Source organism: Dama dama, chromosome 32, assembly GCF_033118175.1.
Source record: "Dama dama isolate Ldn47 chromosome 32, ASM3311817v1, whole genome shotgun sequence".
Classification (NCBI taxonomy): domain Eukaryota; kingdom Metazoa; phylum Chordata; class Mammalia; order Artiodactyla; family Cervidae; genus Dama; species Dama dama.
Window position 1 is genome coordinate 21394641 of NC_083712.1, and position 123583 is coordinate 21518223.

The window sequence follows — 123583 nt, forward strand, 5'->3', positions numbered from 1 at the left end:
GCTCTGGCAGTCCTTTTCAGTGTCCTTTCCTAGGTCCCTGGATGCTGGAGTCTCTTACCTTTGCACGTGTACTCTCTCCCTAGGTGGGATCTGAGAAGTAGCATCCTCAAGGTCGTGCACTGCGCCACCTCCCCGCGCCAACCTCATCTGTTCTTCTGCTTATTCTCCGCATCCACAACAGGCTCCTCAATGCTCCTTAAACCTGCCAGGCAGAAGAGAGTCCGGGGACTTCCCTGGTGGTCCAGTGGTTAAGAATCTGCTTCCCAGTGTGGGGATTTCGATTCCTGGTCAGGGAACTAAGATCCCACTGAGGAACAAAGATTCCACATGCCACAGGGCAACTAAGACCTAACAACAGTCACATTAACTTTAAAAAAAAAATGAGTCTTTGGAAATATTTCAGTAAAATCAGTGAATCAGCTTTCAATACTTTGGCCAAACGGTCTTCCCTCTTGGGGAACTGTATATGAGGGTGTTTAGGTCCCCAAGCTGATATTTAACTCACTTAAAACCAAAACATAAGAGGTAGATCAGACACTGGACTCTTTAGCTCAAACGTGCTACTTAAAGCTTTTGTACCAACTTTAAATTTGGAAAAACATTTTCTGGGGAGGGAGGTGCTTGCTTTTTCTGAACATCTCTAAACATATCAGTTCCTCAGTTCTTTTCATTAACAATGTGGCAGATGGTAGTTGTTCTGGGCACAAAAATCCTTTGATAGATATTTGTTGGTCTGCCTCATCATGTGATAGTTTATTATAATCATATTGCAAAGGGTAAGGATGGAAGACCTAGAGAGTAAGTTAAAAAATACACAGGAATTGTCTAGATTCCTCTTGGAGCTATAAAAAACCGAGGCTGAGACTTTAGGCTCAAGTTCTAATATTGTGTTATGATTTCTCAACGCATATGTACAGACGCTGAGTCAAAGAAGAAAATAAACAAGTTGTACAAAATCCTGGAACATGGCTATTGCACAGCTATGATGCCCTCTCCGCCCCTACCCCCCGCACTGATTCACATTCTCATTCCTGAAATAGTTTTGTGCCATTCCCACCTCTTCTTGGTTTATTTCCATTTTTTGAAGCCAGGAACTATATTGACATGTTGAAAACTGTAAGAATTGATACTTTTGAACTGTGATGCTGGAGTAGACTCTTGAGAGTCCCTTGGACAGCAAGGAGATCAAGCCAGTCGATCCTAAAGGAAATCAACCTTGAATATTCATTGGCAAGATTGATGCTGAAGCTGAAAGTCCAATATTTTTGGCCACCTGATGTGAAGAGCTGATTCAATGGAAAAGGCTCTGATGCTGAGAAAGATTGAAGGCAGGAGAAGGGGGTGACAGAGGATGAGATGGTTGGATGGCATCACTGACTCAATGGACATGAGTTTGGGCAAACTCTGGGAGATAGTGAAGGAGAGGGAAGCCTGGCGTGCTGCAGTCCATGGGGTAGCAAAGAGTCAGACATGACTTAATGACTGAACAATAAAAATGTCAAAATGATATAGAAAAGGAAACACATGAGAAACCTCACTTCCGCCCCTGCCCCCATCCACCATTGTCATTTGTATTAGTTTCCTTTATCCTTCTGGTGCTACTTTATGCATAGGCTTTTTAAGAACTTTTAAAATTTTATATTGGAGTATGACCAATTAAAAACGTTGTGATAGTTTCAAGTGGACAGCAAAGGAACTCAGCCATTCATATACATGTATCCATATTCTCCTCCAAAATCCCCTTCCATCCAGGTGGCCACGTAACAGAGCGGATTCCCTGTGCTAGACAGTAGGTCCTTGTTGGCTATCCATTTTAAGAACAGCAGTGTGCACGTGTCTACCCAAAACTACCTCTCTCTTTCCCCCACCCTCCCCTTCAGGCAACTGTAAGTTGGTTCTCTAAGTCTGTTTTTATTTGTAAATATGTTCGTTTGTATCATTTCTTTTTAGATTCTGCATATTCGGGATGTCATTCACTATTTCTGTTTCCCTTACTTCGCTCAGCATGATAATCTCTAGGTCCATCCATATTGCTGCAAATGGCATTTTCACTCTTTTTAATGGCCGAGCAATATTCCACTGTGTGTGTGTGTGTGTGTGTGTGTGTGTACATACATACATCTTTATCCATTCCTCACTTTATGCATATTCTTATACCCTCCCACCCCTATTCCTTTTTTATACAAACTACATCCTACTGTCTATAGTGTTCTGTGTTTCATTCTTTCCCACCTCCTCATACATGCTGATCCTTGCCTATCCGTTTAAGCGGATTCTCCTCATTCTGTTTTACAGCAAACTGTGTTCCACTGTGTGGATATATCTTTTTTATAGTTGGGTTGCTGCCATTTCGTACCATTAAAACAATGCTGCGATGAATTGTGTATATACTTTTATACGTGGACAGGTTAGTTTGAATTTCAAGACCTGCGCTTGCTACTTCAAGAGTAAATGATTGGACAGCTATTGCTGGATTCTCCCCCACACATTTTGCACTCTTACCGGTGGGAGAATACATTTCCCCACAGCTCAGCCAACATAGTGTTATCAAACTTGAGGATTTTTGTCAGTCTCACAGGCGACAGATGATACCTTAGTTTAATTTGCATTTCTCTTATTAAGATGATTAATCTGTTCCTCTGAGGTGTAAAGGATATTTGGTCTTTTTCTGTGAACTGTCTGTTCACGGCCCTTGGTTCATTTTTCTATCTGGTTCTTGGTCTTTTTTGGTCTTTTTTATTTAGCAGAGATTAGAATGGACTCAGGGCTTCCCTGGTGGCTCAGTGGTAAAGCTTCAGCCTGCCAATTCAGCAGATGCGGGTTTGATCCCTGGATCGGTGGGGAAGATTCCCTGGAGAAGGAAATGGCAATGCACTCCAGTATTCTTGCCTAGGAAATCCCGTGGACCGAGGAGCCTGGAGGGCCACTGCCCATGGGGTTGCAAAACAGTTGGACATGACTTAGTGACTAAACAACAACAAAGAATGGGCTCGACTGTCAATGGACTACAAAACTACAGCTTTAAAAGAGTCTTTCTTAAAAAAGTAATTTATGTGTCTATGCCCAGGTCTCAGTTGTAGCACACAGGACCTAGTTCCCCAACCAGGGACTGAACCTCCGTCTTCTGCACTCCTAGCACGGTCTTAGCCACTGGATCACCAAGGAAGTTCCTGCAACAGCCTTAAAGGAGTTATTCCTGCTGCCCTCCACTCCTTGGAAACAGGAATCCTTTAATTCCCAATTAGGAGAATTTTAGTTTTCTGACTTAAAAGTAATGTACCTTTACTACAGAAATATTAGAAGAAATGCAAACCACTCATGTTTGCACTTATATTCCTTTGTTAAGGATGTAAACTAAAAAGGGAAATTCTTCCCCTCTCATAACACCTCTCCCAGAGCTGACCATCGGGGAACATCAATGGTTTATTTTATACTCTCCTCCCCTATTAGCCCTGTTAACAATTTATGGGTGGAAAATGATTCATTTCAGCGATAGCCTTTATACTCTGCTACTCCCCATTCTTCAAAGCAAGGAAACAAACAAAAACATGGTCATATTTAGGGGCTGTGGTTTGTGAGAACTTAGTATCCTTCCTGGCATCATGTAATTTTAGAAAACAGGACTTTCTGAGAGGGGCCTAGAGGGAACAGGAAGGCTCCTTACCCTATTTGGTAAGTTACCACCATCTCAAAGTATTTGATTAAACAGTCCTGTTGCATCGTCATTGGTCCTCCCAAATCAAGCTCTTGGTTAAAAATATTTTAACTTCAATTAGCAGCACATCAGAAACAATAACAGAAACTTGAACACATTGGTCATTTTAAATTAAAATTTGTATTTGGAAATAGAAATGCATAATAACACACTTTTTAAAAAATTGTCACATAGGAACATATCTTCCGATCCCACAGCATGCTTGATTTACTCAGAAAAAGTTACAGACACAATCAAAACAAAGAGCTTTCATTTATAAATGTGAGTGCCTTTGTTTAGCACAAAAAGGCTCACAGGAAACGTCAGACTGAAAACCAGTGGGTTAGTGACACAGAAGGTTCTGAGCAAGGAGGCTCAGAACCTCCCTGGTCTGTGTCCCATCTCGGGCCTTCAGTTTCCCTGGGCGCCAAAGGAGAATAGACTGGATGACTGCTAAAGTCCTGGGTGCCCTGGTCCTTTCATTTCAGAGAAAAGTATACAATCACAACTGTAGCATTCTCCCTTGATTGTAAACATCAACAGAATAAAAGTTAACATGCTCAGAAATTTTACTGCCAAGAGTGCTATGATTTTTTTTCCCATCTTCTGCAAAGGATGGATGAGGGTCCAGACCATCAGGCCACATTCACTGCTTATACTGGAAAATAAGGGAATGCTAATGAAATTGCTTTTACGGGCTGACATTCGGGGATGGCAGAAAAGGACGTTCTGGAATGAATTTAGGACTTGTTCTTCAGGAGTATTGTAGTTCCTGGACAAAGTTCGGTGGCCAGGTGCACACTTGGGCACATCCATGCCCACACACAGCAAAGGTGACTGAGACCTTGTTAACCATGAAGGGGAAAGCGAAATCTTAGAGTTTTCCCCAAACACTCAAAGCCTCTTGTAAACCATACTCAGGTACTTAAGCATTAATTTACACAATTCCTGATAAGCTGAAAACTGCAGATCTTCTCCCCGTCAGCATCAAGTAAGAAGTGGACTGATATTCAGAGGTAGTGATGTCAAGTCTATTTTATAAATGGGCTATCTGCAGAAAGGCAGATAAGAATTCGCTTTAACATCCAATTAAAAGCCATCATTTGAAATAAAAATTAGAGGGCTAGGATTTTTATGATGACTCTTACCATCTTTGGAAAATTTCCAGTTCAGAAGTTTAATCTGATTCACTTTCTTGGAGCTTCCACACACACCCGCAGCTGTGAAGAATCTAGCCCGCATTCTTTTTCCTGAAGCTGTAATCTATGGCTCTGACCCCACCACACAGAGGCTGCGCAGTGTCCCTGGTCAGGCTCAAGCCATCTTCTAATTATGGAGTGCCCAACTGACTGGCTGACTCTTTCTTCCTTACACCTCACTGTTTATTCTTTAAGTTGTGTTTTAGTATGTATGTCCCTATAGAATTTCTTCAATTCATGCTCTTACCAGTGATCGAAGTCTGAGGTTTTGACAGAAGAGACTTTAGATATTCTGCAGGTATGCGAGGCCCAGCAGCTGGTCGAAGAGTTGCATTTCAGCACCTTATAGTCCTCAATCTGTCTCCCTTTATGATTCCTGTATTTACCCTCAAGGGTCAACTTAGTTTTCTCATACTTTCCCAAGTAAAACATTTAGTTCTTTTTCAATGCTAAAACATGATTTTTTTTTTTAAACAACAAAGACATGCTCAGCATAAACATCACAAAACCATGAGCTCAAATAGGTGATGTAAAAATACCATTGTCTTAAGATCAAGGTCTTCAAGGCTTAGACGACACGTATGTACCGACACGTATGTACCACCAAGTTCTAGTATACATCGTTCCGTATCATCATTGCTGTTGTTTGACAAAAACCATCACATGTTCTCTGATACAGCGGCATACCCACATCACTGAAATACACTACTGCAGTGTTTAACTTTTTCCATCATTGCTTGAAAATGTGTAGCATAGCATCGGCGCTAAACCTTGCTAATTAAGAGAAGTGCTAATTTACAGTCATTTTCTTCTCATAATGATTTCCACGATCCATTTTTATTTCATCTTCATTAAACTCAGTCTCAACTACCCAATTGTGTTTGAGGTAGCTGCACAGTAGTTTTATTGCTAGGAAGTCAGCATGTTTCAAAGTTATCACCTGGGTCATTAGGTTAGATTTGGAAGTGAGAGGAAAATATAGTACCAGTTACAACACCGTTTGCTCACCTGGCATACAAATCAAAAACAAAAATCATCTGTGTCTTTAGTGATTAGAAATACAGATCTTTTGTGAGCATAGACACAATACAAGGAATCTGTTTCTTTGCATGAAAAGCAGAATCGGTGGAGAAGGACTCATATTCTATCGCTACCTTTCGGTTAACCCGAGTAAGAATGTGCATGAGCTCGCGTTCGTGAGCATACTTTTTCAGCATCTCACAAAGAGCCTGGATGAACCAGGATCCGTACTTTGAGTTTCGCCAGGAAAAGTAACCTATAGGGCAAAATAGAACAGATAGTTGATGTCAGCTGATTTAATCAATTGTGACATATTCATGAAGGTAAAAACAACATAAACATGCATAGGTATTATTAGCCATAAAAAGAAAAATATACCATAACTTTGGTTCCAGGGGAAAACAAAACAAAAACCAAGTAGGTGTTTTTTATATAGCTCTGCTTTTGACAAGGAAAACAATTGCAGGCTAACTGCACCACTGAGTGAGAATTCTACTTCCTGGGCTTCCCTTCCAATAGGGAAGAACTGGTTTATAGGCAGAAAATGCAAAAGCAAAGAAATAAAAAAGGATCATTATAAGTAGCATGGTGTTGCAGTGAGATGATTGGCTTATCCAAGAAACAACCTGCTTATGTATGCACACACATTTGAGGGTCTTAAATTTGTCTACAGGGCATCAGAATGGTGTATAACAGACACAGTATAGCATATTCAGAAGTCCAAAAAGGGGAAAGAGTGTATTTATTGTTCTTTTCCCAGATAAACTAGTGGATTCATTGCTGTGTTTTTGGCCACGCTGAGTGGCTTGGGGGACCTAATTCCTGGACTAGGGAATGGAACCGGGGCCCACAGTCGTGAAAGCATCAAGTCTTAACCACTGGACTACCAAGAAGTCCCTGGATCCATTGCTTTTAATCTGAACTGGAAAGATGCCTGGAGGTTAAAATAAATCATATCGACTATATTTAAAAATGTAATACTGTTTAAAAATACGTTGGCCCTGTATTTCCAAACTTTCCAAACACACCCTGAGTTAGTTGTACGAGTAAACAAGTACATGATCACTATATATTAATTTTTATGATGACAAGTGCACACACGCATAACGTGTAATACAACCATAGACAAAGCGGAGATTGATAACCTAGTCATAAATCGTTTCTAACCTTCTTTTCTCTCATTCCACTTCTACCCACTCATATGCCATTCATGTTTATACTTTCAGTTTCCTACCTCCCAAAGAATTCCTGGAAAACACACCTCTCTCCTGTTTCAGGAAGTGGGCGGAGTTCTGACTTGGCCTGAATTATCATATGGTTTCCACGTGTCGTCAAGTTCATGAATGACACAGTGTAAGGCTGCCTTCTTACACGGGCGCAATTTCTAGTCAAACTGGGCTAAAGACAACTTTTAGAGACTTCTCTGTGGTTAGGGTGCCCTAAAATCAGACACAGTGGCTTTTTACGGATACCAAAATCCCTACAGCCTTTGGAACACACTCTTCATTGTTTGAAATCTACATATTTCAGTATTTGTACATTTCTTACCAGGTGCTGTAGAATATGCGTACAAGAAGTCTGCCTCAACCGGGATTTTCTGACAGGCCATGTCATCCTCAGCACCACTATCTGTCTCGATGCCGCAGTCCAGTTCTGTGCCTCGGCAGGCCTGGAGGTTAGAAAATAAACACCTATTTAAAAATCAGAAAAAAAGAAAAGAAACATTTATTGGGAAAAAAAAATGTGTGTACATGCATAAATGTGTAACTTATTCCTAAGAAATGCAAAGGTTCTGTAAAAACTGATGTTAATTATTCAGAATCATTTTGCTAGAAGTCTAAAAATTAAAGTTTATGTTATGTGGTGGTTTAAATAAATAAAAAAGTATTAATAGTTTAGTAGCTTCAAGGAAAAAAAATTTTAAAAATCCTTTGGATAATCCACAATGGAGTAAATTAATCCCTAATGAAGCCTCAATAACCAAATCACTCAGTTATCTATTACCTGAATAATGAAAAGTTTGGGCTTTCCAGTCAGACTTCTGCAATAGTCCCCTCTGAAGAAACTTGCTAATTTTTTCAGAGTGACGGGTCCATTTGTTCCAAAAATGACTCCTTCTTCACCATGGCTTAGAAGTACGCAAATAAAACTGCTCCTTCTGCTATGGTCTTCTTTAGAAACTGGAAAAACATTTACAGACAAAAAAACCAATACAATTTTATTCAACAATTTCATATGTACTGTATGGGAGTAAGATGAAGAAATTTGAGAACCGAACTAAGAGATTGTGCAAACCCAGCTTGGGGCAGAGCAACACACCTCAGACTACTCTAGGGAGTTGGTATGAATAACTTGTTTTACTTACATAAAATGTATAAAGTAGGACTGTGTACAATTTAGTTTCACAATTCTCATGCTTTACTTTCATATAGGTTAGAGCTAGACTGTATATACATTGGACAATGAAGGTCATTCTTTTCATTATTTCTTACCGTTGCTCATTAATTCCAACATTTCTTTACTTGTAAGATCATTTTTAATCCTGACTTCATATTTCAAGTTCATGAAGGTTTCCATGATGTTTGCTGCATCCACGTCTGTACCAGATCGACATTCCATGCCTTGAACAGAAAGTTACTTTTAATTGCATGAAAAAAAAAAAGATAAACTGCTTTGAAATAAACTATTCAGGAATCCACACAATCCACAAGAAACTCTTCCTTTCAAATGCTAAGCAAATTCAATATTCTGACAGAGGTGACACAAAGTTTCTTTTATTTCTTCCTATACAAGACACTTCACTATATAATCTGTTATCTGTGTTACAGTCACAAAGATGTTTTTCATAGCTGCTTAGATAGTGAAAAACAAATGACTTAAATGCCTAAAAAGAGAGGTTTGGTTCAATAAATTACAATTCAATTATAATATGAGATACTATGTTGCCACTGAAATTTTATAGACAAAATTTTGCCATAGGAAAATGGTCACTGTTATAAAAAAAAAAAAAAGTAGAAAATAAAAGGATCCTACTTTTAAGAAAAAAATTATACACACACACATAAATATACACAAACACAGACACGTCACCATACATAGACATATATATCAACACATACCTCACACACTCAGAGGAACTATTTCTTTGATTCTTAAGTTTTCAACAATTCTAAGATAAATCAGTAGTTTCATCATATCTTTTCAGGGGAAACAAAAAAAAAAAACCCCAACAAACCACTAGGCCACATTAACACTGTTCAAAAGCCTCTAAGCCTTCTGACCACCATGAAACCATGATCACGACTGGCTTCATTTGCAGAGATGTGGGACCCACAGCACAGAAGAGTCCAGGAGAACTCGAACAAGGCACTGTAGCTGCTGTGTGGCCTGTACCCCGTAGTCCTGGGCTTTCCTCACCCCTTTAGAGCGCCTTCCACATGCATGTATGGACAGACTGAACAATGCCCTCAGATTTAAAAATCTAAAGTGTTAGGCATAGCAGGGGGAAGGCACCCAGAATTGAGTAAACTTAACACATATAAATAAAAAAAAAAAACTAGATGTATCCAGCTCCAAATTATTGTTGATTGTCTCTGAGTGGTGTGATTATGAATGATTTAAATTTTTTTCTTTTGCTAATCTGTAATTTCTGAAACTTATCGCCATATATTATTTTTATAAAATTAGAAGTAAGTTCATCAAGGTTTTGACATTGGAAAAGGCAGGGAACACCATGCAGTCGTGTGACAAAGCCATTAAATTCTGGCCCTGGTTTGTGAGCTACTTAGTAGTTGAACAGAAAACACCAGGCTGTCTCAGAGATGGTTCTGAGAACCCGACCTTCAAATTTCAAAGCAGAAAAGGAGCTCACTGTAAAGGTAAAGTCAGACTATGGGCCAAAGTAGTTTAGGGAGAGAGTAGAACAACATGGCCCACCCCCTTTAAAGATAAGTAAGTACTCCGGCTGTTGTTGTTTAGTTGCGTTGTGATCCCATGGACTGTGGCCGGCCAGGCTCCTTTGTCCATGGGATTCTCCAGGCAAGAATACTGGAGTGGGTTGCCATTTCTGTCTCCAGGGCATCTTTCTGACACAGGGATCAAACCCATGTCTCCTGCATCTCAGGTGGACTGACTACTACTGAGCTGCCTGGGAAACTTGGGCTGTAATGTACACACGATAAACATAACTAACAATGCTGTATGTTATACATGAAAACTGTTGAGAGAGTAAATCCTAAAAGATCTTATCACAAAGAAAAAAACTTTTTTCTATTTCTTTAATTTTATATCTATATGAGATGATGGCTGTTCACTGAGCTTATTATGGTCATCATTTCATGATGCATGGAAGTCCAATCATGCCACACACCTTAAATTTATGCAGTGCTGTGTGTCAATTATATCTCAATAAAACTGGAAGAAAAAAACAAAACCCCAATAAGTTCAACAATGGAGAATTCTGTGGGAAGAGGCCATTATAATTAGCAATGTGAGGCACAGTACCTAAGGTTGAAGCTGGTCTCTCAACTTAGAGCCAAAAGCAATATAAACGGGCCAGTTTTAGACACTCATTTTCAACTACGCTTTCCTTATTCCTTATAATGAATCTAACACCCAATCCTGCTTACTTTTCCAGTGTAATTTCACTTCTTTCCTTTTTCACCAGCATTATGATAGATAGCCTCCTAAAGTGAATCGGGAGATTCTAATTTCTTTAATTAAAATTCTAATATGATTAATATGCCAATTCAGAGTTAATCACGGTACCAATTTAAAAGTGAGAAAATGAAGGAACAGCCAAAGTGTTGATTCATATGGCAAACTATGCAAGTCAAGTGAACACTATATTTCGGGAATGGGACATTATATAATCATTACAATAGCAGATATGAAAATTATACAACAACACAAAAAATGCTTACATTACATTAAATGGAATATGCAGGAATATTGCTTACATGTTATGGGTAAATTTAACTTTGAAAGGAACTGTTAAGGAAAACTTACAAGTAATACGGTAGGATGTTAATTAGCATTTTTAGGATCATGAGGGATTTTATTTTTCATATACTCTTAAAAAAAAAGGAAAAACCTCTGAAATATACTATTAGATTCAAGCTAGACATGCACAGGGACGGAGACGTGGATCTGGGGATCAGGCTATTGTGACCCTAAGAGCAATTTCTATAGAGTGGTCGAGGTAGTGGAAACATGAGGCCAAGTTTAAAACACGTGTTTTCAAGACTTAGGGAAGGAGACAAAAATCAGATCAAAGCTTAAGGGGCAGCAGGCTTATAAAAAATAAGGTCTCTTTAAGGGGACCTCTTTAAGGGGACGAAGACAAAGTCAAGAGAACACATGAAGGCCCAGGAGGTGAAGGGGTGCAGGGGTGCATTCCCAGCTCCGGCTGGAGGTTGGGCGCACCAAGGCTGAGAGGTCCAGCTACTAAATCATCTGTGGGGCTCTGTGCAAGGACTCTTCACCTTTCGGTAACTAATGGCAGTTACTTTTCAGGGTTGCTAGGAGAATTAAAGGAGATTTCTGTGAGGTGCCTCACGCAGTTCCTGGAAAGGAAAAATACTTCTCCTTACTATTTGGTGAGATCCTTCCGTTAGCATGAAAGAGGGAGCAGGAAGATAAAGAAGCAAGGGTTCCACAGAAGTCAGGCCTGGGACTTCCCTGGTGGTCTGCTATTGCTACTGCTAGGTTGCTGCAGTTGTATCCGACTCTGGGCAACCCCATAGCCGGCAGCCCACCAGGCTCCTCCGTCCCTGGGATTCTCCAGACAAGAATCCTGGAGTGGGTTGCCATTTCCTTCTCAAATGCATGCATGCACGCTAAGTCGCTTCAGTCACGTCCAACTCTGTGTGACCCTATGGACAGCAGCCTTCCAGGCTCCTCTGTTCACGGAATTCTCTAGGCTAGAATACTGGAGTGGGTTGCCATTTCCTTCACCCCCCCTGGTGGTCTAAGAATCTGCACGAGGGTTCAATCCCTGGTTGGAAAGATCCCACATGTCATAGGGCAGCTAAGCCCTGTGGGCCATAACTACTGAAGCCCGCATGCTCTATAACTAGAAAGTAGCCCCTTCGAGTTGCAATTAGAGAAAGCCCTAACGTAGCAATGAAGACACAATACAGCCAAAAAGAAAAATAAATTAAAAAAAAGAGAGAAGTCAGGGCAGAAGAGGTCAACATACAGAAAGAAGAGGGAGAGATTTTGATCATTCAAAGATTTAAGAGTTCATGTTGAATTGAAGGACTCGTGGGATCCTGGCTCTGTTTTTACTTCATGGCTATTCTATGTCATTAGTTTATTAATTAATAACATGAATTCTGCTTTTTTATACTATACCAAATGTAAATGGTACAAATACTTGTAAAGGCTTAAAAACTATCACTATACATACCAGTATTTTTGTGGAAGTTCTTATTATTAATTATTAAACATACACCCCTTTCAGGATAATCCATTTTGTATCTCTCTTCCAAGGATATTCCAGAGTCCATTGATTTGCTTCCATGTAAGATCTTTCTGTTTGGAAATCAGACAACAGTTTACGAAGAGAGACGTGACCAATGCTGCTATTCACATGAACACAAACTTCTCTAACACATAAGAACAGTTAACATTTGTTGAATATAATGTTCCGGGTTGTGTGCAACAGGCTTCTCCTCCCTAAAATTTCATAAAAACCCACTTCACAGATAAGGAAGTGATTACTAAGAGGCTAACAGTTATGCAGACCCCGTGTAAGACAGAAGACTGAAAGCATCTGTTGAACTACAGGGTTCATGCTTTTAATTTCTACATTGTTTTCCTTTACATTTTATTAAAAATTCACTAAGTACATTTTATACTTAGCCACCTCATCCAGCTGCTGAAAGTGGCCCAGGACAGTATGTAAATTAAATGGGGGTGGCTAGTTTTCAATAAAACTTGATCGAAACAGTCTACAAGCCTGACCCCCTGACCTGGCCAGGAAACAATAACCAAACACTAATACCTATTGTTCATGTACCCATACACTCACCCTAGGAGTATTTCAATTTTTATGCGATTTTTATGCAATTTTTAAAAAAATTGTTGGAAAAAGACTAAAGTAGTAAATTATGCTCTGTATGATAGGAAAAGGTAAGGAAAATGTGTCAATAACTTTAAAAGGGTTTTTTAAAAAGGCAAAAGAAAAACACCAAAAAACCCTCTAAAATGAGATTGCATTTCAATAGTTTAATTTCTAGGCAAATTCCTTTGCTAAACAAATACTGCAAAAATCTTTATTAGTAATCTGGTAATAGCTCTGCTATAACAGTAATGTTTAGTACTAAAATTAATTTATAATTCCCTAGGTGGTCCAGAACAATAATACTGTACCTCAGAAAGAAACTTTTAGAATTAAATGTACCACAAGAGATCCCAAAGGGCTAATAACAGACATGGATTAAATTAAGGGTGTTTATCTTTTCCCTTTCTCCATCTATTGGTTATTGAAGTATTAATAAGCAAAATATTCCAAAAAGGAAGACTGGGAAGGAAACAAAAAAGGGAGAAAGATAATCTATAACCAGGCAATTATTCCCCAGACTGAGAACTCGCATTTTACCTTAGCCTTAAAACTCATAAACAGGAGGCCAAAAAACCCCCAAAACAAAACCTCTTATCCTGCAGAGATTCGAGAAGGTGCAGCTGCCTCTCCAGGGTCATCCTGCTACTAGGGCGGGGTCTCCAACCACAGGTCAGGCCCCCTCCAACCTCCCCATATTCTATCCAAGTTTTATTTTAAGGAGATTCAGAGAGGATAATTTAACATGCGTAGAGTCACACAGCTATCACATGAGGTAAGAAGTCATCTGGGCCTCTCTGGTTTGAAAGCCCCAATTCTTTCTGCTTCCTCAGAGTTTGCTGTATCATACTACACACACCCACCCTCCTCTGCTGGTATGAGATTCCTTTTAAATACTCACGTCTCTGAAGTTTTGGTGGATTTTGAATCCACTGAATTTTCAGTGTTCTCCATGGATATTTTTTATTTACTAGAATATAAAGAAAATAGATGTTAATCAAAATCAGTCATTCTAAGATCACGGCATTATATTAATTATGCCAATGATTATTTCTCTAAATAAATGTGCTATATGGACATTTTCACATTAGCGGTACCATCACTGCCCCAGCTTCACCTCTGCTGTGCAAGGATTTTTTGAGTCAAACCTGAGAACAACAATCTTTTATAAAGGTGCACACAACGTAGCCCTTTTCCCTCTTTCCTTTTTAACTGAGTTATGAAATGCACGCAGAGCACAGATAAGTGTGCAGCCTGACACAGTTTTACATTTGGCTGCTCCCCTAGATCAAGATACAGATCGCAGCTTGTTTCTACTGCAACAGATCCCGTCATTAGTTAAGAACTGCCTTCCAGCTCAACAGAGTTAAAAGAAAACCTGAAAACTTCCCATTGCAATGGTATACCTCACATAACACAATTTTATGATGCTTAGATTCCCAAGAGATTCAGTGCCACAAGTTCCAAACCTCTACAAAACCTTTACTCTTCAACTAGACATGAGAACCCCACTTCGACTGGCTTGAGGAAACCTGGAAGTAAAAACTACAGTTCCTGCATCCATTCTTCCATCAGGTAATTCTGCTTACCTTCCACAGTGAATGAGTCCTTCTAGTCAAAGCAGCTACCACTTATTGACCATTTATGACACCGCAGGTGCTGTGCTAGGCATCTTACCTTTTATCTTCCCAACAACCCGAGAAGTCAGGAAACCCATCCCCCAGTGATGAAATGACTTCGTCTGCAGCCACAGAGCTAATGATGGTGGTCTTCTTCCCTCTCCCGCTGGCTGCCTTGGAAGAAGCCAGTCTCTCACTATTTGTCTGGAGTTCTGCCAGGTTTTCTCTGGTTTTCCAAAAGCAAAAGGAACTTCCTATGATCATCAATCTGCCTCCCTAAATAAAGCACATAGGAAAACAGGGACAACAACCTTTCTCCAGCCTCTAGAAGCCCTGCCTATCTCAAAATTCCAATGTAAACAGAACTTTTAACCTTACTCTTATGCTAAAATCAAATCTTAAAAGAATACATACCCCATCAACAAGACTCCCTCCTAGGGAGGGAGCTTAGGACTAGAGTTGAACAGTGCATATAGGTAATTAAGAGTCTGGAACTCAAGGAGAGAGCAGGGCTGGAGACATACTGGGGCACCCTGACAACGAAAGGGTTACTAGAGGAAGCAGGGCCAGCCAGAGACTCAAGAGCGGACAAGAGATGGGGGGACATCAGGTAACTGGGGTGTACCAAAGTATGTAGAAGTCTTTCAATGAGCATTTGATCATTACAAATCTTGCTAAAAGTTCAGTTCAGATGAGGGACAGAAGACCATTAGCTTAGGCAAGAAAGTTATGGGGACAGTAGAGATTGTCAAGAAAAATTGTCCGAGACTTAGAAATGGGCAAAAGAAATTATTGGATATTATTTTCGGGTTCAGTTCAATTCAGTTCAGCCACTCAGTCGTGTCTGACTCTTTGCAACCCCATGAACTGCAGCACGCCAGGCCTCCCTGTCCATCACCAACTCCCGGAATCTACCCAAACCCATGTCCATTGAGTTGGGGATGCCATCCAACCATCTCATCCTCTGTCGTCCCCTTCTCCTGCCCTCACTCTTTCCCAGCATCAGAGTGGTGCTGGGCATAATCGTCAGAGAAAGCTCAGGGATTATCTGATTTTATAGGGTTTTTTTCTTTAAGATTTTAAATTTTTTTTAATTTGAGTATAAGTGATTTACAGTGTTGTGCTAGTTTCAGGTATAGAGCAAAGAGAATCAATTATACATATATACATATCCATTCTTTTTTAGATTCTTTTCCTATATAGGTTATCACAGAATATTGAATAGAGTTCCCTGTGCTATATAATAGGTCCTTATTAGTTATCTATTTTATATATAGTAGTGTGTATATATGGAGAAGGCAATGGCGGCCCACTCCAGTACTCTTGCCTGGAGAATTCCATGGACTGAGGAGCCTGGTAGGCTACAGTCCCATGGGGTCGCAAAGAGTCGGACATGACTCAGTGACTTCAACAATAGTGTGTATATGGGGTTTCCCCAATGGCTCAGCGGGTAAAGAAGCTGCCTGCAATGCAGCAGACACAAGAGATGTGGGTTTGATCCCTGGGTCAGGAATATCTCCTGGAGGAAGAGGAAATGGCAACCCAGTCCAGCATTCTGCCTGAAAAATCCCATGGACAAAGGAGCCTGGTGGGCTACCTTCCAAAGGGTTGCCAAGAGTCGGACATGACTGAGAGGCTAAGCACAGAGTATGTCAATCCCTATCTCCTCATTTATCCTTCCCGCCCCCACCCTTTACCCCTGGTAATCATAAGTTTCGTTTTCTATGTTTGTAACTCCGCCTCTGTTTTGTAGATAAGTTCATTTGTACAGGGTGTCCTCTTTTGACTGACCTCCTGACTAGGCTATTTTACAACTTGTAGGAAGTTAAGCCACAAGAAAGGGAAGCCATGCAAATGACTCTTACTGACAGCAGTGAAAATAAACTTTGTCTTGAAATGATGTAACTAATTTTCAACTTGCAGAAAAGATGACCCTCTCAAATAACACTTTATTGTCCTACAGTATATTAACCAGTTTCCCTTCTACTAGCAAATGCATTTCATTATATCCAACCATTTACATCTATGTTTGTTGTTCAAAGTCTCCTTTGAACTGGTCTTATCCTAATAGTTCTATTATCAGTTAATTGAACAAGATATTTGACATGTATTTTATATTTACACAGCATCCAAGTTTTATACCTTTTGAAAATTATACTTTAAAAGGATCAATGTTGCTGCAGTGGGTTGAGGAGACAATGGGAAAAGAAAAAATGAATAAACACGAGTAAGTCAACATAGTTTTACTGTGAAGGGGCAAGGAGGGGGGATGATAGCTGAAGTGGGACCAGGAGTAGAGGACACTTCTTGTTTGGCTTGGTTTTAAAGACGAGCCATCTAAGGTATGATTTTATGCTGATGAGAATCATCCATAGAAAGTGAGAAATTAATAAGGCACGAGGAGAAAAAGATCAAAGTTCTTGAAGGAATGAGAGAGTCTGTGAATCTAGTTCACATATGGAGAGAGAAGTATTGGCCTCAGGTAAGAACAAGAACACCTGTGACAAACCTAGACAGCATATTAAAAATCAGAGACATCACTTTGCCCACAAACGTCCGTCTAGTCAAGCTATTTCCAGTAGTCATGTACGGGTGTGAGAGTTGGACCATAACGAACGCTGAGCGCCAAAGAATTGATGCTTTTGAACTCCGGTGCTGGAGAAGACTTTTGAGAGTCCCTTGGACTGCAAGGAGATCCAACCAGGCCATCCTAAAGGAAATCAGTCGGGAATATTCATTGGAAGGACTGATGCTGAAGCTGAAGCTCCAATCCTTTAGCCACCTGATGCAAAGAGCCAACTCATTGGAAAAGGCTCTGATGCTCGGAAAGATTGAGGGCAGGAGGACAAGCAGATGACAAAGGATGAGATGGTTGGATGGCATCACCAACTCAACGGACATGAGTTTGGGCAAACTCTGGGAGAGAGTGAAGGACAGGGATGCCTGGTGTGCTGCAGTCCATGGGGTCACAAAGAACTGGACATGACGTGGCAACTAAACAATAAGAACAAGTGAGGGCTCATCCACTGTTGTGCAAGGAAGACGAACTATGTGGCACCAAGTATGAAGGCTGGTAAACTGGATGCAAGGAGGATGAGGCACTTCTCGTGCGATCACATCCATTTGCTCTTTATTTAGAAAACTTTGTGACAAAAACCCCCAAATGTCTATCTATTTCTTCATGTGTACTTATTCATGCATTTTACCAAGTAATACCAAAACTAACCATGCATACATCTAGCACAGGTGTATGAGACAGGTGTTCCCAGACTCGAGTGGAAGGGACACAAATTGTTGTTACCTCCTGAGGACATGTTGGCAACATGTCCTGCCATGTCTCAACAGAAGCCTTAAAGTCTGCTCTAGGAAACTTACACTGCTAAGAATGCAGCCTAAGGATACAAAGATTTCCAGCTCAACACAGTTTAAACCAAAACCTCTCGCTGGCCCTACTTCCTCTAGTAACCCTAATCTGGAGACTAGGGAGAAGAGAGAAGGGGAAGAATATGCACTACTTATCAAAATATTGAGAATTTGGGCAGAGAAATAGTGAAGCCACGACGTAGCCAATACACTGATTATGTAGCATCTTTACCTTTTAACCTGTTTATTAACAGTAACTATCTCTGGGTGATGGGATTACTGGCAACTTAATTACTCTTCAATATTTTTGTATTTTTTCCTACATCTGCATCTTTAAAAACTTAGGAAATAGTAACAAAGATTATTTTATAAAATAATATCTTTCAACAGTGGTGGACTGTACCAACCAGTACTGTGCTAGCCAATGTCAACTTTCAGCCCTGTTTCGAAAGCAATAATAGGGGTAGGTTACTAGTATGAAAATCCCATGGACAGAGAAGCCTGGGAGGCTACAGTCCAAAAGGGTCACAAAGGGTTGAACACGCCTGAGTAGCTGAACATGCACAAACATGCACTCTTCTGAAAGCAACAACATTTCCTTGACTGCTGTAGACCACGTCCCAGCCTGTCTTTCTCTTTTTCTTCCATATGTACAATAAATGTGTATTATTAGGTACAGAGAAATCTCAGACTTCCTCGAACCAGAAATATGGAGGCCAACTTGCCTCAGTGCACGTCAAAATAATTATCTACCCATGGTTGAAAAATAAAGTTTTGGTTAATCTGACTAATTGAGAGAACAGGGTAGTAACAGAGAGTACAGGGTAGCTAACAATTGTGGAAATGTAGGCAGATACATAACAAATGGTTTATTGATATTATACTGTAATCCACGAGAAAACAGTATCATCTATATTTCAAGACTTTCCAGCCAGTCTGTGGAAAATCCAGAGTGAAAACACAGTGGAATGGGAAAACAAGACTTAATAAAGATCATTTCTGAAAGGGAACCCAGAGCTCCTGCCAGCGTCTTTCTGGCTCCAGAGTTTTGCCTCAAACTGGCCGTTTGAGTAAGTTCGCCAAATGTGGGGAATACTGTTATTTCAGGAACCCCTAAATGCTGCTACGTTCCATCAATGATCAAGGCCTTAAGTTCTTTTTACCAAATACTTCTGCAAAAAGCGCAGTGATTATTGGACTGAAACACTAACTTCTAACAATTTTTTATTTCTTGCCATCAACAGAGCTCTGGGATAAAGCAATTCTATCCTTGTGACTGATAATAGGAGGTTTAGATTTACATAGTGGCCAGCTTTCCAGAGTTTTAAAATACAGTTGTCTCTTGAACAACTGGGGTTTGAACGGGACAGGTCCACTTACATGTGGATTTTTTAAAATAGCAAATCTACAGCATTACACCATCCAAGGTTGGCTGAAATTCACGGACATGGAACTGTGGATATGAAGTGCCTGCTATAAATTATAAATTCAGATTTTCAACTGTGGGGAGGGTCCCCTCTGTTGTTCAACAGTCAACTGTGTTTGGCTTCTTGGTTCACATCATGGTTAAGATTTCATCTAAATATAAGGTGACTTTCAAGTAATAACTTCCTTTTCATACATTTAATCAACTTTCTTTAACCAAATCATTCTTAAAAGTTAAAAAAGTTTCAGCTAGATTAGCCTTAATATAAGTAACTGAAGTTAATAATTTCCAAAATTAGACATCAGAGACAATTTTATTTCAATAAGGTATTTGATGGCTGAAAGAAAAAAAAAAGCACCTGAATTCTTTTAGAATAGGATTTTTCTATTTGATAAGGATTTCTCAGGAACAAATACTATAAGGTATTATTTTGTTCCCTTTATTATTCATAGACAATTGAAAATTTATATAATGGTAAGTAAAATCCTCACTGCATCAGACATTTGCTTTCTGCCTGTCACCATCTGCTTTTCCCACATGAAAACATCTAATCCACACTCTTGGGAGCAGAGCTTTGGTTTCTGCGGAAACAAAAGGGTTAAACTCAGCATGACCTCATCTCCATTAGCGAATGCCTGGCTGAATATAAGTTATTCTAGGTGTGGTGATCTCATCTCAGAAGGATAAAAAACATTGTCCCCCAAGGGGGGAAAATGGCCTGTATAATGACAAGGAGTTTCAGTTCTTAGAACACTGTCATTTGACAAAACATAAATAGGAAAAATATAGAATAGGGGCTTAAAAATACATTGTAGCACAGCAATGGACTTGACACTAATTGCCCCTTACTGTACTGAGTATATAAATCTTCCCATCAATTCAGGGTGCTCATGATAAATTTCTGAACACATTTTGGGTCCCAGGGAAGTTCTAAGATAGACCAGTTGCTATCAGGTGGCAGCCTGGGACCTGACTCTTATAATCAAGTCTCCGAATTCCTAGATCCATTTAACACTTGCCAACGAAGTTATAAGAGCCAGATGATTCAAAAAGTTAAAGGTACTTCCAACGATGCTTTGAGGCATAGTGATTTCCGTTTTTTATAGTTCAGCTGACTGAGGCTTACAACAGATAAGTAACTTAGGACTGTGTCCTAACTAGGATCTGTCAGCTTCCCTCACTTCTACATGACTGAGTACTACCAAGGAGGAGTAATGCTATCACTAATTTCAAGGAAGGAAACAAATGCATAACCTAGAAATACTGAGACAGAAAGCATAAATAACATGATAGAAACTGACTACAGGGACAATGAAATACTATAAAGTACACTTTCTCTAATTCATGAAGAAAACAGAAATGATGGTTATGGTGTTTTGGGGGGCCACTGGGTAATTTACTTCTAAAAGTAAAATTACAAAATATGAATAACTTTCATGTTAAGCATTGAGCAGTTTTTTCTATATCTCTGCTTGTCTCTAAAGGAAAGGTGAAGCCTTTTCGCTATGATTTCTGGGGAGATTATTCAGTCCTTCTTCAGTATCTGTGGAGGATTCACTCCAGGATACCCACCTTCCCTTCATTCCCCACCCCACCCTTGCTGCCCCATACCAGAATCTACATATGCTCACGTCCCTTCCAGTACAATGGTGCAGGAGAGCTGGCGCTCCATATATGGTTACAGATCCTGCAGACAAGACAGGTGGCCGGTACTTTGGCCAAGGAACTTGAAAAACATCGGGATTACATTTATTAGCAATGAGAGAGGGCAAATGCTGAAGGACTGATGCTGAAGCTCCAATGCTTTGGCCACCTGATGCGAAGAGCTGACTCACTGGAAAGACCCTGATGGTGGGAAAGACTGAAGGCAGGAGGAGAGGGGACAACAGAGGATGAGATGGCTGGATGGCATCACAAACTCAATGGACATGATTTTGACTAAACTCCGGGAGCTGGTGATGGACCGGGAGGCCTAGCGTGCTGCAGTCCATGGGGTCGCAAAGAGTCGGACAGGACTGAGCGACCGAATCGAACTGAGAGAGGACAAAAATCTCAAAAGCACTTATGTTTCTAGATTTGGTAAGTGAAAGAGAAACCAGATTTTCTTTTTTTCACAATAGTTTGGATAAGTGGAGATTTCCGCTGTGACATCCTAGAGCTTTTACAGAAATAATTTCCTAACTGGTCCCTGCATTTTTTTGGGAAGAAGCACCAAACTGGATATTGTCCTTTGGGCTGGTGAAGAGCTTTTACTGAAATAATTTCCTAACTGGTCCCTGCATTTCTTTGGGAAGAATCACCAAACTGGATACTGTCCTTTGGCCTGGTGAGGTCAGATTGTTAATATTTATTTTGTAATAAAGGAGGAAAGTCACACATGGCAAGTAAAGTTAAATAGAGAAGAAATGAAGTTCCGTGGTACCACACAAACACAGCCATCCCTTCGTTTTCTCTGGAAAGGCCCATACCACCAGGAAGACAGACAGGAGGGCTCCCCACTGCTCGAAGCCACAAGCCAGAACAGACACATGCTTACTGGGTGCCAAGGGCCTGCGTCCCCTCACCTGACGCCCTGTCCTAAGATGGTATCCCTGAAAGGGCAGAAGAAGAAATGGGAAGTCCTTGCCGACCTGAGTATTATGAAATAAACCTAGAATGAAGGCTCTGGGATGCCTTCTATAAAAATTACAGATAACCTTTAAGACCTCCTCCCTCCCACTGAGAATCACTCCTCTGTAGAAACAATTCAGTTTTACAACCACCTGCCAGAGAAGGTCTGAAACTGCGAAAAGCCAGGGTCAGTGTGTTGATTCATTTGTGCCGGGACAACTGACTGAACACCAACTGTGTGGAGGGGTCATAAACCCTGAGTGTTTGAAGCAATGGAGAATAAGATCTATCCCTGTGTGTGACCTGCCCCGAAGCTCACTATATTCAAAACTGGCTCAACAAGACAGGTGCCGATGTACAGCACAAAAGAGAGAACTTTATCGTGTGTGCATGCTCAGCTGTGTCTGACTCTCTGCGCCTCCGTGGACTGTAGCCAGTCAGGCTCCTCTGTCCGTGGGATTGTCCAGGCAAGAATACTGTAGTGGGCTGCCATTTCCTCCTCCAGGGGATCTTCCTGACTCAGGGAACTAACCTGTATCTCCCGCATTGGGAGGTGGATCCTTCCACTGAGCCACCAGGGGAACTGTATCTTACTCTACTCTAATGCAGATACTCTGAAAGCAATTTGAAGAACAAAATAGGTGGAGAATTAATGACATTACACAGAGATTTACAGAGCATTGTCACAGACATTATCTCATTTTATCCTCATAATAACCCTGCAAGGTATGTATATTAACTGCTGCCTGATTTATGGATGAACTAGGAAAGTGTTGCCTTTGGGAAGTGGCCTCAGGTTCTATGACAGCCAAGTACCTATCCCCCTCCATTTTATTTGGATTTGTTACAAGTGTACACAACAGTATCTAACAGTCTAAGTACTCTACAACTTTTAGATCCAAACACCAGTGCTTCCATCTCTGAGGCAGAGACTAAAGAACTCACACTAGACACCAGAACTGACCTAATGCCATTCACAGAAAGACCGGTTTTTAGCATCAGAAGGGGCTGAAGCAGTAGGAAGTTGTGTTAAATTAGGTGTGAAAGCAAAACAGTGAAGAAGCATTGTAATTACCTCTATCAGATGTCAGTCTCTTAAAATCAATTATAATTGCCTCTATCAGATTAGTCTCTTAAAATACAAGGAGGCTAGGCTTCTTTTCTCAGGATTGCGAAAGCAAATCTAGATGTTTCTTTTCTTTCTTACTGGGAATAGGTTAACTGTTCATTCCTTCATTCATTAAAACACATTCTAAATTTCAAAAGCCTTCATTGCAAAAGAGCAAAGCAAAATCAAAGCTCAAACAGCAGGTTGGGGTAGGGATGGTTTAAGCTTTTACATTTCATTCTTAGAGATCACGTAACTCTAACATATTCAAAGTGGCAGAGTGCATTTTGACACAGGCAGGTCTAGGCACCTTGCTTGGCACTATCCTGCATACACACACAGTTAGAGAAACTCCTGTATTTCACCTCTACCATTCCTTTCTAGTATGCATCATTTAATTATAATTTGCTAAGTAACCTCAGAATACATCTATTTTTTTTTTCTAGATAGGGCATAATTATAAAAAAAAAACAAACCATAATATTGTAGTATTGGCATTCATTTGTACCAGGCCCTGGATATGAATAAAGACAAGGAACAAGATAACAAGCCAGAGTTCCGCATGGAATTTGCTCAGGAGCTAATAGAGAATGTAAAAAGCAACTGCAAAGGATAGGACTTTTTCCTCTTAGGACCAGGCAGATGCAAAAGGAATACAGAATACTTAACCTTGAAATGTTGAATCAGAACATAAGCATCCATAGGAGTTTCTCAAGGAAAGGTGTGGTGATGGGAAGACAGAGGGAATGCAAGACTGTTCGAGGAAGAAAATAGTTGCTGTTGAGATCAGCATGGCTGTGCAGAATGTGACCGATAAGGCAGAGAGTGGACCAAGGAGCTAACCTGTGCTTGACTTTGTTAACTGTTAAGGGACTGGATTTATCCTTCGGGCAAAGGAACAGCTTTCTGGATTTTTATTTTGTAAGATTCCTCAGTGACTGGAGAGGGGCAGAGGACATGGACATAATGGAGGCCAATGAGGAGGCTCCTATAGCCAGGTGAGCACTTAGGGTGGCTTGCATCTGAGATGGAGAGAAAAGGCCAGATCCAGTGGATTTCAGGAGGTCTAAGAGGCTTGGCCGCTAACTGGAGAAGCCAGGAGAGTCAGCTGAGAAGGTTGGTTCCTAGTTTTTTGGAGTGGGAGCCACATACTGAGAACTGGGCAAGAGGCTGCTGCCTTGGGAAGTAAGGTTTGACAGCAGACCCACTGGAAACAAGAGTGACTAAGGAACTCTTATTCAACTTGGGCTAAGGGGATTTCACATGGGCTTCCTTCCTTAAGTGATTCAGACGTTTAAAGAGCCTGCGATGCAGGAGACCTGGGAATTTCACAGCCTAAGGGATTTGGGCCAGGAAAAATAGTCATCAGCATGAGCTAGAAGGATTCATGTAAGCCTTCAGCTCTGAAAATGAAGAGGAGTTTAATACTTGAAACTGGGACTTCCCAGGTGGCTAAGTGGTAGAGAATCCGCCTGCCAATGCAGGAGAGGCAGGTTCCATCCCTGGGTCGGGAAGATCTCTTGGAGGAGGAAATGGCAACCCACTCCAGTGTTCTTGCCTGGAGAATCCCCTAGATCAAGGAGCTTGGCGGGCTATTCAGTCCATGGGGTCGCAAAGAGTCGGACGCACTTGAAATCACCTCTTTGAAAAGCAGAGTCAACCATCTCAACCTGAAAAAAAAATCTAGACAAAGGCAGCAGAGACCAAACCCTCACCTGAAACCTAACTTATCCTAACCTGAGGATAAGTCCCGAGGGCCAAAGACTCGGAAACAGCGCCAGCCAGGCTCCTGCCCTCAGGTCATCTCGTCTCCGCTCTCATCTTCCTCACCCCCTTTCCTATTCAAATTTCAGCCTGCGATTTCCTCTGCCTCCCGCTCCCGGGTCCCACCTCCTACCACTCGGCCTCGGCGCTCCCGCCTGGCCTCCCCGCGCCTCTCCTCCCCCAGCTCATCTACCCGGGTCAAGCCTCCTGCTACCAGGCTTCAGCGTCCCGACCGGGTCACCCGACCCTCCCCCCACCTCCCATTCTCGGCAAGGCCACCTGTCCCCCGGGCTCGGCGTCTGCGGCCAGGTCTCCGCTCCCCAGCCTCCCGCTGTCCGGCCGGTCTCCCGCCACCCCCCGACCCAGCCTCTAGATCCTCGGCTCAATCCTCTCGGTCCCCCGGGGCTCGGCTCCTGCATCCGGATCACCGTCCCCCGGCCCGGCCTCCAGTCCCCCGCCCCGGCCCGGAGTCTCTGCATCTGCGGGTTTCAGCGCTAGTTCCCGCCCTCGCCGTCGTGGCAAAACAAAGGATCCGTCGCCGGATCGTGCCCGTATCCTCTGTCTCTTCCTCGGGGTAGGTGCAGGCCGGTGCAGATCCCCAGGGCAGGCGCTGGGCTTGGGGGCGGGGGGTGGTGGTGGAGGGAACCAGCCCAGGACTGACGGCGCGGCACCTGGAGGATATCACTCACCGTTCAACCACCTCGCTACAGCTCTGCTGGACTCCACTCCTGGTCTGCTTCCGCCGCAGCCGCGCTCAGAGATGAGCCTCGGAGTAGACCCCGCCCTCGGCCCCGCCCCTCGCCCGCCCCTTGCCCGCCCCTCTGTTTTGAGGGCTCCGTTCTGCGTCGACACGTCCATCAGACCCCGACTCGCCCCTCCCCGCGCCCCGCCCGCCCGCGAACCCCGCTCCCTTACAGGCCCCGCCCCGCCCACCCTAGAACCCCGCCCCTCAAGGGCCCGCCCCGCGCTGGAACCCCGCCCCTCACAGGCCCCCGCCCCGCCCGACAACTCCGCCCCCTCACGGGTCGGGCGAGACCCCAGTCCCCCGGACGCTGCGTAAGCGGTTCTCGACCGCCGCTCGGTTGTGGTTGCGGTTCTGCTCTAGAACGCCTGCTCCGTAGAGGCCCGCGCGCTCCCCCACTTCCTGCTCCGGCCCAGTTCCCGCGCTCGGTTCGAAGATTCCGTCCCGCCCCGGAGGCAGAGCTGGTGTCCAGCCAGCCGCCGAGGAGCCACGGGTGCCGCCCCCCGCGAGGGTTTTGGAGGTAAACGGAGGCCGGACCCGGGGCCGGAGAGCAAGACGTTACCAGCGGGCCTTCCGGGACGGTAAACCGCCTCTTCCCGCCGATTCTCGCTGCCCCTTCCCCCACTAGCCCGCCAGGCTCTTCTGTCCACGGGATTATCCAGGCAGGAATACTGGAGCGGGTTGCCATGCCTTCCTCGAGGGGATCTTACCCCCCAGGGATGGAACCCAGGTTTGAGAGAAGACCAGTGTTTGGCAGTCCCTTTGTTGCTGCATGAAACTGAAGACTAGGACCTCCTCCCAACCTGAACAGTGGTTCGCATGCGGTTATTTGTAAGAAATAACTAGTGGAGTAGGTTTTTTAAACCAGTCCCATCACCCCATAGTGAGGCTCAGATCCCTTCCTGTGCTAAACTCTCTTACCAAAATGATGCTCCAGTTAAAGCAGTAGCGGGGTTTCTGTCTTCTGTGTAAATTACACTAATTTACTTTAGAGAAACTTTAGAGGAAAACAGTTGGCACTGTCATCTCAGTTTTGAAATTTCTTTTTATAAAGGTGTCTCCCAGGTGTCAGAACTTGATCTGGGCCTCCAAGGGAAAGACTTTGGGGGAAGATGGGCGGCACTCCAGGTGAGGGAAATGTGCAGGAGTGGGCCAGATCTTGCAGGCAGTGGTCATTATGGTTCATTTGGTGAGAAGGCTGAGCAATAAGAAATCAAATGGGCAGTGGTTTAGGGCCAGATTTTGAAGAGTTTGGACTTACTGAGGTAGACTTAAGTATGCGTTAAGTGAAGCTCTGAATCATTGAGTGTCTCTAGGAAGAGTTATGTAAATTAAAAATTTTTTTTTATTGGAGTAAAGTTGAGTTACAGTGATAATTCGTTTCAAGTGTACAACAAGAGTGATTCAGTTACGCGTATATTTATTCTTTTCCAGATTTTTTTTTCTCATGTAAGTTGTCACAGAGTATTGAATAGAGTTCCCTATGCTTCTCAGTAGGTCTTTGTTGGTCATCCGTCATCTATATAGTAATGTGTATGTGTGTTAATCCCAAGCTCCTGATTTATTCCTCCCATTCCCGTCACATTTCCCCTTTGTAACCATAAGCTTGTTTGCAATATCTGTTTTCTAAATAAGTTCATTTGTATCATATTTTTAAAAACTTAGATTCCACATATGAGTGATATGGTAGGATATTTGTCTTTGTTTGTATGACTTCATTTAGTTTGATAATCTCTAGATCCATCCCTGTTGCTGTAAATGGCATTATTTCATTCTTTTTTATGGCTGAATGATATTTCATTGTATATGTATACCGCATGTCTTTATCCATTCCTCTGTTGATGGACATTTAGGTTACTTCCATGTCTTTGCTACTGAAAATGGTTTTAAGGGTGATTCAGTTCAGTTGCTCAGTCGTGTCCGACTCTTTGCCACCCCATGAACCACAGCACGCCAGGCCTCCGTGTCCATCACCAACTCCCGGAATTTACTCAGGCTCATGTCCATTGAGTCGGTGATGCCATCCAGCCATCTCATCCTCTGTCATCCCCTTCTCCTCCTGCTGTCAATCTTTCCCAGCATCAGGGTCTTTTCAAATGAGTCAGCTCTTCGAATCAGGTGGCCAAAGTATTGGAGTAAGGGTGATTAGTCTGGCAGAATTAGGCTGTTTGGTTGGGAAATCCTGTGAGCAGGGTAGAAAGGTGAAAAGAATCAGAAAAAAGCAGTGTACCACGGAATGTTTTCTTCTTTTACAGGAGACTTTTGGGAAATTTAAATTTGAGTTACTTTGTTCAAGCATAGGCAAAGTGATTGAATTGGGGGGGGGGGGGAGGAAAAACTCAGTATATTTAATTACGTAAAGAGTGTATTCACCTGGGAAATAAACTGAATTACTGTAAATGAAGTTTTAGTCACACACTTTATTATGAATACTTTAGCAGTGGGAGAATTAGTATAAATGTATTACAAGAGGCCCTGAAAGGAATGATATTAAGAAAACATTGCCAAATACTAGAACATTACTAAATATTAGAACTGCAACATACATGTCAGAAAACACAAAATACTGTTGAAACTATTCTCAGAACAGAGGGAGAAGTTGGAGTTGGGGAATAAAAATTGACTTGTGATTAGACAAAAAGGAAGCTAGGAGAACTGGGCTGGAGAGGACCTTGGGAGGCAGGCTTCAGTGTGAGTGTGTGTGTGTGTGTGTGTCTGTGTGTGCGTGCTCAGTCAAGTCTGACTCTTTGAGGTCACATGGGCTAGCCCACCAGGCTCCTCTGTCCATGGATTTTCCAGGCAAGAATACTGGAATGCGTTGTCATGCCCTTATCCAGTGTATCTTTCCAGCCCAGAGATCCAACCCTCATCTCCTGCAATGCAGGCAGATTCTTTACCACTAGCATGGAAGCCAGTAATCATGAAGCATGTACCGACTGTCCAGCTGCCCCAGGGACCGGGTGGTAAAGTGTCAGTAGATGAGCAAGTCTAGCCATAAACCTAGGGAAACCAAGGCTGCTTAGGTTGGCTTTCTGGGTCATCTCTGCACCCCCGTTCTCACTGCCTTCTCTCACTAGAGTTACTCTAAAACACTCAGCCAGCCTTTTTTCTAGCCTGACCACCTTTAGTTATAAAATCGGTATAAAAAATGGTTAAACAATCTTTCCTGTGCAAATCTAGGAAATAAAAGCGCTCTTAAGCCTGCTATTTTAAAATGCAACAAATATTTTTCTCTGGGGCTTGGGAATTGTTACAAAAATAGTTATGGTCTCTGTGTGAAAAGGGGTTTTCTTGTTTAACTATATACATAGAATAATAATAGCTTCCCCACCAGGAGTTGAAAGCACTTCTAACGTGGTGATATATTCTCCCAGGATGTAGGGATAAGGAATATGACAGCCCAAAGCCAGAATGCTAGATGCTTTCCTGTTCACTTCCTCCGCTTTTGTCGTTCACCCCTGCTGCTTGAATAGTCTAAGCTCCAGCTGTCTTTCGACCCAGCTGTTAAAATTTTAAAACCGTGCAAAGAACATAACGTATTTTGAACTTCTCTCTCTCTCTCGCTTTTTTTTCTGTTGACATGCATGGTTTCCTCAGTCTAGTAAGTGTTAAATTGGTTTTATATTGTGACTGTGACTTTTATATATACTTCTGTGGTCACACTAATATTTTTACAAAACCAGAAAAAATTTTTCCTGATACTGTAAGCGTGAACATCCACATGGTTATTTCTAGCCAGTTATTTGTTTTATATTAGTCAGTTCACATCTGATTGGATTCTGTAGTTTATTTTCTTCATTAAGTAATTGGTGGACTTTATTAAAGGTTAGTTTCATAAAGTCAGGGCTTCCCTGGTGGCTCAGAGGTTAAAGCATCTGCCTCCAGTGCAGGCAACCTGGGTTCGATCCCTGGGTCGGGAAGATCCCCTGGAGAAGGAAATGGCAACTCACTCCAGTATTCTTGCCTGGAGAATCCCATGGACGGAGGAGCTTGGTAGGCTACAGTCCATGGGGTCGTAAAGAGTCAGACACGGCTGAGCCACTTCACTTCACTTCACTTCATAAAGTCAGTTCTCATCTAGGAGACTAGTTGTCTCCTAACTGTCTAAATGGAGGAGACTTTTATCCATGTGTGAAGCAGATTAAATTAATACTCAGAATCTATCTAGCAATAAGGAGCAGTAGCACTTACATTGAAAACACAGTTGTATTAAAAATTGCCCCATCTCTTCAGTGAAATTGTATTCTTTTCCTAGGCATATCTGTTATAAAATTTATGTTGATAGAATTTTATTTCTGTTTCTTGGTTTATAATTTTCATGTGGATTGAATCTAACTCTGACAGAATGAAATTTCTTAGTCTGTTATGAGTCAAATTTGAAATCTATGGATAATATGCCTTTTTTTCCCCCTGACAGTGTCATAATATTCCTACCCTCTCTTAATCTTCTAGGGTGATTCTGTTTTTCCTTCCAGAAAATATGTCATTTGCTCATGAATTTATGTCATTGTAAAGTTTTCTGCTAGCATTCAAGAGTATGTTTATCAACATAAAGTTCTAGATATGCGTTGCTAAAGGAACATGGGGATTTTGCCTTCAAATGCTTTAATATATTAAGAGAAACTAATATGTCTGTTTTCTGCATACATAAATTACAACATAGTTGAAACTAGTGAAGAAGGAAACTACTAGTTATTTCTATTTCTTTGTAAAAACTAGGCCAAAGCTTGCTGGCTTTAAAAACAATTTTTTGGGCAGTTCTTTGGATCTTTCACCTGAACTCGCTCAGGCTTACTCGAGCATTGAGTTCAGGTGATGATTTAAGATGGCTAAACTCCCATTTCTGATAGTGGTACTGGCCAACAGCTGGGGTACCTTGGTACCAGGGAAAAACTCTGTGAGGCTTGAGCTATAGCTTGAGGTTCTCAGAGCAGGACTCTAGGCTCGCCAAATCCCATGCATAAGCACTTACTAAATCTCTACTTGCTTCACATTTGTCGGTGTGACCTTGGCCAAAATCAGTCACGTGGCCAAGGCCAGCGTCTATATGGGCGTGGTCTTAGATAGCAGCTCTTGATAGGAGGGATGCCAGAGAATGTGTCCCTGTTTTTTCTCTACGCTGGCAGCGTTTCCCCTCTTCTAAAATCCTGTCCTTTTTCCTTTGTGAGTAAACCATAATCCATCCCAAATTGGGAAAGTATTGCCTGACCCCCTTACCTTGGTATGGCTAACATGGAAGCCTTGAATTCAAACAAAAACATATGTCATTAATAAATGGGTTACAATGCAATCATTTCAATTTACTAATCACAAAAATAGAGTTATTAAATTAACAGAGATGAAGATTGATTTGGGGCTTCCCTGGTGGCTCAGATGCTAAAGAATCTGCCTGCAATGCAGGAGACCGGGGTTCGAGCCCTGGGTCAGGAATATCCCCTGGAGAAGGAGCCTACCAACCTCAGTATTCTTGCCTGGAGAATTCCATGAACAGAGGAGCCTGGTGGGTTAAAGTCCATGGGGTCTTTTTAAAAATCATGCTTATGATTACCATACATCCCAAACCAAAACTAACCAATATTGTAATTTCTCATTCATACACTGGGTTATCCTCCCAGCTATAGGTGTTTGAGGAGAAAAGCAGTGGGCACAAAAGGAAAAGGGAGCTAAGAATTGTACAGTGGTGCCTTAGAAATGAATTCTGCACTAGGAAATAATAGCACAGGAATGCCACTCACCATCTGGGCCAGGTAGAGATAGCACTTGATGTAACAAAATGGTTATAGTAAAAACCATACTGATGCGAAACAAACAAACACATATTTACATGATGTATTGTAATTTGCAAAACATTTTCATGTTGTATGTGTCCTCAAGATAACTACCTAAAGATCATGTTGCTTCCCCTTTTTGCAGCTGATTACAATTTAGAGAACTTCAGGTCTCCTGCATTGCAGGCGGATTCTTTACCATCTGAGCCAGCAGGGAAGCTGGCGAACTTCATTTACGGTTCAAAACTGTAGCGCTGTCAGATGAAAGAGCCAGGATCTAAAGATTTCTGATACCCACTCCTGTCCTTGTTTTACATTAAAACTTCATGTAAAACACGCTGTGGAAGCAGACAGAGAAATAAGCAGAAATGAGTTTTGAAGTTTTACAAGACAAAATATATTCTAAACGTGGAAATTGACGTCCTTGTTTGTTTGTTTTAGTTGTAATTGATAGAAGTCGTACATGGGACAGGATTTAGTCTTCCCACACTCCTGATCCAATGAAGAGAAAATGGGAAGCAACGCTGAAGCAGATTGAAGAACGAGCGTCCCAATATGAGAGGAGACCCTTGACCTCAGCGTACAGACCGAGGTTGTCCAAGCCGGAAGAACCACCTTCCATTTGGAAACTGTTTCATCGGCAGACTCAGGCTTTTAATTTTGTTAAAAGCTGTAAAGAGGTAATTTTACTCATCTTTTTCTTTAGGGCTACTATAACTTAAGATTTCCAAAAAGACTCTGTTGTCTGTCTTCATTTCAGGCCACATATTTTACCAGAAGAATTTAATTGCAGTCTTTTTATACTATTTAGGAAAAATATCCCTATGAGTGATTAACCATTTACTTTATATTAATAATGAAAAAGGGTGACATATCCGGTGCCAAATAGTTTAAAAAATTTGCAATGACATAGAAATGAAGCTATGCTTAGAGGAAAAAATGACTATTCGTGGACTGAAAAATAATAGTATGAGTTTAAGAGTAAAACTAAATACTACCCACAGAAATATTAGCAAGGAGAGCGAGTGGTGTGTGGGGTTTTAAGGATAAAATTAGGGATCAGAGATTTGAATTTGAACAACGGCAAATGAAAATGTCTCAAATGTCATAGCTTAGCATTGATAAGCCCTAGAACTTAAATCATCCTACCAAAGCACCCATGTTTTTTTCTTTCTTCTGTCCCCGTTGTGTTTTGGAGTAGTAGAGTGGATTTTTCATAATTTCCAACACATTAGGAGAGTGGGAGGAAGAAATGCTTGCTACATGCTGGTCTTACAAAGGGAATGGTACTCAGAAATAAACAAGCAGCTGTGTATTGCACATCGTTTGTTTGTTTGTTGGGCCCTGTTGGGAATATAAAGAAGTATAATGAAAAGATGAATGTATCCAGCATAAATGAAATATATTGTGATTCCACTCATTAATGATGTATAAAAATATGCTAAAAGTTTTTAAGGAGGAGGACCTTCTTTAAGCATTTTAAAACTTTTCCTTAAGCTTTTGAGATTAACATATAAATATGTTTTTTAAGTGGTTCCCATATGTTTTTGTATGTTCTAGGGAATTTATTAATTTTAGCCCCAATTATAATAGTGTTCAGGTAGTTTTAAAAATTACATAAATTAGTAAGTAAAATTACAATAGGAAGTCAAATGATTACAAAATATTTATTTTTTTTCTTTTTAGTCTGGATGTTCTGTTTGCGCCTTAAACATGTATTACCTGAGTGACTAAATATAAGTAAAAACAAATAATTAGATTTTGACTGGCATTGATTTAGTGATTCATTTTCTTGTTTTTAATAATACAAATGTTCCAGTTTTTGAAAATTTGAATGGTAAAATTCTATATGAACATTTAATAGCTATAGTTGATTTTGAATTTGCATTTTTACTAACATTTGATATTTTTGATTTTATAAAGGAAGTTCATGTGTTTGCTTTGGAATGCAGAGTGGGTGATGGACAGCGTATTTACCTCGTAACAACCTATGCTCAACTTTGGTTTTACTATAAATCCCGGTAAGTAGCTTTTAAAAGAGAGCACGTTGAAGTTACATTTCCTTCATCTGGAAATGCTTGTGAAGTTAAATCAGGCTGCCTGGGCTCTCATAGTTCTCAATCACCAGTTAATTACCCCTTTACTATTGGAATTAATTCTGAAGTTTCCTTGTGATAAGGAACACTGAATCTCACCAGGTGCTAGGAGAGAGAATTTGTGTGTGTGTGGAAATTCCTGCACTACGTGATGACACAACTCCCCCATCACTTTTTTTGTTCAAATTAGTATAAATGTTTTATTTGCATACGATGTCACCAAGTAGTTTATCAATCAATTCAGCATCTGTTCTTAATAACCCATATTAAAGGCATACATCTTTTTTCAAATTACTCAAATGACACCTTTATTTTTAGTTAATTTTCATTTATGGATGCCTTTCAATTTTCTATCACCTTGACAGAGCCATGATTTCTGTCAGTTTTTTCCATTTCTGGCATCTGTTGTAGAGATCTTTGCAAATAGATAAATCTGTATATATGTCTTCCCTTGGCTGACTTCACACCTTTTTCTCCCCTGAGCATTCTTAACATTTAAGGCCAGAGGCAGGGCCAGACTCTGAGAGGAGAGTGGGCCCGTTATTTTTATTGCTTCTTCTGTTTTACCTTTCCCTTCTTAAAGTCATACCCCTCTTGGTACCAGTGAGAATGAAATTGCAAATGTGAGCATTGAAAGCGCCTTGAAGCCAGATGATTCAGAATGTGTGTAAGCAGTTTTTAAAATATTCTTAATGAAAATATGAAAGTTAAAAATTTTCATTAAAAATTCATGGACTCCCAAGTATATGTGATTCCAGGATCCCAGTTTGAGAAAGTTCTGTTCTCAAACAAAATATGCTTCATGGTAATATCAAAAGCAAATGTAAAAGTGATGTCTGATATCAAAATCATCTGTGAATAAATAACAGTATGAAGTTAAACTGTATTTTTGTTAAGTAATGTTACAGAATGTGATTATTATATCTTGTTTGATGGAGACTCTTGATACTGTGATCCATAAACTTGGGGTTAGCAGTTCATTTTATCTTGTCTTCACTATGTCATAGTTATATGTCATTAAATCACAGTTAATATGCTATCTTGAGATACAAGAGCAGCTTCTATGCTTTAAAAAGAATGAGATATAAGCCTAACCATCTTGAATTATTCAATTCAGAAGAAATCTCTTACACTGCTATGAAGTCATTCCTGAAAATGCTGTGTGCAAGCTTTATTTTGATTTGGAATTTAACAAACTTGCCAATCCAGGAGCTGATGGGAAAAAGATGGTTGCATTACTCATAGAGGTAAATTTCAGACTCAGGTTTTTCTTCGTATATCTACTTGTATATCTTTTCCTCATTCAGTCGTTAAAAGAATTAAACGAATCCAGACCATGTAACATATAGGTTCAATGTTTCTCCTCCTTTTTCTTGTTACTCGTACTTTTGACTTTCATTTCTTAATGGCACTCCTCAAAGTAAACTTCTGAAATGGAGGAAGTTTCAGTTTATGTCTGTATGTTTCATAATATTACTGTATCCAATTAAAAAAAACTGAGAGAAGTGGCAGTTTGGGAATTTTCTGTTTCTTTCTTTCTTTTTTTTTTTTTTTAATTTTCTGTTTCTTATATATTCTTTTACATTACAGTTGATTCTGAGTATTAAGTGAAGTAATTTTTACAGTAAAAATTGAGTTCTGAAATGAACTTCAAGAAAATTCAGATGAAAATAGTATGAGAATTTTTGAGCTGACAGAAATTTTGGAAACTCTTCTTACATCATCATAAATGAGGAAGCCAAAGGCTAGAGAGACTTAATTCCAGTTCCAGGTCCAACAACTAGTTACTGGCAAAACCTGGTCTCAGTTCAGTTCAGTTCAGTCGCTCAGTCGTGTCCGACTCTGCGACCCCATGAATCGCAGCACGCCAGGCCTCCCTGTCCATCACCAACTCCCAGAGTTTACTCAAACCCATGTCTATCAAGTTGGTGATGCCATCCAACCATCTCATCCTCTGTCATCCCCTTCTTCTCCTGCCCCCAATCCCTCCCAGCATCAGGGTCTTTTCAAATGAGTCAACTCTTCGCATGAGGTGGCCAAAGTACTGGAGTTTGAGCTTCAACATCAGTCCTTCCAATGAACACCCAGGACTGATCTCCTTTAGGATGGACTGGTTGGATCTCCTTGCAGTCCAAGGGACTCTCAAGAGTCTCCTCCAACACCACAGTTCAAAAGCACCAATTTTTCGGCGCTCAGCTTTCTTCACAGTCCAACTCTCATATCCATACATGACCACTGGAAAAACCATAGCCTTGACCAGATGGACCTTTGTTGGCAAAGTAATGTCTCTGCTTTTTAATATGCTATCTAGGTTGGTCATAACTTTGCTTCCAAGGAGTAAGTGTCTTTTAATTTCATGGCTGCAATCACCATCTGCAGTGATTTTGGAGCCCCAAAAATAAAGTCTGACACTGTTTCCACTGTCTCCCCATCTATTTCCCATGAAATGATGGGACTGGATGCCATGATCTTAGTTTTCTGAATATTCAGCTTTAAGCCAGCTTTTTCACTGTCCTTTCACTTTCATCAAGAGGCTTTTCAGTTCTTCTTCGCTTTCTGCCATAAGGGTGGTGTCATCTGCATATCTGAGGTTATTGATATTTCTCTGGAAATCTTGATTCCAACTTCTGCTTCTTCCAGCCCAGCGTTTCTCATGATGTAGTCTGCATATAGGTTAAATAAGCAGGGTGACAATATACAGCCTTGATGGACTCCTTTTCTTATTTGGAACCAGTCTGTTCTTCCATGTCCAGTTCTAACTGTTGCTTCCTGACCTGCATACAGGTTTCTCAAGAGGCAGGTCAGGTGGTCTGGTGTTCTCATCTCTTTCAGAATTTTCCACAATTTATTGTGATCCACACAGTCAAAGGCTCTGACATAGTCAATAAAGCAGAAATAGATGTTTTTCTGGAACTCTCTTGCTTTCTCAATGATCCAGCAGATGTTGGCAATTTAATCTCTGGTTCCTCTGCCTTTTCTAAAATAAGCTTGAACATCTGGAATTTCATGGTTCATGTATTGCTCAAGCCTGGCTTGGAGAATTTTGAGCATTACTTTACCTAGCGTGTGAGATGAGTGCAATTGTGCGGTAGTTTGAGATTTCTTTGGGATTGCCTTTCTTAGGGATTGGAATGAAAACGGACCTTTTCCAGTCCTGTGGCCACTGCTGAGTTTTCCAAATTTGCTGGCATATTGAGTGCAGCACTTTCACAGCATCATCTTTTAGGATTTGAAATAGCTCAGATGGAATTCCATCACCTCCACTAGCTTTGTTCATAGTGATGCTTCCAAAGGCCCACTTGACTTCACATTCCAGGATGTCTGCCTCTAGGTGAGTGATCACACCATTGTGATTATCTGGGTTGTGAAGATCTTTTTTGTACAGTTCTTCTGTGTATTCTTGCCACCTCTTCTTAATATCTTCTGCTTCTGTTAGGTCCATACCATTTCTGTCCTTTATCGAGCCCATCTTTATGTGAAATGTTCCCTTGGTATCTCTAATTTTCTTGAAGAGATCTCTAGTCTTTCCCATTCTGTTGTTTTCCTCTATTTCTTTGCATTGATCACTGAGGAAGGCTTTCTTATCTCTCCTTGCTATTCTTTGGAACTCTGCGTTCAAATGGGAATATCTTTCCTTTTCTCCTTTGCTTTCACTTCTCTTCACAGCTATTTGTAAGGCCTCCTCAGACGACCATTTTGCCTTTTTGCATTTCTTTTCCATGGGGATGGTCTTGATCCCTGTCTCCTGTACAATGTCATGAACCTCCGTCCATAGTTCATCAGGCACTGTATCAGATCTAGTCCCTTAAATCTATTTCTCACTTCCACTATATAGACATAAGGGATTTGATTTAGGTCGTACCTGAATGGTCTAGTGGTTTTCCCTACTTTCTTCAATTTAAGTCAATTTGGCAATAAGGAGTTCATGATGGCCATGAGAAGATACCCCTCGTCCAAGGTAAGGAGCAGTGGCTGCGCTTTGCTGGAGCAGCCGTGAAGAGATACCCCATGTACAAGGTAAGAGAAACCCAAGTAAGATGGTAGGTGTTGCGAGAGGGCATCAGAGGGCAGACACACTAAAACCATAATCACAGAAAACTAGCCAATCTGATCACACGCACCACAGCCTTGTCTAACTCAATGAAACTAAGCCATGCCGTGTGGGGCCACCCAAGACGGACAGGTCATGGTGGAGAGGTCTGACAGAATGTGGTCCACTGGAGAAGGGAATGGCAAACCACTTCAGTATTCTTGCCTTGAGAACCCCATGAACAGTATGAGAAGGCAAAATGATAGGATACTGAAAGAGGAACTCCCCAGGTTGGTAGGTGCCCAATATGCTACTGGAGATCAGTGGAGAAATAATTCCAGAAAGAAGGAAGGGTTGGAGCCAAAGCAAAAAAACCTGGTCTAGAAACATAATTATCATTTATTTTTAACAAAGAAAAAGTATAGTTCTAGTATTTATTTTTGATTTAGCAATGTCAACTAGGAAATTAGTAATAAGAGGAATGTGGGCTTGTGCAACTAAGCCCTATTAGATTCATTTATAAAATCTTTTAAGATTGTACTGGTTAAGGTGTACTATATTAACTGTTATTTGGCCTCAGAGTAGGTATTAACATTAACTATTTTTTTTGTTTTAGATGTTAACTGTAGATGACTCATAATGTTAGAAATACATCCAAATTAAAATGTTTTTGATTAAGAATATCTGCTGATTATGATCGATGTCTACATGTTTTATTATAAGTTTATTTGAAAAAGATATGAAAATGCTGTTTAAAAAAAATCATGTTAGCTTTCTCCTGGCTTTGAAGCAAAAAAAGTACACATAAGTTCCCCTAGCCCTCCCAACAAACAGCAAAAAAGTTATGTTTTTCTTAAGGTAGCTATTGGACTCTTAAAAATAAATTTAAATGTTTTATTTCATTATAGTTGTTATGTTTAATTTTTAACCTTAATTACATTTTAAATAATTGATAAACACTGACTCTCTTCTGATGTATGATACACACTTCTACTACCTAAGGAAGGATTTATTAAATGGTCTCTGGCGAACAAGGAATTAAGATACAAAAGAAATACTTCATTATATTAGAAACTAGAAACATATCCCTAAAGGAATCAATACTAGTGCAAATCCTATTTTTAATAATGATTAATAAATATTGGTATGGCAAAGATCATGTAGGTATTTAACTTTTTTTCCTTCTCATTCTTTATAATCTTACAGAAATTAGTCTTAAACCACTAATCTTTTACATTAGCAAAAGTTGGAAAAAGTAGAGATCTGAATTTAAAATTATACAGCATTTTTATATAACACATTTATCGTGTTGGTAGAAAAATTATTAGGATTATTTTACTTATATGATCTTTTAAATGATTATATTGAAATTAATTTCATTTATTGGTTACTTTGTAACAAGCTTACAATCCAATAAGTACTTTTCCTTTAGAGTCTCTGTGAGGAGGTATAAGTTAGATTAACTGTTACAATAGATTGTTAATAAGTAACTGGCTAGTCATAACTAGTGATAATATGTAATGCCCTTTGATTCAGTAACTTAACTGACAATTTCAGTAAGCAACTTCTGCCAAATGGAGTGAATTTTGGTGCTTAAAAGTGTTTTATAAAACTGTTGATAGGTAACATTGCTCAAATAATCATTTATTTTTAACGTCTGGATTTTACAATTTAAATGTTGAAATAAAAACTTTTAAAGTTGAGTTATAGTTAAGTTACAATATTATGTTAGTTTCAGGTGTACAATGTAGTGATTTACAAAACTTTTATAGATTATAAATTTTATTTAAAATTTAACTTGGAAAAGAGAAGGGAATTATGAGTATTTTTATTACCTCAGAATTGTTAGTTTTATTCTGTAGAGCTCGACTTTATTAATTTATCTAAATCCTTTCAGCATGTACTGTTGTCAGTGTGGCTCGGCATTGAGAATACAATGGTTAGCCCAAAGAGGCGTGATTTCTGTTTTCGTAGAGTTCATTGTGTAATGGAGGATAATAAGTTAGGATAGATGTACTGTCATAATAAAGACCTAAAACTAAAATGGCATAAACGAGATAGAAAGTTATTTCCCTCTCATGTAACTCCTGGATGTGACTCCATTGTATTAGAGATGAGGCTTGTTGCTTTGCTGTTCCCAAGATGCCTTTATTTACGTTGTCCAAGAGGGCTCACCACCCCTATGTCTGCATTTTAGTCCATAGAACAGGGGAAAGGGTGAGCATGCCCCTCAGCTTTCAGATTGTAATGTAGAAGCGGAATATTTTCCTTCGGCTCACATCCTGTTGGCCAGAACTTGGTCATGTGGCCCCCACGTTACTGCAGGGGAGTCTGGGAAACTTGGTCCTTTTTCTGGATGATATTGTATCTATCCATAATCAGGGTTCTGTGACTACAGAAGCAGAAGAGAACGGATAGTGAGAAATATTCTCTGTAATATAGAGGAAACTTATCAAAAATTTCACACAAATTAACATAAAATAGCAGCTGCGTAAGTGCTACAACTCGAGGTAGAGTATATGGGGGAATCTGATGTAGATAAGGAAATTGAGGCGGCCTTCTCAAAAAATTTACTGAAGGAGAGTAGGATCAGAGAGCCTGGTGGGAGATGGCATGCTGTAATAATAGCAAAATAACATTAATAAACACAGTTTATTGCTTAACTATTAGGTATCTCGGGCTTCCCTCAGAGCTCACTTGGTAAAGAATCTGCCTGCAGTGCAGGTGACCTGGGTTCCATCCCTGGGTCGGGAAGATCCCCTGGAGAAGGAAATGGCAACCCACTCCAGCATTGCCTGGAGAATCCCATGGACGGAAGAGCCTGGTGACCACAGGGTCGCAAAAGTCAGACACGACTTAGCAACTAAGCCACCACCACCGTTAGGTGTCTCATCCCAAGATAACCCTGCATGGTGGTTCTTAGTATGTCCGTTTTGCAGAAGAGAAGACAGGCTTCATGAGCGACTCATCCTATGACCGCACAGCCACGCTTTTACGCAGTTATATGTACCAAGCGCTGGGCCAACCCTTTACTCTCATTCTTCTCTTTGCTTCTTACAACAGCCCGAAAAGTTGGGTTCTGTCATTATCCCATTTTGCAGCTGAGGAATGTTAGGTTTGGACTTGACTAAAGTGACAGATCTGTTAAGTGGCAAAGCTAGAACTCAAACAGGTCTTTCTGATTTCTTATTTATTTATTTATTGAAGGATAATTGCTTTACAGAATTTTGTTGTTTTCTGTCAAACCTCAACATGAATCAGCCACAGGTATCCATATATCCCCTCCCTTTTGAACCTCCCTCCCATCTCCCTCCCCACCCCACCCCTCTAGGTTGATACAGAACCCCTGTTTGAGTTTCCTGAGCCATAGAGCAAATTCCCATTGGCTATCTATTTTACACATGGTAATGTCAGTTTCCATGTTACTCTTTCCATACATCTCACCCTCTCCTCCCCTCTCCCCATGTCCATAAGTCTATTCTCTATGTCTGTTTCTCCATTGCTGCCCTGTAAATAAATTCTTCAGTACCATTTTTCTAGATTCTGTATGTGTGCATTAGAATATGATATTTATCTTTCTCTTTCTGACTTACTTCACTCTGTAGAATAGGTTCTAGGTTCATCCACCTCATTAGAACTGACTCAAAGGCATTCCTACTATGGCTGAGTAATATTCCATTGTGTATATGTACCACCACTTCTTTATCCATTCATCTGTCAGTGGACATCTACGTTGCTTCCATGTCCTAGCTATTATAAATAGTGCTTTAATGAACCATGGGATACATGTGTCTCTTTCAGTTTTGGTTTTCCTCAGGGTATAAGCCTAGGAGTGGGATTGCTGGGTCATATGGTGGTTTTATTCCTAGTTTTTTAAGGAATCTCCCTACCGTCTTTCATAGTGTATGTATTAATTTCCATTCCCACCAATAGTGCAAGACCTTTCCCTTTTCTCCACACCCTCTCCAGCATTTATTGTTTGTAGACTCTTTGATGAGGGCCATTCTGACTGGTGTGAGGCAATATCTCGTAGTTTCGAGTTGCATTTCTCTAATAATGAGCGATGTTGAGCATCTTTTCATGTGTTTGTCAGTCATCTGTATGTCTTCTTTTTTTTTTTTTTTTTTTGGGTATGTCTTTTTTTTGACAAATGTCTGTTTAGGTCTTTCCCCTACTTTTTGATTGGGTTGTTCGTCTTTCTGGCATTGAGTTATATGAGCTGCTTATGTATTTTGGAAATTAATCCTTTGTCAGTTGTTTCATTTGCTATTATTTTCTCCCATTCTGAGGGTTGTCTTTTCACTTTGCATATAGTTTCCTATGCTGTGCAAAAGCTTTTCAGTTTAATCAGGTCCCATTTGTTTACTTCTGTTTTTATTTCCATTTACTCTAAGAGGTGGGTCATAGAGGATCTTGCTTTGCTTTATGTCATCAAGTGTTCTGCCTATGTTTTCCTCTAAGAGTTTTTATAGTTTCTGGTCTTATATTTAAGTCTTTAATAGAGTTTATCTTTGTGTATGGTGTTACGAAGTGTTCTAATTTCATTCTTTTACATGTAGTTGTCCAGTTTCCCCAACACCATTTATTGAAGAGGCTGTCTTCGCCCCATTGTATTTTTTTGCCTCCTTTGTCAAAAATAAGGTAAAAAATAAGATACCCATAGGTGCATGGGTTTATTTCTGGGCTTTCTATCTTGTTCTGTTGGTCTGTATTTCTGTTTTTGTGCCAGTGCCATATTGTCTTGATGACTGTAGCTTTGTAGTATAATCTGAACTCAGGAAGGTTGATTCTTCCAACTCCATTCTTCTTTCTCAAGACTGCTTTGGCTATTAGGGGTCTTTTGTGTTTCCGTATGAATAGTGAAATTTTTTGTTCTAGATCTGTGAAAAATGTCATTGGTAATTTGATAGGGATCACATTGAATCTGTAGACTGTGTTTGGTAATATAGTCATTTTCACAATATTGATTCTTCCTACCCAGGAACATGGAATATCTCTCCATCTGTTAATGTCATCTTTGATTTCTTTCATTAGTGTTTTATAATTTTCTGTGTACAGTTCTTTTGTCTCCTTAGGTAAGTTTATTCCTATTTAATTCTTTTTGTTGCAATGGTGAACAACCATTGCAAGCTTCCTATAGGGTGAGATTTGTGCTGAGTTTGTTTGTTTTTCCTCTGATGGGCAAGGCTGAGTGAGGCGGTAATCCTGTCTGCTGATGATTGGGTTTGTATTTTTGTTTTGTTTGTTGTTTAGATGAGATGTCCCGCACAGGGTGGTACTGGGGGTTGGGTTTTGTATTCGAGGGGCTTCCTTTGTGCGGTCTCACTGTTTGATACTCCCTAGGGTTAGTGCTCTGGTAATCTAGGGTCTTGGAGTCAGTGCTCCCACTCCAAAGGCTCAGGGCTTGATCTCTGCCTCAGGAGGATCCCCCGCTGCCCTCTGCTCCCGTGGCCAGGGTGGGGGCTCCCGCAGTCCTTCCCCCTGCTGACCTGTTCTCCACGGCTCTTTGGCCGTGTCTTCGGGACCGCTCCTGGGCTCTGGGCCTCGCCTCCCTCACCTCATTCCCGGGGTCGCTGGGCTTCCTTCCGAGCATCACATGGAAACGCTATGTGTTCAGCTCATTTGCTGTTTCCTGTTTCCTGACATTGTTTCTGGTCTTTCTGATTGCTAGTCGTGTCCTCCTGACCCCATGCTTACTTTCCTGTGACGCATAACTGTCTTTATCATCATTATGATAAAGGCCCCGGAGGCCTTATTCTTGAAGTAGGTTTGGGCTCGGTGTACACGAGGAACTTTCTGAAAACTAAAATTATAAACAACAGAATTAGTGACTTTTTAACTCATAGATAATATTTAAAGAGCTGCTTAAAAATATTTTTATTGTGAGTTTAGAGATTAACATATAAGGTAAATTATTTGAATCTTGAGAGGCCTTTAATCCTGAGAGCCTATGAATTTTTTAACATAAATGTGTAGTAATTTAAATATACATATTTCAATAAAGTAATTCAACAAATTGTTATGTAATCTGATATCAAAATAGGTTAGACTTATTTGTACTAAGATTTGAATTTTACTTATGAAAAAATTTTAAAACAAATTAAAAATAATGTTTAATTAATTTTCCTTGCATTCTCAGCATGTTTGTAAAGCACTTCAAGAGTTTTATAGGGTTAACTGTTCAGCTGAAGATGTTCTCAACTTGGATTCTAGCACTGAGGAAAAATTTAGCCGCCATTTAATATTTCAGCTCCGTGATGTGGCATTTAAAGATAATATTCATGTTGGTAAGTGAGCTGTTTTTTTTTTTAAGTTGCAGTTATATTGAAAGCTTATATTTTCCTTTCTTCTTAAAGTTTTGTATTTGTCACATTTAATGGTCATAAATCATGAATTTTCATGTTTTCAGGATTTGCCTCTAGTTCTAGACTGACTTCTGTGCCCGACACAGTTTAGATGCATTCGTGTACTCAGGATGTCCTTGGCAGTGATGCCTCTTGCTTTGGATACTGGGATGGTCATGCATGCCATGGGCCTGGTTTCTATTCAAAGAAGAGTCATTTCAGAAGTTTTCTGGGTAATGCAGGAGAGACCCAGTTCAGGTCTTACCTGTGATGCCTCAGAGTGGGATTTCTGACCTTTGCTTTAGCGTTTTAGCATTGCTTTATCCTTTAATACATGAGGATTGGGCTTGAGTTCCAGGCCACACTCATGAAGCCTTGTTTGTTGTTCCAGGTCAGATGGTAGGGTGGGGAGAAGTCTAGATGTGTAACCCTGAAAATATAACCAGAGGATTAATTCCAGGACTAGACATTTAGGGGGGTACAGGCCCAGATATAAGTGAAATCATTGCAAAGGAGAACAAATAGGCAGAAAGGAAACACTGAAAACCAAGGTCTGAATAAAGGTCAAACTCCTGAGTGTATGTCTTAGCAGAGGTAGGGCAAGCAGGTGATTGACTGAAGTTCAGGTAACAGGTAAGCCATTCAGAACAAGTATCTGACAATTTCAAGGGTACCATGGGCAAAGGTGTGAACATAGCCGTTAATGGACTGGCATAAAGTCAAGGTCTAATTGCTAGAGTAGCGTAACACGAGGTCAAGTGGCCTAGTGTGCTGTGTACCAAGGACTCATTATCTTCCCATTTTCTGTTTGCTTAGTTGGATATTTTTTCTCTCTTTAATCCCTAGTTGTTGTTCAGTTGATCAGTCATGTCTGATTCTTTGAGATCATATGGACTCCAGCACACCAGGCTTCCCTGTCCCCCACTATCTCCTGGAGTTTGCTCAAACTCATATTCATTGAGCCAATGCGGCCATCCAACCATCTCATCTGCTGTTGCCCCCTTCTCTGCTGCCTTCAATCTTTCCCAGCATCAGGGTCTTTTCCAATGAGTTAGCTCTTCACATCAGGTGGCCGGAACATTGGAGCTTTAGCATCAGTCCTTCCGGTGAATATTCAGGGTTGATTTCCTTTATGACAGACTAGTTTGATCTTGTTGTCCAAAGAACTCTTAAGAGTCTTTTCCAGCACCACAGTTTGAAAGCATCAGTTCTTTGGCACTCAGCCTTCTTTATGGTCCAACTCTCACATCTGTATATGACTACTGGAAAAACCATAGCTTTGACTGTATGGACCTTTGTCACCAAAGTGATGTCTTCTGCTTTTTAATACACTGTCTAGATGTGTCAGAGCTTTTCTTCCAAGGTGTCGGAGCTTTTGTTCCAAGGAGCAAGTGTCTCTTAATTTCATGGCTGCAGTCACCGTCTGCAGTGATTTTGGAGCCCAAGAAAATAAAGTCTGTCACTGTTTCCACTTTTTCCTCTTCTGTTTGCCATGAAGTGATGGGACTGGATGCCATGATTTTAGTTTTCTTAATGCTGAGTTTTAAGCCAGCTTTTTCACTCTCCTCTTTCACTTTCATCAAGAGGCTCTTTAGTTCCTCTTTGCTTTCTGCCATTAGAGTGGTGTCATCTGCATATCTGAGGTTATTGATATTTCTCCTGGCAACCATGATTCCAGCTTGAGCTTCATCCAGTTCAGCATTTTGCGTAACATACTTTGCATGTAGGTTAAATAAGCAGGGTGACGGTATACAGCCTTGATATACTCCTTTTCCGGTTTTGAACCAGTTCATTGTTCCATGCCTGGTTCTAACTGTTGCTTCTTTTCCTGCATACAGGTTTCTCAGGAGGCAGGTAAGGTGGTCTGGCATTGCCATCTCTTTAAGAGTTTCCCACAGTCTGCTGTGATCCACATAGTCAAAGGCTTTGGCACAGTCTGAAGCAGAAATAGATATTTTGCGGGAATTCTCTTGCTTTTTTGATAATCCAGTGGATGTTGGCAGTTTGTTCTCTGGTTCCTCTGCCTTTTCTAAATCCAGCTTGATCATCTGGAAGTTCTCCGTTCACATACTGTTGAAGCCTAGTTTGAAGGATTTAGAGCATTACCTTGCATGTGACGAGTGCAATTGTGCAGTAGTTTGAACATTCTTTGACATTGCGCTTCTTTGGGATTGGAATGAAAACCGACCTTTTCAAGTCCTGTGACCACTGCTGAATTTTCCACAATTGCTGGCATATTGAGTGAAGCACTTTCACAGCATTATATTTTAGGATTTGAAGTATCTCAGCTGAAATTCCATCACCCCCACTAGCTTTGTTCCTAGTGATGCTTCCTAAGGCCCACTTGACTTTACATTCCAGGATGTCTGGCTCTAGGTGAGTGATCACACCATCGTGGTTATCTGGGTCATGAAGACCTTTTTGTACAGTTCTTCTGTGTATTCTTGCCACCTCTTCTTAGTCTCTTCTGCTTCTGTCAGGTCCATACTATTTCTGTCCTTTATTGTGCCCATCTTTGCATGAAATATTCCCTTAGTATCCCTGATTTTCTTTAAGAGATCTCTAGTCTTTCTCATTGTATTGTTTTCATCTTTTATCACTGAGGAAGGCTTTCTTATCTCTCCTTGCTGTTCTTTGGAACTCTGCATTCAGATGGGTATATCTTTCATTTTCTCCTTTGCCTTTCACTTCTCTTCTTTTCTCAGCTATTTGTAAGGCCTCCTCAGATAATCATTTTGCCTTTTTGCATTTCTTTTTCTTTGGGATGGTTTTGGTCACCACCTCTTGGGCAGTGTTACGTACCTCCTTCCATAGTTCTTCAGGCACTCTGTCTGTCCGATCTAATCCCTTGAATCTATTTGTCACTTCCATTGTACAATCATAAGGGATTTGATTTAGGTCATACCTGAATGGTCTAATGGTTTTTTTCTACTTTCTTCAATTTAAGTCTGAATTTGGCAATAAGGAGTTCATGATCTGAGCCACAATCAGCTCCCAGTCTTGTTTTTTCTGACTATATAGAGCTTCTCTATCTTTGGCTGCAAAGAATATAATCAGTCTGATTTTGGTGTTGACCATCTGGTGATGTCCATGTGTAGAGTCTTCTCTTGTGTTGTTGGAAGAGGGTGTTTGCTCTGACCAGTGCGTTCTCTTAGTAGAACTCTATTAGCCTTTGCCCTGCTTCAGTTTGTACTCTAGATTCAATACTTATTAATATCCAAGCTTTCATCCCTTGGATATTAGTAATTATCCAATCTGTCCTTGTCCTTCTTTTCATTCTGTCTGTAACCTTCATGATCATCCGGTATCGTGGCTTCAGTTCCCATCTGTGTGTTGATGACTCTCAAATCTTTATCTGCTGCCAAGATTGGTCTCACATTAGACATGCCCACACACACTTCAAACTCAGCATGTCTTTAACCACACTCCTCGTCTTTTCCTCCAGACTTGCTCCTTCTGTGACACGTGTATCTGGGCGGTGTGAGCGCCCACCCGGTTACCTCGGTAGAAATGCTGCCACTCACTCTAGTCAGATAGCGAGAGTGATCTGATGATACCACCTGTGTGCCTCGGACTGTTCCAGGATCGTTCCTTGCCTTCTGGGAGAAGTGCAGAGGTCCTAGTTCACGCAATGAGGCCCACGGGGTGCTGGCCTCGCCTCTGACGCTTGGCGGCTCTTGCTCCTTCCTTCAGTCGGCTTCCCCCAGGCCACATTTTCCCTGGTCCTTTGCACTTTTTGTCGCCGCTCTCTGGCCAGTTCGCTTGGTCTGCTGAGATTCACTGTAGGTCTTGTCATCTGAGATGCCGGGTCTGTTCTCTCTCAAACCCGAAGACTTTGGTTTGTGTGTCGTCTGGGTTGCAGAGCGCACGCAGTACCTGTTAGGTCAGAGCATCCACCGCCTTTCAGGGCAGTTTCTTGTTTTTGTTTTGTTTTCTCTGTTCTAGTTAATGTTTCTTTAGGGAGTGGATTGATTCTTATTCACTCATGTATTTCCAGATCTTATCAGGTAATAATGGCTTTGTCCTTAACATTAATAAGATAACAATCGCAGCGGCAGTCATAAATAGAAGCAGTGATTTAACATTTGCTGAATGAATGGCTGCATGTTAGGTGGGCTGTAGTCAGGATGTGGAGATGGAGCCCTCAGCAGGATATTTCTTTGGTTCCTATTTACTCCCCACAGTCTGCTCTGTGATTCCTAGCCCCAAAGCTAAAGATTGAGATTTGTTGCTGGGGAAGAAGGGGAGAAGGGAACTTGGACAGGTAATTAGCAGTCTCTGCTACAGCAATTTTCTCAAGACAGCTGACGAGCAAGCTGGGCTTGAAATCGGATTCCATCATGCCGACTAAAATAAGAAAGGCTTTACTGTCAGAGCAACATAAGCAAACGTACAGAGACACGAGTCTGTGACTCACGTGGGGAGCAGTGGGGTCTAGAGTGGCGAGAGTGGGGGACAGCCCCTGGTGATTGAGTGGGGTGCCATGGGGGGCTCTGATCCCCAGCATCGTGAGCGGTCAGAACCAGAGGTGCCGCGACTGTGAAATAACCCAGTTCTCCCCTGTGGTTCCTCTCTTTCGCTGTGTCTCGGTGACGTTGCTGTTCCTGTTGTCAGCCTTTCAGAAAGAGGAATCAGGCTAGGTGTACGCGCACAGACCGTGAGCAGGATGCCCAGATTTGCTCTGCTTGAAGCCCACTGCTGCCAGCCTGCCACGGAACCTGACACTCTCTGACTGATACGTTCTTCTGGGTCATTCCCAGCCGGCGGTCACTGTGTGAATGATGAGGGGAGGGAGATGCGCCTGGGAAGGGCAGCAGAGGGCAGAGCTGTTTCTGGTGTCGGCGTTAAGGTGGCCCCACCGCGGTCCCAGCCTGGCCCCGTTGGCTCCCTGCCGCAGGTCAGAGGCCGCCCGACCTGCTCAGCACGACCTTCACAGCCAGTCTGCAGCCACGCCTTCCGAGTGTCAAGTGACACCCAGGAAAATTGACTTTATCACTTTATTGCTTTACTGTCCTTTGATATATCACGATTATAGCTGGTTCAGTAACCACGCGTTCTTTGTGTCAAGTAGGTGTAATTTTTTGTACATTTCCAGGAAAATTGACTTTATCAATTTTTTGCTTTATTGCCCTCTGATATATCATGATTTTTTTTTTTAACTCAGTATCTGTTTCCCTCATCCCAGAGATAATCTTGTCTGATATGATTGCAAACATCAAATGGTTTTGCTTTCATTTGGATGCTTAGTGTTATACAAGATAGTGAATTTGTTCCTTTGATTAAGGAAGTAATTGAGTCTAATTTGGAGGAAGAATTTTGAACTTAGAGCATGTGTATCTTGTAATTTTAGAGTTCAAGCTGTCTGGTAAATAAGTAACAAACCCAGACTGTACTAGCTTTAAAGATTGAAATTTAGTTTTTCATATAGTAGTGCATCTGTCCACTGTTGTTACAGCCTAACCAAATTATTTACTTGATTTTTGCGGTATAAACAATACATGAAAGTTTAAAGAGGCTCTGGACTGTCATATCATCTTTTCTAGGTACAGATATCACTACTGATACTTAGAGCTCTTAGAATAAACCTTGACATACAGTAAATGTATTTACTTGCTTTAGTTCTGGATTTTAGTTATTGGGCCACAGCCCAGCTCATGGGCACATAGAAGGGAGGAAGATCATGAACCTTAAACTGATGGCTGTGAATGTCAGGGTTCTTGGGGATGTCAGGGCAGGTAAAGGAGAGAGAATCAAGTTCTGAGAAATTTGCTGACATCCTGACTTCAGGAGACTATGGCAGAGCTTGGTAGAACCCTGTTCACATATATAAGCCTTGCTTTATTTTATTTTATTAATAAATAAAATTCTTTAGTCATTGATTTGAATGTAAACTCAATTCAGTTTGTATTCATCCAAGTGCGTTTTTGGTGACAGAGCATTAGACCCAGGCCCACACTAGCAACAGTGACAAATCTCATGTTAACCTTCCCTTCTGAGGTTTGATCATAAGTTACACAAGCTCCCTTGTGAAAGGGAAGTTAATGATTACACAAGAGGAAGGGCACGTAGGAGAGGTGTGTTACAATTTGTAATAACTACTCAGCCTTAAAACCAGAAATCAAAAATTGAAGCCCTACTGCGTAAAATTGCCACATGTGGCTCTGGGCCTAGATCTTGTTACGGTTTGCACAAAAGAATTTGATTAACCTTTTTATTTTTCCTTTAGGTAATTTTGTGCGAAAAATCTTGCAGCCTGCTTTTCACTTAATTGCCAGTGAAGATGATGATATGACCCCAGAGACGACGGGCTGTGAATTTACCCGTTTTTCTGAAACACCAAGTGAACAAGGAACTTGCTTTAGTGAAATGTCCACAGATCACGATGTAGGGGAGGGCTGGACATCGAATTCAGAGAAACTGGGGAGGCTGGGGTCGGCTCAGCAAAGCAGCCCTGATCTTTCGTTTTTAATAGTGAAGAATGACATGGGAGAAAAGCGTCTTTTCGTGGACCTAGGTAGGTGGAACTGATCGCTTTCTGTTCCTGGAGCTGCGTGCTCCTGTGAGGTACCACGCCGTGCCCGCTTGTCACTCGCCTAGGATGCTCACCCCAGCACTGCCCCTCGGTGAGAGCGGGGTCACGAGCAGAGTGGGATCTGTGAGCCCAGGTGCTGGAAATCTCGGAGGTTTCTGGGCTGAGATCTCAGAGAGGGCCTGGGGGGCCCACAGACAGGCTGGCCGGGGCTCTGGAGGAGGGTGGTTGTGGCCGGTTCCTGCTCTGAAGTGCTCACAGGGTCCACGACAGGGCACAGTTGGCTCAGCAGTCTCCAGCACCGCTGACAGGCTTAATTAGATGAAATAACCTATAAACACAGATACAATGTAACAGTGACACTGGTGGGCAGAGTGAGGCTGGCCTGTTCTCACTGAAGAGCTTTGCGGGGGCTGCCTCATCAGCTTCCTGATGCCATTGCCAGGCTTCTTCAGCTGTGCTCCCTTCTGCCCTGCTGACTTCTGCTTGCTGAATCCGAGGGTGTGTGTAAGAAACACTGGCCTGAGACCTCAGCCTCGTTAGGTAGCGCGCAGGCCAGTCAGCACCCCTAATTCAGCTGAGCTCCCATTTGGCAACCTAAACCCTACTTGGTATTGAGCTCTAGCTTGTGATCTGAAAAGCTGTTAAGAGCAGCATTTTTTCGTTGATGGTTAGAGCAATTCACAGAGCTTCTGTGTCTACAGCTTGAAGAAAAGAGAGTTTAAACTATAAGCAAGGTTACCAGGCCAGCCAGGCTGAGAGTAGGGAAGTGTATGGGCTGTCTTCCCAGCACCCCTGAAGACCTAAGAGTTTGGAAGTATAATAGCCATACCTCGTTTTATTACACTTCGCAGATACTGCATTTTTTTTTTTTACAAATTAATTTTTACGAATTAACTAATATCACAGTTTTTCCAGCAGCATTTGCTTGCTTTGTGTCTTTGTTTCACGTTTGGTAATTCTTGCGATATTTCAGACTTTTTCATTGTTATTATATTTGTTTTGATGACCTATGATTACTGGTCTTTGATGTTAACTACTATGACTTGAAGGCTCAGATGATAGTTAGCATTTTTTAGTAATAATGTATTTCATAATTAAGGTATTTACATTTTTGAAGACAGTACTGTTTGTACCTTTAGTGAACTGCAATGTAATGTAAACATAACTTTAATATGCACTGGGAAATGAAAAATTTCGTGTGACTCTGTTCTGGTATCTGCTTTTATTGTGGTGGTCTGGAACTGATCCCCCTGTAGCTCTGAAGTGTGTGTGTGGTTTTCAGAGCCCAGGTCTTTCGCCTCCATGGTTAGATTTATTCTTAGATATTTTATTCTTTTTGATGCAATTGTAAATGGGATTGTTTTCGATTTCTCTTTTGACGTTTGTTATTAGTGTATAGAAACACCACAGATTTCTGAACATCAATTTTATTTTCTGCAGCTTTATTGTATTCATTTATTCTAACAGATTTTTTCTGGAGTCTTTAGAGTTTTCAGACGGTCCCCGACTTATTGATGGCTTCACTTAGGTTTTTTTCTCTACTTCCTGATTTCACGATGATGTAAAAGTGGTACATTCAGTGGTAACCATACTTTGAATTTTGAGTTTTGACCATTTCCTGGCCTGGTGATATGGGGTGTGTATCACGCTCGCTAGTACGATGCTGGGTGATGACCGTGAGCTGCGGCTCTGCAAGGACGGGAAACTGACGCACTTAGACCCGGTCTGCATCCGGACAGCACGTCTGCATTTCGCTGTCAGTATGCTAGTCAGCAAATTACCTGGGATATTCAACACTTCATTGCAAAATAGGCTTTGTGTTAGATGGCTTTACCCAGCGGTAGGCTAATGTAAGCGTTCTGAGCACGTTTAATGTAGGCTAAGCTAAGCTGGGATGTTTAGTAGGTTATTTAAACGGGGTGAGGACATTTACCTTTGGCAGTTGGCTTCCTGGAAGTCAGCTGTGTTTGGCATTTACTTCTCCAGTACCTGCCCCAGGATGCTTTCTGAGGGCAGCTGTCATTAACCCAAACCCAGGTCCTGTGAAATGAGGTCCTTTGAGCACCAGGGATTATGTAGTAGTTACAGAAAATGGAAACAGTGATAGACATTAATTTTTCTTGGGCTCCAAAATCACTGCAGATGGTGACTGCAACCATGAAATGACGTTTGCTCCTTGGAAGAAAAGCTATGAAAAACCTAGACAGTGTATTAAAAAGCAGAGACGTTATTTTGCCAAAAAGGTCCATATAGTCAAAGCTACAGTTTTTCCAGTGGTCATGTATGGATATGAGAGTTGGACTATAAAGAAAGCTGAGCACCGAAGAATTGATGCTTTTGAACTGTGGTTTTGGAGGACTCTTGAGAGTCCCTTGGACTGCAAGGAGATCCAACCAGTCCATCCTAAGGAGATCAGTCCTGGGTGTTCACTGGAAGGACTGATGCTGAGGCTGAAACTCCAATACTTTGGCCACCTGATGCGAAGAGCTGACTAATTAGAAAAGACCCTGATGCTGGGAAAAATTGAAGGCAGGAGGAGAAGGGGATGACAAAGGATGAGATGGTTGGATGGCATCACCGACTCAGTGGACCCGAGTTTGAGCAGGCTCTGGGAGTTGGCGATGGACAGGGAGGCCTGGCGTGCTGCAGTCCACGGGGTTGCAAAGAGTCGGACAGGACTGAGCCACTGAACAGCAACAACACCCAAAATGTGCAGAGGCTGCAGCACTTTTTCTTGGCCACCTTTGTTTCCTGCAGCAACCAGAGCCGTAGGGAGAGTTGGCTTCCTGGGCGCTGAATTAGAATGGACTGTGCCTGAGCGAACACGGAAGGGTTTGAGTCTGCCCCCTCTTTCCCCCTAAAGCGTCACACAGACACCCCATCCAGACCAGTCTGTCCGGGCTCCACAGTACACTGCTGCGGGTGCTGAGATGCCGGGAGGCGCCACTCTCAGGAAGGAGGCTTGAGCTGGGATCCCCAGCACAGGAGAGATGCAGGCCAGCTGAATTTTGCCTTGAAATTCCTCGAGGCCTTGATGCCACACCGGCCTCTTGTCCCAGCCAGACCTGGCAGACCGTCGACCTTCCCAAGGGGTTCAACCCGGGGGACGGAGCCCGGCTGTGTTGACCCCACCTTCGCTGAGCAGTGGGACCCAAGCCTGCTCCGTCTCCAGGGCCGGGACAGCACCCCTAGTCTGGGAGGTCGGAGAGGATCAAGCAGGCTCTGCTCTTCTTTCCTTTCACAGCTTGCCGTGCTCCTTTGAGGTGTAGCGGATTTGCCGTGTTGTGTGGCTGTCAGCGTACAGCCCCGGGTTGGGTGTTGTGTTACCTTTGGGCCAGCTCTACTGTATTTTTGGATTTTTGCCTCAGAACATCTAGCAGATGGGGTGCATCAGGTCGTTGTGTATTATTAATCTCAGAGACACTTTTCTGTGAACACCGAGCTGGAACATAGGAGATAAGTTTTGTGGATTATCTCTTAGAGATACAGAATCCCTGTATGTATCCAAGAAAGGAGATAAGGAAGGGGATAATCCTTGTGGATTATTTGTTACAGATACTGATTTTTTTGTCAGTTTACATTCGGACCTCCTGATTTGTTCTATTCTTTCACTTTCATTTCTTTTTTTTACTGAAACCATTTGTTTGACTTTGATTTCTTAGACTCTCTTTCTGCATTATAAATTTGCTGCCTTGTATGTCTGGTTTTTGTTTACCTGGAGAATTCCTCATACTCCATGTTCTGTCTCTGCATGACTGACTGTCCTTCGTGTGTGATCCCATCCTTGAGGCCACCAGCGTCAGAACTCTGTAACTTCAGTGGCGATTTTACAGGAATGAGAAATAGCCTGCCGTGTCTGAGTGGCACGTCCTGTTTAAGCTCTCGTCTGTTGCAGATTGCTGGCTGTGTCTTGGCGATCGGAAGGAGTGCTGCAGTGTTCATTGCTGCGTGGTTTTCTCAGGATACAGGCCCTGGTGTGGGAATGTCCGATTTTAGGCTTAGCCCATCGTGACAGTTTTTTTTTTTTCAGTCATTCGAGGCCTCTCCATTATACTGGCTGCTGCCAGTGTGTATTCCTACCAATTTAGGGGGATTCCATTCTTCTCTAGGCGGCCTCTTCGGCAGCGTTTATTGTTCTCAGAGTTGGGAAGATGGCCATTGTGCCGGGTGGGGTGTGAATTCCCACTGGCCTTTTGACTGACATTCCTGTGGCACTTAGGGATGCTTACCGTCTTACCCGTGATGGAGGTTTCAGTTTGTTTTTCCTTTTCTTTTTAAAGTGGTTGAGGACAATTTACCTTTGGCAGTTGGCTTCCTGGAAATCGGCTGTTTCGAATTTACTTCTCCAATACCTGCCCCAGGACGTTTCCTGAGGGCAGCTGTCGTTAACCCAAACCCAGGTGTGAATTGAGGTCCTGTTAGCACAGGGATTAAGCTGTAGTTCCGAAAATGTCCACAAGGCGGCAGCACTTTCTGTTCACCCATCTTTGTTTCACGGCCACCACACCGTGAGGGAAAGTTGGCTTCTTGGTTGGTGAATTAGAGTGGATTGTGCCTGAGAAGACACTAAAGGGCTTACGTCCTAAAGCATCACACAGACACCCCGTCCATACTGATCTCTTAGGGGTTCCCAGTACATTCTTGTGGGTGCTTAGAACCTAGGCGGCTGCGCGCTTAGGGAGAGGGCTTGAGGTGGGCCTGGAAAAGTGCTGCCTCCTTGTGGACATCTTCGGGAATTACAGCTTAATCCCTGGCGATAACAGGACTTGAATTCATTAGGACCTGGGTCTGGGTTAAGGACAGCTGCCCTCGCGAAATGTCAGGGCGCAGGCATTGGAGAAGTTAATTCCAAACACAGCCGACTTACGTTAGTGTTGTTGTTATTCAGTCGCTCAGTCCTGTCGACTCTTTGTGACCCCATGGACCGCAGCACACCAGGCTTCCCTGTCCTTCACCAACTCCTGGAGCTTACTCAAAGTCATGTCCATCAAGTCAATGAAGCCATCCAACCATCTCATCCTCTGTCGTCCCCTTCTCCTCTTGCCCTCAATCTTTCCCAGCATCAGGATCTTTTCTAGTGAGTTGGCTCTTCTCATCAGGTGGCCAGATATTGGAGCTTCAGCATCAGTCCTTCCAATGAACACCCAGGACTGATCTCCTTTAGGATGGACTGGTTGGATCTCCTTGCAGTCCAAGGGACTCACAAGAGTCTTCTCCAACACCACAGTTCAAAAGCATCAATTCTTCAGTGCTCAGCTTTCTTTATAGTCCAACTCTCACATCCATACATGACTACTGGAAAGACCATAGCTTTGACTAGACGGACTTTTGTTGGCAAAGTAATATTTCTGCTTTTTAATATGCTGTCTAGATTTGTCATAGCTTTTCTTCCAAGGAGCAAGCATCTTTTATTTTCATGGCTGAAGTCACCATCTGCAGTTATTTTGGAGCCCAAGAAGACAAAGTCTGTCTCTGTTTCCATTGTTTCCCCATCTATTTGCTGTGAAGTGATGGGACAGAATGCCTTGATCTTCGTCTTTTGAATGCTGAGTTTTAAGCCAGCTTTTTCACTCTCCTCTTTCATTTCTTTAGTGAAAGAGGCTGTTTAGTTCATGTTCAGTTTTTGCCATTAGGGTGATATCATCTGCATATCTAGGTTCTTGATGTTTCTCCCGGCAATCTTGATTCCAGCTTGTGCTTCATTCAGTCCAGCGTTTGCATGATGTACTCGGCATATAAGTTATATAAGCAGGGTGACAGTATACAGCCGTGATGCACTCCTTTCCCAATTCGGAACCAGTCTGTTGTTCCATGTCTGGTTGTAACCGTTGCTTGTTGACCTGCATATGGATTTCTCAGGAGGCAGGTCAGATGGTCTGGTATTCCCATCTCTTTTAGATTTTTCCACAGTTTGTTGTGATCCACATAGTCCAAGGCTTTGGCGTAGTCAATAAAGCAGAAGTAGATGTTTTTCTGGAATTTTCTTCCTTTTTCTGTGATCCAGTGGTTATTGGCAATTTGATCTCTGGTTCCTCTGCCTTTTCTAAATCCAGCTTGAATATCTGAATGTTCTACAGTCATGTACTGTTGAAGCCTGGCTTGGAAAATTTTGAGCATTACTCTGCTAATATGTGAAAATGCATGCAATTGTGCAGTTGTTTGAGAATTCTTTGGCATTGCCTTTCTTTGGGATTGGAATGAAAACTGACCTTTTCCAGTCCTCTGGCCACTCCTGAGTTTTCCAAATTTGCTGACATGTTGAGTGCAGCACTTTAACAGCATCCTTTAGGACTTGAAATAGCTCAGATGGAATTCCATCACCTCCACTAGCTTTGTTTGTAGTGATGCTTCCTAAGGCCCACTTGACTTTACATTCCAGGATGTCTGTCTCTAGGTGAGTGTCCACACCATTGTGGTTATCGGGTCATTAAGATCTTTTTTGTATAGTTTTTCTGTGTATTCTCTCCATGTCGTCTTAAGCTCTTCTGCTTGTTAGGTCCTTGCCATTTCTCTCCTTTATTGTGCCCATCGTATGAAATGCTCCCTTGGCATCTCTAATTTTCTTGAAGAGATCTCTAGTCATTCCATTCTGTTTCTTTTTTCTTTATTTCTTTGCATCGTTCATTGAAAAAAACTTTCTCTCTCCTTGCCATTCTCTGGAGCTCTGCATTCAGTTGGGTATGTTTCTCTTTCTCCTTTGTGTTTCCTTTCTCTTCTTTTATCAGCTGTTTGTAAGGCCTTCTCAGACAACCACTTCTCCTTCTTGCATTTCTTTTTCTTTGGGACTGTTTTGCTCGCCACCTCCTGTAGTGTTGGGAACCTCTGTCCATAGTTCTTCAGGCATTCTGTCTGCAAGGTCTGACCCCTTGCATCTGTTCGTCACCTCCACTGTGTAATAAGGGTTTGATTTAGGTCATACCTGAATGGTCTAGTGGTTTTCCCTACTTTCTTCTATTTCAGCCTGAAATTTGTGATAAGGAGTTCATGATTTGAGCCACAGTCAGCTCCCGGTCTTGTTTTTGCTGACTGTATAGAGCTTCTCCGTCTTCGGCTGCAAAGAATATAATCAGCCTGATTTCGGCAGTGGCCATCTGGTGATGTCCATGTGTAGCGTCATCTTTTGTTTTCTTGGAAGAGGGTGTTTGCTATGACCAGTGCGTTCTCTTGGCAAAACTCTGTTAGCCTTTGCCCCGCTTCCTTCCATACTCCATGGCCAAACTCGCTGGTTAATCCAGGTACCTCTCGACTTCCTACTTTTGCATTCCAGTCCCCTATGACGAAAAGGACATGTTTTTTTGGTGTTAGCTCTAGAAGATCTTATAGGTTCTTATATAATGGTTCAACTTCAGCTTCTTTGGCATTAGTGGTTGGGGCATAGACTTGGATTACCGTGACATTGAATGGTTTGCCTTGGAGATGAACAGAGATCATTCTGTCGTTTTTGAGATTGCACCCAAGTACTGCATTTCAGATTATTTTGTTGACTATGAGGGCTGTTCCATTTCTTCTAAGGGATTCTTGCCCACAGTACTAGATATAGTGGTCATCTGAATAAATTTACTCATTTCCATCCATTTTAGTTTACTGATCCTAAAATGTCTATGTTCACTCTTGCCATCTCCTGTTTGACCACTTGCAATTTACCTTGATTCATGGACCTAACATTTCCAGAGTCCTAGGCAGCATTGTTCTTTACAGATTCAGACTTTCCTTTCAGCACCAGACACGTTCACAACTCGGCATCCTTTCTGCTTTGGCTCAGCCTCTTCATCCCCTTTGGAGCTATTTATCTGCTCTTCTCCAGTAGCATATTCGACACCTACTGACCTGAGGGGCTCATCTTTCAGTGTCATGTTTTTTGCCTTTTCATGGTGTAAATGGGGCTCTCAAGGCAAGAATGCTGAAGTGGTTTGCCATTTCCTTCCCCAGTGGATCCCGTTTTGTCAGAACTCTCCACTGTGACCTGGTCTCTCTAGGTGGCCCTGCACGGCATGACTCCTAGTTTCGTTAATTACATGAAGCTGTGATCCCTGCGATCATTTGGTTAGTTTTCTGTGATTGTGCTTTTCATTCTCTTTGCTCTCTGATGTACTTATTGCCTTACTGTTCATAGTCTTCTGCTGACTGTTTTGTAGTTGCTCTCTCCCTTTGCGGTTGGATGCCTGTCTCGTGGGCATCCCAGTGGCCCAGCTGGCAAAGGATCTGCCTGCAATGCAGGAGTGTGCGTTTCCTTTTGTGACGCTGTGTGTGTACTGCAGGTGTTTACTGGGTGGTTACCATGAAGCTGACATATAACACATTCTAATTTCTAACTTTTAACCCCACCCGTTTCTGATGTTACATTTTAACACCTGTGTACCCCTTAACTAAGTATAGTGTTTGTACTACTTTCGTCTTTTAACCTTCACACTAATTTTAGTCTTAGTCCACTACTTGTACTATGTATTTGCCTTTCCCAGTGATTCACACCTTCGTATGTTTTCTTGGGGCTCGCCAGGTGGCTCAGACGATAAAGCATCCCCCTGCAGTACGAGGGACCCGGGTTCGATCCCTGGGTCAGGAAGATCCCCTGGAGGAGGGATGGCAACCCACTCCAGTATTCCTGTCTGGAGAATTCCATGGCCAGAGAAGCCATTAACACATCTTTTATTTTTCAGCATAAGGAAGTCCCTTCAATATTTTTTACAAGGCTGGTTTGGTGCTGCTGAACTCCTTTAGTCTTTACTTGTCTGGAAAACTCTTTACGCTTCAATTATACATGGGAACTTTGCCACTAGAGTATTCTTGGTTGTTTTTGTTTGTGAGCTGGATTCAATATATCATGCTCCTCCCTTCTGGCCTGGAACATCTCTTTAAAAATCTGGTGATTGTGGAGAAGGAAATGGCAACCCACTCCAGTATTCTTGCCTGGAAAAGTCCATGGACGGAGGAGTCTGGCGGGCTGAAGTCCATGGGATTACATGACTGAGCATGTGTGCACGAGGGTGGAGGGAAATGGGTTGGTAGCAATAAAGTGGTAGAACTAAAAAAAAAAAAAAAAAAAAAATCTGGTGATTGTCTTATGGGGGTCCCTTGCATGTAATTTTTTTGTATTGCTAGTTTAAGATTCTCTCCTTGGCTTTAACTTTTGACATTTTATTTATGTGTCTTGGTGTGGGTCTCTTTGGTTTGATCTTATTTAGAGCTCTCTGGACTCCCTCTATCTGTATGTCTGTTTTCTGCCCCAGGTTAGGAAAAGTTTTCAGCTGTTAATCCTTCAGATAAGTTTTCTGTTCCTCTCTCTCTTTTCCTAGGACTCATGTGATGTGAATGTTAGTCTGCTTGATGTCCCATAAATCCCCTAAGCAATAGAGTTTTTTTCTAGTTTTTTTCGTTGTTGTTGTTGCTACTTTGATTGGGTAAGTTCATCTGCCCTGGTTTTGAGATCATTGATCCTAAAAGCTCCCATCTGCGATTACTGGCACTCTGGAGCAAGGTAGAGGGGTGAAGATGATACCGCTGATACAAGAAAAAAGAAAGGTGATTCCCTCCAGCTTTAGCAAGGCAAAAGGCGAGAGGGGAGGTGGTGCCCAGCAGCCTCCCTCCTCCGGTTACCACCGAGACCTTGCCCCTCAGGCCAGTGCTTTAAAATTAGCAAACGAACCTCTCACATGAAGAATGGGTGCTTTTCAAGGGGCTGCTTCTGAAGTTGACTCCTAGGCAGGTGAGTCTCACACTGCTTCCCCTGTGAGCTTTTCAAGAACCCCTTTAAGTTTTCACAGCCCCATGGGTCTCTTGCCTTTTCATTGTGTTCATGGGGTTCTTGGGGCAAGAAGCCTGGCGTGCTGGAGTTCACGGGGTCACAGAGTCAGACACAGTTGGTGACTGAGCAGTCTCGGCTCTCTCGGGCGTGAGCCCAGCCGGCCTCAAATCCGGGTGTCTGCGGGGCTCCCCTCTCAGACGCTGTCTTGAAAGCTGACGAGCCTGAATGGCAGAACTTTGCTCCTCGGGGAGGAGTTCCCAGGTTGAGTTCCCTGCAGGCTGGGAGCTGCTCTGTCTGGGCTGGGGTTTATGGCCAGAGTGCCTCAGCCTTTCCGAGCTGCTTCGGTGTGATTCCCCTCTCATCGCCTGATGTGAAGGGGTCTTCCACCCGGTAGATTTTGTCCACATGAAATCGTTTCATATATTGTTGTAGAGTGTGTCCATGGGAGAAGGTGAATTCAGGATCTGTGTCACTGTTGTGAACCAGAACCATGTGTTTTTTCTAATAATGCTGAACAGTTAATATTTGCTGACTACAGAAATAAACCACTGAAACCATGTACTCATACTGTTTTATTAATTATATAGGAGTTTACACAAGGAATAGAAACTTTCGACTGTATAAATCATCAAAAATAGGAAAGTATGTGGCTTTGGAAGTTGCTGAAGATAACAGATTTTTTCCTACACAATCGAAGAATATTTCCAAAGAAAATCAGTACTTCCTGTCGTCTTTGGTCAGCAATGTTAGGTACGCAGGACCATGAATGTGTATTATTCAGTGAATAGCATTGTGAATTACTAAAATGTGAACTGTATAAACTTTTTATATTTTGTGTAAAAGAAAGTTTTAAATATTTGTTAACTAGAATAGTAAAAATTATTTTTAACTCCTTTTCTCTTTATATCCTTTTATATGTGATATATTTTCCAGGTTTTCTAAAATGATTATTCTGTTAAAAAGAAAATAAAAACTACTTACTGAATTTGGAAATGTAATTACTGTTAAAATTTAATTTTTTTATATATGTACATAAATATAATTTACATAGATCCTTCATTTGAAACATATTTCATGGGACCATTATTTATATGATTATGTCACCTGTCTTGTCTGCTCAACATTATATCATAAATATTTGTCAAATTAATAATTGACCAATAAATTATCAATAATTTTTCTATATAATTTTCTATTATACTGATACACTCTAATTTACTGTCAAGTCTTACTGAACTTTTAAATTCTCATGTTTTGGTCATTTTAAGAAGTGTGAAAGACATCTTTCAATAGAAATATGTGGCCTTCATTTCCCTTCACTCTGGGCTGGCAATTTTTGTTAATTTAAGACATCTGGTTAAAGATCAGAATAAATTGTCTTGCTAAAGTAACTTGTTCTGATCCCTCTCCTTTTTGCTGCTCTTAGATATAATTTTAAAGAGAAATTCCATAGAAGTAAATTATAATAAAAATATTTAAGACACTGCACAGGGAAAGTTGTGTCCAAGCGTCCACTTGATACGGTAACTCGGGAGGGTGGGAAGATGTGTTGTCTTTATCTACATATGTATGGACTGTTTGAGTTTTCTTAACAAATCTTAGAAGTAACGTCACCATCTGTTTCCTCACCTTTAAAATGGGAATAACATTAACACCTACTTCGTGGGGTTGTGAGGACTAAATAAGTGAGAACTGTATGTGGATGCTTCCCGCAGTGCCTGGCACGTGGTAGGTGCCACGGCACGTAACGTTGCCCGCAGACGTTGGTTGTCACATCTGAGCTTCTGGCAGTAGTACCGTCCTAAAAATTACACGATCGTTGCTCCCTCACTGTTGTTGGCTCCAGAATAAGGTCACATTCTATCCTGTATGGGAGAAGCAACACAGGCGGCCTCTAAGAACAGCCTGAAGTGCAGCAGTCTCTTGATTCCCAAACCCCATTTCTTTTGTAGTGTCAGTATTCTGCAGAAGTGCAGAGGGTTACCCTACGGAGCGAGGTGACTTTTGTTGTCATCGCGTACCCGACTAAATACCAGGTCTTGTTCTTCCTTGAAATAAAGGCTAAATTCTTTATGGTTTTGAGTGTGTTTTTCCTTTCAGTTAATTTTTAAGCTGTTTTCCCTTTGCTTTTGTTCCTCTTTCTTTTTTTCTATTATCCAGACTTTTAAAATTAACAAAAATTTCAAAGGCTTCTGTAGCTTCAGCATTTCTCAGGTCTTCTGATTGACTCTACCGTTGAGGAAAATACTATAAATGGTCACCAAACTAATCATTTTTTGTAGGGGTTGGATTGGTGTTTTTTAGGCAAATATGGCATAAATATCTCGAACAGTTAGCTGTTGAACAAAGGATTTTATTATGAGACTATCTGAAATTGTGTCCTTTCAGTAATCAGATCCTCTTTAATTCTAATATTACTTTCTGTTGTACACATTTTCTTCTTCAGATTTTCAGATGCTTTACGAATTCTGACATGTGACATACCTCAAAGTAAACAGCGAATTCAGTGTTTGAATCCTACCAGTACTTCAGGTAAGTTTAAGAAAACAATTTGCTATGAAAATTTAAGGGTGCAAAATCTATCTTTCTTCAAAATCTTAAATCTTATGTATTTATATGTACTGTTCTTTTAGAACAACTGTGTTTCTCTCCAAAGTAAAAGTGTTTAAAAAAAAAACTATTTTAAAGCTTACTGACTTAATTTTCATCTTAGAGTGTTTTGTAGGGAAAATATGAAAATAATATAGATTGTTTGTCTAAAATAAGCACATATTAACTTAAAAGATCTCTTCACCCTTCTGTCCACGATCAAAGATGGGTCACCACTGTTAATAGTTTCCTATTTAACCCAGAAGAGCTTTCCTGCATTTCCAGTACATGGAGAGTCCCTGCATTCTTTTAATGGCCATATAGTTTTTCATGAAATCTGTATGTTCTTAATTGCTTTACTGCAGAAATCATCTTTTTCTAAGATATATTTAAACTCTCCAGTAAACTGTATTTTTATACACACACTTTAGGCTATCATTCTTTATAAGTGGGAGACTGAAAATTTAAATATACAACAAAGTTGGATTGGTTACATACTGTAAAATACTCTGTAGCCATTTGATTTAGGCTTATAAAGCCTATATAGTATGAAAAATGCCCATTTACGATGTTGAGATAAGGTTATAACATTTTATGAGGTATGATCACAAGTTTATTTTAAAACTATGGATAACATTTTCTTATCTGTTTACTGTCTCCTCTGTTTCTAGACACTGACGTTTACTTCTCTCATTTCTGCTTTAATATATTTTCCAAAATTTCTTTAACTATGTATACTATTTTTGTAAGTGAAATTGGGCTATAAGAAAAGTAGATTACTGTCTTTAAATGAGACTTTAAACAATTTTCCTTAGAGTTGTGGGTAGAAAATATGTTAGTGCTCTGCAGCTCCAGGACTGGAGAACATGCCTGTGATGAGTGAGTTCATCGTGGGTTACCTCGGTGGAGACCGCACAGCATAGGAAACGGGCATCAGAAAAAGGGCGTTAGAAAGGACTTCTTATAGGGTCCAGGCTTGAGTTAGATGCTTCTGAGGAGTCTCCAAGGAAGAGTGGGCTTGTTTTTTGAATTGGGCACTGCCAGTGACAGTTTTATGATTTAAGTATCTTGATAAATCTTATCTAGAAAGAAGACTGACTACAGGGAGACTAAAGCCACAGCTGGTAAATAAGGAGCAGCTACTGAGACAAAATAGGCTGGCGTTTGGTCTTTTGTGGTTTGGAAAATGTTGTTTTGTCTGTGTTCACACATGATTAGAGTGGTCTTCATTCTTGTCCTGAATTATGGCCACAGAGTGACCTTATATGACGCTGAGGTTCTCGGAAGCAGTTTGTAATTAATGGGAGAACACCAGGGCTGAGCTTCCGAGGCCCCAGCCAGCTTGTGGCCACACCGTGATCTCAAGTGACAGCATTAATCCAGGGCCAGCTCCCAGGTGTGAGGGGCTGTTCTTCTCTATCAGAATGAAGCAAGCAACTGAAGTGGTTCTAAACACTTTTTATGAAAACTAGCTACAATTTTGCATTTTACCTGCTTCCTCGTGAGAACACACGACTAATTAAAAGACGCTGCAGAGAAGCAAAAAAACTAAACACTGGCGGGAGTGGGCTGTAAAGCACGGGTGTGCTGAACAACTCAAAGTTTAACTCCTCATCTTTCAGCTGTTATGATTTATAAATAATTTTTCTGTTGCAGTAGAAACCATTGAAGGTTTTCAGTGTTCACCTTACCCTGAAATTGATCAATTTGTTCTCTCACTGGTGAACAAAAATGGCATTAAAGGAGGTAAAGATAATTTTATTCTTTGTTAACTGTTATACAATAGAGTAATAGTACCTTTAGAAACATTATTTGTGGTTCAGGAATTCGGCGGTGGAACTACTTTTTCCCAGAAGAACTGTTGGTTTATGATATTTGTAAATACCGCTGGTGTGAAAACATTGGAAGAGCCCATAGGAGCAATAACATCATGTAAGTAATACTGCTTGTTAATGAGTTCTATGTATTTAACCAGTATTATATTTTAAATGTTTATAATTTAAGATGAAAATATAAAAATGATTTTGTTATAGTTGTAACTCATACAACTTATATTTTATTTGGCTTCTGCTTTTTAATATTTAATTTTGAATATCTTAATTATTACCTTGCCTCAGCACATATCTTTATTTGTACTTTATTTGGTAAAACAACCCCTTAAATAGTGAAATCTTGAGGAAACCTACAGCAGAATTGAGTGGGGCTAGAAAGAAATGAGAGCCAGTAGCCATTGGCCCTTGACACCTACGGAGTCTAAATCAAAAGTGAGCAAATTTGGGCAAGAAGGAAACTACTCTGTTAGGGTTTAAGAATTGGAGTTAGTTATGTTAACATGTTCAAGACAAAGAATAGTGCAGAAGAAAACCAGTATTTATTGAATGCTTGCTTGCACATGCAAGGTGCTGTTTTTGGAGTTGTCTTTTAAATGCCCCTGGCAAAAGAAGAGGAAATAAAGGATGAAGTAAGACCAGAAGTAGAATTTTACATCATATAAGGAAACATTCAGAATAGGGATAAAATAGAAACCCAGTCATTATCATTTATGATGTTAGCATGTTTTAATATCTAACGCCTGGAGGAAATGGCAGCCCACTCCAGTATTCTTACGTGGGCAGTCGCATGGACAGAGGAGCCTGGTGGGTTACAGTCCCTGGGGTCCCAAGAGTTAAGACACAACTTAGCAACTAAACCACGACCAGCCAATACCTCATATCAGAGCTCAGACTTCAATATATAAAGCTGTTACAGCACATGGGCCAGGCGTGAGAAAGTGATCAGGAAACTTTTGTTAAAAAGCTGCAAAACATCTTAGATATTATGATTCAGTGCTATAATATATACATAGATTAATTCAGTTAAAAAAAAAAAAAACTTCAAAAACTCAGTGCACAAAAATATAACAGAAAAACACACAAAAAAGACCACCTGTAGTCCCAGAACTATGGTTATGATTTTGCTGTATCTTCCTAGTCTTTTTTCTGTTCATGAATGTTTGCCAGAAAGTCATTTCATATAATGATTATTTAACTTTGAGATCCTCAGGTTGCTATGTATTTCTTTCTGAAGAATTACAGGTTGTATTATTATCCACAGTGTATTCCTTTTAAGTGTGAAACACATCGTGTATATATATGTGCATATACTTGCCATATCTACCACTTAATCTCAGAAGTACCTTGTGGGCCCAAGTACAGTTTGTTTAGAGATTACAGCGGTTCAGTTCAGTTCAGTCGCTCAGTTGGGTCTGACTCTTTGCAACCCCGTGAACCGCAGCACGCCAGGCCTCCCTGTCCATCACCAACTCCAGGAGTCCACCCAATCAAATGTCCATCGAGTTGGTGATGCCATCCAACCATCTCATCCTCTGTCGTCCCCTTCTCCTACTGCCCTCAATCTTTCCCAGCATCAGGGTCTTTTCAAATGAGTCAGCTCTTCTTATAGCTGTCATCTTGAATTTTGTGGTAATCTTTTCCTCTTTATGATTTTTTCCATGTTTACTTGCATATCCAAACAACATAATATTTCATTTTACATTTTTTTAATCTTATGGTAAATTGATCCTTTGACTTGCTTTTGGGTCAGCATTATACTCATGAGGTTTATGCATAGTGCAGCATGTAGCTGTTGCTTGTTTTCATCATTGTATATATAAGTAGACCAGTTCATCTGCTGTCCTGCTGTGGACATTTGGCTTGCTGCTATAAACAATGAAGCTACAAATATTGTATATATCACTTAGTGCACATATGCAAGAGTTTCTCAAAGTGTATTTCTAAAACTAGAATTGCTGTGTCATAGAATATGCTTGTATTTAATTTTTTTAAATAAATTATTCTCCCAAATGGTCATGCTACTTGATAGTCCCACCAGCAGTGTTTTTAGATTTTGTCCTGCCCCATATTCTTACCAAAATTTTACTGTTGTTAGGCTTTTAAAATTTGTTTTGCTAATCTGGTGAGTTTAAATGGTATTGTGGTTTTCATCTGAATTTCCCTGATTATTAATAAATTGTGGAGGACTGGATTGTCAAACCTCCCTCATCCCAATCAGAGATCTTACCCAGTGATAAGCTTTACTAGTAGTTTTAAAGGTCTAAGCACGCAGAGTCAGGCCTGGGACAGCAGGCACGGCTCCCCACGTCCTCCCCGCACGGGTCGCTTTCTCTAACTCCAGCTGAGAGCTGAGGCAGGCGCTAGCAGTCGCCGTACACAGCAGGGACACTGAGGTTATGAGCCCTCTGTTATATTCACGGTTACATAGCATGTGTGACGTGTGCAGGGAACCGTGTCTTATAAGCCCACAGGCTCTAGGCTTGTTCACCATGTACAGAAATCAGAGACCTCCTGCCAAGAGCATTCTTTATAGACAGGGACTCTCAGCTTGGCAAACTGCCACTGGCCCAGAGGTTCCCAGACTTTCTCAGTTCATGCTGCCCTTAGTATCTTAACTTGTTCACATTGCTCCAAGGATGAAAGAAATACCTATAAATACTTATTAATCAGTTTCAAGCAACTTACTAAATATTTGCCCTGATAATTTATTGGCACTTTGAAAAAACAATATTCATCAATTGAAAGAAAGTATTCTTAGTTCATTTTTAAACTGAGGTATAATTGACATTTAACATTATACTAGCTAGCTTCAGGTGTAAAACATTTGATATCTGTGGACAATTACAAAATGATGTCCACAGTAAGTCTAGTTAATATCTATCACCATGCATAGATAGTTACATTTTTGTTTTCTTGTGATGAGAACTTTTAGGATTTACCAGTTTAGTCACTATGTATAAATTATATCACATTGACTTAACTTACACCTGGAAGTTTGGACCTGTTGACTCTTGAGCACACTTATTAATGGGCTGTGTGTCCTTTTACACTGCATGCATAAACTCAGACTCTGGAATCAGGCTGGACACCGCCACCCTCACAGTCATGTCTCACTCCACATTTATGCTACTTTTTATCACCACCACCAGTACCAGACACCCAGCTCTACAAAGACAGGACATCACTGAAAGGAACGGAGAAGGGTGAGACCATGCTGAGCCTGTGAATTACAAGCAGGCAGTTTGCACGGAGCTTGACAGGTGTCAGGTGTCACCCTGTCCCCTGAAAGACAGACTGTCCTGCATCGCCTGGTGCACTTTGGTGCACAGTTTGGAAACTGTAGCATTTGTCTGTTTATTACAAATCTGTTATTGGAATGTTCACAGGGCTCTTAGACTGAGTTGCCTGCCCATTTTTCTCTCCTTGGTAAATGTCCCAAACACATTGATTGTTAACCATTTTGTGTTTCTTTTCTATGAAATGTGGGAAGATTTTAAATTACTTTTAAAAAAACTTAGTGGTTATAGGATTCTTTGGGTTTTCTGTAACTTTCCTTGGTTTGGTATATTTTTATCTAGTACTGTGTCTTTTCTACCAAAATTTTCAGCATTACTAGAAAAAGTAATATATATCTTTAATATATTTGTAGTTATATCTCGATTTCTAATGCCATTTGTGTCTTTATACCTGTTTTGATTAATCTTGAATTTTATTAGTCTTCATTTTGTCCTCAATGACTTTTAAAAATTTTTGCTTTTTATTACTTTCTGCCTTTTAAGATTTATTCTGTTGTTCATTTTCTAAATTGTGTTACTGATAAAGATTCTAAATTTCTTTCTAAAGATCACTTTAGCTCAGTTTCACATTTTATTATTTACTTTCGGCACCACTGTGAGGCTTGTGGGATCGCAGTTCCCCGAGCAGGGACTGAACGTGGGCTCCTGGCACTGAGAGCATGGACCCCTAACCACTGTATTGCCAGGGGACCCCCTCACCTATTTCAATGTGTAATTTCAATTTCATTCACTTCTAAGCATGTTCTAATTTCCATCATGAATTTTCCTTGAGTCACTTGGTTATTAAGAAAAAATGTTTTAAATTTCTAAGTTTTGAGTTTCAGTTCTTTTCATTGCTTATTTATAAATAACCTGTTTTGTGGTCAGAGAATGTGTGAATAAGTACTTTTAAATTCCCATTCAAATTTTCGATATCCTGAGTTGTGGAGAGGTTGTTTGGTATCAGTTATCTAAAAAAAATCTTAAATTATGGTTGAATATTTGTTTATCCTTGAAGTTCTGTCAGTTTTGCTCACATATTTTGAAGATCTCTTATTTGGTGGGAACAAGTTGGGAATTATATCTTCCTGGGAGAAACTTTGGTCAGTATGTAATTTTTGCCCTAAAATTCATTTTGTGTGATGTTTTTGGCAACCACCGTTTGCCAGATATGTTTCCATCCTATCTTTTCTCCATCTTTAAGTCTTAGGCATCTCTCTTGTAAATGGTATGTAACTGAATTTTGCTTTCTATCCTGTCTGGAAAGTAATTTTTACTTTTTGTTTTAAATGTAAAGGATTTTGGTTGACCTGAAAAATGAACTTTGGTATCAAAAATGTCACGACCCTGTCTGCAAAGCAGAAAACTTCAAATCTGACTGTGAGTTACTGAGTTTTACATTTACCACAAAGTAAAAATTACATATTATATAAAATAGTTCTGCTGTCTTTCTGATTCAGGCTATCCACTGCCTGCTGAAGTGTGTCTTCTGTTTCTTCTCAAAGAGGTGAGTGCAGTTTTTAGTTTCCTTCTGGTTTTTAACTAGTTCTTGGTACAATGGTTAAACGAGCTAATGGTGTCTAGGTATTGTCTAAACACAGTTTGGTCCTTTGTTTCCACTTAGGAATATGTTGTGTTGATTGTTTCATCTCAGCACATATCTCATAGGAACCTCATTTTTTCCCACTGCTGCATAAGAAATTGTGTAGATAGCTATTAACCAGTTTCAGACATTTTGCTTTCTCATTTTTTGCTGTACAAAATATATTTTCTTTATATCTAGGAAGAAATTCTAGAAATATTTCTGGGATTTCTAGAATTGTGTCAAAGGGTATATGTATATACACTTTAAACTTCAGTAGATTACCAGATTGCCAAACCAATAGTTTTCTTTAAAAAAACTCATTTATATCACTTATCCAAGTAATTCATGGTAGGAAAACATTACAAAATACATAAAGTGCAAAAGGAAAAAGTCATCCTAATAATTTTACCACTCGGATAACTGATGTAAGAGTTTTGTTTTGTTTAAGTCATAGTGTATATGCTATATTGTAGGGTTTTTTTCTACTGAAACTGTCATTTTCTGTATTACCAAACTGTTCTCCATAAAAGTGATAGGAAATTAGATGTCCAGTTTAAGGACGTACCTGTTACCCTCCACTTGCCATTTCTTATTTTTACCTTTTAATCTTTACCACTGAGCATCTCGACCATTCAGGTATGACCTAAATCAAATCCCTAATGATTATACGGTGGAAGTGAGAAATGGATTTAAGGGACTAGATCTGATAGGAGTGCCTGATAAACTATGGGCGGAGGTTCATGACATTGTACAGGAGACAGGGATCAAGACCATCCCCCCAGAGAAAGAAATGCAAAAAAGCAAAATGGCTGTCTGAGGAGGCCTTACAAATAGCTGTGAAAAGAAGAGAAGCAAAAAGCAAAGGAGAAAAGGAAAGATATATGCATTTGAATGCAGAGTTCCAAAGAATGGCAAGGAGAGATAAGAAAGCCTTCCTCAGTGATCAAAGCAAAGAAATAGAGGAAAACAACACAATGGGAAAGACTAGAGATCTCTTCAAGAAAATTAGAGATACCAAGGGAACGTTTCATGCAACGATGGGTTCGATAAAGGACAGAAATGGTATGGACCCAACAGAAGCAGAAGAGATTAAGAAGAGGTAGCAGGAGTACACAGAAGAACTGTACAAAAAATATCTAACCCAGATAACCACAATGGTGTGATCACTCACCTAGAGCCAGACATCCTAGAATGTGAAGTCAAGTGGGCCTTCGGAAGCATCACTATGAACAAAGCTAGTGGAGGTGATGGAATTCCAGTTGAGCTATTTCAAATCCTAAAATATGATGCTGTAAAAGTGCTGCACTCAACATGTCAACAAATTTGGAAAACTCAGCAGTGGCCACAGTACTGGAAAGGTCAGTTTTCATTTCAATCCCAAAGGCAATGCCAAAGAATGTTCAAACTACCGCACAACTGCACTCACCTCACACGCTAGTAAAGTAATGCTCAAAATTCTCTAAGCCAGGCTTCAACAATATGTGAACCGTGAACTTCCAGATGTTCAAGCTGGGTTTAGAAAAAGGCAGAGGAACCAAAGATCAAATTGCCAACATCCGCTGGATCACTGAAAAAGCAAGAGAGTTCCCGAAGAACATTTATTTCTACTTTATTGACTATGCCAAAGCCTTTGACTGTGTGGATCACAATAAACTGTGGAAAATTCTGAAAGAGATGGGAATACCAGACTGCCTGACCTGCCTCCTGAGAAATCTCTATGCAGGTCAGGAAGCAACAGTTAGAACTGGATATGGAACAATGGACTGGTTCCAAATCGGGAAAGGAGTATGTCAAGGCTGTATATTGTCACCCTGCTTATTTAACTTATATGCAGAGTACATCATGAGAAACGCTGGTCTGGATGAAGCACAAGCTGGAATCAAGATTGCCGGGAGAAATATCAATAACCTCAGATATGCAGATGACACCACCCTTATGGCAGAAAGTGAAGAATTAAAGAGCTTCTTGATGAAAGTGAAAGAGGAGAGTGAAAAAGTTGGCTTAAAGCTCAACATTCAGAAAACTAAGATCATAGCATCCAGTCCCATCCCATGACTTCATGGCAAATAGATGGTGAAACAGTGGCTGACTTTATTTTTTGGGGCTCCAAAATCACTGCAGATGGTGACTGCAGCCATGAAATTAAAAGACGCTTACTCCTCGGAAGGAAAGTTATGATCAACCTAGACAGCATATTAAACAGCAGACATTACTTTGCCAATAAACGTCCGTCTAGTCAAGGCTATGGTTTTTCCAGTAGTCATGTATGGATGTGAGAGTTGGACTATAAAGAAATCTGAGCGCCGAATAATTGATGCTTTTTGAACTGTGGTGTTGGAGAAGACTCTTGAGAGTCCTTTGGACTGCAAGGAGATCCAACCAGACCATTCACTGGGAGGACTGATGTTGAAGCTGAAACTCCAATACTTTGGCCACCTGATGCAAAGAAGTGACTCACTTGAAAAGATCCTGGTGCTGGGAAAGATTGAAGGCAGGAGGAGAAGGGGATGAGATGGTTGGACATCATCGACTCGATGGACATGAGTTTGGGTGGACTCCAGGAGTTGGTGATGGACAGGGAGGCCTGGTGTGCTGCAGTCCATGGGGTCGCAAAGAGTCTGACATGACTGAGCGACTGAATCTTTAGCAAGCTGGTAGACATAAAGTGGTATTTCAGGTATTTTAATTTCCAGTTTAACATTCAGATTTACTATGTTTCTATTATGGATTGCCTATAACTGCCCTCTGTTTACTTTTATATGACGTCTTACTAATATTTTACAAGAACTTTGTACTAAGTACTCTTGTCATGTTATTTTCTAGACTTTTCCCCCCACATCTATCAATCAGCCTTTTGTTTATGGTGTTATGGTTAAAACGAAAGTTACCTGCTATAGCTGAATGAGTGCTTGAGTTTATAATCTAGGTAACAGTCTGGTATGTAATTCAGTTCAATTTTAAATACATCTCTCCTGGAAAAATTTATACTGACATGGTAGAAATGTGCTTGATCTGTAGGAGCTGGATATAAAATACCTGATTGCCAGAGTCTCTAGTAAACTTCTAGGTTAAAAAGTGTTTTGAAAGAACCAAACTTTGTCTCTAAGAATATTTCATCCTTGTTTATTTGAAGTGTTATTTTGATAAATGGCTGTGGTTTTAGTGGGTTTCTGGAAGTTTTTTATTCCTGCTAATCCAGGAACACCTTGAAAACACCAAGTTGTAAGTACCTTTGGTGTACAGTATTACCACTGCTTGGATTTAACTTATTTTGGCTTTTTATTTAAAGTTAAAAAAACAGTATAATAAACCCACCACTTAGTTTTTTAACAGTTAACATTTTCTTTAGCATTTTAAACTAAACTACATTTGCCAGTTTTGCAATGAAAGGAAGTTTTCACCTGCAGAAATGCTGCAGGAGGAGGACCCCCCCGTGCGCCTTTTCTCTGGATTTGTTGCTTGTTATCAAACACTGGGCCACACTTGTTTTCTCCCGCTACTGTCCACAGGACACGTTATTTTTGACGAATCTTGTCTTGGGCATTTCAGGCTGCTGTAACAGAGTACCTCAGACTGAGTGACTTAAAAACAACAGGCTGGACAGCCCAAGATCACGGTGCTGTGGACTCAGCTTCCGGGGTCACAGAGCTAGTGCCAGTCCCTTCTGGTCTCAGCACCTGCCTCCTGCAGACCTCACGTCCTGCTAGCGCCACACTGGGCGTCAGGATCCCAACCAGTGAATCTGGGGGAGGGGGTGACAAACTTTCAGTCCATAACAAGTCTCTTTAGAGTAAGTGCAGATATCAAAACCCTTCATCTCTTTAATATTCAAGCATGTAGCTGGAGAATAAGAGCATTCTTATACATCTATAGTGAAATTATTCAGGAAATTTCATGTTGATACAATACTGTTTAATACTCAAAATCCAGTCATACTTTGATAGTTATCTCAAAACTTTTCAATCCATGTTAATTTTAAAACTATCGAGAAATTAGTCTGTTAAGTTAGCAGATACCAGTTTGCCTTCAGGTAGACTATAGACTATCCACTTTTAAAGAATATCAGTCTGCCTTTGCTGTAGCCCCATCAGTGTACTCTGGAAAGAACGTCCCACAGGAGCTGCAGGCATTTCCAGTCTGGAGTTCTGTGAGCGCGCCACAGAGGCAGCAATCATGAGCCCATGGCGGCTGCATTGGAGACAGTACCGTCCAGTGTTCATTTTAGTATCTGTTGAACTGAATCCCTTAATTCAGTATAGATCAACTGTCTGGTGAAATTATCACACATTCTGTCTGATTAATTTTCTTCCTACTCTGTGCTCCCTCCTCTCTGGAACTACAGGAAGAGGAGTTTGCAACAGATACAACAGCAAACGCTGAAACCAAGGGTCCTCATGAACCATCAGCTAGCGTGTTGTCAAAAGGTGCATGTCCCGATGCTGACTGGGATAACGGCATTGATGATACTTACATTTTGGAGGCTACAGAAGATGCTGAATTAGCAGAAGCTGCAGAAAACAGTCTTCTTGCTTACAATGGGATGGATGAAATTCCTGATGAACTACTAATAGAAGTATTACAAGAGTAGCTAATTATGGACACTGATATAACTAGGCTATAATCTGCATGAAGGCAGATTTAGTACCATTAAATTATAGTAACTTATTAAATAAGCCTGTTATACCAACTGTTTTATTTATCACTTTACTTCCAAATCTTATTTACTGAAATAAACCAGTTTTACTGAAAATTAGCTCTGGTGTGCTTTTAAATTCAGTAGAATTCTCCTTATGTGATTAACTATGTTCACATCAGCTTAATTTTGGATGTTTATTTTTAGGGTAAAGTTTCTGTATGTTTAAGGGCTGATGAGGTGTCAACGTTCTAAAACATTTTAAAACTTTGTACTTGGTGTTAACTAGAAAAGTTAATTATGGCCTCTAAAACTATTTTACTTAGCCATTTAATTTTAATGACAAAGCAATATTAAATTCTGGTGACAAGATCATACAAACAGTCTGAACAGTAAGACAGTTTCCTGCTTTTAAACTTATCTGAGAATGTTGTTATAACAATGAAAAATATTCAATTCAAATTAATAGTAATAAAGTTCAGGTTTTCTTCCCATCTTTGTGCAAAAATATATACTGCCTGTTACCTTCTAAAACTGTATCACGAGACTAATCTTAAATGTGCACATCTTAGTAGACTGGTCTCATTTCTGGTCAAGGAGCTTCTCTAATTGACAGTTGATATTTTGCAGATGATTTTCGGCTCCTAAAAGGGGTCTTGCTTTGAACAGCAAAGCTGGAAGGCTGGATGAATCATACTGTTGAAGAAAAATATTTAGATGAATAAAAAAACTTACATAACCCAATGTAACTTATAAAAACCTTTTAAAATCCTATCCATTTTATGTAGTTCAATGTTATGACCAACTGCCAATGATAATAGTGTTTTCCATGAATCACTCATTTTTACAAAATTTGTTTTAATCCATTACCTTAGAACAACTGATAAACAGGTTGCAAGGGAACTGCTCTGCAAAGCTTGAGCTACTCATCCAGAAGACCAGCTGGCTCAAAGAACAGTGGCATCTGAATTATTTAAACCAAAATCTCCCTGAACAGGTCAAGACATGGTCTGGGCAAGTTAGCTAGACCTCTGTGGGGTCAGCTTGATCTCATGCTGGTTGTTTTTTTTTATTTTTTTCTCATGCTGTTTTAAACACAGTCAACTATATGGCAGGTTTACTGTAAGAACTGATGGAATGAGACCACCAGGCCCATACAATTCATCTAGAAAAATTACTTTTTGAGAAGATTAATGATGTGGCTCTCAGTTGCCAATCCAAATGTCCTTAATGATTAAAGGCAAAATTAAATACAAACCCAGCATAAAAATAGGAAACAAAACTCAACTCATAAGTTTGAAACTAAAGCCAAATATCATGGTACAATTTATATCTAAGGGCGAATGACTAAAATCCTGACAGCTATATCATACTTAGAATATTTTGTTGCTTATGTTTTCAAGGTGGTTTTCTTAGAAATGAAATTAAGCACAAACCTATCAGAGTGACTATGACCCAAATAATTCTGTCTATATCACCTACCCTTAGGCAATTGAGTTTAACAAATATTTGAGGGCCTACTGTGTTCAAGCTGTTGTACCAGGCGGCACCTGCTCTTAGAGGAGGGGTTGTGGGGGGAGGAAGCACTAACATTAGGTCCTGGATTCTTAGTTTAAGAAAAGAGGTGAGGCATATACCCTTGTGTCTACACTCTGAAAGCATAACACAGACACACTACTATATATAAAACAGATAAACAAGGACAGGGTCAACTACATTCAGTATCTTGTGATATAGAAAAGAATCTATACCAACCACCCTTTTCCCTCCTGCATGCCCTCTTAAAACATTTTCAACTTCTAAAATCACACCTACTATTGATATGGGATAATGGCTAGTTTTTCAGACACAAAAGATAGTAAAAATACTGACTGAACAAAGACAAGAGGTTGGTCTTTAAAACTTGTATAGGTTTTAGTGGTCTTAGTCTTAGGTTGACGACAGTTGAGTTTTGTCCAGAGGATACACTTCCCTTCAAGAAATTCAGTTCTCTGAAGCTTAAATACCTTAGTAAAATCAGTGTTTCTGGATTTTCCTTTACCCCTCTGGCCTTAATTAATTAGCTAAGAAGCAGTGAGAACAAAGTTTCACCAATTTATAGGGATGCTTTTTGGGTAGACCTGACATCTCCATTGTTCTCTCCTCAAAGCTCTGGTTCTCTAACAGACTGCCCTGTGTCTTCTGAACAGAGTGAAAATTAAACAGTGAACTTACTGTTTCCTTTGCACTTGGTTCTTCCTCTTGAATATCTGCATAATCCTGATGAAGCTGTTTGAGATTAGACAGGAAATATGCTGCCTTCCTAAGGGAAGCTTTTCTCTCCTGAAGTTCCTCATACTTTATTTGTAGTTGTTTCAGCTCTGGTTCTACCCTAAAACAAAAAGATATTTTTCCCAAAAAGAAATGACAAAGTGGAACTACAGCCTAAGGTATATGAGGTGCAGCGTGTAAGGATTCTGAGTGAAGTAAACAGGCGAGGTGGGCTAGGTGGCTTAAGATGTCATTCGCTTTGAAATGATCAATATGAGTGATTCTGCAATCAATTTAAATGTAGCAAAACCTCCGAAATATGATGCCTAAAAAGTACTTAGCAGTGAAGCCCAAAGAAAAGTATGCCTTATGTATCTTAAAATTTATTAAGTCATTTTTAGAGTCTTAGGAACTACTGAATTAAAACATATACTTGGGTATCAAGATTTTAGGGCCCCAGACAGATGTAGACTGACATTGCAGTTTAGCAGTCAAAGCGTGGACAGAAAGCCTTCCCTCTGCCCCTCTGCCTCACTGAAACTGTGTCCAAGTCTAATAAAAGCAGTGGAGAAACCATCTCTGCCTGGGTGAGAGGTGCGACCTTGGGCAACCTGCTTTCTGTCTCAGTAGCTCATGAGTCTCTAAACATATAAAATAGAAGGATAATTTGGATTTTGTGGACCAATTTATAAAAGAATGGGGAATGGTTACCATCTTTTATTCTCACAAAGATGTATTTTAAAAACCTGGTCTAATACCGTCTTATAGACGCCCCTGTAACAGCCCTGTGCACTGAACCAGTGCCATGTTCTGGGAGACCCCTGAGCCAGCAGGGCCGTGGGCAGCAGCGCTGGGTCGGGGGCCAGTGGGCAGACACCGGGCCCTGGCTCCCCCGTTCCTGGGTGGGGGCTGTCGGATCATTACTGCCCTGTGCCTTGGGTTTTCCACATGTAAAACGATACACATTGTGTTTCTTTCTATGCCTTTTCAAAATACTGTACCTCTCAACTTCTACAATTCTGTCTAGAAAAAATATCAAAAGCTCTGTGAGACAGATCCAAGTCTTACATAGTTGTCTTGTGGCCAAACAACCTGCCTCCCAGGGTTATGGTGATGGTTAATGAGTTGTTATAATAAAGCACTCAGGACGACGCCCAGCGACACACAGCTAACACCTGAAAAAGCTTCCCGTCATGATCTTTACTTTTCTGACTTTGGCCTGGGCCCATGAAGGCTGCAGCGCCGGCCAGCAGCACCCGTCCAGAGGCTGGATCTGGAAACCAAAGGCCTAGACAACCCATTTCTTCCTCTTCTAGACTTCTGGGACAGGTCTCATCTTTCAAACTTGGTACTCACTTACAGGTTGCCTTCTAAGACCACTTTCCAAGCTATTTTAAGGCTCCTGAAGGGCAGAGAGCGTATCTGACACTGCTTATTCTGCTGCTGCTTTGCTGCCAGCCCCCCAGCTCACCCAGCCGTCCCGTCTGTAAGGAAGACCACCGCGAACCCAGCGGGCGGCCTGCGCTCCCATCTTCCTGAGCACACATGGAGACAGACCCAGAAATTCTGGCCTGACACCTGGGCTCACGCATGTCATACCAAGCGATACGTCTGAACGACACTCATGCAAACCGGTAACGCCTCACACGACACTTACTGTATGCTATGCCAGTCACCGTGTGGCACTTTCTGTGTTATTTATTCACTTAGGTCTCACAACACCCTGTGAGGTATAGTTACTGTTACGCTCATTTGCAAATGCGGGAACTGAGGCACTGAGAGGTTAAGTACCTGCCCAAGGTTGCACAGCCAGAAAGTGGTAGAGCCTGGACTTAAACCCAGGCCACCCAGTTCTCAAGTCTATGTGTTAAGTGTCCAATCAGAACACCTCTCAGGTGGGAGCTGAGAGATCTAGTGGTGGATAGATCAGGGCTGATTTGCTAAAAGCTTCTCCACTCAGTGGCATAACCTCCCTTGACTGAGCTTCCAAGCTCAGAGAAGACCTGGTGTTTAAATGCAACACAGCAGCAAGTTTTACAACAAAGCCTCACATGAAACGCTGTGATTAAATCTTGTTCTAAGTTCTCAAAGAGGATTTCGATATTATCTTACCGAAGCAATTCATCCTGGGCTTCAATCAAATGCTGCCTTTTCTTTTCGATATCGGAGATCATCTAATAACAAAAATTTGTTACGTTAGTTTTGTAAATATTTCAGCACCACCTTGTACACTGTGCCAGGTATTGGAGCACAGTGGGAAACAGGGCAAACCCCATTCTTACCAACGTTGGTCACACAGGGAAGACAGACATGACATACAAACAGGGTGTAGTCACAGCTTATGACGTGTGCTATGACAGGAAAGAACAGGGAACTGGAGAAGTTCAGGGGGATCCACTTGCAGAGAGCCCTGAAGAGGAGGGCCATATTTTACTACCCTGTGAGCTATCAAGTAAGGCACTGTGATGCTCTCTAGGTACACTAGGAAAATACTGAAGCACAGGAGTGCCATGACACAATTTGTATTTTACAGAGAACATTTCAACAGAATTCAGTGCATCATCTCAACTATCACTTTTAGCGACTACCTCATATTCCACTGCTGGACATTCAGACGACTCCTGCTTGCCTATGAGAGATGCAGGAATGACCAACAAGAGATTAAAACTGAAAAACAACAAAGGCTGTTGTTTTTCACCAGAAGGAAAACCATCCATTTCAAACCCATTTCTGTTACAAATGTAGAGGGGGGCTGTGCTTCCACACGTGGGTTCATGCAACTTTAGAGCTAGAACAAGGAATGCTTTTTGGCCCAACTGTAAACAGGTGGGCTGGAAGGGCCTCGTGTTTCCTTGCAGACCTACTGGAAACAGGACCTTGAGGCAGCGGCACCGTGACAAGGAAGGAGATCTCCTGACCCTTAACCCAGTGTTCTTCCTAGCCTGCCCTTTCACCTGAGACACGAGACAGTTCTTCAGTCTGAAAGACTTCTGACATACACAGTAGTGATAAACACATAATACTCAACCATGTAAGTGGTCATTTTGGGCTTGAGAGCCATTTTCAGGGCAACTGGGACCCCCATTCCTTAGCCTACATCTCAACATTATTGACTTGATCAGTACTCACCTGAACGGTCACCAGATCGACCAAACAAAAGCCTGACTAAAAAGATAAAAGGCCTTACACAAACTCTGTAGGTCACAAAACCCAGTCAGGTCTTTACTTGCTATGTATGTGCACGTTCTACAGGACAGTGTCTTTAATCACGTGAGTGATTTACCTTAGCATTCTTCCTTTTCAGTGTCTTCAACATCTGGACATCTTGAAGCTACACAAAACAAAATATTTGCATGCATTTTCCAAAGTCAAGTGTTTATCAGTTTACAACATATCATATCCAGTTTCTAAGGAGCTCTTTACTACACTGGCAGCAAATGCAAGCTTTACCAAGACAACAGTGAGCTGTTAAGGATTAGTTTAAAAAAAAAAAATTAGACCAACCAATTTATGTCACTGAACTTACCATTTTGATGAGTTCTTCTTTCAAATCAGAATGAAATTTGTTGATGGCTGCCTTACAAACTCGAGAGTCTATTTTTTGTCTGTAGCAGAATTAAAAAAATGTTAAACTTAGGTGGTCTCTGAAGGATCTGGAAAGGTGTGTTTCATTTGTTTAGCATTCCCATGGACACACACAGTTTGGTATGTGCCATTCTGAATAAGATGGCATGGTCAGCTTGCAGCCCTTTCTCAGATTTAAAAAAATACTGGAAGCATCTCAAGAAAAGAAAAAGAACTGGAACTCTCTCTCCTAAGTCCTCACGCATGTGGCCAGCACTTCCTGGCACTGGCCACCCCCACAGGTGACACTAAACCATATGGAAAGTGATGCTCCCAGACAATCCCAGTCTTCCCTGCCGCCTGACCCAGTGAGCAGCAGACTTCAGCCCTTCCTCCCTCCCTGCTACAACTGGAGAGGGGACTGGGTCACATATTTGGACTAACCGATAAGTAAGTAGCCAGAAGCCAGCATAGTTCTGCAAAAACTATAAAGCTGACCCAAACAAAGAAACTGGTTTGGGTCCCTGTCGTCAGGGACAGAAGAGCCCAGTCTCCCTCCCTCACAGCTGGGCGCAGACCCATGGTGACCCACACCCTGCCAGGGGGGAGCTACCCCCCTCCCTCTGCCTCGTCACAGAACGACACTAGAATTTAAAGTCTGAATTGAAAATAAACCTCTTGTGTGAGTGACAGCTTGTCACGTAGCTATTTTTTTCTTGGGGGAAATACAGGAGGAAAAGTCGCCCAGGAGAAGGGGACCAGGCCCATGGCCTAATTCTTTAAGACGCTAAGCAGGAGAGATGGCCTGCACTTTTGAATACAGTTTTTGTAAAACTTTAAATTAAAAAAAAAAAAAGAAGAAAAAAAAAAAAAAGGATGTTAAAAAGTATTTTTAGTGACATCAGAAGACAGTGGAATAAGAGACCCCAGACCTCATTCCTCCACAGGGAAACCAACAAACACATAGTCCCAAAAGCCCTGTGAGGACGACTCCAGGAACCATTAAGAAGTTGCAGTTCTTAACTGGCTCTGGCAAGTTCAAGTCTAGATCCTGAGTTGAAACAGGTAACAGAAGCCATTTTGTACCAACTCTGATAGCCCTTTTCCCAGAATTAAACAGTTTCCAGGTATTATAAACATGATGTGCTTTGGGGTGGGGGCAGGGAGAGAAGACCAAGACATCACAGCTTGCTAGAGTTCTAATCTTACTGGTGGGGAGTTATACATTTAAACAGGATCAATACATTCTTCTAAAGATAGGGATAATCAAGTGTAATTGACTAAAGTGAAATTCAAAGATGGACACTGGATTTAAAAAGGAGTTTGTAATAAATAACAGCTTAACGCGAGACAAAGGTAGGAAGTAAAAGTTCAAAGAATGTAAAATTTGGCAAATACTAGCTAAAGAAATAGAGTGACATATGAGATAAAGGATTTTAAAACCAAAAAAAGCATTTTTAGGAAAAGAGTCACTTCATAAAGATAAAATGTTCAATCTAAAAGAGTATTTTAAACATGATATCCTAGTAAAATAACGTCTACAGAGATAGCATAAATTGATAGAAATACCAGGAAAAACTGAGTAATACTGATTCTACACAGATCCAATAATTAGAGCTTCCCAAGAGATTATGTGCTAGGCCATAAAGGAAGCCTCAGTATTTAAAAAATAGGTATTACCAGTCCATGAAATTGGACTGTAACTATTTAAGACAGAAGATTAATAAACAGAAATTTAAAAGTCACATACATGGACATATAAAAACATAATACTAAATCAGAGACTTAAGGAAAAAAGTATAATAGAAATTTAAAAGTACGTAAAAATGATAATGAAAATTCTACATATCAAGTGTGGGGTGAGCAGAAGTGCTATTTCAAGGGAAATTTATTAGGTATGTAAATGACAACATCAAAAGACTCACTCATACTCTAGAAGAATGTTCTCGAATGCAGACAAAAACACATCTAATTCCATGATGTCACTGGCTTTCTTTTCTTTTAAACACCAAATAGGTGCACAGTCGGAAGTATCTAGAACATCAGGACAGGTTAATATATTGATTATCAGCCATTTAGCCCTAGGTCCAGGGACCTGAAAGCCTACAACAAAAGTACCCCACCAAATTGTTAAACACAGCACCAGGTTTTGCAGAAACACCCGGGAGAAGACAGGCTCAAACCCTGTCTGCAGGGCGCCCTCTAGCGCTGCTCCTTGGGGGCCCACTTCTGAAGCAGCAAATGCACAGCGGTCCCTCAGCTGCCTTGCTGCGCCTTTACTTAACAGCCAGCTGTTACCAACGCTACTGGAGATGGATGTCTTTGTTAGCCGTGTTCTGTTAGTTTTAATCTACCTGATGGACCACTACTAGGACACATGGAGGTTACCGCGTGCATTGATTCAGGCAGCTGATATAAGAGATTAACTAAACTATGCACATTTGTGGATGAAATATTACATATTCATTAAAATGGTATGTAGAATACTGAATGACATGGATATGAGCCCACTTAGGGTGAGAAAAGCTCAGTAAAAAGATTGAAGAGTATAGACCAAAAAACACGGCAGTTACTTTGGGGTGATGGAATTGTAGGTGATGTTATCGTCCTTTCTTATACCTTTGAAATTTTCTAAAATAAACATTTTTATAATAAGAAAACTATAAAACTTATCTTTTAAAAAACTGGAGGAAAAAATGCTTTATTTTCCTATTTTTCAATAAACTTCGTGCCAATAAAAATGATGCAGAATAATATGCATGACTCTCAAAGCTACGTTGAATGAAAGAAGGCTTCTAAGAGTACATAGTATGATGTCTGAAAAGAGTGTATAATGTGATGAAAAATTAAAATAGATTAATGAATAGGTGCTAGAGCAAGTAGAAATAAATTCTGATGGTAAAATCTAGGTAGTAGGTATATGAATATATATTGTTAAATTCTTTATCCTTTGTTGTATATTGAAAATTTTCATGATAGATTGCTGGAAAACTCAGTTACTCCAAAGTCACATATTTTTTAACTTTTTAAAGTGGAAATTTTATATACTTAAATGTACTACTTTATCAAATTAAAAGATACATTTTTAAAAAAGAACTTCTTGAATGATTGACTACATATAAAACACTATCTATACCTGAGTCTGTGGCATCACTTCTTGGCTTCTTCTTTTTGCCAGGAAACATCTTATTCTTCTGAGTTTTCTTAAAAAAAAAAAAAGAAAAAAAAAATCACAGCAAAGATTTTCATGTAAGAGAAGGTTCTCTTAAAACAAGAATTAAGACAGCATTATCAGACACTGTCAATACTTTTGCTACAGTTCGATCCCTGTGTCAGGATCCCTGTGTCGGGAAGATACCCTGGAGAAGGAAACAGCAACCCACTCTTGCCTGGAAAATCCCTTGGACAGAGGAGTCTGGTGGGCTACAGTCCATGGGGGTCTCAAAGAGTCAGACACCACTGAGTGACTTTCACGTCCTCATTTTGTTATAAGTTAATATATTAATCATATAAATTATCTAACTTAATATAAGGAAATACTGAGCAAATTAAACTACCTCAAAATAAAAAGTAATTAAAACTTTCAGTTGGCTTATGACAATGGGTGCCTTGGAGGAAATTGAGCTTTTATTATTTAGGATGATAATATGTGGAATCAGCTCAATTTCTGCTCCAAGCTATGAGGAAATGACAGCTTCTGAACTAGCTCTATTGCCATGCACAACCCTAAAGCGGGGAGGGGGGTGGCATCGGACAACAGGCAGGACAAGCCTGAGACGCTCAGAACGCAAACCTACTGCTGCCGCGGCCCCCCAGGCCCCCCAGGCCCGGGACACCTTCCTCCAGAGGGCAGCACAGCAGCTGCGTGCCCAGAGAGCCGCGTCTGGCCCCGCCGCGGAGGCAGAAAGCAGGGCACAGTGGCCGAAGCCCCCGCAACAGGCTGTCGGAAGAGGACACGAGAGGCCTGGGTGGGGTCCCTGAGGGTCCCTGACGCCTACTCCAGGCTCGCAGGGAGGCTACACGGGGCGCTGCATGTGCTATCGTGGGATCAAGGACCTAACAGGTGATAAAGGACAAGGAATATTGGGGGAAATCAGATGGAGAAAACGTAGAGGCCTCACTAACTAGTTAAGAGCTACTGGTCCAGCTGAGCAGGGGGAAGAGCCCAGCTCGGGGGTAAGAATGTGCTGAGATCATGCCATCTCCACCTGTCCCTGGGGCGGGGGCCAGACAGCCTTAGAGATTACAGTACAACAGTTTATGACCCTCCAAAGTGCCGGGTATATGAATAGATACACAGTGTACTTATGATGTTAAAATTCAGCTGGGGGAATGGTTAGGAGGAAAAATGTCTAAAAAGGCTTCTTAGGGAGGAGAACTATGAGAAAGGCTTAAGAAACACTGCTCGAGAGTTAGGGCTGCCCTAGACCCACCCTAACTAAGCCTAAAGCCAGTCTCTGACCGGATTCAACAGAGACTGGGGGTGTGGTAAGCACCCTACGACCCCCGCTCCTGAGAGTGAGTGGCTCCTGTGACTCTGGTGGGATGGTCACCCCCTTGATGAGTCACATCACGTAGGAGGCCACCACTGCAGACTGACAGGCTCTGGCTGGCTCTGAAGACATTGCCAGCTGCCACGTCGTGAGAGGGCCCTGTGACGAGGACCTAGGGCAGCCTCTGGTTGCCGAGTGTGACTCCCGGCTTCAGCCAAGAGGAAACAAGAACCTCAGGCCTGCGATGGCAAGGATCAGAATTCTACCAACAGCTTATGTGATCCCAGATGAGGACCCTGAGTCTCAGGTGAGAGTTCCGTCCTGGCTGACACCTCAACTCCAGCCTGTGAGACCCTGACCCTCACCAGCTAAGGCGAGCCTGGACTTCTGACCTACAGAAACTGTGTGAGGCATAAACATGCATTGTTTGAAGTCACAAAGGCTGTGGTATTGTTTTGCGGCAACTGAAGACTATTAATACAGAGGTTGAGTCCCACTGACTTAGAGAGGCTTGGGAGACCCACTGAGGCTTTCCACACACTGACCCCAACAAGGGATAAATCACACCCACAGAAGTTCAAGCTGATCAGCTAATAATCAAGCTACCTATTAGAATGGAAGTCAACGTTGAGAAGAAAATACAACTCAAAATCTCAACCACCTATCAACAACGTGTAACACACAATTTAAAACTACTAGATTAAAAATGTTACACAAAAAATGTGACCTGTAGTCAAGATAGAAAAGAAGTACTCAAAAGAAGCTGACCCACCATAGTCCAGGTACAGTCACCCCTTAATATCCAAGGAAGGTGGGTCCAGGATCGCCCAGGGACCCCCAGATCCGCTGATGTTCAAGCCTTGTATAACATGGTAGCATGTGCATATAACCTACTTCTCCCCGTTGTATTTAAATCATCTCTAGATTACCTATAATACCTAACACAGATACTATGTAAATACTATGACTACTACGAAATACATACAAGTACTGTGAAAATAGTGGCTGCTGCGTGGCAAATTCAACTTTTGCTTTTGGGGAACTTTATGTAATTTTTGTCCCCGAATATTTCCTATCAAGTAGTTGGCTGAATCTATGAATGTGGAGCCTGCAGATACAGAGGGCTGACTGTACCTGACTTAGAAAGCAGAGACCTCAAAGCCACTCTCATAAATATTAATATGTCCCAAGAAGGAAACGATGGACTTAATGATTAAGCAGATAAGGAATCTCAGCCAAGAAACAAACTATGAAGGAAAAAAATAAAGGAAGTTCTAGAACCCAAGAGCATGATACTAAAAAGCTAGTTATTGGGTGATGTTTTATTTCCTATGACCACTATAATAAATTACCAAAACTTGGCTTAACAAAGAAATTTCGATAGATCTGGAGTTCAGAAGCCTGAAATCTGCACGTAGGATAAGAAAAGCTCAATGAAAGACTGAAGAGTGTAGACCAAAAAATGCGGCGGTTATTTTATTCTGGGGTGATGGAATTAAAGGACTTTATCTTCCTTTCTACACCTTCTAAATTTTCTAAAGTAAATATACTTTTATAATAAGAAAAATTAAAAAAAACTTATCTTTCAAAAGAAGCGAAGGAAAAAGAAAATGCTTTCCCTCCCCACTGGACATTTTCAGCTTCTCCTCCTCTCCAGGGGGACGGCAGACACTCTTACCAGCTGACCTTCTGTGGCTAGTGTCGCTTTCTCAGCAGAGGACTCAGCACTCTGGGGTCCTGTCTTCTGAGGAGTGACCACTTTAGCTGGTTTCTCCGAAAGTTCTGGAAGTACTGTAGCTGAAACAGCTTCATGCCGTGTATTTATGTTCTCTGTGGGTTTAACTTTTCTCCTTACATCACTTTCTTCAGGGCTTTCAGATTCGTCACTGATGGGCTTGAGTTTTCTTCTTGGCTAGATCAAGAAAACAGCCTTATTGTTTAGAAAATACAAATGCTTACCATTCCTGTTAGTAGATAACCATAAGGTCCACATTTCTTAACTCCAAACTTCAAAACTGAATGTAACAGAAAGATGGCAACCTCACTAGTGGACAGGACCAGAAACCTGGATTAAAGGGTTCCCAGCAAACACTCCCAACAGAGTGTTTAGCCACCATCTACACACGTTACATGGACCCTATGAAAACTGACACGGTACACAGAGATTTGAGATCTCTGTGATGAAAAACACTTCAGATACAAAACTCTATCATTATTATTTTAAAAAAGTACCTTCTGAAACATAATATACTCTTTATGAAAAATAATGCTACAGAACATTGTCTCTATTTGCATCCAAACAGTAAATGAAATACTTTACAGAACATTTCTTCTACTTGCATCCAATCTAAATAGGATAAATTAAGATGGGAGAACAGGCATACCTTTTTGGCACTAATCTTTATAGACTCGTTTTCACTTGCTTCAATTTCAGAAGTGTCCGAACTGTACCAAAGAACAAACCATCAGTATCTTGCACACGTTTCATTTTTATTCACATGTGTCTTCTAAAAGCTGCTCCTCTGACACAAAAACAAGCTGAGTTTAATGAGATTTCCCACTTGTCAAGGGTGGGTCTGCCACCTCCCCAGACTTACCATCACCTCCCACACCTTCACACACCCAGGCCGCATCACTTGAGCTCGAGCAGGCAGGTAAGAGCCCGTAACTGCCCCTGTGGTCCCGTCAGAAGTGCCCCTTCCTCCCTGCCACCACTCCCAGGTACACAGGCACCCCCGGTCCTAATCCGCAGATACAGGCCCATGTTTAAGGGACAGAAAAGGGAATACCTTCTTTCATCCTTTGAAAAGGAAAAAATAACCCTAAATTTCTAATGAGAGTCCTTTAACTTTTTTCATCTGACATTTAACACCACTGTTCAAAATGCAACAGTCTTTCAACAACAAGAGACAATACCACACATGGACATCACCAGATGGTCAACATTGAAAATAGACTGATTATATCCTTTGCAGCCAAAGATGGAGAAGCTCTGTACAGTCAGCAAAAACAAGACTGGGGGCTGACTGTGGCTCAGATCATGAACGCCTTATTGCAAAATTCAGACTTAAATTGAAGAAAGTAGGGAAAAGCACTTGGCCTCTCAGGTATGACCTAAGTCAAAACCCTTATGATTATACAGTGGAGGTGACAAATATATTCAAGGGATTAGACCTGGTAGACAGAATGACTGAAGAACAATGGACGGACGTTCGTAACATCATACAGGAGGTGGTGATCAAAACCGTCCCCAAGAAAAACAAATGTAAAAAGGCAAAATGGTTGTCTGAGGAGGCCTTACAAACAGCTGAGAAAAGAAGAGAAGTGAAAGACAAAGGGGAAAGGGAAAGATGAATGCAGAGTTCCAAAGAATAGCAAGGAGAGATGAGAATGCCTTTTTAAGTGAACAATGCAAAGCAAGAGAGAAAAACAACAGAATGGCAAAGACTTGAGATCTCTTCAAGAAAATCGGAGATACCAAGCGAACATTTCATGCAAAGATGGGCACAATAAAGAACAGAAACAGTATGGACTTAACAGAAGCAGAGATATTAAGAAGAGGTGGCAAGAATACACAGAAGAACTACACAAAAAAGACCTTAATGACCCAGATAACCACAAAGGTGTGATCACTCACCTAGAGCCAGACATCCTGGACTGTTAACTCAAGTGGGCCTTAGGAAGCATCACTACCAGGTGACGGAATTCAGCTGAGCTACTTCAAATCCTAAAAGATGATGCTATGAAAGTGCTGCACTCAATATGCCAGAAAATTTGGAAAACTCAGCAGTGGCCACAGGACTTGAAAAGGTCAGTTTTCACTCCAATCCCAAAGAAGGGTAATATTCAAACTACTGCACAATTGTGCTCATTTTACATGCTAGCAAGGTAATGCTCAAAATCCTTCAAGCCAGGCTTCAACAGAATGTGAACCAAGAAATTCCATATGTACAAGATGGATTTAGAAAAGGCAGAGGAACCAGAGATCAAATTGCCAACATCTGTTGAATCACAGAAAAAGCAAGGGAATTCCAGAAAAACATCTATTTCTCCTCCATTGACTACATTAAAGCCTTTGACTGTGTGGATCACAACAAACTGTGGAAAATTCTGAAAGAGATGGGAATACCAGGCCACCTTATCTGCCTCCTGAGAAACTTGTATCTAGGTCAAGAAGCAACAGTTAGAACCAGACATGGAACAACGGACTGGTTCCAAATTGGGAAAGGAGTACGTCAAGGCTGTATATTGTCACCTTGCTTATTTAACTTCAATGCAGAGTACATCATGCAAAATGCCAGGCTGGATGAAGCTCAAGCTGGAATCAAGACTGCCGGGAGAAACAACAATAACCTCAGATATGGAGATGACACCACCCTAATGGAGAAGGAAATGGCAACCCACTCCAGTGTTCTTGCCTGTAGAATCCCAGGTATGGGGGAGCCTGGTGGGCTGCCATCTATGCGGTTGCACAGAGTCGGACACGACTGAAGTGACTTAGCAGCAATGGCAGAAAGCGAAGAGGAACTAAAGAGCCTCTTGATGAAGGTGAAAGACGAGAATGAAAAAGCTGGCTTAAAACTCAACATTCAAAAAACTAAGTTCTTTTTGCATATGCAGTTAGGGAAAGCTAAGCTTGATAAAACACTTTTTTTCAGACCCTGAGAAAACAAAAATGTGCCTAGGAGAAAATCTGAAGTTATGGCTTATCGTGTCGTTGAAATACAACCACAGTCTACATTGCCTGGAACTCCAGCCCTGGGTTAATTATAAAACTTCAAGCTAAGAGGAAAAAAAAAGGAGGAAAGCCTTTTGAGTATGTAAATTTGGCTATTCTAACTACTATCCATAAACTGCTAAGTTTAATTGCAATGCCTAATTCACGAAATATGAAAAGATAAAACAATGAGATCTCTGTTGGTCTGGACATTTGTATGTCTCAATATGTGTTTTTGTCTTTGGATGATATAGCTGAGGTTAATTTGTAAAGGAGCTCTATTTAATTTGCCTTAAAAAAATATGAGCACTTACAAATCAAACAAATCTAAATTTACCTACTTTTGTCTTCTTGTAAGACTAAGAGGGAAACTAAAGATGTTTTGGTTTATTAAACATGCATGTTGTACCACTGGAGAAAAGCTATACTGTGAAAAAATGTATGTTTTTAGAGGTTGTGGAATATGTTCTTAAGTTTGCCAATCAGAAAATGCTGGTGTACCATTTCAATCACTTGGTTTTCTTAAGGTTTCAAGGGTTAAAAGCTGTGATATGTAAAAATGATAACATTTCTATGCGTAAAACAAATAGGATATGAGTTGTTGGTGAAGAAAAGGTATAAACAAATGGAAATATTTTTGTTAAAAAAATGATAATACTATCCTTCCATTGTCTGTTTCTGGATAAGGAAATACAGGACAAATTTGTTTGGATCCAAAAAATGATAAAAGGTTTATAAAAAAGGAACTATGAGAACAAAACTTTGTATGTTGTCAGGATTAAGATTAGACTAAATTTAATTAGGTATATAAATTCTGTTATTAACAGTAAACTGATGCAAGACAAAATTTGTTTTTTTTTTCCCTCTTTGTTGGAAAAACAAAATTCTCCTGGAATAATGATCTAATTCTGATAACAGAGACTTCTAATGGAAAGCAATTGTTTTGTTTCTAATCATACTTTTGACCCTAATATTCAGAATGGAAAAAACTGTCCAGTAAAGTTGTCACAGAATATAATTACTCATGATGTATAGCACTGCTTTAATTTTTATGGCTTAAAGCACATGTACAATGTTTGTGTGAAAATTGGGTACAGATGATAAAATGTGTGGCCTATAACACATTTCCCTATGAACTTACCCAGAGCCTGTTCATGGGATCTGAGTAGTTATCCCCCAACATGGACAACTAGTAAAGTATATAAATAAAAAGGAGCTCTGGCACTGAGGGACATGGATGAACCCAGAGCAGGCAAATGAACCACTCTGGCAACGCTGGAAAAATATACTGATTATCAATACTCTCTATGGAAAGAGTTGCAACTTAAAAGGGGAAAGTGATGGAAAAAGTGCTCACCTACTGAGATTTAGGGAAGTCATTCTGACCTATATATGATTAAGTTTGAACTTCAGGCTAAGTAAAACAGCCTATTTGTGGCCTATTAAACAGACATTGTACATCGGCTTTAATCATTAAGACAGAGAACAGTGCAAAGGCGTATTTTGATTATCATCCTCATTGTAATATGTCTAGTAATTTTCAAATGTTTGTCCAGGTACTACAGAAGTTTATTGCCTTTCCTGTTCTGCACCTGTCCCTCCTCAAGACTGATAATATCAAAGAAAAGGGGGCACTGAAGTGGAGCAGGACCCTGTGGTCCTTGCCCCCTGGCCATGTCCTCTGCCTGCCTTTCATCTGTGGGAAACTTTAGTCAAAGAATAAGTCTAATCAGAGAAGTGAGAAATGTGGAAACAAAGGGAAACAGTCAAAGGAGACTAGTAATAATGTGGTCATTAAGCACAGCCAAGGACATTTAGTTCTTTCTTAAGAGCTGTAAGGTAATATTCTGAGCCATATCCTGCAGCTGTCTTATAGACACTAAAACCCCAGGTGGAGACGTTCACTAGCAGACTGTATCCAGGACACGAGCTGCCACAACTGGCCTCAGAGAAATGGCAACAAACAAACCCTGGAACTGAGGATTAACTGGACCAAAAACAACCAAGATGATGTTGGTCAGACCACTGATGGCCATTCTGAAGATGACTGTTCGAGATGACTGTGCTGTTTCTGCCTGTAGTCCGACCCCCTGGCCCTATCTATGAAGGCTCTCAGCTCCTGCTTACGAAGGCGTGGGGGGAGTCAGCCTTTGGACAGATGTCCACCCCTCTTCCCCCACAGTTGCTGACATCTGAAATAAAGCAAACTTTCCTTTCCACCAACCTGGCCTGTTTATTGCCTTTTGACAGTAAGCAGCGGGACCGACATACTTCTTTTGGTAACACAAAGAAATTGTGAAAAGACATAAGAAACAAATATTGGGATTGGGGGGGGGTCCTTTCCTGGTGGTGCAGTGGATAAGAATCCGCCTGCAAATGCAGGTTATACAGGTTCGATCCCTGTTCTGGGAAGATGCCACATATGACAGAGCAACTAGGCCTGTGCCCCACAACCATCGGGCCGTGTTCCAGAGCCGGGAGCCATAGCCATTGAGTCCCGGCACCCTGGAGTGCGTGCTCCTCCACAAGAAGAGCCACCGCGATGAGCAGCCTGCCCACTGCAACTAGAGAGCAGCCCCGGCTCACCGCCACCAGGAAAGCCCATGCAGCAACCAAGACCCGGACAGCCAAAAAAAAAAAAGAGAATAAAACCAGTGGTAGGGAAGGGAAGAAGTGGGGGCAGGAGCTGTGATGACAGAGAGGAGATGAAGGCTCTTATTAACCTTTCCGTATGTTTAAACCATGTGAGTGTCTCGCCCATTCAAAAATTCTTCTGAAAAAATTATATTCACCACTATTTAAAACCAAGTGTGCAGTTTTCCAAATATTTGGCTTTCGTTACTGATTTCCAGTAACATCTGGTAGAAAACCTGCAGTCTCCTAAGCAAGGACCACAAGGCATCCCCAGATGGAGAAACTCGGACAGACAGGCTCCTGCCCAAGTAGGGTATTTGTTTTAAAAATGCAGTTTTGTTAACTCTCAAAATATAGTCAGTGACTAGACCTGACTTATGACCTAACAGAGGTCCTTAAGTCAGGGTCTGCACTAGCGAATAGTTTATGATTCATACCACAGCCACTGAAAAGTTCCTCACCACGTGGGTCCTCAAGTTGGCTATGTTGAGTCATTTGTGCAGATTTTCCTGACCCAGCACCCCACAGAAATCTATACAACTCACACCTATGCACCCAAGGGACAACACAGCTGAAATTTACAACAGACTTTGGGTTTCCTCTGGGATTATCAGCTTTTTTTCCCTATTCCCACCCTGCCCCGGAAAACATCCCATTTGTGACAGGTAAGAGAATTTGTAAAATCACCTGAACTTCTACACTCTTAAAACCTTTCCTCTCCTCCTTTTATCTCAAAGCTAAACAACCTCCACTGGGATGTTTTCTAGGATAATCAGGTGTTAGTTATAGTTATTATAAGTAACATCAATTACTGAAAAATTAAGTTTTTCTGTCCCAGTTCTCTTGAGGAAAAACATAAAATGGCTTGAAGGATCTTTAAAAAGCTTTGGTCTTGTAAGCATCTCTCTTAAAGAACATCTCAGAAACGCCATTAACCATGAGTAAACAACTGCTTGCGATCCACCCACACCTTCTCTCTGCTTCTTTTTCTTGAGGAATTGAGGGGAGATGTGACCCGCAGTGCTTGGAGAATTCTTCCTCATCAGCATATATAGCCGTGCTGTGTAGAGGAGGGTCTACAAGAGATTAAAAAAAAAAACATATTTAGAAGTTTGGTCATCTGGGAAGTAAGCAAGTTTGTCCCTCTACACTGGCATACAAAGCAACCTGTTTACGTGGCTACTAAAATCAAAACCAATTACACGGGCTATTTCTGATCCCACACCTCAGGAAGAACAAACGTGAACCATTTCACCAATACACACATGGATAGTTACCCTATATCCTTACTGTCCTTAGAGATGATACAGAAACTTTTAAATGAGCTAAAAGATAAGCATAAACAGGAGGTCTGACATTGCTCCCTCATCCTGTGGAGCATCACAGAGCGGCCTGGGAGACACTGCACGAACTCATGAACTCCAAACCCAAGGGCCCGGGGTGCCTGGCCAACCCCTCGACTCTCCCACCCCACAGAGTGCCTGGCGAGGGCGGGCTCACACCCGTGGACGACTGGCCCTTTGGGGAGGATCCTGGTCCTCCTGCACACCTCTTCCCCCTCCTCCCCTCTGCACTGCCAGAGCGTGGAGCGAAGCAGGAAAAGTTCACTCGAATCAAGATACAGGAGAGGAGACCAAACAGCCTTGGTGGGAAGACACAGAAGAGGTGCTGAGGAGGATGCTCCTGTGACTCCTGAGGAAACAGGGGTCACAGGAAAGGCCTCGGCCCCGGGGCTGGGCCTGTGAGAGGGAGGGAGAAGGAACAGCTGCAGGGGTGCCTGGAGAGAGCCAAGCACCCAATTCACGCTCAGGTTTCACCATGAACGCACAATAAACAGCTGTTTAGATAATGAACAGAGCAACTGCACAATCTTAAAGTTAGTAATATACTCGGTACTGACTTCAACCAGGCACTGGAAGGACAGATGCTGAAGCTCCAATACTTTGGCCCCCTGATGTGAAGAGCTGACTCATTGGAAAAGACCCTGATGCTGGGAAAGATTGAAGGCAGGAGGAGAAGAGAGCGGCAGATGAGATGGTTGGATGGCATCACTGACTCAATGAACATGAGTTTGAACAAACTCCAGGAGATAGTTAAGGACAGGGAAGCCTGGCGTGCTGCAGTCTAGGGGGCTCAAAGAGTCAGACACGACTGAGCAATTGACAACAAGCAAGCAAAGGGATTTATTTCCTTTAAAGCTACTGGGAATAACAAGGGGAAAAAAGAAAACCACACCAACTTTTGGACCTCTGTGTGTAACCAGTCACATGAGCTGGACTCTTAACCTGTCAACAGTAAAAAGATAAATAACCTGATTTCAAAATGAGCAAAGGATATGAATAGATACTGCTTCAAAGGAGACACAGGAGTACCTCGTGTTACTGCACTTTGCTTTGTGGCACTTTGCGGATGCTGCACTATTTACAAACTGAAGGTTTGGGCAACCCTGCACTATCAGGTGAGGATTAGGTTAATCTGGATTGCCACAAACCTTGCCAGAAGCCCCCTGATAAACCCAACAAGCTTACCGACTCCCAATTAAGCAAAGACGTCTGCTCCAGTGAACACCCTAGAGTGCCCCAATTAATAACTTAACGCCCCCTTCCAGCAAGAATTGTGTCTTGAGGCTATAAAAATTGGCTATTAACTCATGAAAATGGTCGACTTTCCCTGGTCTGTCAGGAGGTCAGTCCACTGGGCTCGCAATGCCCACATTATCTCTGCTCTTTGTTCTTAATAAACCCACTCCCTTCTGAAATGCTCTGTATCCGAAAATTCTTTTCAAACACGCGCTCATATTGCCTCAACATTGACTACACTAAAGTCTTTGACTGTGTGATCACAACAAACTGTGGAAAATTCTGAAAGAGATTCGAATACCAGACCATCTTACCTGCCTCCTGAGAAACTTGTATCCAGGTCAAGAAGCAACAGTTAGAACCAGACATGGAACAACAGACTGGTTCCTAATAAGGAAAGGAGTATGTCAAGGCTGTACACTGTCACCCTGATTATTTAACTTCTATGCAGAGTACATCATGTGAAATGCCAGGCTGGATGAAGCTCAAGCTGGAATCAAGACTGATGGGAGAAATATCAATAACCTCAGATATGGAGATGACACCACGCTAGTGGAAGAAAGCAAAGAGAAACTAAAGAGCCTCTTGATGAAGGTGAAAGAGGAGAATGAAAAAGCTGGCTTAAAACTTAACATTCAAAAAACGAAGATCATGACATTCAATCACATCACTTCATGGAAAATAGATGGGGAAACAATGGAAACAGTGACAGACTGTATTTTCTTGGGCTCCAAAATCACTGCAGATGGTGACTACAGCCATGAATTTAAAAGAAAGAATTTGGAAGAAAAGCTAGGACAAACTTAGATAGCATTTTAAAAAAGAGAGACATTACTTGACTGACAAGGTCAAAGCTATGGTTTTTCCAGTGGTCATGTATGGATATGACAGTTGGGCCATAAAGAAAGCTGAGTGTCGAAGAATTGATGCTTTTGAACTGTATTGTTGGAGAAGACTCTTGAGAGTCCTTTGGACTGCAAGGAGATCAAACCAATCAATCCTAAAGGAAATCAACTCTGAATATTCATTAGAAGGACTGATGATGAAGCTGAAGCTCCAATTCTTTGGCCACCTGATGCGAAGAGCTGACTCCTTAGAAAAGACCCTGATGTTGGGAAAGATTGAAGGCAGGAAAATAAGGGGACAATGAAGGATGAGATGGTTGGATGACATCACTGACTCAATGGACATGAGTTTGAGAGCTCTGGGAGATGGTGACAGACAGGGAAGCCTGGCGTGAGGCAATGGGGTTGCAAAGAGTTGGACACAACTAAGCGACTGAACACCACCACCACTAAGGGAAGTCAGTCAGGCAGAGGTAGAACATGGTATATGAGGAATTATCCAGGTGAACAAAAAAATAGACATACAAGTCAGCAAATTTATGATTCAGAAAGAGACTCTTGAGACATTAATGTCAAATAAACGGTTCTAAAAAAAAAAAAGAAATCAAAGTGAAAGCATGGAACCAATTAGGAGGTCCATATGGAAATTGACAAGAAATCAGTATCTGTAACAAATAATCCACAAAGATTCTCCTCTTCCTTCCTTCCATGGACATTTACACGGAAATCTCTAAGAGATAATACACAAAACTTATCTCCTATCTTCCTGCTTGGAAGAGATATAGTATATATGTCAGAAAACCCAGAAATAGACAGTTACCTCCATACAGAAAACAAGCTGTATTTAGGTTTAAGCACTCCAAAGAGCTGCCTGCAATTACAGAGACGTGGGTTCAGTCCCTGGGTTGGGAAGATCCCCTGGAGAAGGAAATGGCAACACATTCCAATATTGTTGCCTGGGAAATCTCATTGACCCAGGAAAGTTGTGGGCTGCAGTCCACGTGGTCACAAAGAATTGGAGACAACGGAGCAACTGAACCACCACCAGCCTTGAGTTACTTGCTGGGATTTTAGAGAACAAAGTCAGGTTCGTGCGTTTTTATCTCCTCTGCTTCCGCAATGTAGATCCTCTGCCTGAGCTCCAGGAGCTTTACTCACTCTCCTCTGTGACTATCCTGTCCAGGCTCTCAGGAACTACTTGACTCATCTGTCGTCCCCCAGACTGAAGGGGGAGCCAGGCCACTTTATATTCAAGTGAGACAACTATGAGATCTCTGGGTCTGTCTTTAGAGAAAATTAACTTCTAAATGAGCTCTATTTAATTGGCTTAAAGGAATCTGAGTGCTTATATACATTCTCAGAAAGATAAAAGAGGCTCACTAAGATACATTTGGGTTCATGTGATCTGGGAAATATTCAATATTTAATTAACCTCTGGCATTAGAGCTAGCTTAAGCTTGTGGGTTTAATTAATTCAGACTTGACTTTAGAGTGATCAATATTAAGTATACTTTTATCATACCTAGGGTTATTGAGTGTTAGTAAGTACATATTGTTTGTTATGAAATTTGTCAACAGGGAAAATAAGCTGATATGAAATTTTTAAGTAAATATAACCAGGATAAGAACTTTTTAGTAAACTCTATGGCAATAATTATGCTTTGGAAACATCCGTCTAAAACACTCTGCAAATTTTGGTAAATTGAAACTAAATTAAGTTCAACAACAGGAGTTCATTGAAAATCCAGGCCTTTTCAAATAAGATAAAATATTGAAAATACCAATTTATACAAAGGTCCAAATTACCAACTCTTGTCTTCTTGTGAGAGAAAAACTAAAGATGTTTTGTGCCACCTTACGATGTCCTTCACCGACCTATAGAATGCTAATATAGAAGACAGTTCATGGTTGTTTAAGGAAAGTAGGATGTGTGTTCTCAGAAAAGAGGGTATGAAGAATAGAAATGTATTTTGTTGAAAGGAAAAAAGGTGATTTTGCCTTGGAACTGGCTATTTCTGAATGGGGAAAGAATAAGGGACAAAATATGGCTACAGAAAGTAGTGAATGCTTGTAAAAGAGGAACAATGACAAAGGAATTTTGTATGTGGTCAGAATTTTCTAAAGTTGGATTAAATGAGGTAAACACATTTTATTAAGAATAGGTTGATGTGCGACTGAATTTGGTTTTTCTCTCGTAAGGGAACAAGGTTTTCCTGGAATACACCTTTTTGATAGCAGACCATGTGAGTTCCTATCCCCTGAAGGGATCTGTATTTACTTCTGAAAATTATTTTCACCTCAGCTTAACAAGCCATTGTTTGACGCTGTGATTCCCTCTGACTGGGAGTTTTAAAACTTTTTGAAAGGCTCCCCTGGGGGCTCAGTGGGAAAGACATAGCCTGTAACGCAGGGGATGCCAGTTCCACCCCTGACCCTGGGTTTGGGAGGATCCCACCTGCCATGGAGCAACTAGCCCATGTGCCACAGTACTGAGCCTGCGCTCCAGAGCCCAGGAGCCACAACTACTGAGTCACGCTCTCAGAGCCCGAGCACTGAAACAAGGGAAGGCACCACAATGAGAAGCCCGCACACGGCAGTGAGAGAGGAGCCCCTGCCCGCTGCAAGCAGAGAAAGCCTGCCGCAGCAACAAAGACCCAGCACCGCCAAAAATAAAAATAAATACATTAAGAAAAAAAACTTTTCGAGATTTTTGAGACTCCCCAAATATCAAATTTGAACTAAAGGTCTTTTGACCTCAAGATACTTTGGGGGTGCTTCAAAGGGTCCCTGGAGCACCCCAAAGAAAGATCCTAAACTAACTGGGTTCATTTGGTATGTTAAATTATGTGGGAAACATTGTCCAAACTCGCTGTTGCCTGTGTCAGATACAATCATTACCCTCTCCCCGATTTTATCGAAGCCATCAGACAGAGGAAAGGGTTTGGGTTCTTCTGCTGTCTAGTCTCTCACCTTACCCCATGTCCAAACAATCCCCTGAGGGAATACTCCCACCTCCAGGCCCTCCTTGTCTAACACCCATGTCCTTTTGTACTGTACCCAACTTCAGTCTCCCATTGGAGAGGCCCTGCACATCCCCCAGGAGTTCACTTTGCACCTCCAGGACTTCCTTCACTGCTCCACTTGGCAGCACTCACACAGGGACAGACCAACTACTGGGCTGGCCACTTGCAAGCAGCCCACATCCTAGGTTTTATAGGTGCTCCCCATCAAGGAATACACCCCAACACAGGGAAAACTTTATTGGACATGAGCTTCATGGCCAACAAGTGGAGTCCTGCCAACACACTGGCACTGCTTCAAATGTCCCCTATTGGGTGCCCCTCACTGGAGAGACTGGGCTGACCTGAGATGTCAGGTTATGAATTAAAGGGAGCAGAGACTCTCAAAATCCCATCAGATAAGAAAGGAATTCAGAGAACATTCCAACTCCCCTCCGACAAAAACCTCCCAAGGACTGTCTCCAGGACTCTGGACTTCAATTCTAGAAGCGCTCTTGGTTGCAGGTTACTCAGTATGGCAGGATCCTCTTCTAAGCCATAAGAAACACATCTGGAATGTACACTTAGTAGTAGCAGTAGTGTTAGTAGCTCAGTCATGTCCAACTCTACAAAATACCATGGACTGTAGCCCACCAGGCTCCTCCGTCCATGGGATTCTCCCGGCAAGCATACTGGAGTGGGTTGCCATTCCCTTCTCCAGGGGATCTTCCCAACCCAGGGATCGAACTTGAGTCTCCTGCATTGTGGGCAGATTCTTTACTGTCTGAGCCACCAGTAAGATACCAAACTGTAAATTTTAAAAAATAGATGGACTGAAAAGAAAAAACTTAAACTTTACTGTAACACTGCCATGCCTTTATATACATTAGGTAGATGGAGAAAAATGCCTTGAAAATCGGTCTCTAAATTACAATAACATCTTGCAACTGGATCTTTACTGTCACAAGATGGGAAAATAGACTGAGATTCCCTATGTTCAAGCCTTCATGGTTTTTTACCAAAACCCTGTTCTACTGGGCTCCTGTAATCAAAAGCCAGGGGAATCAGAAAGCATTCCCAACATTTTAGATGATCCCCTTTAACCTTCTCCAATTCTCAGAGGTGAAACAAAGGCTCCTCTGCTTCCCCAGAGCCACCGAGTTTCCCAGATCCCCATGACCAATCCCAAACTCCACATTCCTATGTCCCATACACCCTTCATCACCCCTGAAGGGAGACTGACTGCCCCCAGGGTAAACTCATAGTGGAACTTCCTGTCAACCAGGATCAGAGAAAATACGCCCTTGAAGGGAAGTGACAAACAGTGAAGGAACAGTCAGGGTACACGTGCCTTTCTCTTGAACTGATTTTGTCCAATGCAAACAAAGACGGGCCGGTATACTGAAAACAATGGTAAGTTTGTTGCAGGGTTTCAGGCCCTAACTCTGGCCTTTGACTGGGAGGATGTACAAATAGTTCTACTATAATACTTGCTTTGGACCTGAGGAAAAGCAGAGAATGTGGGCAGCAGTCCAGTGGCATAGTACCAGCCTGACCAACCCAAACATTTTGTGATGGATGGAGACGCAGTCCAAAGTCAGGAGCCCCACTGGTATTGTGAATCCAGGGATGGGACAGAAGCCATGAAACACGTGATCCATTGTGTTATTTGAAGGGATGAAAAAAACCTATCAAAAATGCAATTAACTATGAAAGGGTTCAAGGAGTGACCCAAGAAGAATAAGAAAACCCAGCCTTCTTTCAGGGGCCACTAGTGGAGGCTTTTGGAAAACTGACTAGCACTGAACCCTCCAATCCCAGGGCAAATCTCAGCTATGACAACATCTGATCAGTCAGTCTGTCCTTGATACTCCGCAGAAACTCCAGAAGGCACAATTAGGCAACAAACCCTGATGACCCAACTCCTAGAGGTGGCCTTGGGTATTTAATAATGAGCAGAAGAGAGCCCAACATGAGAAAAACAGGCCAGGGCTCAAGCTAAACTGACGGGGATCCTGGAGGCTCCCTCTGAGAGGTCTATCTCCATCGAGGGGGCTTTGGGTAGTTCCTGACGTGACAGGTAATAAGATGGATTTTTTAATTGATACCTGAGCCACTTACTTCTTCCTGATTTTTCAAGCAGGGCCTCTTTTCTCCAAAAGCTGCACAGTGACTGCTGTTGATGGAAAGTCTCTCATCTGTTACTTCACTGGGCTTCTCCCGTGTCAATCTGAAGTGTCTGATGTCACCTGCCTTTCTGGTTGTCCCTCGGTGTACTAATAGAGAGGGGACCTTCTGGGCTCCCCTAGGACCAGTAAACAATTAGGATACCTCGAACAGCCCCGTATTTTGACTCTGACTACAGAAGACCAATGAAAAGAGCAAGGTCCTATTCCCAGCCATATTCTACAAGGAGTGAACCCACATTTTGGAAACAATGCGTACCCAGGAGGGCCATCAATGCCCAACCTGAAAGAATCAGCTTTAGGCCAGAAGCCACTTACCCTAACAAGAGACAATATCCCATAAAGTTGGAAACAAAGAAGGGCTTACAACTCCTCATCCCTAAACCCTTACAACATGGCCTCTCGGCGCCATGCCAGTCTCCATGCAATACTCCTATTTTCCGGTCATTAAACCAACTGGGGAAAGTAGAGTGATACAAGACCTCAGAGCAGGAGAGGGCACTGTGGCCCCTATTTACCCTCTTGTGGCCAATACTTATAAAACATTAGCCCAACCCCTGAGGATGCTAAATGGTTTACTGTGCTCAACCTCAAGATTGCTTTTCTTGTATCCAAGCCTATCCCCCCTCACAATTGTTTGACTTCCACTCAGGCCAAATGCAACAATATACTTGGACAGTATTGTCTCAGGGGTTTCAGGACAGCCCACACTTGGTATCCCAGGCCCTAAGAAAACAACTATGGGAGACACACCTAAAATAACGGGCTATTTTACAGTATGTACATGACATATTAATATGTACCTCACCATGGTGGTCTCAGATCAAAATACCACTTAAGTCCTTAATTTCCTTGAGGCTACAGAGCCTCTCAAAAGTACAACAAATCTCCGAGCAATGAATTAAATATCTGGTATACACTATAAACCCCAGGAATAGACAATTATCTCCATACAGAAAACAAGCTATATTTGGACCTAAGCACTGCAAAGATCTGCCTGCAATGCAGCAGACATGAGTTTAATTGATTAGTCAAGAAGATCCCATGGAGAGGGAAATGGTAACCCACTCTGAAATTTTTGCCTGGGAACTTTCAAGGGCAGAGGAGCCTGGCGAGCTGCAGCCTACCAGGTCTCAAAAGAGCTGACTACGACTTAGCAACTAAACAATGACAGTAACTCCAAAACAAAGAAACATCTCTGTTACCTGAGGAAACCAAAGCTGAAAAAGACACATGTACCCCAATGTTCACTGCAGCACTATTTACAATAGCTAGAACATGGAAGCAACCTAGATGTCCATTGACAGATGAACGGATAAAAAGCTATAGCTGCTGGCTCAGAAGTAAAGAACCAGCCTACAATGCAGGAGACGCAGGTCTGATTCCTTAGTCAGAAGATCCCCTGGAGGAGGGCATGGCAACCCACTCTAGCGTTCTTGCCTAGAGAATCCCATGGACAGAGGAGCCTGGCAGGTTGCAGTCCATAGAGTGGGACATGACTGAAGAGACTAACCAGCAGCCGCAGCAGTATACACAATGGAATATTCAGTTCAGTCGCTCATTCGTGTCCGACTCTTTGCAACCCCATGGACTGCAGCACACCAGACTTCCCTGTCCTTCACCAACTCCCAGAGCTTGCTCAAACTCATGTCCATTGAGTCGGTGAAGCCATCCAACCATCTCATCCTCTGTCGTCCCCTTCTCCTCCTGCCCCCAATCCCTCCTGGCATCAGGGTCTTTTCAAATGAGTCAGCTCTTTGCATCCAGTGGCCAAATTATTGGAGTTTCAGCTTCAGCATCAGTCCTTCCAATGAATATTCGGGACTGATCTCCTTTAGGATGGACTGGTTGGATCTCCTTGCAGTTCAAGGGACTCTCAAGAGTCTTATCCAACACGACAGTTCAAAAGCATCAATTCTTCTGTGCTCAGCTTTCTCTATGGTCCAACTCTCACATCCATACATGACCACTGGAAAAACCATAGCTTTGACTAGACAGACTCTTGTCAGAAAAGTAATGTCTCTGCTTTTTAATGTCTCTGCTGTCTAGGTTTGTCATAGCTTTTATTCCAAGGAACAAGCGTCTTTTAATTTCACGGCTGCAGTCACCATCTGCAGTGATTCTGGAGCCCCAGAAAATAAAGTCTGTCACTGTTTCCATTGTTTCCCCATCTATTTGCCATGATGTGATGGGACTGGATGCCATGATCTGAGTTTTTTGAATGTTGAGTTTTAAGCCAGCCTTTTCACTTTCCTTTCACAATGGAAAGGGGAAATTTGGAAAGTAATATTTCACAATGGAATATTACTCAGCCATAAAAAGGAACACATTTGAGTCAGTTCTAATGAGGTAGATGAACCTAAAGCCTATTATACAAAGTGAAGTAAGTCAGAAAGAGAAAAACAAATACTCTACACTAACATGTATATATGGAATCTAGAAAGATGGTACTGATGAAATTATTTGCAGGGTAGCAATGGAGAAACAGACAGAGAGAACAGACTTATAGACGTGGGGTGGGGGGCGGGGAGAGGGTGAGATATATGGAGAGAGCAACATGGAAACTTACATTACCACTTGTAAAACAGCCAACGGGAATTCGCTACATGACTCGGGGAACTCACACAGGGCTCTGTACCCACCTAGAGGGGTGGGCTGGGGGGGAGGTGGGGGGGGTTCAGGAGGGAGGGGATACATGTGTGCTTATGGCTGACTGATGATGTCTGGCAGAAACCAACACAATTCTGTAAAGCAATTATCCTTCAATTAAAAATAAACTAAAAAAAAAAAAGACATCTCTACCTTTTTCCACATGGTAGGATTTTGTAGAGTTTGGATTCCAAAATTTGGGCCAATGGCTAAGCCTCTGTATCAAGTCACTAATGCTCAGATATAGAACCGTTACTTTAGAATGAGGAACAGGAAAAGGCTTCACATGATCATCAACCAGACCCTCACCAGAGCGCCTGCTCTCAGTCACCCCGATCTGAAAACGCCATTCATCCTGGGTGTGGCTGAAAAGCAAGGCAAGGCTTTGTGGTTCTTATACAGAAGCCGGAGAAGATTCTGAGCCTGTTGGGCATTTTTCCAAATAACTAGATTTCATGGCCCAAGGTTGGCCTGGCTGTCTCCACGCAGTAGCTGCCACCACTTCATAACTGGAAGAAACTAACAAGCTTACTTTTGGACAGCAGCAGAAGTCCAGTCCCGTCATCAAGTACAAGGAATTCTGGAGATTACAGGTCACTACTGGCTAACTGGAGGCCGTCCTACTAATACCACGCAGTGATCCTTGAATCATGAGAACTAACCTACAAAACTTTCCATACCCTCAACTTTGCTATGCTTAAGCCTGATGAGAGCCCACAGCCAACAGAATCTTGCCTCAGAACCCTTGACCAGGTTTATGCCCGTAAATCTAATCTAAGAGACTAAGCTACAGAAAACCGAGGATGAATGGTTTACTGTCAGCAGTAGCTTTATTAAGGATGGAGTCAGGAGGGCAGGGGATACTATCATGAGTACTCAGAGTGTCCGAGAAGCAAAACCTTTCCCGGCCTACACTTCAGCCCAGAAGACTGAACTGACAGCTCTAACCTGAGCCTTAACCCTAGAGAAAAGATAAATTATAAATACATACACAGACTCAAAATATGCCTTCCATGCTTTACATGCTAGTGGAGCTATTGGAAAAAAAAGAGAACTTTTAAGTACAAGAAATTCCTCTATGAAGTATGAGGCTGAGATTTTGCATTTCATAGAAGCAGCTCAAAACCAAAATACATAGCAGTCATTCACTGCCACAAGCATCAAAAGGGAATTTCTCAAATTATCCAAGGAAACAACTGGGCAGATTGGGATGCAAAGAAAGCAGCTCTGATGCCCATAACAGAAATGGCATCGTTCCCACCCCTTGCCCCTTCTACCATTATACCCAGATACTCAATTTCCAGAGACCTGGGAACAAGACCAAGGGGGAACAAAGGGTACAGTTGAGCACAATTGTGGGATAGTTTGAGCATTCTTTGGCATTTTCTTCTTTGGGACTGGAATGAAACCTGAACCTTTCCAGTATTGTGGCCACTGCTGAGTTTTCCAAATTTGCTGGCATATTGAGTGCAGCACTTTCACAGCATCATCTTTTAGGATTTGAAATAGCTCAGCTGGAATTCCATCACCTCTACTAGCTTTGTTCATAGTAATGCTTCCTAAGGCCCACTTGACTTCACACTCCAGGATGTCTGGCTCTAGGTGAGTGATCACACCATTGTGGTTTCCAAGTCATTAAGACCTTTTCTGTACAGTTCCTCTGTGTATTCTTGCCACCTATTCTTAGTATCTTCTGCTTCTGTTAGGTCCATACCATTTCTGTCCTTTATCGTGCTCATCTTTGCAAGAAATGTTCCCTTGGTATCTCCAATTTACCTGAAGAGATCATTAGTCTTACCCATTCTATTGTTTTCCTCTATTTCTTTGCATTGCTCACTTAAGACGGCATTCTTATATCTCCCTGCTATTCTTTGGAACTCTGCATTCAGATGGGTATGTCTTTCCTTTTATCCTTTGCCTTTTGCTTCTCTTTTCTCAGCTATTTGTAAAGACTTCTCAGACAACCATTTGCCTTGCTGTGTCTCTTTGTCTTGGGGAGGTTCTGGTCGCTGCCTCCTGTACAGTGTTGCGAACCTTCGTCCACAGTTCTTCAGGCACTCTGTCTATCAGATCTAATCCCTTGACTCTATTTGCCACTTCCACTGTATAATCATAAGGGATTTGATTTAGGTCATCCCTGAATGGCCTAGTGGTTTTCCTTACTTTAAGTTTGAATTTGGCAATAAGGAGTACATAATCTGAGCCCAAAGAAGGGCAATGCCAAAGAATGTTCAAACTGCAGCACAACTGCACTCATTTCACACACTAGCAAGGTAATGCTCAAAATCCTTCAAGCTAAGCTTCAACAATACATGAACAGAGAACTTCCATATATACAAGCTGGATTTAGAAAAGGCAGAAGAACCAGAGACCAAATTGCCAATGTTTGTTGGATCACAGAAAAAGCAAGGGAATTCCAGAAAAACATCTACTTCTGCTTCATAGACTATGCTAATGCTTTTGAATGTGTGGATCACAAGAAACTGTGGAAAAAATCTTAAAGAGATGGAAATACCAGACTACCTTACCTGTTTCCTGGGAAACCTGTACACAGATCAAGAAGCAACAATCAGAACCAGACATGGAACAATGAACTGATCCAAAATTGGTAAAGGAGTATGTCAAGGCTGTATATTATCACCCTATTTATTTAACTTATATGCAGACTACATCATGCAAAGTGATAGGCTGGATGAAGTTCAAGCTGAAATCAAGATTGCTGGGAGAAATATCAATAATCTCAGATATGCAGATGACACTACCCTAATGGCAGAAAGCAAAGAGGAACTAAAGAGCCACCTGATGAAGGTGAAAGAGGAGAGTGAAAAAGCTGGCTTAAAACTCAGCATTCAAAAACTAAGATCATGGCATCTGGTCCCATCACTTCATGGCAAATAGATGGGCAAACAATGAAAACAGGGACAGACTTTCTTTTCTTGGGCTCCAAAATCACTGCAGATGGTGACTGCAGCCATGAAATTAAAAGACGCTTGTTCCTTGGAAGAAAGGCTATGACCAACCTACAAAGTATATTAAAAAGCAGAGAAACCATTTTGCTGATAAAGGTCCACAAAGTTATGATTTTTCCAGAAATTATGTATGGATGTGAGAGTTGGACCATAAAGAAGGCTGAGCACTGAATAATTGATGCTTTTGAACTACGCTGTTGGAGAAGAGTCTTGAGAGTCCCCTGGACAGCAAGGAGATCAAGCCAGTCAATCCTAAAGGAAATCAACCCAGAATATTCATTGGAAGGAAGCTAAAGAAGCTCTAATACTTTGGCCACCTGATGTGAAGAGCTGACTCATTGGAAAAGACCCTGATGCTGGGAAAGATTGAGGGCAGGAGGAGAAGGGGCGAACAGAGGACAAGATGGTTGGATGGCACCACCAACCCAATGGACATGAGTCTGAGCACGCTCTGGGAGATGGTGAAGGACAGGGTAGCCTGGCGTGCTGCAGTCCATGGGGCCACAAAGAGTCAGACAGGACTGAGTGACTGAACAACATCACTTCACGTTGGTCAGAATGGCCATCATCAAAAAATCTGCAAAGAATATATGCTGGATAAGATGTGGAGAAAAGGAAACAATCCTACACTGCTGGTGGGAATGTAAATTAATACAGGCACTAAGGAGAATGGTATGGAGATTCCTTAAAAAAACTAGGAAAAAACTACCATATGACCCAGTAATCCTACTTCTGGGCATATACCCTGAGAAAACCCTAATTCAAAAGGACACATGTACACCAATGTTCACTGCAGCACTGTTTACAATAGACAGGACACGAAAGAAACCTAAACATCCATCGACAGATGAGTGGATAAAGAAGGTGTAGTACATATATACAACAGAGTATTATTCAATCATCAAAAGGAACAAATTTGAGTCAGTTAAAAGTGAGGTGGATGAACCTAGACCCTGTGAAGTCAGTCAGAAAAACAAACATCATATATTACAGCAGAAACTAACACAACATTGTAAAGCAATTATCCTCCAATTAAAAATAAATTAAAAAAAATAAAGAAACATACAGGAATGATCATCGCAGTATTGTTCCAAATAACCAAAAAAAAACAATTATTCTTTCAAGATTAGTTTGCATGACTAATATGTGGTATCATCATACAATGTAGCAACTCACACCAATGGAAATGAACAAACAACCACTACCTACAGCTGTTTAGGGACTTTCCTGGTAGGTAGCTGGCAAAGAATCCGCCTGCAATGCAGGAGACCCTGGTTCGATTCCTGGGTCGGGAAGATCTGCTGGAGAAGGGATAGGCTACCCACTCCAGTATTCTTGGGCTTCCCTTGTAGATCAGCTGGTAAAGAATCTGCCTGCAATGTGGGAGACCTGGATTTGATCCCTGGGTTGGGAAGACCCCCTGGAGAAGGGAAAGGCTACCCACTCCAGTATTCTGGCCTGGAGAATTCCATGGACTGTATAGCCCATGGGGTTGCAAAGAGTCGGACAGAACTGAGCGACTTTCACTTTTACTTTTCACAGCTGTTTAGATGATTTCACAAAAGGAGATAAGTGAGCAAAAGAGCCAGAAAAGAACACATAACGTATGATAAGAGAGAATACATAATGTGTGAGAGCATTTATATAAAGCTCAAAAGCAGGCAAAACTAAAACAAAATGTTAGAAAGATGACAGGGATCACTTTACATCCAGAAGGAGGGAAGAGCACTGACTACCAGGACACACACAAGGGCTTCCATCACAGTGGCAACATTCTGCTTCTGAATCTGGGCGGTGATACCTAGGTGAGTGTTTTCTAGGAACTTCCTGGGCAGTATGCTAAGAGCAGTCAGTCAGACAGAGAAAGACAGATACTGTATGACATCACTTATATGTGAAACGCAAAAACACAACAAACTAGTGAATGTAACATCAAAGAAGCAGACTCCCAGATACAGAGGAAAAACCAGTGGCTTGCCAGTGGGGAGAGGAGTGGGGCGGTACAGAGGAGGGGGATGAGAGGTGCAAATCTGGGTGTGACCAGGCTCAGGTGTGCTATACAACACCGAGAATACAGCCAAGATTTCGTAGTAACTGTAAATGGAAAGTAAGCCTTAAAATTGTGTAAGACAATTTTTAATTAAAAATAGATTTTGAAAAAAAGAAAATGAGGCCTATCCAAACAATGGACTATTGAACTGTAAGAATTTTTAGGAATGAAGAACTGATACTTACTACCATGTAGATGAACCTTGAAAATACTACCCTAAATGAAAGAAGACAGTCACAGATGACCACATACATCGTGTATGAATCTATTTAAATATTCAGAACAGACAGACTCACGGAGACAAGAAATAGGTTCATGGTTGCCAAAGGGCTCCAGAGAAATTAATAATGGGCGTGGAGTTTCTTTCCGGGATGATTAAAACATCTTGGAATAGAAAACAGTGATGGTTGTACCATCTTGTGACTACACTAAAACTGAACTGAACCATACACTTTAAAACGGTGAATTGTATGGCATGTGAATTATATCTCAATTTTTAAAATTATGATTTCTTTTAGATTCAGATCTTTTACATTTAGATTTCTTTTAGCTAAGAAATTAGAACATTTTATCAGGTCATTATAACATGTTCTGATAATGATTACTTTTCATCATGCCAAAAGTACAGTATTTTCTTTTATTAACAAAAATTAGACTCAAAATACTAGACACCAAATAAAAAGTATGTGAGAAGGTTTATGTTGTCAAAATTCCCTTGAAACTTACTCCTACAAAAAATATGTGATCACTGCTGTTCTAGAGGTGGAACTAGCACTTTCTATACCATTTCTGGCCTCTAGGGCGGCCAGTGACAACAGAGAGCATGCCCATCTGGACAGGTCACACCCCCCTCCCTGGTCCGCCAGGTGGCAGCCCTGTCTCCCAAACACTCCTGGGCCCACAGGCAAAGCTCTCCTGCAGCATCCTCTGCCTTCTGGTGTCTAAGAGAAGAAAAAATATCCCTCTGGTCCTCCCTAAGGTAAAGCCCCTTTCCATGTGACTACTGGAGGTAAGAAGTAAGTATTAGTCTACATCCCTCTTGTCACAAAGTCCTGTAACAGGAACCCTAACCTGGCCGGCTCGCTGACCAGTGCTACCAGCAGAGCCCCACTTTTTCTTAGCTTCAGGGTACCTAGAAGTGAGAAAAATTAATTCAAATTATCAAATACTCCCCAGAACACTGTATTCATGTGGGGACCACCTTGCTTTTATATATAAAGGCATTTCTACATTTTTATTAGTAACTAGCCTAAATGCTATTGCTCGAAGTACTTTAAAGTTTTCAGAATATAGATTGAAAATACTAACCAAAGCTTTCATAGGATTCTTCATCTTTCTCATTTTCGCCCAGCCTGCTGAGGCTTGAGAACCGAGAATCATCAGGAAACTCAAATACATCCAGAGGCTTGTGCGTCTGGCCAGCTTTCTGAAAGTGAACAAAGTTCAAAGTCACCGAACCGGCCATACCGAACAAGAACATCACAAAGCCGACCTACGTGGCAAGGACACTGCTGCTCCCGCCGGTGCCCAAGGAGCGAGCCTTCGCACTCCCTTGGGGGCAGAGGCTCTTCTGGTGATCTAAGGCGGGGTGGGGGAACTTTTCTAGAAAGGACCAGGGGGTAAACACAGTTGACCACTGAACAACGCAGGGGTTGGGGCGCCCAGCCTCCGCACAGTGGAAAATCCCCGTACGACCCTAGCAGCTGGTCTCATCCGAGGTTCCACTTGCGGGGGTTTCAACCAACTGTGGATAGTGTAGAACCTACTACTGAGAACAATCCGGATAGAGTGAACCCTCCCAGCTCAAACCTGTGTTGTTCGAGGGTCCCTTGTACCCAAGATCGCGGACCATGAGGCTCTGCGGCTGCTCAGCTCAGCCATCGCGGTGTGGAAGCAGACAGGGCGGTGCAGCAAGAGCAGCACAAATGTGCTGCAATACAGCCTCATGGAGCCTGAAATCTGAGCTCCATGCTTTCACATGCCATGAGACAGTCTTCTTTGATTTTACTTCAGTCATTTAAAAATATAAAAACCATCTTTAGCTCACAGGGCCACGGGTCACAGCCAGCCACTCCTAAACCACCAAGGGGTTGCTCTCCAGAAACAGCCACTTACCCCAAAGCTCCCAAACCAAGGTCCGTGAACCAAGGTAAAGTGGAAGTGGTCAAACAGGAGATGGCAAGAGTGAACAACCACATTTTAGGAATCAGTGAACTAAAATGGACTGGAATGGGTGAATTTAATTCAGATGACCATTATATCTACTACTGTGGGCAAGAATCCCTTAGAAGAAATGGAGTAGTCAACAAAAGTCAACAACATCATAGTCAACAAAAGAGTCTGAAATGCAGTACTTGGGTGCAATCTTAAAAATGACAGAATGATCTCTGTTCATTTCCAAGGCAAACCATTCACTATCATAGTAATCCAAGCCTATGCCCCGAACAGTAATGCTGAAGATGAAGTTGAATGCTTCTATGAAGACCTACAAGGCCTTCTAGAACTAACACTAAAAAAAAAAAATGTCCTTTTCATCACAGGGGACTGGAATGCAAAAGTAGGAAGTCAAGAGATACCTCGAGTAACAGGCAAGTTTTGCCTTGGAGTACAGAATGAAGCAGGGCAAAGGCTAACAGAGTTTTGCCCGCGCTGGTCGTAGCAAACACCCTCTTCCAACAACACAAGAAGTGACTCTACACATGGACATCACCAGATAGTGAAATCAGATTGATTGAACTCCTTGTCCCAAAATTCAGACTTAAATTGAAGAAAGTGGGGAAAACCACTAGACATTCAGGTATGACCTAAATCAAATCCCTTATGATTATACAGTGGAAGTGACAAATAGATTCAAGGGAATTAGATCTGATAAGAGTGCCTGAAGGACTATGGATGGAGGTTTGAGACACTGTACAGGAGTCGGTGATCAAGAGCATCCCCAGGAAAAAGAAAGGCAAAAAGGCAAAATGGTTGTCTGAGGAGGCCTTACAAATAGTGAGAAGAGAAGAGAAGCTGAAGGCAAAGGAGAAAAGGAAAGATATACCCATCTGAATGCAGAGTTCCAAAGAACAGCAAGGAGAGATTAAGAGAGTCTTCCTCAGTTTTGAGGATATACAGGGGTAAAAAGTCCTGAGTGAAGGAAAGAGACTGGGCTTACAGGGCAATATACTAATAAGCTCCATGAAGACTGCCCCTCACATCCTCATGAAAGACCACAAGACACAGAAAATTAGAAAAAACATTCAGTAGCTCTGGACAAAATGAAAGGAGCCATTCACAGACAAGAAAATGTGAGGAAATTCTGGAGAAGAAATACAGGAGACGGAGTAAGACTGAGAGACAAACACAGACTCGCACTCACAGACCCTCCGTGAGAAACCACTCGAGGGGTGTGTGGGGCTGGAAGGGGCGCTGAAGGGGGGCTGACGGGTCCTCTGGCCTCCTTGAGCAGAGGCGCCCCCAGCCCTGGATGGCAGCTGCCTTCCCGAGAAAAGGACAGGAAGCTGGAGAAAGCCATCCAGAGAACGAGCGGGCTGGGGTGGGGGCGCAGAGGGATCCCAGGGCTTTCCAGGGGAGAAGAGGGCCCCCTCCAAAGCCAGGGGCCCAGGGGAGCAGCGGGAGACACCCTCCAAGAGAGAGAACCAGGGGTGGGGCACAGAGCAGGGAGAACCCCAAGGAGACACATTGCCGGAGGTGTTTCATGTGAATCTCTAAGGCCAGCTCGACAAGTCACTGGAAAATAATATGAAGTGAGCTGGGAGTATTAAAGAAATGCACCTGCCTTCACACACATTTATTTCTAAGACTCACCACACCCTAAAGTAAAAATACCATGTGAGTAAAACTACATGGAATATGATGAACTCATAATTGCGGAAAAGTGTAACAACATGGAGAAATGGCTACAAGTGAAAAAAGCAAAATACAGAACACCATACAATTTTTAAACAATGTCAATTATCAAAATGAAAATGAAACCAACCTAGGCCCAGAAAAAGAGATTCAAAATGTTAATGCTTTCTCCCTTGTACTGGAAAGAACAGGAGGAAAATGAATATACTTTTCCACTACAGGAAAACAGAGCTTACTGAGTCTACGGAATACTGAGTCTCCCACACAATGTTATTTTGCATTTTCAATTACGAGCATTATATTAAAATATAAAACGATAACTTACATCTTTCACGGAATGTGTTCTTCCTGCATGGTTCTTCGAAAATCTCGCACTAGGAAACAGCAAACACACGCACGAGTTAGGAAATACTTAAAAATAACTGGGGAAACACTCGAACTGGCAACGCAGTCCAAGTATTTTCTTTCCAAGTTCCTCTCCTTGTTAGTTGCACTAACAATGTGCAGGTGATGAAATTCAGCTAATGGCAAATCCCCTTAGAAAGCAGAACCCATATCTCACACACATAAATAATTTATAGGCCAAATCATACTACCCACATATAATTAGCATAGCTCTGCCCTCAGGACACAGAGAACTCCTAAGCCTGCAGTCACCCGTGTCCCTGAAGTTGCATCAACAGCCAAGGCTGGCGTCCTGCAGAAATGTGCTAGAGAGGTGCCTCTTCCTTAAGACCTGGACCCCGCTGCATCCCGTGCCTGGCTCTCACACACGTGTTCTCATTTAGCTCCTTAACAGTCCTCCAGGTGGAAGTGAATCCCTCCACCCAGAAGCATATTTGCCCAAAGCCGCAGGTGGCTGGGAAGGAGGGAAGCCTGTGATAAAATCTGCTATCAGTCCACACCCAGAGCTGCCCTCTTCCCTCCCCTTCAGGATCCCTCCAGAGGGCATCAGGATGAAAGGATAAAGTTCCATCTTTAATCAGCTTAAGTAAACCAGATGTCACAACAGAGACCTGAACAAAAAGTGAAAATAAGAGACACAGGAAATACTCCTGCTGGTGACTGTGCGCTGAGTACCCTGTGTGCTTCAGCGTGGTGCCAGGGAACAGGGCACCCTGCACCACCTTGCACAGACCCCCCCCTTTCAAATGCACCCTGTACACACCCGTAAGCAGAGAGCAAAGTCCATTTAGTGTCTGAACGAGCAATTTTTTACCTATCTCTTTATGTGATATAACTTCAAACTTCAGAGAAAAATTGTGAGAAGAGTCTGAGAACCTTCTGTACACCCTTTACCCCACTTCACCAACTGTTCACATTTTGTCTCACTGGCTTCCTGTGTGTCTGTGGATGGTAACCTGGGGACACAAGTGTGTCTTTTCTAAGAGGGCATTATTCTGTGCAGTCACAGCACAATTTCCAAAGCAAGAAATTTAACACTGACATAATTGTCTAATTTACAATCCCTATCCAAATGTTATCAATTGCCCTGTCATGTCCTTTAAGGTTTCCCCCAGCATTTTTTTCCCCCTAGCATTTTTTAAAATTTGTTTTGCTATTTTTTCCTTAAAAAATTTTTTTCTTGTTCTAGCATTTTTTAAAAGGAAATACAAGAGGATGTAAAATTAAGATTTCTTAAAACTTGTGTTGCATCATATGTGTACATTTGCATACCCATTGTGATGTAAAACATTATTACTGTGAATTACAGTGAAAAGATAAAGTTGGAAAACTGAAGAGTGGGTCCCAAACATCAGGAATCAGAATCACCTGGAAGGCTATTAAGACCGCTTGGCTCCACCTCCAGAGTGGCTGATTCAATAAACCTGGGATGGCCCCTGAGAGAACCTGCATTGCTAACAAGCTCCCAGGGCTGCTGATGCTGGTCAAGACACCACAATTTGAAAAACCAATCCTTTATTTGATTCTCAGACCCAAAAAAGAAGATGGAGCAGATATTCGTTTTACAGCCTCTATGATTCTGGGGTTCAGAAAAGTTAACTGACATCAGTGGTCACACAGCCAAGTAACAGGACTAGAAGCCAGATCATATAAGGTCGTAACCCACTCTTTCCTGCCTTGTCTGTGCTCAACAATGTGGTCACATTTTCTCCTCACCTTAGGCTAGGAGGGAGGTGAGGCTACCAAAAGATAGAAACCTCTGTGATAACACATGGAAAAGATTTTGGTGTAGGCATACTAGTGCGTTTCAGGGGGAGGGATGAACAAATTTCCTGAGTCTCAATCAAAGGCAAAAATGCTATATGTGTGTGTACCGCAGGTGGGGGGGGGGGGCAGGAGAGGGAGAGAGAACCCCCCTACTGGAGTAGCTGATAAAGTTCACCTCTCATAGATCACTTGGTCAAGAATCTGCCTGCAATGCAGGAGATCTGGGTTCAATTCCTGGGTTGGGAAGATCCCCTGGAGAAGGAAATGTCAACCCACTCCACGATTCTTGTCTGTAGAATCCCATGGACAGAGGAGCCTGGCAGGCTACAGTCCATGGAGTTCCAAGAGTCGGACATGACTTAGCGACCAAACCACCACCACCACTTGTCAGTTGAGTCTCAAGCATCTTATTCCTTCCCAATCCTCCTCTCTGCTAGGGGAGTCTGGTCCTACCCGCTGGCCACAGGAGCCTAGTCTGTTTACCCCACCACCCTGCTTTGTCCTGCTCCAGCGTGTCCCCTACACTGTTTGGCTCTCCTGCACCCTCACGCTGCATCTTACAAACTGCACCTTCTTCAGCAGCTCTCCCACCGCCCAGGTGGGACTCCTCCAGCCTTGAGAACCAGCCAAGGCCCCTCCAAGCCAGGCCCAGGCAGGGCCTTGGATGTGCTTCAAACACCTCCAGAGACACTTTCCAATGAACCCGAGAAAAATAACGTTTTAGAGAGCAGATAGGCAACGTATTTTAACCTGCGTGTCCTTTCAGCTTAATAAAAAAAAAAGTTTGAACCATCCTGGCTGGAGTCCACCCCTTTAAAAATAACAAGCGGCAGCTTGGGCTCTCCCCGCCAACGTAGTTCAGCTTTACAGTCTGTGGTTTGTGTTACAAAAACAAGCAGGGTCTCGAAAATAAGGATACTGACTCCAGTTCGAGTGTCAATGCTAGTGTTCTTGCTAGAAGGTGCAATCTGGCAAGTAGTAGGTACTCCTTAAATTACTATTCGTGGGACAGTTTGTTTTAGAACACCTGGCTTCTACTTTAGAGCACGTTTATCCGCACAAAGGGGACGCTAGCCGACGCCTCTCCCCGCAGCCAGACACGGATGGAAGCGGACGCCTTTCAACCTCCCCGCAATCCTGTCACGGTGGGGACATTATTATCCCCACTTTACAGAAAGGCCCCGGGGGCCAGTCGCTCGGACACGGTGCGCAGAGGCAGAGCCAGGAAACTCGAGCAGCTCCGAGAGGCCCAAGCCCAGAGGAAGAGGAAAACAAAGGGGGGACCCCGGCGGCTCTCCAACAGCCCTCAGAACTTACTGCGACAGCCGCGCGGGCCGCGGCCGATCCATTCCAGCCCGCGCGCTTGCCGCCGACGCAAAAACTCCCGCCAAGCCTCGCGCTACTCCCCGGCGGCCAATCCGGGACGAGCATGCAGGCACGCCGCGCCCCGCCCCTCGACTCCGGCCCCGCCCCTATCCCCAGCCCGGCCCCGGCCCCGCCCACCCTAGCCCCGCCTCCAGGCCCCGGCCCCGGCCCCCAGGCCTTGGAAGTCTGCGGGCCAGGGCTCCGCCCCATCCTAAAGCGGTAGAGAAAATGCAGCCTGGAATATGCGAGAACAGAGCTGGAGTCCACGTCTTACAACCAGTTGCTGACGGTCCCCGCCCCTCCGAGACGCTACATTCTTACCTGGTTTTCTTGCCTATCCGTCCGCCGCGCAAGTTTTCCGCCAGGGCCCGCCCCCGGGTTGGGGAAGGGAGGAGCCAGTGCCTGAAAGCTACCTAAGAGCGAGCGCGCCGCCGAGGGGCGGATCCGAACCCGGGGTTCGCGCGCCGGGTGCTTCGCCGCCTGCGCAGTTATCTGGTGCGCTGAAAATAGGGTTAGGCTTTCAGTCAGCTGGTACTGAATCAGATGTGTGGGCTTGGCTTATCATTTTATTTCTACCCGTGTTTTCATTCGTAAACGGGGAAGGACCCCTTCTAATATGCTCTTATTCTCTGCTTTCTCTTTAAAAACGTACAATCCTGCAAAAGAATGATGTTGGACTCTTATCATACCGTAAATAAAAATGAACTTAAAATGGATTAAAGACCTAACTGTAAGAGCTGAAACTCGTAGAAGAAAACACAGGGTTAAGGCTTCATGATATTGGATCTGGCCACGATTTCTTGGATGTGACGCCAAAAGCACAGTTTGGGATGATGAAAAAGTTCTGGAAATGGATAATAGTGGATGGCTGCATAACAGTGTGAATCACTTAAGTAGTGCCACTATACTGTACAGCTAAAAATGGTTAAAATGCTAAGCTTTATGTCACGTACATTTAACCACCATAAAAAATTATTTTTCATGCACACACAAGAATATAGCACATATAATATAAAAATAAAAATGACCACCTGGGAGTTCCTTGGTGTCTTACTGGTTAGAACTCAGCACTTCCAATGTGGAGGTCCAGGTTCCATCCCTGGTTGAAGAACCATCCAGCATGCCTCACAGTACAGCCAAAATACTAAAATAAATAAATAAATACAAATTAAGAAAGAAATAAAATGGTTGAAACTTTTAAAAGCTTTAACAACAACAAAAAAAGAGCACCCATGTGCTCATCAGTGGATTAGGAAATTAATAACAGTCATTCCTTCCAAGGATAACCACTCTTCTGATTTTGTGTTTCTCATTTCCATGTTTTTTTCTACCTTGATATATCCCTAAATGATGTATTAATTATTGTATGTCTTAAACTTTATATAAATGATATTTAGTATGTATTTTGGAAGTGCTCTTTCTTACTCAAAGCTGTGATTTTGGGGTTTATCCACATTGATGCAGGCAGCTGTCATTCATTCATTCATTTTCATTGTCTTTAGAATGTATTAAGTAAATATACCACATTTTACTAATCCATTCTCCTGGGTATGGAAACATCAGTTGTTTTCATCTTTTTGCTGTTGCCAACAATGCCACACTAAACATTCCTGCAAGACACTTATTCCAAACCTAAGTGTCTTGCAGTCACATACCTAAGAGACAAGGATAGATGCAGTAGTATTATTATTGCCTCATGGGATAAAGACATTTTCAGCTTTACATAAGAATGCCAATTTTTACACATTGTTTTGTTGACTATATAATTTACACCCCCATCAGCAATATATAAAAGTGCCCTTGACTCCACATACTTGTCAATATTTAGAATTTTCAGGATTTAAACATTTTTCCTTGACTAGCAAGTTGAAATGGTATCCTATTGTGTTCTTGATTTGCATTTCCCTTAAGTTGGTCTCTTTTCTTTGTTTACAGGTCCTTCCTGATTCCTCTTCAGTGAAACACCTGTTCACCCCACTTAGGAATTGTTTGGGCAATTGCCACAGAAGAATAAATCATCTTTGTGGTTTTGAAGGTAGTTCCCCTCTGATGCATAGAAATATGGTTCCTGGAATCACTGGAAGCTGTTAACCCATAAGAGTGTGGAAAGCTAGCTCAATTTCCCAGGAAAGGGGTTACAGTCAAAGCTTTTTCACTTATGGAGCTGAAAAAAAGAAACCACCCAAGTGTTAAGAAGAGGTTCAGTGCTCTGTGTGGAGATAAAAACTCAACCCAAGTAGGTTTAAATGCTAAAAGAATTTATGAGCTCATGTCACTGAAAAGTCCAGTGGCAAGATGGCTGCGAGATGGCTCGCTTTGGCCTACAGGGTGGAGAAGCCCCCAGGGCTCTGAATCTGTTTCCGTGCCCTTCTGGAGCCTGAGCTTTTCCCCCAGCTTGGCTGCTGTCACCATCATCATCACCCGGATTTAGTGAGCATTTACCATGATCCAGGCATCGTTCTAAGTGTTCAGCATCTATGAACACATTTCATCTTCCCAATAACCCGCTGTGATAGGCACCAGAACCTCACCCTGAATCTTAGTGAGGAGACTAAGCAGCAGCCCCCAGGGAGGACGTGGCTGTGGTTGTGCTAGATCTGAGGACTCTGTCCGGGAGCCTGCACCCAGCAGCTTGTCCATGTTTCACATCGGAATTCCATCCTGCAGAGAAAGCCAGCTATGTCCCAGCAATCTCAGAAAAAGATGTACTCTAATTTTACCAGCTTGCATCATGTACCCACCTGTATTAGTCAGAGTTCCAGAGAGAAAGAACCAATAGGATGTGCACTGGGGTTGTGAAGAAGTAACAAGAGGGTGGGGTGGGGCGGGGTGTTGGACAGGACTGGAAACAGAAGCCAGCAGGTCTAGAGCCCCAGGGAGGAACCTGGAGCCACGTGAGGAAGCTCAGAGGTGCTGCAGAGCACCTACGGGCCCGATCATTGAGCTATGTAATATACTTTGATGTTTGGAGAATTAAAGAAAAATAAAAACTGTTGCTTTTCTGATATAAATACAGAAAATAAAGAACTACAAAACATTCTGGATCCTTGGGATAAACGGAGTGGTTAGGTATGGACGCTTCTCTGCAGAAATATATCTTCCTTGTGGAGTAGGTTGATCTATATATTAGTCCTATCAGTTCAGTTCAGTCGCTCAGTTGTGTCCGACTCTTTGCAACCCCATGGACTGCACGCCAGGCCTCCCTGTCCGTCACCAGTTCCCGGAGTTTACTTAAACTCATGTCCATTGAGTCGGTGATGCCATCCAATCATCTCATCCTTCGTCATACCCTTTTCCTCCCACCTTCAATCTTTCCCAGCAGCAGGGTCTTTTCAAATGAGTCAGCTCTTCGCATCAGGTGGCCAAAGTATTGGAGTTTAAGCTTCAGCATCAGTCCTTCCAATGAATATTCAGGACTGATTTCCTTTAGGATGGACTGGTTTGATCTCCTTGCAGTCCAAGGGACTCTCAAGAGTCTTCTCCAACACCACAGTTTAAAAGCATCAATTCTTTGGCTCTCAGCTTTCTGTATAGTCCAACTCTCACATCCATACATGGCTACTGGAAAAACCATAGCTTTGACTAGACGGACCTTTGTCGGCAAAGTAATGTCTCTGCTTTTTAATATGTCTCTAGGTTGGTCATAGCTTTTCTTCCATGGAGCAAGTGTCTTTTAATTTCATGGCTGCACTCACCATCTGCAGTGATTTGGGAGCCCCCCAAAATAAAGTCTGTCACCATTTCCACTGTTTCCCCATCTGTTTGCCATGAAGTGATGGGACTGGATGCCACGATCTTAGTTTTCTGAATGCTGAGTTTTATATCCTGGAATTATTAGCTTGATGTTTAAGTAAAGTATAAATGAGAATATTATTATTTATCTTATAGGATTATCATAAAGATAAGAGATAAAGAATTTGGAGGTCCCTAGACAAATAGAGCCTGGCAGGCTACAGTCCATGGGGTCGCAAAAGAATCGGACACAACTTAGTGACAAAACAAGGCGGGAGGGTTTACCACTTCTCACTGAGTTGGTAGCGCCTTCCGACGAATGTGCTGTTCTGCGCTATGTCCACGAGAGGGCAACAGAGGAACGGGGCTGGAGACTGGTAAATACAACCGGGCATCAGAGCTACATCCTTATGTTCACTGTCGATAATGTTTACAGTTGATTAAAAGTCAGTTCAAGATTGATAAGGCTAGACATCTTAACTGCCACTGCTCAACTCATTTTCCCTTTCATGTGCATGATGCTTTTTCCATAATTTATCAAATCCATTCCAGTACGGTTCCCTTAAGGCAAAGAGTATGATATTCTGTTGTGGAAAAGAAAATCAGTTACTTCTGGAACTTTCCAACTTTCTTTTTTTTTTTCCCCTTTATTTTTATTACTTGGAGGCTAATTACTTTACAATATTGTAGTGGTTTTTGCCATACATTGACATGAATCAGCCATGGATTTACATGTGTTCCCCATCCTGATCCCCCCTCCCACCTCCCTCTCCATCCCATCCCTCTGGGTCTTCCCAGCGGACCAGCCCTGAGCACTTGTCTCATGTATCCAACCTGGGCTGGTGATCTGTTTCACACTTGATAATATACATGTTTCAATGCTATTCTCTCAGATCATCCCACCCTTGCCTTCTCCCACAGAGTGCAAAATTCTGTTCTATACATCTGTGTCTCTTTTTCTGTCCTGCATATAGGGTTATCGTTACCATCTTTTTAAATTCCATATATATGCATTAGTATACTGTTTTGGTGTTTATCTTTCTGGCTTACTTCACTCTGTATAATGGGCTCCAGTTTCATCCATCTCATTAGAACTGATTCAAATGAATTCTTTTTAATGGCTGAGTAATATTCCATGGTGTATATGTACCACAGCTTCCTTATCCATTCATCTGCTCATGGGCATCTAGGTTGCTTCCATGTCCTGGCTATTATAAACAGTGCTGCGATGAACATTTGGGTGCACGTGTCTCTTTCAGATCTGGTTTCCTCAGTGTGTATGCCCAGGAGTGGGATTACTGGGTCATATGGCAGTTCTATTTCCAGTTTTTTAAGGAATCTCCACACCGTTCTCCATAGCGGCTGTACTAGTTTGCATTCCCATCAACAGTGTGAGAGGGTTCCCTTTTCTCCACACCCTCTCCAGCCTTTATTGCTTGTAGACTTTTGGACAGCAGCCATCCTGACAGGCGTGTAATGGTACCTCATTGTGGTTTTTTAACTTCTTACAGCACCTGTGAGTTATTGGGTATGCACGAGAATAACCCACTGAACCTGGTAATTCTCAACAGGAAGAAACTCAAGTAGTTACCTATTTCAAACAGACCAGCTGCAGAAGGAAGTGGACACATCCCAGGAGGGTGAGAGGCGGGGCCAGGAAGAAGGAGACCTCCCCTTGGATGCCCCCTCTTTCAGAAAAAGGGGAAATCAAAATTCAGAAAGGTAGGACTATTTGGTGTCGTTTACTAGTCAGAGGGCAGAAAGATTTTTCCATCGGAGCAAACAGCAGTGACATTGGTTCCCTCCCTCCCAGGTCACGTGCTTTCCGACACCATCCTGGCTCGGATACCCAGCTACTAAACTTGTTTATTCTGTAACTAATGTTCTACTTTTTCCAGACCTAACTGCACTTCTCCTGCCCAAGCTGAGGTCACATGGCTAAATAGGTCGGGTCACTACCTCCAGACGATGCTTTGTCACGTGTCTCAGATTCCGTTCCCAGCTCCCTGCAGGACTCAACGAGTGTGGTGTAGGAGCCCAGGCAGGAAAATTCTAGCAAAATCCAGGATTTCACTCTCCCTGAGGAAAACCAACTTCCAACCTGCGGAGGGAATAACTGCATAACTCAGACTTGTACAAGGACCAGAGGAGCTCATACAGCTGAGAAAGAGGAAAGGAAATGGAAGGACACCCCAAAGGAAAAGATTTTCTTAAGGAAAGAAGGAACATAAAATTTCTACATGAGAAATTTGTCTCCATGATTCACTCTCAAGCTCTGGTCAGAAAAGAACTTTCTGGAAAAAGTTTTCATCCTTGTAATGAACTTGCTTACTTCCCGGAAGGGAACAAGCTCTCACTTATCCCTGGGCCTTTGCACGTGCACCCTCCCTAGAGCACTGTCTTACCCTGCCTGGCTCCTGTGCCTTATTGCAGAGAGACCATAGAGGTCGCTTCCTCTAGGACGCCTTCTCTGATTCTCCAAGTCCAGGACAAGCAAGGTCTCCTCCTCAGGGACCCTTTCTTCTTAGCTGAGAAGGGAGAAGTGGATGAGCCAGGGACCTTCAGACAAGCTCAGGTCACCTACCTCTAACCCCAGGTGACACAGAGATCATCTTCCTGGAAACTTCTGTAGCAAGAAACAGCTCCCCCAGCCCACCCTCGGCTGCTGCCATGTCCAGCTCACTCACCCCTTTAACAGAAAAAGATTATTGCCTTACCCCTCCACCTCACACCACTGCCAGACCACAAATATGCTTAATAATCTGTCTCCTGGACTTGGGAGAATCAGAGAAGGCTTCCTAGAGGAAGCGACGTCTATGGTCTCACTGCAACAGCACAGGAGCCAGACAGGGAGGGTAAGAGAGTGCTGTAGGGAGGGCACACATGCAAAGGCCCAGGGGTAAGTGAAGGCTTGGTTTCTTCTGGGGGCTAGAATAAGCCCCATGTGGCCAGAGGAGAGTTGCGGAGGTGGCAAGGGGTGAGGCTGGGGAGATAGGCAGGAGCCCCACATTTCCTTGCTCCTCAAAGTATATGCACAGACCTGCAACACTGGCTTCAGCTGGAAGTTTATTAGAAATGAAGAATTTCAGGCCTGATTCCAGATTTATTGAATCAGAATCCGCATTTTAAGATCCCCTGGGGATCTGCTGCACAATCAGGTTTGTGAAGCCTTCCTCCAAGTACATTCAGCAGTTCCGACTTGTGAGCAGTAGGAAACCTGGGCATGAGTAAGCAGGGGAATCAAGTGATTAAGACTTGGGATTTGGAGAAGTCATTCCTGCTGCAAAGTAGAGGGAAAGGGGGTGAGTTGGTAGAGATCAATGTAGGAGATAAGGGTGTCAAGTAAGAGGATGGCACGTGGTCAGGGCAAGAGACGGCGCTGCCCTGCTCGGGCGGTGGGACTAAGGGAATGCGGGAAGGGGACGGATTTGATGGAAGCGTCTGCCTGCAATGTGGGAGACCCGGGTTTGATCCCTGGGTCAGGAAGATCCCCTGGAGAGGGAAATGGCAAGCCACTCCAGTACTCTTGCCTGGAAAATTCCATGGATGGAGGAGCCTGGTGGGCTACAGTCCATGGGGTCGCAGAGTCAGACACGACTGAGCGACTTCACTTCACTTCAGGGTTAGCAGCAGCAAGCGTGGCAGCTGAGCCACCCAGGGCTGCCCTGGAGTTTCTCCCAGATGGCAGAGCCTAGAGACAGCTCTGCCTGGGTGGGGCAGGGAGCTGACAGGAGCCAGTAGGGTGGGGGCAGCAGTATCAGTGGGTGTGGGAAAGTAAGAGACTCAAGAGTAAGAGTCCCTCTGGACCCGCGCTCGCTGCCCAAAGCGGAGCCGACTGGTTCCCCACGCCCTCCGGGTGGAGCAGGGACCTTGTAGCTGGCAAGGACAGTTTCTGCTAGAGATGTGACAGCCACAACCACCCCATCCCTAAAAGATCGCCACAAAAGAGAGTGGCTAGGAACTTACATGCAAAATACATTTGTGAAAAGAATGCTGCTTTTGGGCAAAGAACGGAATCCCTCGGCACCTGAAGAACGGTGGTGCTGGGGAAGCAGAATTCACCCGGCGAGACTGCCACCATCCGAGGAATCAATGGCGAAGGAGTGAGACGTCAAAATGAAAATGCTAGACTTCTTTTTATGCCAAATGTATGGATGAATAAGTCAGGTTGGTGAGTTTTCCAGTTCCTCACACTGGGTGAAGGGGTGAGATCGAGATGAACACAGAATTGAGCATCACTCAGGGTTACAGGGATGAGAGGGCAGCTGGCGGCGGGGGTTGGGGGTGATTACTCAGTTAAGAGAGGACATAGAGGAGCCGTCTCTGTGCTGTGGGCCACAGGAGAGTCCCCCTTAGCCACACTCACAGCCACGCCCACCACCACCGTAATACCTGCGGCGAGGGTGGAGACTGTGGGGGCGAGAGGGATGCTCTGAGCCTGAGCATCCAACAGACCCACGGCCTCCCTTCTCACGGTGCTGCCAGGGCCGTCT

General features: G+C 42.0%; 4 protein-coding genes across 14 annotated transcripts; 2 read left to right on the forward strand and 2 right to left on the reverse strand.

The window, feature by feature from the left end:
• Window positions 1-3816: 3816 nt before the first annotated feature.
• Window positions 3817-25642, reverse strand: CASP3 (caspase 3). 3 transcript variants are annotated; one of them, XM_061134681.1, is made up of 8 exons: window positions 25556-25617; window positions 14654-14871; window positions 13878-13946; window positions 12323-12447; window positions 8406-8534; window positions 7918-8093; window positions 7462-7582; window positions 3817-6169 (listed from the first exon to the last, which is right to left on the reverse strand). In XM_061134681.1, exons 3-8 carry the CDS (start codon window positions 13928-13930, stop codon window positions 5946-5948), a joined length of 828 nt encoding a protein of 275 aa, XP_060990664.1. In that variant the 5' UTR covers window positions 13931-13946; window positions 14654-14871; window positions 25556-25617; the 3' UTR covers window positions 3817-5945. The 3 variants fall into 3 exon arrangements, with proteins under 3 accessions (XP_060990664.1, XP_060990665.1, XP_060990663.1); XM_061134682.1 differs by having other exon boundaries at window positions 14654-14821; window positions 25556-25591; XM_061134680.1 differs by lacking the exon at window positions 14654-14871 and having other exon boundaries at window positions 25556-25642.
• Window positions 23623-26236, forward strand: LOC133050529 (proline-rich protein 2-like). Its single transcript, XM_061134778.1, has 4 exons — window positions 23623-23694; window positions 24956-25417; window positions 25615-25890; window positions 25988-26236. Exons 1-4 carry the CDS (start codon window positions 23623-23625, stop codon window positions 26234-26236), a joined length of 1059 nt encoding a protein of 352 aa, XP_060990761.1.
• PRIMPOL (primase and DNA directed polymerase) lies at window positions 25884-73991 on the forward strand. 8 transcript variants are annotated; one of them, XR_009691635.1, is made up of 13 exons: window positions 25884-26189; window positions 31818-32056; window positions 33300-33397; window positions 34590-34719; window positions 43642-43789; window positions 50073-50360; window positions 60708-60870; window positions 62567-62652; window positions 64366-64455; window positions 64533-64641; window positions 69114-69196; window positions 69255-69323; window positions 73744-73805. XR_009691635.1 is itself a non-coding variant. In XM_061134749.1 (13 exons), exons 2-13 carry the CDS (start codon window positions 31877-31879, stop codon window positions 73987-73989), a joined length of 1668 nt encoding a protein of 555 aa, XP_060990732.1. In that variant the 5' UTR covers window positions 25885-26189; window positions 31818-31876; the 3' UTR covers window positions 73990-73991. The 8 variants fall into 8 exon arrangements, 7 of the variants coding, with proteins under 7 accessions (XP_060990735.1, XP_060990736.1, XP_060990732.1 ...); XM_061134749.1 differs by having other exon boundaries at window positions 25885-26189; window positions 69277-69323; window positions 73744-73991; XM_061134751.1 differs by having other exon boundaries at window positions 25885-26189; window positions 64369-64455; window positions 69277-69323; window positions 73744-73991.
• A 163-nt stretch (window positions 73992-74154) lies between these two features.
• On the reverse strand, window positions 74155-115386 carry CENPU (centromere protein U). Of its 2 annotated transcripts, none has more exons than XM_061134756.1 (13): window positions 115311-115386; window positions 112147-112195; window positions 109278-109395; window positions 92663-92768; window positions 86726-86786; window positions 86020-86253; window positions 82985-83051; window positions 81774-81882; window positions 79811-79889; window positions 79568-79615; window positions 78397-78458; window positions 76249-76405; window positions 74155-74730 (listed from the first exon to the last, which is right to left on the reverse strand). In XM_061134756.1, exons 1-13 carry the CDS (start codon window positions 115340-115342, stop codon window positions 74617-74619), a joined length of 1236 nt encoding a protein of 411 aa, XP_060990739.1. In that variant the 5' UTR covers window positions 115343-115386; the 3' UTR covers window positions 74155-74616. The 2 variants fall into 2 exon arrangements, with proteins under 2 accessions (XP_060990739.1, XP_060990740.1); XM_061134757.1 differs by lacking the exon at window positions 115311-115386 and adding an exon at window positions 112479-112680.
• Between the last annotated feature and the right edge of the window lie 8197 nt (window positions 115387-123583).

What these genes read in the sequence shown, in the direction of transcription:
- CASP3 (XM_061134680.1), bottom strand. Translation starts at nt 13,930, where the DNA reads ATGGAGAACACTGAAAATTCAGTGGATTCAAAATCCACCAAAACTTCA. An exon ending in TCCACCAAAACTTCAGAGAC is followed by an intron (nt 12,448 to 13,877) that starts GTGAGTATTTAA and finishes ATTTCCAAACAG; the next exon opens with AAAGATCTTACATGGAAGCA. An exon ending in CCAAACTTTTCATTATTCAG is followed by an intron (nt 7,583 to 7,917) that starts GTAATAGATAAC and finishes TCTAACCTCCAG; the next exon opens with GCCTGCCGAGGCACAGAACT.
- PRIMPOL (XM_061134749.1), top strand. Translation starts at nt 31,877, where the DNA reads ATGAAGAGAAAATGGGAAGCAACGCTGAAGCAGATTGAAGAACGAGCG. An exon ending in TTGTTAAAAGCTGTAAAGAG is followed by an intron (nt 32,057 to 33,299) that starts GTAATTTTACTC and finishes GATTTTATAAAG; the next exon opens with GAAGTTCATGTGTTTGCTTT. An exon ending in CATAGGAGCAATAACATCAT is followed by an intron (nt 64,642 to 69,113) that starts GTAAGTAATACT and finishes TTAAATGTAAAG; the next exon opens with GATTTTGGTTGACCTGAAAA.
- LOC133050529 (XM_061134778.1), top strand. Translation starts at nt 23,623, where the DNA reads ATGAATAAAGACAAGGAACAAGATAACAAGCCAGAGTTCCGCATGGAA. An exon ending in CTCAGGAGCTAATAGAGAAT is followed by an intron (nt 23,695 to 24,955) that starts GTAAAAAGCAAC and finishes TTCAAATTTCAG; the next exon opens with CCTGCGATTTCCTCTGCCTC. An exon ending in TCCGTCGCCGGATCGTGCCC is followed by an intron (nt 25,418 to 25,614) that starts GTATCCTCTGTC and finishes CTTCCGCCGCAG; the next exon opens with CCGCGCTCAGAGATGAGCCT.
- CENPU (XM_061134756.1), bottom strand. Translation starts at nt 115,342, where the DNA reads ATGGATCGGCCGCGGCCCGCGCGGCTGTCGCA. An exon ending in TAGCCACAGAAGGTCAGCTG is followed by an intron (nt 83,052 to 86,019) that starts GTAAGAGTGTCT and finishes TTTTTTTTTAAG; the next exon opens with AAAACTCAGAAGAATAAGAT. An exon ending in AACCAAGTGCAAAGGAAACA is followed by an intron (nt 74,731 to 76,248) that starts GTAAGTTCACTG and finishes TTTCTTCAACAG; the next exon opens with TATGATTCATCCAGCCTTCC.